Below are 144179 nucleotides of genomic sequence, written 5' to 3' on the forward strand. Positions count from 1 at the left end.
TACATGTATTTCATTTATTGTCAAGCATATTGTGTATGCCGTGGCTTTGAGTCTCCGCTGTTGCCCACTACGGTTTGGTGTTGCCGTTATTAATATAACCATAACAATTGATAAGTCGACCGGTTTTCCCTATCATTGGTAATGTGGCTATAAAACACAACGATTTGTGCGTCGCCAGAAATTTTTGGCAGAGGGGCAAAACATTTTTCTCCCCGAAATACCTGGATTTTTCCAGCATATTCACGATTTATCATTTCTCGAGGGTGGGCATTTTTCAAACAGTATTACTTCGCACCCCTTTTTCTGTCTTCTTCCCCCATCTTTTTTTTTTTTTTGGGGGGGGGGGGGGGGCTTTTCCGGGGGGGGGTGCCCCCGTGCTCCCCCCCCCCCTTGTGACGCCCATGGGTGATGGTCTTTCACGATCGGTGATCAACCTTGCATGGACTTTTGCTATCGGTGCAGAGGTTTTTTTTATATTATCAAAGTAAGTGGGTGAAAATATCCCAGGCTACCCCCCCCCCCCCAAAAAAACCCCACTTTCTTCAACTTAAATATGCTGTGATTTCTGGGCGACGGAGGCTGCCGGCGTCATGGGCAGACTAAGCTTTGTTTAGGTTGTCGGTACATAGGTAACTGTTGCGGTTGTACTCCTATTGGTAAATGTTAGTGTGTTTTTATTTATACATTATTCAATATTTTCCTTTGATAACTCCGATGTTTAAAAAGACTGCGCACACCGGTGAATAATTTATTATTCATTAGTTAAAGAATAATGTAACCAATTGGGTTAAATAGCGAATGTCTGTTCTGTTTGTGCACTATACAATTGACAAGGCCACTTGCTCGAAAAGATCTCGGAAGTTGCGGCTCGATTGTAGACCGTTGTAGCCTATACATCATGTACATGATGCAGGTATGTTCTTAAAATTGAAAAGGATTCCATTATTTTGCTGAACGTCAGTTGGTGCATGGAACGCGTTTGCATGTGGAACACCCAATTTGTGAGCCCCCATGTAAAAATGATTGACCTCGATCGTGCCCCAATTCCACGACTGCAAAAAAATGGTAGCTGGTAAGTGGAGACCTGAAGCACGTGTTGTTGCGAGGGCTAAAGGACTATATGATTGATCGCCAAAGAAGACATGGCTGGCACAAACCATAGAGCTAGCTCTGTTTCCCACAGTGGTCTTAGCAGATTGAGTACCATGCTGCATTACAAAAATGTACACATCGAATCATTGCTCTTTGGAAAAAACAATGATAATATTTTCTAATCTTAAAAATGATTAATCTAAATTTAACTCTTATCAAACACACACACACCATGGTTCGAAAATTACATCGGTTACGTGGAAGTAAAATTTATCAGATTTTCGCGAATGGTATTAAAAAAAAACAGAAGAGCAAAATAAAGGCTCTGCGCATCTGCAATTAAATTTAACTTGCTCCAGAGCAAGGAACATAGATAAGTATAATACGTGCAAAATGATTACGACGCAACACACAGATGCGACGGTCGTGAAAGACCATCACCGTTTCGGTGATCACATTAAATGCCTCTTTGGCGTTCCTGTTTCGCCAAAAGCGGCATTTAATCGGTGATGGACTTTCGCAATCGGTGATGGTCTTTCGCGATCGGTGATCAAAGCTGCGATGGCCAGTCGTTGAGTAAAAGTCCATCACCGATTGCGAAAGTCCATCACCGATCGTGAATATGCATCACCAGTAAAAGTCCATCACCGATTGCGAAAGTCCATCACCGATCGTGAATATGCATCACCGATTGCAAAAGTGTATCACCGATTCGATGATCACATTAAATGCCTCGTTGGCGTTCCATACGCTTCCAACTCCAGGCACACGTGCACATCATGCTGATAGCATGCAGGTACGTGCATGTACATGAGAACGTACACATGCACCCGGGTACGTGACCATTCGATCACGTTGACAGAGGGCAGCAATGTTACAAGTCCCTGGATACGCGTTCAGACTGAAACGAAACTTCTACTTTATTTTCTGAGAAACAGTTGGAATGATAATATGCTTTGCTAAGCACTCGTTTATCCTCTTATCTGCTTCATTGGCCCTAACCACAAGGCCCAAGGGAATATCTCTTAATCTCAGTGGAGCTGGGGAGAGGGGTGGGACAGCTAAATGGAAGGGTGGGGTAATGGAAGTGGTGGTGGGCGGCGAGGGTGGAAATTGAAACGTTGTTACTGTTATCGGTTTGGTAATAGTTGCTTGCATTTAGCAGCCTTCTCTGAGGGGTTTGGTTTAACTTTTATTAACTCAAAACAAGGCACGAACAATAAAATTAGTCAGATGAATTTTTTTGGGCGCCGCTGTGTACACATGTTGTTTTCATAATCAATTAAAATACTTTGAATTGAAGGCAGATTATGTGTAGACATCCTCACACATATGACACATACATGTACTTCATTAATTCACTTTTATCAGTACAACTTAGTAAAACTTGTCAAAGATGAACAAGATTTTAGAACAATCATGCATCAATGTTAAAAAGGTGGAGGACAAATACTAACTCATTTTGAAGCAAAATGTTTTGAACAAGGTAAAAAGACTGAATCATGCTGATTAAATATCTATATAGTTTACATAAAGACTATAAGGTCTAACAAAAGGCTATAGAAATCTACTTATGTTGTGCAACTTAAAACTAGGCATGCAATAATACTTTCAAAGATTTAAATATGAATACATCAGAATAATCAAATTTAAAGTTTAACCATGTGTCATGTTGACGCTAACATCACTTTAAATACTCTCACACCTACAAAATGTAAAACCTGTCAGAATTTTCAAAATTGGTCAAACAAATTTATGCCATGCTGATTATGAGGGCTGAGTTCTTGCAAAACCCTAAACAAAATGCCAAATACACAAAAGTTGCCAAAAGAAAATGATAAATGCTAAATTAAAACAAAAACTATTGTAGCACTACCACATATACTATAAAATGAAACTACAATTAAAATAAGGCTGATACATTTAATAGAATTAAAACAATGATTACAAAAATTATGCATTCTCTCAAAGTTACAAGAAACTGTAAAATATGGCAAGCAAGGGAAATTTAAAATGCATACATGTACATGTTAATTTTTTTAAAACAAAAGATTCACTTTGCAGATTTATGGTTTGATTCTGTGGTAGTATACAATTGATTCCTGTTATTTGTTTACGCATTTTTGGGGGTAGGATCAATGATTTTACTTTTATAGAAAAACTATGTATAATTTGCACAAAGCATTCTATCCATCTGTACGAAAAAATGACTACAAATATAATTTGGTCAGTTCAAACATCAAAGGAGCAACTCCCAATTAGGCCATCAGCCTGGGGTTTGGTCATCCGCAGTGTCAAATCAGGGCATAAATGATCATAGTGCGCATGCGCAAGGTATACCGCCCCAAGAGTGGTAACAAGTATTTTGATGGACATTTTTAAAAAAGGGTGATAACACCCAAAAAGCTGCCACCGCTGCAATGCTATCACATATTTTCCAACTCTGGAGGTGTACACCTTGCCAAAAATTGCTGTGACGATTATTCCCCTCATTTGATACCGGTGGCCAAAATTTCGGACTGAGGCTGATGGCCTAAATACATTGTGTGACCAAGATACAGAACCGTGAGTTTTTTTCTGCAGTACATCATGTAATGTCAACAACTTTTAGTAGATCATTTAAAATGCAGTTAAACTTGCAAGCATCACAAACTCAGCAGTTCAAACTGGACTTGGCTCTGCAAATTGTGCAAAATGATTGCTGCATGTACATTGTAATCAAACAGAAGAATCAACAAGGGAGGAGTCAACAATGTAGGGATCAGATTAGGAAAAAATTAGAAATCTGTAAATACAATTTAATTGGCAGAAGATTTGAGGTCACTAAGGCCATGTAGAGTCTTTGGTACATGAACATGTTTATGGTATAAATTAACCTAAAGGTACCCCTAAAAGACCATTTTCTTTGGTCGATATAAACTTATATGTCAACCATTTTTACTGTAAATCATCAGGAATTTGGGTATATAATTTGAAAAGGCAATTACAAACTTACAATTAAATTGTTAACCTTATCATCAACAAGAGGAAATTAAAAATCCTGACATCAGGAACAATCCTAGCTAACAGTTCTGAAAACAGAAAAACTACTAAAACTTCTTAAAATCAGGAAAACAACGAAATCCTGAAATCACTATCAGGGACAAAAAACTTACAAAAATCCAGAAATAAAGAAAAATCCTCACAAAGAAATCCTCACAAAGAAATTCTGAAATCAGTAAAAATATTAAGAAAAATCCCTAATTCAGGAAAAATCCAGACAAAAATCCTTAAATCAGGGACACTCCATACAACAAAATCATCAAATCAGGAAAAATCCTGGAAAAAAATCCTGAAATCAGGAAAAGTCCTGATAAAAACATTTGTTAAAATCAGAAAATGTCCCCATAAAAAAAATTCCTGATACGAGGAAAAATGTATAAAATGTCACCCGACAATGAAAATCAAGCAGTGGTCTCTCCAAGGCTAATGCATGATTAATAATATGAGTTGTGAATAACCCCTAAATGTTTTCAAATTTGAAGTCCTTGAAGTCTTTTCATGTAGAATTTTCAGTTTATATACCGGTAGGTAGAGCCACACATAAAAAACATGTAGTATCACAAGGAAATTTTGATTAATCAAGTAAAAATAATGACTTAACTGAACAATATATGTAGTTCATGTTGAAAAACATACAAAAATATACTCCTAGAAAATGTGGCTGACCTCTTTTTGGTCCTTTTTACTCAGGCAAGAAAGTGACTTAAAATCTTTAAAAGTGACTTAAAATCTTTAAAAGTGACTTAAAATCTTTAACAGTATGAGCACGCAGTAACTTCAGAACTAAACAATTCTTATAGTGTTTGTGCATTCAGTTAGATCAAGTACGTGCATTCCTTCAAGGTGGGCAAGTTTGATTTAAAACGGCAACAATTTTGTTCATTTATTTTGATAAATGAAGTAAGCTGTCCACACATTTTGACAGTATAAACTCTTTAAAAAGTACGTGTATAACTTACAATTGTCAATAACAAAATCAATGGAAAGATTGATTTGACTGTTCTTATTACAAGAAACTTTCCCTTTATACTTGTTTTTAAAAAATGATGATCAAATTTTTAACTTTATCACTGAACATGTGAAAATAAAGACAATTAGGCTACATCTTTTATGATGTGGAAGACCCTTGCAAGTAAGGTAATCAACTTACAAAAAAATGAAAAATAGAAGGCACAGAAATCTTTTCTTGCCATTTCGGAAAGATTCCCAGATCTGGCCATCACTTGTCACCCTGTGCACAAAACGTATGAGTCTGGTCTAAAAGTTTCTAAGCTTTTTCCAGTAAATTTTTCAATATTTTCCCTGCTAAATTGACTTTTTAGGACATATTATTATATACTTTCTGATGGCTGATAGGTCACTGAACGGAAAAATTAGTGATGGCCAGATATGGGAATCTATTATCTTTCCGTCATTTCTTTCAATCAGTGAAAGTCCCAGACATTGTTGCCAAAGGACCTTGGTGTGGACTAGTTATCTTATCGCTCCTCATTTGGTCTGTTTGGGAACGCCTGGACGCTTACTCTTCTTGGGAAAGCCAATGACCAGTGCTGACTGCAGGTACAGAGTTTCAACTTCATCTCCCTCGGTCCAGTTGCCGCAGTACTCACCTTCTCTGGTATTTTCGCTGATCAAGAGACGCTCCTTGCTCCATTCTTTGACGAACATGACCCAACTGGGGTAGACACGTTCAGGCTTGGGACCCTTGTTATTCATGTAGTCCACGACTTCCTGGCTGAAGGCGAACACATCGCGCTCGCCGGGCTCACCATCAAAGAAGTCATCTGTATCGTACCTCTCCACTTCATGAACGAGAACTGTCAGCGGGCGGCACGTCAAGCCCCTGGCTGCCAGACCGTCATGAAGGACCTGATCGCAGCCCTTTAGGTTGCCAGCTGCCAGGGCCGCCATCGTGTATTTGTGCTGAAGGAAAATGCCAAAGTACCCGAAAAAGGCAGAGTCAAAGACCTCACCATCCGAGACAACCATTCGGACAGCAGAGGCAATGCCATTCAGTGTTGGCTCATTGTCGGCTTCAAGCATGGGGCCCGAGGAGAAACTCTCACTTTGGCACAACCCAGATCCACGAACAAAAGACGCTCGGTCCTGTTTGATGATGTTATAGGTGATGGTGATGCGACTACCTTCCTCGACGGGCAAGATTTCATGGACGCAGTCCGAGTAGAAGGCTGCCCACTGAATCTTTGACTGATCGTCAGACAGGTTTGCAAAGAGGAACTCCTCCTTTGTCCCTTTATGCTCGACTGTAAGGGCTCCTCCAGTGTGTTTGCAGGGCAGGCACACAACCACAGTCCCAATCATCTGAGCTGCATCAACAGGCGTGTCAACGTGTGCATTGAAGAAGCCACCTTTGCCGTACACATTCAGCTTGTAGCACTGGAGAACAACATCTTTCCCATTTGCAAGACTCTTGCTCACCTTCTCCCTAATGACACTCAGAAACTGCGGGGTGTAGTCGACCAGACCCTGCGGGGAGGCTTCCGTCTTCCTTTTGTCACCAGGCTTGGACTTTTGATGAGACTTCCTGCCAAACTGGAACTTAGCAGCTTCGCACTCAGACGCCAAGCGCACACTGGGATTATACACCGTCTCTCCCTTCTTGAGGTCTCCGTAGGGAGAAGGCGCACAGAACTCCAGAAGGCCGTCAACAGGGAGACCAGTGATTCGCCATCCTCGCGGATTGGTGGCATCTTCTTTCACCTTCAGTCTGGTGTGAGCATCGGGGTGGCTCAACTCGATCCAGCCACCACAGCAAAAGGTTCTCTGCTGACCCAACATCTTGAGGTTATCAAGAAGGTTTTGGACACTTCTCCGGTCCACCATCTCTTCGTCAAGTGTTTTCCCAAGCTGCTCCCCGCGCAGAGCAATGTTCCACCAGGTGCTCTCGTACATCTTGACCTTTTTCTTGGCCTCTTCATAGTCAGCAAGAACATCAGTCATGACTGGACTTTGTAGTCTGTGCGAAATAACGGCAGCAATAGAACCCAGACGGACACAACTGAAAAACAACAGAATGACAAAAAAACTCATGACAGTTTGGGCTGAGATAAGAACACTGGCTAAATAACTTGTGCACAATACATTGAGTTAGGCCAAAACAAATAATAATATTTCTGCTTCCGGTTACCCGACCGACCCTAATTTTAGGCTGCGACCCTAAAATTTTTATCGGCAATTCACAAAAAAATAATAATAATGATTGAATAAATAAAAATAAAAAACCTGTTGTCTTTTCTGTCTTCACCAAATATCTCTCAACAACCCTTTTGCGTCAAAAAAAATGCTTGTATTTATTTGTTTTCTTACTTACATTCGCTATTTTTTCAAAAGAAACCTCCGTTATTTTTACAAATTTGCTTCGCGAAACTTCTTCGCAATTTGATGTCACGGTGACTTATAATCACGCGCGTAAACTTTGCTCAATGCGGCGACGACTGGTTCGCGCCGCGCAGGGGCCAATTTAGAAGACATGATAAAAATGCGGTAACTAGTCTGTGCACGGCTATGCGATCGATAGCACTAGCATGGCTATGAATTCGGCATGTGCACTGTCATGTCAACTGGTCCGATTCGACATCGTAAAAATGCCAAGAAAACACCGATGGAGAAAGAAAATTTTTGCAAGTTAATTCACAGAATTGATCTAGCTTGTCTATGTATGTATTTTGCGTGTTCAACAGTTCATTTTGAGATCGCACTACTCGTATTTGACGTGATACATGCAGCGTGTTTCCCAAAATTTTTGACCGTAAAAACGAGGTCTGTTGGCCGCGCGCCTCACATGCACAGTGCATCACACACGTCAGAGTTTTGGCCAGCTTCCCGTCTTGAGTAGCATTCTGCATATGGTGCGAACGACCTGAATTTTCCATTATTTTTTAACGAATTATCAAACGTAAATATATTGACAATAATTAAGGTAGGTTTCATTCACTTTTTGTGGCCATTTTGTGTATAGCTTTCGTAGTGCAATGGAAATAGTTCAGGCTAAAACTTCGCATACCTTTGCTGTGGCCAAAGGTCAAAGTGCGTTGCACTTGGAGACATGAAAACTCCAACTAACAAACGCACATGTAAATATTCGCCATCTTGTTTTTTTATCACTGTTCAGTCAAGTTACTATTTCGCGTTCATCAAGTTTTCATCCGCTTTCATCGTTTTCCTCTGTGTACATTTTCGTCATCGTCATTCGTAAATATCATCGTCTATTTCGTCTTCGTCTGATGTAAATAACTGTCAGTCTTTGTGAACGTTAGTATTCCCCTTTTCACTGGGAATAAAGCCGAACTGTTGTTCGACGGATCGTATGTAATCCGACGGGCCGTTCCGACATAGTTGCGGTGCACCACCATCGGACTACACCACGCAGCAGGCCCAGGTTCTACTGACGGGCGCAGACATTAGTCATTAGGTGAGTCGGCTTTGCCAAATAACAATCAAAACCCACAACCCTATTCAATTTGCATAAAAAAAATTGGCCAAAAAAAAAATTCCGACCGACCGACCCTATTTTTGAAAGGCATGTAATCGGAAGCAGAACTATATTTTTTTTTGGCCTTATGAATATGAGCATTGTCCATGCATTATGATAAACCATGGAAGAAACAGTCCTCTATTTTATGTTTACACATGCCCCCCCCCCCCCCCCCCCAACAAATTGTGTGTTTACAGTAACACCCTAAATCATTTCATCCAAGTAAGTAGATATGAAAATAATTGTATTAACTTTTTTATGCTTGTCTGTCTGTCTTTTATACTTATTTTGTTTACTTAGGCTACCTTTAATAATAGATTCACCTGTTTAAAAGGCTATTTAAATTTTTCGCACCAGGAATATTTTTTGTATTTTCAAACTATACGTATACTCGACTTAAAGTTTTTTGGCCAGATGTGGTGAAAAAAAGTTTGAGGTCGGCAACAAACTGCAAAAAATCCAGGTATGTCGAATGACCATAAACACACAATTTTTTAGGGGGGGGGGGAGGGAGGGGGCCACAGAAACAGCCCTCTCCTTGCAAACCAATCCTTCCTTTATTTCTCACATTCCCATTACTCCAACATACAGCTAGAATAATAACGTCACCATGTCAATTCTGGGTAAACTACAAAGCTACCTCTCCACACCCCCCACTCCCAAATAACCACAAGCCGACCCCTATTTTGTTTACCTCCTGTCTGTGGTCCTACATTTTTTGTTTCAACACACAACTGGAATACGTGTACAATGAAGAGACGCTGTTTTGTATTAAATTTGTAAATGACCAAATTTTTAAAGGTCAGAGTCACCATGGATCTTTTGCCTTACTTCTGACAAACCAGAAATGTATGCTCTTAATATTTTCAACCTCTTGCCCCTATGGGCTCTGTGCGCCAACGAAAGAGGGCACCCTTTTACCTAGCAATGATGTCCCATGGGCGGGACACTTAGCTGGTTGACACGCACCGTTCCTTGTGTGTGACGCACGTACACCAGGGAATTTGTACTATGTACACGCAGTGGTGCAGTCAGGCAAGATGGCCTCGGTCCGTCACCCCCAACTGTACTTGCTTTGCCGGTGAGGGGCTACTTGTGAACGGAGCGGATATGCCTGTTAGTTATCCAGAGGGATATGGTGATCTATGCACGTGTAACCAGGTTCTCGAGTTTGGAAGATGATTTCAAAGATGAAGATGAAGTGTGCAATTTTTTCTGTTACAACAGACTTTGTAAAATACAGGTAACATGTGCTCTTGTCAGTGGCTAAAACCATGGAGCTATGCTAAAACAAAGCTGTGTGGCTGTGCCTCACATTCCTGGGCCAACCACACTGGTGATTATGAATAAACATTGTGGTGATAAAACAAAGCAACTGGTAGAAAAGGACAATGAAGTAGTACCAGTGGGTATGGAGGTAATTACTTCAGAAGAGGATTGGAATGTGGCAAGGATGTGACTTTTGTAAACGTTTATCAAATATTTTAAGAACCCTTTTAATTACATTTGCCATTCACAAAGGCTGACGCTGTGATCCATGCTTATTATGTCTGCACACCAGGGTGACTGACATGCTATATCAATATGGCAGTCATTGAAAAAAGTTAAATCTTAACTATGTGTGCCCCGAATGTAATCAAAGCATTATTTGAAGTGCTTCCAAGGTTTTGTAAATTAAATGGGTTTGAAAAGAACCAAAGGAGCAAAAGAACAGATTTTCCCACAGTGGTTCTAGGATGAAATAAGTATTGACACAAAAATAGAAACTATAACATACATTCATAAAACAAAGAAAAGAAAGTACTAATTTCAATACTTGGTACATGCTTAAAAATGACAATAAAAAATTCGTGAAAAAGCCCCCCCCCCCCCTCCCAAAAAAGTTATAAGTGCGTCTCCATGAGTAACAATGTGCTGCACTGTCCGCCTATCCGCAACAATCCGATATAACAAAATCTGATTGGCCCCCCCCCCCCACCCCCCAAGAAAAATTCCTGGAAAGAATGTTGCAACCTGACGCTGCTTTTTCCTTCATATATATCATCTCAATGAAGGTCAGTCATTGCAAAAAAGATGATAAGACATGAATTTGGGACTGAGAAACATTTCCAGTTGGTTAGGAAACATTTTCTAGACTCTCCATAGACCATAGACTGTACACAACCGCTGAGGTAGCGTCAGGTTGCAATTAACATTCTTTCCAAATTCCTGGATCTGCCCCTGTATATAAATTATAATGTATATTGCGTAATAATATGGGAATTTATTTGCTCGTCTGGGAAAGATTCCCATATCTGGCCATCACTAATTTTTTTCCCTTCAGTCACCCATCAGGTGAAGTGATTTCATATGTCCTAAAAAGTCAAATTTAGCAGGGAAAATATTGATGTATTTACTGAGAAAACACTTAGGCCTACTTAGGAATTTTCAGGCCAGTACTGGGTGATGGCCAGATATGCCTTGGGAATCTTTCCCTGGTCTGCACCCCTACAAGTACAAGTACAACACTACAGCCAACAACTCAAAAGCCGCCCGTGTCCGTTCAGGAGCAAAGTTACAAGCATAAATGTGGGGCAAAAAGGCAAGAATTAAATGGGCCTCGGCACGATTGCGTGGCCTCGGTATTCTAACGTACAGCGCGGCAATACGGAGGCCACACAAGTGGGGCTATGATCTCATCATGATCTAGCATGTCTAGTGGAGTAGTGCCTTTACTAGCAAGACAGAAATGCATCTCATTCTCATTTCATAGTTTTGATATCGTCAATACTTTCCTTACCTTGATTTCAGTAGATTGAACGTGAAGACATGCCTTGTTGAGGTTAAATGGACACTTGGTTGGAGGGCCACCAGTCTTCGCAGTGGTGTTTAACGAGAAGTTCAGTCTTCAAACTTTAAAGTGCTTCTTGTTTACTGAACCCAAAACTGAAAGCCCGCGCTTCCAGCTCACGTGCACACGTACACGACGCGACGGTTGCAGTAGTATACGGGTTGTGTTTTGATCTGGTGACCGTGCACGTGTTGACGGAGAGAGGGCAGCAAACATTACAAGTCCCTGGATATCTCAATATTAATATTGTCGAACTACCGCGGTTTACAGACTGAGAAAATTATTACAGAACTACTAGTACTAGTCAGATTTTCTGAGAAACAGTTGGCATGACATCTAAGTTGAACTACCGTTCAGATTGAAACAAACTACAACACATCTGCTTATCATATTTTCTGAGAAATAGTTGAAATGATCAATGCTTTGCTAAGCAATCTTTTCCTCTAATAAATCAGCTTCATCAATTGGCCCCAACCACAAGGCCCTGTGAATATCTCGGAGTCTCGATTAGTGGAGGGGAGGCCTTGGACGTGCCCGGCGAAGGGGTGGGGCAGCTAAATGGAAGGGTGGGGGTGGTGGTGGTGTGCAAATTTAGAACTTCGTTACTTCAGTGGTTTGGTAATAGATTGCTTGCATTTAGCAGCCATCTTTGAGGAGTTTGGTTTTATTAACTCAAAACAATGCATGCACGATAAAATTAATCATGTATCCCTGTTGAAAAAAAGGGTTTCTTTGAAATCACTAATATTTCCTGTCGTGTCAATTCAATCAAACAAGAGTATCAAAAAAGTTCCACAGAAGCAAATGGCAATTCAATCAAAAAGTATAAATACTTTTATTATTGTTGCCTATAAGAACAGGCATCAACATCAACATCGGCAATAATATCAACACTAGCTGCTAAAGTTACTTCAGAAAAAAAAGAGTAAACAAATAATTTCTCATGTGAAAACCAGGCTAATGTCTTTTTTAATGCATATTACTATGGATTTTATAAAGCACCATAACCTATTTGAAAATTCCTGTTGATGTACCCTTAAGGAGACATTTTTTGTCATAAATTATACCTTAGGGAGAGACCGGACATTAAAGGGAATATACAACATTTGCAAACATCGAAAAATAAAGCTACCAAGTTTTTACAAAATACCTTACTAGGACGTTGGTAAATGACAGTCTAAAGCATCCTGTAAAATTATGGCACCTGGTGTGAAGTCATTTTCAAGAAAATGGTATTTTTGTATACATTTCCAACAGCGGTCGGCCGACCCCCGTTGGAACTATTTTTCAACTACTGCTCCAACTTTACAATTTTTTCAGTCCAAATTTTGTTTGCTATTGGTTACATGTTCATGAACGGGTGCAGGCCAGCTAGACTGGTTCCCTTGCCTTACAATTTTCCATCATCTATAAATTGATCCATTTTATCTTTTGTGGAGTCAGGGAACCAGACTACTTGAACTTTTTTTTTTTGTGGTTTTTCCAACCTTTTAGAACACAGAACTTCAAAAATGTCAGTGTAACAATATTTGATCTATTATACTAACCTCTCAAATAGTTCATTTCTGAAAATTACAGCAAAAGCCAATGATGTACATTCCCTTTAAGGAGACATTTTTTTGTCATAAGTTATACCTTAGGGAGACACCAGACATTAAGGAGACATTTCAATGTCTCCCTAATGTCACAAATTGTACTGTCCCAAATAGGCTAGATCGATTGCTCATGGTCCCAAACGTAAATCTATCAGAGTTTGTGAGGGTGGGATGAGGGAAACTGGGGTCAGGGGTAATTAAAGTTAAAACAATTTTGTGCACAACCCTATAGGAATGTCCCCCTTAGGTACCATTCCCATAATTTATAATAACTTTTGCCACCCAAAATTAATACATGTACTATGTAGATTCTGGTTAAAAAACTTTTCAGTCGGTGAGAAATTGTAGTTTGTATGAATTAATATCCTTTTACTCTAATCTGAATATCTCAACACTTTCGGCTACAACCAAAACTTTCACAGTTATGCAAATACAAGGCACTGAATCGCTTCAAAATAGAAAACATTTAACACTTTTTATGAAGTGCAAAAGTATGTTCACATGGACGGAGTATTATCAACTTCTGATGACTCTCGTAGGAAAAGATAACAATTTGCTCAGCTTTCCCCAAAAGTCCAACTTATATCTGAGTAGAGAAAACTTTTTTGGCAAGCATTCAACTTTATATATTTACTTTAAAAATAAAAGATATAAAATTTACATGTATTCATGCATCTAAGATAAAACTTACAAACTAATCTTGTCTTCGTGAAGGTTTACTGTCAAATAAACTTATCCACAATAATCTTAACCATGATTGAAACAAAATCTTGATTACAAATTTACTGGAGAGGTTCCTTTCTGTTTTAAAGGGAATATACATCATTTGCTTTTGCTGTAATTTTCAGAAATGGATGGAATTGGGGGGTTGGAAATATAAAGCAAATATAGTTACACTGACTTTTTGGAGATTTTGGGTTCGAAAATGCTATAAAAACCAAGAAAAACGATCATTTTCCTGTAGTCTGGTTCCCTGACTCCATATAAGAAGAAACAGAGCAGTTTACATACATTGGGGAATTGTAAGGTCAGGGAACCAGTCTAGCTTGCTCGTACCCGTTCATAGGTTTGTAATCGATTGCAAACAAGTGCAATGGTCAATTGGGGCCAGTATTTGAAAAAAAGCCAGTTGTTTCTAACGCTGATCGGCCGATCAGCGTTGGAAATTGATACAAAAATACCACTTTTCTTGAAAATGACAGTATACCAGGTGCCATAATTTTACAGGATGCTTTAGACTGTCATTTACCAACATCCTGTTAAGGTATTTCGCAAAAACTTGGTAGTTTTATTTTTCGATGTTTGCAAATGTTGTATATTCCCTTTAACAAAAGATATCTTATATTTCTGAAAAGTTACACGATTGAAATAAAAATATAAATGGCAAGTAAAAGCAAGATATTCAATTCAAACAATTTGAGTTGCATGTGTCCTGTTTTTAAACATGGTAATGGAAGCATCACTTTAAATTCCATCATCCTATTTGAAGGAAAGCTAACAACAGAAGACATCTACATGTATAGAATATCACAGTTATTTCTAATCTTAACGTAACTTTATAACAGTTAACAGCGAAATCAGTCTCCAAAACTTCTCTGAACAAGGAAAACATTGTGATAAAGCATGATCTAATAAGCTCCTGTCACTACTACTACATGTACTATCTAATGCCTCTAAATACACATGCTCCAACAATCTTTGTTAATAACAAAGAGTAACTTAAAACATAACAAGTATGCACTTTAACAAGTTAACAGGTGTCGACGTTATTTTAGCCATAATAAAAGTTAACAACACTAACAGTGGAAGATTTCCTCAATTTTAAAAGTCCCTATTCTGGCCCTTTTTTAATGCCGTCCCCATTTTTATTAACACCAATACATCAAATAAGAAAGAAAACAACTTGAGTTTGCTTTTATCTTTTCAAAGGATTTTACAAAATGTAAAACAGTTTCTTTTATAACTATAGTAAAAACATTTCTATGATTGTCAAAAAATTGCAACAAGATTAAATTCAAAATGAGTGTTAGCTTCTTTCAAACTTTTGCTTGGTGGAATCAAACCACATTACTAGAGGAACACAATTACTTGGGTGAATTAGTCAAAAGCTTTCTTTCAACAATAACTTTCCCGGCACTTTTCAAGGATATTTCCCAAATGTGGTAAAAACAATCTGAGAGTATGTTATGACTCGCTTAAACTGTTTCAAACAAAAATCAGGTCCGTGATAAAAACTGGGATCTACACATTCAGTCCTGCATTCATCCAAATCACATTGCAAAACACAGGAGGGGTTTTCTGTGAATTAAGGGTAGTTTGGTTAAAATATTACTAGTCTTATAATCATTTTTAATCACTACGTTTTTCCCAGTTCGATCCACAATACCAAAGAAGGATGGTCTACCGTTTAGTTGATTCTTTTCTGATTTTAACAAGAATCATGTTTTTCAAGATGGTATGTGTACATGTGTAAATTATGTAATATTAGGTACTGTGGCAGACAGATGTAGCCAGTGTTTCACTTTCAAACGTATCACTGCACTGAAGCCTAAAAGCCCTATTCACACTAGAGAAATTTTGGGTTGACACAGGGTTGATGCAGGGTTGAAAACGTACATCGTTGCACACTTAAAGATTTTTTTTTTTCAACCCTGCATCAACTCCGAGATTGATTTCACCCTGGGATGAACTCAACCCTGCTCACACCAGAGTTGAAATTCTTCCCAAGGTTAGAAACAGTAGTAATTGAGCATGATAAGCTTGATTTGCATGAAACAATTGTGAGACGATGCAAGGTTGAGAAATTAAAAACTCAACATGGGGCGGCACTGGGTTCGTCCATGGTTGAGTTCAACCTGGGTTGAGAGGCTCTAGTGTGAAAAGGGCTTATATACCGGTAGATGATGCAGGTTACTCAGAAGCTGCTGATCCTGGGTCTTTTTCTCCCACTTGAGCTTCCTCCATTGTCTTCCTAGTCTTCTTCATCGTCTTCCTCATCATCGTCTTTCACAGTCTTCCTCATCACTTTCCTCATCGTCTTCCTCATCGCTTTCCTCGTCTTTCACATCAGCATCATCAGCATCGCCCGAGGTAGAGCATCCACGGTTTTCTTCTAGTGGCTTAACATCAGAGCTCTCAGGGATGCCGATGACGACAGTAGACTGGAAATATAGCTGATCCACTGCTCCCGGCTGGGTATAATTTCCGCAGTTCTCCGCATCCGTTTCCTTCCTGTGTACCACGAGCTTGCCTTTGCTCCAGTCTTTGATGAACTCCATGGCCTTCCAAGCAGCATGCTGAGGTTTGGGTCCTTCATTGTTGACGTACAGCATGTCCTCTCGGCTGAAGGCATAGACCCTGCCCTCGTCATCTTCTTCATCCCTGTACAACTCGTCGTACTCGTCAGGCAAGTTCTCCTTTTCCTGGACGAGGATTGTCAGAAAGTGACAAGTCAGACCTCTGGAGGCCAGACCATCGCATAGGACCTGGTCCAAACCCTTGAGAATGCCCTCGGCTAGTGCTGACATGGTGTACTTGTGTCGCAGGAATATGCCCAATTGCTTCCGTCTCTTCTCGGTGATTTTCAGTACATCTGCAACAATGTTGTTCAAGGCTGCATCTTGATCGGCTTTGATCTTCTGGCCTGTGAAGAAGTGCTGATTTTTACAGTAACCATATCCACTTTCAGACCGACTGGGTTTCTTTCGGATGACGTTATAGGTGACAGTGATGCGATGTCCTGACTTTACAGGCAGGATTTCATGCACGCAGTCAGAGTAGAAGGCAGCCCACTGGACCTTCGCCTGATCAGCAGAAAGGTTGGCAAAGAGAAACTCTTTCTTGGCTCCTTTGTGCTTGACAATTAGCTCTCCTCCGGTGTGTTGGCAAGGTAAGCACACAACCACCGTCCCGATCATCTGAGCTGCGTCGACAGGCGTGTCAACGTGAGCACTGAAGAAGCCCCCAGTGCTATAGACATTTAATTTGTAGCACTGTAGAGTGACTTCCTCCTCATTTGCAAGAGAGCAACTCACCTTGCTCCTGATGATGCGAAGAAATCCTGGGCTGTAGTCGACCAGAATCTTTGGAGAAGGGGCTTCCATCTTCTTTCTTTTCCCAGGCTTGGGCATAGGATCAGATTTCTTGACAAACTTGAACTTACTGGCTTCGCACTCGGATGCCAGACGGACATTGGGATTGTACACAGTCTCCTGTTTCTTAAGATCTCCGTAAGGAGCTGGAGTGCAGAACTCAAGAAGCTCTTCCACAGGAAGTTGGGTGATTGGCCATCCAAACTAATTTTTCTTTATATTTGCATGCATCAGGAGCCTGGCGTCAGCATCGTTTTGGATCAGCTCAACCCAGCCGCCACAGCAGAAGGACCTTGGCTTGGTCAGTCTCTCAAGACTGTCCAGGAGGTTCTGGACATGTTTGCAGTTGGTTAAGTTGCTGTTTATGATCTCGCCGAGAAGCACTCCATCTTCAGGAATCTTTCTCAAAGTTTCCTGGTACATCTTGTACTTCTTCTTTGTTTTTTGGAAATCCTCCACAGGATCAGAATGGTAACTCGCCATATTGCTGATTGGCCTCAGTACACAAAATGAGAATCGCCTATTTGAATAACACCAAAAAAAAGAGAAATAGTAAGTAACAAACTACATGTATACATTAAGTTGAACAATACCAGAGCAGACATTGAACCTGTTACCTAAGGATTGCCATTCCAGTATACTAACTGAACTGTACCCGGTCAGCGGTTCTCCATTTTGTCAATGTCTTTGTTCCGGGGGTGCTCGTCAGAAGCCATAAACCTATAAGCCATGTAGCCGGGGAATCATGCTCTCAAGATTAGATGCTGCAAACAGCGAAGTTTTGATTTATAAAAACTGTTATTTGGGGCAGTCCCATATATATCAAATTTCGATCATCAACTGAACATTCAAATAGCTGGTTCGAATATTCGTAAAAATAAGTTGTTTAAGTTTCCACAATAATTCATTCGTACATCGTGGGCAAAAATACCGCAGGACCAAGTATATTAAGTCAATATCAGAATTTTCAATAATCAACATATATATGTCGAAAATATATCGGGAATATTATATTGTTTATCCCATGTAAAAGTTTAAAGGCCACACAGATGGCACTTTGATTTTAAAAAAAAAGTAAACTTAAGGCCAAAAAAAAAAAAAAATTGGTCTCTGGTCAGACCAAAGTTCCAAAATTGATGCGGCGACGCGTTTTTTGTTTTTTGTTTGCCTTTTTTTTTTTTTGAAGCTCGGATTGTACAGACTATTTTGTTTGTTGTGTCCTCATAATTATTGGGGACCTCGATAATTTGCCTTGGTGCCCTCGATCATTTGCCTTGGTGCCCTCGATCATTTGCCTTGGTGCCCTCCATCATTTGCCTTGGTGCTATTTCCCCATTCCTTGGTACAAAAATTTGAGGGGCGGCAATAGAGGGCGCTGCTGTAGCTACCGCGGACAATTTGAAGAAAAAAAAGGTTGACGCGCTTGATTAAAATCGACGCGCGCGCTGACCAGAGACCGACTTATTATTATTTTTGGCCCAAGTCATAATTTCTCATTGCTTTCTCTGAATCATATTGTCCAAACTTTTTAAAACAAATCTTGAGCAGCCCTTTAGAGTTTGTCCAGAATAGGCCTTTTTTTATAGTTTCACATTGGGGAGACCGCGAATTTCAGTGTCGGCAGAGCACAAAGTGATGCTGCTTGGCATTTCATGATTTTTTACTTTGACTGACAAGCCAAAGTTGTCGCTGAGGTTTATTTCATTATACAGCAAATGATAAAGGTAAAGGCAAAAATTGGGGATTCATTTTGATGATAAATAATCTGACGCATATTCGATATGTTTCTTTAATTAATTTCATATTTTAGATTTATTTTGATGATAGATAATCTGACGCATTTTCATATTCCAGTTTTGTTAGGAAATACTTAAAAAATTTCTTGACTCTCCCTAGACCATAGACTTTGAACACAACCGCTGAAGTATAGCGTCAGGTTGCAACATACTCCTAGAACTAGTATGAGGCTCCACGTGGAGCCTCATAGTTCTAGGAGTAGTTGCAACATTCTTTCCAAATTCCTGGATCCGCCCCTGTATTATTTATAATGTATATTGCAATAATAATTTAATAACTGGGAAATTAAGATTCCCATATCTGGCCATCACTAAATTTTTCCTTTCAGTTGCCTAGGCCTATAGCAGGGAAAATATTGAAGTATTTACTGAGAAAACACTTAAAAATTTTCAGGCCACACGGTGTGTGCAAATACTACTGGGTGACAAGTGATGGCCAGATATGGGAATCTTCCCCTGGTCTGCACCCCTACAACTACAACACTACAGCCTACAACTTTACAAGCCAACCGTACCACGTCCGTCGCGTTCAGGAGCAAATTTACAAGCAGACATAAGCTGATAAGTCATGTCTAGTGTCTTTACTGGCAAGACAGAAATGTATCTCATTCTTATTTCATAGTTTTGATATCGTCAATACCTATCCTTACCTTGATTTCAGTAGATTGAACGTGAAGACATGCCTTGTTGAGGTTAAATGGACACTTGGTTGAGGTCACCAGTCTTCAAACTTCAATTTCAAAGTGCTTCTTGTTTACGTTTTATGAAACTGAAAGCGCGCTTCCAGCTCACGTGCACCGTACCGTACGCGCACACATTACATGTACACATGGGTACGTGTTTGACCATTCCTTCCTCCATGGTACCGTGCACGTGTTGACAGTACAGATAGAGGGCAGCAAACATTAAAAGTCCCTGGATATCTCATTGTTGAACTACTGGTACGCGGTGTGTCCAAACTGAGAAAATTATTACACAGACATACTAGTCAGATTTTCTGAGAAACAGTTGGAATGACATCTAAAATAAATTACCGTTTCAGATTGAAACAAAATATTACACATCTACTTATATTTTCTGAGAAACAGTTGGAATGATCAATGATAATGTGCTTTGAGGCCAAAAATAAAAGTCTCCGGTTTCTGGTATGGAGCTTGCCCAAAAAGTGGTGCGGCGACGCGGCTTTTTTTTTTTTTACCTGATTTTTTTGCTTCAAATGTCGGCCGACTACAAATGGTGCCCGACTAAACTTAGTGCAAATATATGGGAGTCCAGAGAGGCCACATAAAGCTTATTCTCGACCATAACCCAATCTAAAAACACGTTAAAATTGTGCAGCAGCAGGATTCCAGTCAAACCAGTGAGTTTGGCGGTTTTGAGACATCATCTTTCATTGAAAAAAAAAACTTTTTCATTTTGCCGACGCGCATGGCTACGGCGACGCACGCGCATACCAAAAACCGGAGACTTTTTTTTTTGGCCTAATCAGCTTCATCAGCAGTTGGCCATGACCGTACCCACAAGGCCCTGTGAATAATTATCTCCGAGTCGAGCCTGGGACATGCCAGCGGAGGGGTGGGGCAGCTAAATGGAAGGTTGGGTGGTGGTAGTGTGTAAATTTAGAACGTTGTTACTTTAGCGGTTTGGCAATAGATTGATTGCATTTAGCAGCCATCTCCGAGGAATTGGGTTTTATTAACTCAAAAGCATGCACAATAAAATTCCATCTTATGAACAATACAATTAATTGCGTATCCCTGTTGAAGAAAAAAAACATTTAACACTTTTTATGAAGTACAAAAGTATGTTCACATGGAAGGAGTAATTATCAACTTCTGATGACTCTTGTGGGAAAAGATAACAATTTGCTCAGCTTTCCCGAAAGTCCAACTGAGTAAAGAAAACTTTTTTGGCAAGCATTTAACTTTACAAATGTTTCTTAAAAAAAGTTACATAATTTACACGTATTCATGCATCTAATATAAAACTTAAAAAATAATCTTGTCTTCACCGAAACAAAATCTTGATTACAAAATTTACTGGAGAGGTTCCTTTGTGTTTTAACAAAAGATATCCGATATTTTGGAATATCAACACGATCAGTGGCGTAGCCAGGAATTTTTCAGTGGGGGGCACTGGGGGGGGGGGGGGGGGGGGGGGGGGGCTGGAACATTTCATGGGGGGGGGGGCATCATGTAGATCAATGATAATTTTTTAGAAACGCAAAATCTCAGTGGGGGGCGACTAAGGGGGCGACAAGGTTTCATGGGGGGCTGTCAACCCCCCCCCCCCCCCCACCACTGAACACGATTGAAATAAAAGTATAAAATGGCAAGTAAAAGAAAGATATTCAATTCAAACAATTTGAGATGTATGTTGTTTTTTAAACGTGGAATATGGAAGCACTACTTTAGATGCTTTCATCCCGGCAATTTGACGGAAAGCTTATAATAGAATATATAGGCCTATCACAGTTATTTCTAATCTTAACGTAATTTTCTAACAGTTAATTGCAAAATCAGTCTCCAGAACTTGTCTGAAAAAGGAAAACATTATCAAGCTTGTTCTAATAGTCTCCTGTCACTACTACTATTACCTAATGCCTGTAATACACATGCAATTAGTCTAACAACTTTTACAAAGAGTAACCTAAAACATAACAAGCATGCACTTTAACATGTTAACAAGTGTCAACGTTTATCTTTACAGTGGAAGATTTCTTCAATTTTAAAAGTCCCTTTTCTGGCCTCTTTAAATGTCCTCCCCATTTTCATTAACACGAATACATTAAATAAAAAACCCACTAGTTGGTTTTTATCTTTTCATTGAAAAGATTTTCAAAGGATTTTACAAAATGTAAACAACAATTTCTTTAATAACAATAGTAAAAACATATCTATGATTGTAAAAAAAATTGTAACAAGACTAAATTCAAAATGAATTTTAGCTTCTTTCAAAGTTTTGCTTGGTGGAATCAAGTGACATTCTGCATGAGCACAATTACTTTAAATTGGTGAAAAACTTGTATCTTTCAACAGTAACTTTCACGGCACTCTTTCAAGGATACTTCCCAAATGTTGCAATCAAATCAGTTGTTATGACTTGCTTAAACTGTTTTCAAACAAAAATCAGGTCTCTTTTAGGTGATAAAGACTGTGATCTACCCATTCAGTTCTGAATTCACCAAAATCACATTTACAACCCTAGAGTAATTTTCAGCGAATATAGAGAGTTTGGGCCAAGATATTACTATGTTAAATAAAAGATGTCCCCACTTTATCAAACAATACTAAAAAAGAATGGTCTATGCAATTCAGTTGCTTCCTTTCTGATTTAACAAAAATCATGTTTTTCAAGATGGTATGTTTGCATTTGTAAATTATATCATATTCAGGACAGAGGCAGACAGATGTTAGTAGTGTATGTTTCAAATAAATCACTGCACTAAAGCCTCAATATGAGGTACCAAGGTTACTCTGAAGCTGGAGGGCCCCTTGCAATGATCCTGGCTCTTTTTATCCTCCTTGGGCTTTCTCCATCGTCTTCCTCATCATCTTCCTCATCGTCTTCCTCATCTTCTTCTTCATCATCTTCTTCATCGTTGTCCTCATCTTCTTCCTCATCAGCATCATCACCATGGCCCGAGGTAGAGCCTCCACCCTTTTTACCCGTTGGCTCCTCATCAGATCTCTCAGGGATGTCAATGATGACGGTAGCCTGGAAGTAGAGCTGATCCACTTCTCCTGGCTCGGTGTAGTTTCCGCAGTTCTCCGCTTCTGTTTCCTTCCTGTCTACCAGGACCTTGCCCTTGCTCCAGTCTTTGATGAACTCCATCTTCTTCCACGCTGCGTGCTGAGGTTTGGGTCCTTCATTGTTCACGTACAGCATGTCCTCTCGGCTGAAGGCATAGACGCCGCTCTCATCATATTCATCCGATATCTCGTCGTACTCATCGGACACTTTCTCCGTTTCGTGTACAAGGACTGTCAGGTGGTGACAGGTCAGACCTCTGGAGGCCAGACCATCGCACAGGACCTGGTCCAAGCCCTTGAGGTTCCCCTCAGCCAGCGCCGACATGGTGTACTTGTGCTGCAGGAATATGCCCAATTGCTCTAGATTTCTCTTCTGGGCAATTTTCAAGACATCTGCAACAATGTTGTCTAAGGCTGCATTCTGATCGGCTTTGATCTCCGGCCATGTGAAGAAGTTTTGAATTCTACAATGGCTAAAGCTGCTTTCAGAATAACTGGGTTTCTTTCGGATGATGTTATAGGTGACAGTGATACGATGTCCTGACTTTACCGGCAGGATTTCATGCACGCAGTCAGAGAAGAAGGCAGCCCACTGAATCTTTCCCTGATCCGCGGACAGGTTGGCAAAGAAAAACTCTTCCTTGGCTCCATTGTGCTTGACAATTAGCTCTCCTCCGGTGTGTGGGCAAGGTAAGCACACAACCACCGTCCCAATCATACCAGCTGCGTCGACAGGCGTGTCAACGTGAGCACTGAAGAAGCCCCCAGTGCTGTAGACATTTAATTTGTAGCACTCTAGAGTGACATCCTCCTCATTTGCAAGAGAGCCACTCACGTCGCTCCTGATGATGCGAAGAAAATCCGGGTTGTATTCAGCCAGTTCCTGAAGAGAAGGGGCTTCCATCTTCCATCTTGCAAACTTGAACTTGGTGGCTTCGCACTCAGATGCCAGACGCACATTTGGATTGTATACAGTCTCCTGCTTGTCAAGATCTCCGTAAGGAGCCAGAGTGCAGAACTCAAGGAGCTCTTCCACAGGAAGTTGGGTGATTGGCCATCCAAACTGATTTTTCTCATCTGCATGCATTAGGAGTCTGGCGTCAGCATCGTTTTGGATCAGATCAACCCAGCCACCACAGCAGAAGGCCCTTGGCTCGATCATTCTCTCAAGACTGTCAAGGAGGTTCAGGACATGCCGACATCGGCTCGATTTGACCTTTATGATCTCGCCGAGAAGCACTCCATCTTTAGGGATCTTTCTCAAAGTTTCCTTGTACGTTTCAACCTTCTGGAAAGCCGCCACAGGATCAGAATCGTAATTCGTCATATTACTGATGATGGGCCTCAGTACACAGGACGAGAATCACCTATTTGAATAACACAAAAAGACAAAAAGTTACATACTGACTTTAAAGGCAATATACAATATTTGCTAACATCAAAAAATACTGCAAGTGAAACTTGCGCCACCCCCCGGCATGTTGGCAGTTTTTATAAGTCAGTTAGTGTTGATAAGTCAGTTAGTGCTGTTAGTGTCCCTGACCAAAATGGAAGATTTGTATTGTTTTAGCAATGTGCCCTTGACCTTTGACCTGTTGGCCGAAAAAAAAGCAATAGGCTTCTTAAGACTACCAAGAACCCACAAACTAAATTTCAAGTTCCCAAGTATTTCTCAAGTTATCGTGCTGACAATGTTTCTACTGTTTTAGCAATAGTGACCTTGACCTGTCGGCCCCAAAAGCAATAGGCTTCTGAAGGCTTCCAAGAATAACCCACAAACCAAATTTGAAGTTCCCAAGTAAAATATTGCTCGAGTTAACTACCTCCATGACCTAACCAAAACATAACGTACACATATACACAGGCATAGAGGCAGTACGCCACGTAGACAGGCAGTTTGGCCTTTTATTTGTGATTTTTGAACTGATGGTTCTTTATGCTACACTATGCAGGCTTGTCATAAAAGTGTTGTATGTTGCTGTGTTTGGCGGTGTTTCTAGCCAAAATACATTGGAGGTCGTGGACGTCGAACATCCCCTCCCCACCCCCCTCGACCCCCCCCCCCAAAAAAAAAACAAAGAAGAAAAAAATGCGCTGCATTAGGCTAAATATAAAAAAAAAACATGTTTAGCATCTATCCTGCCTTTTTTGAAAACAGGAAGCAGGAGGCCAATTTTTTTTCCCTCTAAAATGGCCGCCTGACCGGGCTATTTTTCAAGATGGTCCTCGGTTTTTTTTAAAAATGGCCACCATTGCACTCCGGAAATGGCATAACAGCTTTATATGGGTTAGATGCAACAGACAAAGAGGCCAAAATGATGCCTGTTGAAAATTTATCCCTCCCCCCCCCCCCCCGCCCCCCAAAAAAGTAGGTCAACCAACCGTGACCTCGTAGCCGGCTACGAGGTGGATAGATCGAGTGGCGGGGTATTCTGCAATTGTGCCGCACCGCCTCCAACTTGTGCAACACTATACCAGTACCACAGCATACAACTACACGCATAAGAACATGGATGAACAAATTCGCAACTTGTGAGCATGGCACGATCTCTGTATAGCCCTAACCTGGGCTAGATCTCTGTAGTGCCTCAAATTCTACTGGCAAGACTCAGTATCACTATCAGAAATGCATCTCATTCTCATTTCATAGTTTTGATACCGTCAATACTTTCCTTACCTTGATTTCAATAAGTTGAAAGTGAAGGCAAGCCTTGTTGAAATTAAATGGACGCTAAAAAAGTACTTACGCTGACTGGGCCACCAGTAGCAGTACAACTACAGCGTTGGATTCTTCAAAGTGCTTCTTGCATGCTTGTCTTTTTATTCTGTGCAAAAGCGCGCGCGCTAGGCACGCACACGTGTACACTGTATTCACGGCCTCCGTGCGTGGTAGACACGTGTTGACAGAGGGCAGCAAGCATTACAAGTCGTGGATATTTGAGCTACATAATTACATACATATTCTACTTTTCAGATCTGTTGGAATAACGCTTTGCTAAGTAAACGTTTCCTCTTTTCAGCTTCATGAATTACACGCCGACGAATTGGGCACTAAAATGGACGCCGAACGCGCACCCGCAAAACTGAGACAAAACAATATGTACAAAAACATATCACAACGAATTTTAGCGCACATACTTGGATCATTATAGGGAAATAAATCCTGAAAGTTGCATGAAGATACTGTCTTCCAAACTGGAAAAATTAATTTTCAAAGATATTTAACCCGCCAACGTGACCATGTCCAATTAGAAATTAACTTAAGATTTAAATAAAAACCAAAAGGACCATGTAAAATCAACAACCAATTCTTAAACCCAAGATTAAATACCGGGCCAAGACTATAAAACAACTAAGAACTCTAAAAACCAGAAACTTAAAAAGACTTAATCCTGATAAACCAAGAAAACTGAGACTATAAAACCAAAAACCAACACAGTGTGAATTAATGGATCAAAGAATACACTTTGGCGAAAATCAATGACACAACAAGCAGACAAAGCAGGAAAACACTCTCCAGGTACTAGGAGAAACATATCTTGTCTCTTCTGGTCTGTTGGCTGTACTTATAGTGAGACTCCAGGCAGATTATATAGGGGGAACTTGTGGACTGAAATAAACAAACAGGGGGATACACTACCAAGATGGGGGGGGGGGACATCTAAACTAAAACTAAAATTAGTTATTTTTTCCTGAGGGGATCTACTCCTATTAAATTCACTGCTGTACATACTCTGCACCCTGAACGTGACCAGTAGGAAGGTCACGAGTTCAAAGTTGACACAGAACATAAAAACTGAATTGTCTTTACCCTCTGAGCTCCAGCTGTCACAGAACTATAAATCTTAAATCTTAACCTTGCACTGACCTGACCTGACCTGACCTGTGGAATTTTCCTTGAACACTGTACACCAAACACAAACCAAACTCGTAATAAACTTGTTAACTTCTGTTTTGTACCTCACACTGTACATTTAGTCTTATTCTTCAAATAATACTTATTTGACACAATGTGCACCGCTATCATGTACTAAACTTTTCAACTAAATCTTGGCCCTGCCACATAAACAAATTAATTTCTAATGTGAAAACCAGGCTAATGTCTTTAAAAATATATATATGTACTGTGGATTTTATTTCACTGTATGTAAATAGAAGGCAATGAATCGCTTCAAAATGGAACATATTTTACAATTTTTATGAAATGCAAAAGTATGTTCACATGGACGGAGTATTATCACTTTCTGATGACTCTCATAGGAAAAGATAACAATTTACTCTGCTTTCCCAAAAGTCCAATTTATATCCGAGTAAAGAAAATCTTTTTTTGGCAAGCATTCCTTTTTTTGGCAAGCATTCCTTTTTTTTGGCAAGCATTTAACTTACATACTTTTCATATAAAAAGATACATATTTTACATGTATTCGTGCATCTAAGATAAAACTTACAATTAGTCTTGTCTTCACGAAGGTTTTTCTCCAATAAACCCAACCCACAATACTCTTACAATGACTGAAACACACCCTTGATTTAAGTAGTTTACTGGAAAGACCAGTACTGATATTTCTGAAAAATCAGCACGACTGAAATAAAAGACTAAATGACAAGTAAAAGCAAGAAATGCAATACAAACAATTTGAGAAGCTTGTGTCTTAAGTTCGTTTCTAAATATGTAATATGGGAGCACCAATCTAAATTTCTTTGAGCCAACAATATAAAACATATCACAGTTATTTCCAATCTTAACATAACTTCATAAGACTCAACGGTGAAATGAGTCTCCAAAATCCTCAGAAAAAGATGGGGGGGAAATATTTTTTTTAAACATTTATGATTAAGATTTTTCTCATAGGCTTATTGTTTCACTACTACTACCTAATACACATGCAATCAGTCTAACGTTGTTTACAAAGAGTAACCTAAAATGTAACAGGCATGCATTTAACATATTTGTAACAGGCATGCATTTAACAAAATAAAGTGCAAGAAAGACAAATGTTTGTTTCACCTGTTATTATAAGTTAACAGCGTAACAAGTTGAAATTCTTTGTGGAAGATTTCCTAAATCTTAAAAGTCCCTATTGTGTGGCCCTCTTTGAAAGTCTTCTCCATTTTTATTGACACCGATAATTACACCACTAAACCAACAAACACTTGTTTGCTATATATTACATTTTCAAAGGATTATACAAAATGAAAACAGGTTATTTGATGAAAATAATAGTAAAAATGTACGTGTCTAAGATGGTCAAAAAATTGTAACAAAATTAATTTCAAAATTCCAGTTTTGAACTTTCACTTTATGAAATCAAATGACCCTTCCGTATTAAAACAAATACTTGGGTAAATTTATCAAAAGCTCTTATCTCTCGACTGTACATGTAACTTTCATGGCACTCTTTCGAGGATCTTTCCTAAATCTGGCAAAAGTACAATAAAGTCTGTAATGACTCACTAATACTGTATTACTGTTTCAACAAAACTCAGGTCTCTTTTAAGTGACAAAGTCCAGGATCTACAAATTCAGTCCTGCATTCATCAAAACTGCATTGCAAAACATGAGAGTGGTTTTCGGTGAAATGAGGATAGTTTTAATAAGATATTACTAACTCCTTATGTACAAAAAGAAAAGTTGGCCGAAAAACTAAATTATCCTGGCTCTTTTTCTCCCTCTTGAGCTCTCTCTATCGTCTTCCACATCATCTTCTACATCGTCTTCCTCATCATCTTCCTCATCTTCTGCCTCATCAGCATCATCACTATGGCCGGAGGTAGCAGAGCAGCCACCCTTTTTTACCATTGGCTCCTCATTAGATCTTGCAGGGATGTCAATGACAATGGTAGACTGGAAATAGAGCTGATCCACTACTCCTGGCTCGGTGTACCAACAGTTGTATTTCTCCGCTTCTGTTTCCCTCCTGTCTACCACGACCTTGCCCTTGCTCCAGTCTTTGATGAACTCCATGGCCTTCCAAGCAACATGCCGAGGTTTGGGTCCTTCATTGTTGACGTACAGCATGTCCTCTCGGCTGAAGGCATAGACCATGCCCTCGTCATCTTCATCCCCGCATGTCTGGTCATACTCAAGCACTTGCTCATGTTCATGGACGAGAACTGTCAGGCGGTGACAGGTCAGACCTCTGGAGGCCAGACCATCGCACAGGACCTGGTCCAAGCCCTTGAGGTTCCCCTCAGCCAGCGCTGACATGGTGTACTTGTGCCGCAGGAAAATACCCAATTGCTTCAGATTTTTCTTCTGAGCAATTTCGAGGACATCCGAGACGATGTTGGCCAAGGTTGTATTTTGATCAGCTTTGATCTTCTTGCCTGTGAAGAACTTTCGATTTGTATAGTGTCCAAACCCACTTTCAGACCAACTGGATTTCTTTCGGATGATGTTATAGGTGATAGTGATGAGATGTCCTGACTTTACCGGCAGGATTTCATGCACGCAGTCAGAGAGGAAGGCAGCCCACTGAATCTTTCCCCGATCAGCAGACAGCTTGGCAAAGAGAAACTCTTCCTTGGCTCCTCTGTGCTTGACAATTAGCTCTCCTCCGGTGTGTGGGCAAGGTAAGCACACAACCACCGTCCCGATCATCTGAGCTGCATCAACAGGCGTGTCAACATGAGCACTGAAGAAACCCCCAGTGCCACAGACATTCAACTTGTAGCACTCTAGAGTGACATCATCTTCATTTGCCAGAGTGCTGCTCACCTTGCTTCTGATGAAGCGAAGAAAATCTGGGATGTAGTCAACCAGAACCTGTGGAAGAGGGGTTCCTGTCTTGTTCCTTTTTCCTGGCTGGGGATTAGGATCAGATTTCCTGGCAAACTTGAACTTACTGGCTTCACACTCGGATGCCAGACGCACATTGGAATTGTACACAGTCTCCTGCTTCTCAAGATCTCCGTAAGGAGCTGGAGTGCAAAACTCAAGAAGCTCTTCCACAGGAAGTTTGGTGATCGGCCATCCGAACTCATTTTTCTTATCTGCATGCATCAAAAGTCTGGCCTTTTGCTCCAGCTCCACCCAGCCACCACAGCAGAAGGCCCTCGGCTCCGTCATTCTCTCAAGACTGTCCACAAGGCGCAGGACATTTTGGCAGTTTGTCAAGTTGGTTTTTATGATCTTGCCGAGAAGCACTCCATTATCAGGAATCTTTCTCAAGGTTTTTTGGTACATTTTATACTTCTTCTTTGCTTGTTGGAAATCCGCCACAGCATCAGAATGGTAATTCGCCATATTGGTGATTGCCCTCAGTATGCAGGATGAGAATCACCTATTTGAATAACACCAAAAAAGACAAACAGTATGTGACAAACTATACATTTTTTTTAAGTTTAACAATACTGGAGCAGACACTGAACCTGCAACCTCCAGATTGCCATTCAAGTACTCTACTATAAACTGAACTCTACCCTGTCGGCGGTTCTCCGTTTTGTCAATGTCTTTATTCTATGCAGGGATGCTAGTCAGAAGCCACAAAGCTACAGCTATGTAGCCGGTGATCATGCTCTCCCCATTAGCAATGCTGCAAACATGGGAAATAGCAAAGTTTTGATTTATAAAAACTGTTATTTGGGATGGTCTCGTATATATCGAATATTCGATTATCAACCGAACATTTGAATAGCATTATACAGCCGGTTCGAATATTCATAAAAATAAGTTGTTTAATTTTCCACGATAATTCGTTGGTATACAGTCGAACACCTTTATAACAAGGTTCTTGGGACTTTATGAAGTACCCTGTATTAAATAGAAAACAAAGGAAAACAAAGAAAAACAAAGACTTGAGACCTAAAATTGTGCCTGCTATAGGCAGGATCTTGTATTAACGGTGCTCTTCTTATCAGGGTTCAACCTTGACAAAAATTTAACGGTACCAAGTATATCAAGTCGACATCAGAATTTTCAACAATCGATATCGGAAATCTAATATCGAGAATATTCGATATATATCGACTTTCCCATGTAAAAGTTAAAGACCTTTTAGATGGCACTTTGAGTTAAAAAAAAAAATACAATGAAATCTTAATTTTCCATGGTTTTCTCTGGAGCAGATTGCTCAAGCTTTTTAAAACAAATCTCAATTTGTCCCGAATGGGTGGTTGTTTTTTTTAAATAGTTTTACATTGGGATAGAACATTTAAGCAAACACAGGGCACAAAGTAATGCCTAGTATGCTGCTTGGCCTTTCTAAATGTTTATATTTTGACTACACGCACAAGTTGCTGCCGAGTTGCCGCACAAACTTTATTCATGGGCATCGCTATACCATTTTGAAGGGGGGGTTGCCATCATGAAGATTGATGTCTTGCAAAATGAGTGTAATTGATAATTTCCGCCCAACATGGTCCCTGTAACTCCATTTCTGTACATGTACATATAACTATGATAATACTTTGAATGGATTTAATTTTTCAGCGAGTTAAGATCAACTTTAAAAGTAAATGGTCACAATGTGGCCCTACAATAGTCAAAATAGTTCAGCTGACTGCAGAGACAAGTTAACATCATAGTCTTGAATTTTCCTACTACATGTACCTGGAGAATGCTGTTCCTGCTTGGCTTTGTGAAAAATAATTCTATTAAAGGATAGGCATTGGTTTTTTTTATCAGGTCGAATTAAATTTCTTCAAAAGTCTATTTTGTTTCCTTGATTCCTTTTCTCCTTTGTCCCAGTTTTTAAAAACTAAATCACAACTTAATCATTTTGTACCAGGATATTACTAGTGCGCCATATTTTGCAGTTACATAATTATGTGACATAAAAAAGTGAATTCCATTCTGAGCTCGTCGGTGCTGTCCAATTAAATGAATAACCGTGACTATATGATAATACTGCAATTCAGAATGCCAGTTGCAACTTTTTGTCAATGGCAATTTTCTGGAATCCCCCTCTCCCCCACCCCTAAAAAAACCCCATTTTTTTAAAATCCGGGGGAAGATTCCCATATCTGGCCATCACTAATTTTTCCCTTCAGTGACCTATTATCAGTCCGGAGAAGAAAAAAAAAATGTCTACATTTCACCACGGATGTGCAAGTGCTCTTTTAAAGAAATTTTACCCCCAATGACCGTGCTACGCCCACCACTGTACTGTTCTGCACCGAATAATTTCAACCATAACTCATGCTACAATATTCATGCGCATGGAGGTACGAGGTAGGGCCAGGGCAGGCATTACAGGCCGAGTCCGTCTGAATATTGCGCCAAATTTACAAGTCACTAGCCAACCGTACCACGTGGTATAGTGGCCCGACCATGGTGGTCCCACCAGAAAGATATTTCTTCCTCCGTAATGGACCGACCTAATAAAAACATTACCATCTAACCGTTCGCAAAACATTTCACAAGAATTACTGTGCATGCATAGCCAACACCTCTAGTATCTCTTTCTTTTTAATAGCTTTGATATAATGAATACAGTGTACTTTCCTTACCTTGATTTAGGTTGAACCGGGAACCAGAAGGCAAACCTTGTTGACGTTGACTTGGCACTTAACAGTGCGCTCGATCTCGACCACGTGCAAAGCGAGCGCTACCGTCCACGTGCAAGCGCCACAGCACAGCAGCATGCTAGAAGCATGGAAGTAGGGCACATTCCCTAGTTTCGCAGATTGAGTCGGAGTATCAGCTTTCATCCAATTGGCCCTGCACAAAACTCTTGGAATGTGGGTCAGGTTCCTCGCTGTAAATCATGTGGTCATCAGGCGCGTACGCGTACGGTTGAGGAGCGAGTGGCTGGGGGGAGGGGGGGGGGGTGGAACTTTCTTACTGTACTCATCTGTTCCTTGCTGTATGTTGTACTACTGCGGTTTGGCAATAGCTTTTGTAGCAGCCAACCTAGAGGTCTTTGGGTTTTTTAATTAAAACCCTCCTATGGAAACATGCATTGCCAGCCTGGTTATTACTTGGGTCACCCCCATTGGTTTGTGCAGTATGCAAGGAGGTGAGATACAAACATTTTGACCATTGGTGACCTCTTAAAGGGAATATACATTTGCAAACATCGAAAAATAAAACTACCAACTTTTTAAGAAATACCTTACTAGGATGTTAGTAAATGACAGTCTAAAGCATCCTGTAAAATTATGGCACCTGGTGTGGAGTCATTTTCAGGAAAATGGTATTTTTGTATACATTTCCAACGGTGGTCGGCCGACCACCGTTGGAAAAGCCTAACTATATTTCAACTACTGCTCCAAATTTACCTTTTTTCAGTCCAAATTTTGTTTGGTATTGGTTACATGTTCATGAACGGGTGCAAGCCAGCTAGACTGGTTCCCTTACCTTACAAGTTTCTGGCAACTATAAATTGATCCATTTCATTTTGGTGGAGTCAGGGAACCAGACTACTTGAACAATTTTGTTTTTCTTGTTTTTATTCAGCATTTTCGAACATAAACTTCAAACATGTCAGTGTAACAATATTTGATATATTATTCTAACCCCTCAAATACTCCATTGCTGAAAATTACAGCAAAAGCCAATGATGTACATTCCCTTTAAATAGTAGGAGGGTTATTAAACAACGCATGCACAATGAATGTTCTTGTGTATCCCTGTTTGAAAAAAACAGTAGTTTCTTTGATTGAAACCACACATTTCCAGCTTTTCATTCATACAGCTTATCAACAAATTTTCTACGCAAGAAACTGACAATTCATTCAAATAAAATAAAACTTTTATTACCACCTTTGAACAGGCATAACTGGCAATAACAACACTGGCAATAACATCAACACTAGCTGCTAAAGGTAATTCAAAAAGAAAATGAAAGTACATACAAAACAAAACAAGGTAATTTCTCATGTGAAAAACAAGGCTAATGCCTTTATGAAAAAAATATATAACATATTAAATGTACTACAGATTTTACAAAGCGCTGTAACACATTTGAAAATGTTTCAAAAAATACCAAAAACGTTTACTGTGTAAACTCTAGTCAAAACACTTCTCAGCCGAGAAATTGCAGTTTGTATGAATTGATATTCCTATAAGTCTTGTTTGGATTTTAAATGAAATCTGAATATCCGTACACACTTGACTGTAAACGAAACTTTTTTAACAGTTATGTTTTAAAAAGGAACTGAGATGCTTTAAAATAGAAAACTTTAACAACTGTTTGTATAAAGTACAAGGTATGTTCACATGAACATCAACTTCTCATGACTCAAGTCGTAGTAACAGATGTAAAAAATTGCTCTGCTTTCACAAAACTTCAGTTTATATCTGAGTAAACTTTTGGGGCAAGCATTTAACTTTAAAGAATTCTCTTGAAAAAAATACATATACATATATTTTACACGTATTCATGCATCTGAGATAAAAGTTACAAAATAGTCTTGTCAAATAAGTCTTTTCTCAAATAACCCAATCCACAATGTTTGCCATGATTGAAACACAATCTTGATTAAGTAGTTCACTGGAAATGCTTTTTTTGGCTTTAACAAACGGAATCTGATATTTCTGAAAAAATAACGCTACTGCAATTATTAGTAATTGGCAAGAAAGATATTCAATTCAAACAATTTGAGTTGTGTGTGTCCATGTTTTTAAACATGGAATATGGAAGCACCACTTTAAATTCTTTCATCCAATTTGAAGAAAAGCTAACAATAGAATATATATTATAGTTATTTCTAATCTTAACGTTACACAAAAATACATTACAAAAAAATATGTGTAAGTTTATGTGAGATATATTGTAGTAATTTCTAATCTGAACCTAATTTTGTAACAGGGTCAAAAAAAAAAAATAATAATACCGTCGTTCTGCTTCCTGTTACCCTACCTACCCTATTTTGACAGCCCATACCCTAAAGAAATTTGGGGGGGGGGGGGGGGGAAATGAGGGGAAAGACCTAAAAATCATTCATTACTACCTTTTACCCTTGACTACATGCCGACACTTCCATTGTACTGACCAAAAAACGCCCCCAAAAAAGGCAAAAAAATTCCATACCTAAGTACCCTATTTTCAAATGCCATGTAATCGGAGAGCAGAACCATTTTTGTTTGGCCTAGTCAACAGCAAAATCAGTATCCAAAAACCATCTGAAAAAGCAAAACAACTTTTTTCTTCAAAAAAACATTTATGATCAAGATTTGCTCTTATAGGCCCCTGCCTATACAAGGCCTACTGACCAATGCCTCTAAATCTAATACACATGCAATTAGTCTAACTACCTTCACAAAGAGTAACATAAAACGTAACAGGCATGCATTTAACATATTAACTAGTGCACAAAAGATATGAAAGTGTATTTTACCCGTTTTAAAAGTTAACAGTGCAACAAGTTGAAATTCTTTGTGGAGGATTTCCTCAATTTTAAAAGCTCCTGATCTGGCCTTCCTTAAAATCCTCCCCATTTTGTTAACACCATACATTTCTTAAAAAACAACCACTGGTTTATTTTGCTTATATCTTTTCAAAGGATTATACACATTTAAATGTTAACAACAGTTTCTTTGATAACTATAGTAAAAACGTATCTATGATTTTCAAAAAAAATTGTAACAAGATTAATCCAAATTAATGTTGGCTTCTTTCGAAGTTTTGCTTGGTGGAATATCAAATGACATTTCTGTATGAACACAATTACTTGGGTAAATTGGTCAAAATCATGTCTCTCTCAACCATAACTTTCACGGCACCCTTTCCAGGATCTTTCCTAAATCTGGCGAAAATACGACAAGATTCCGTAATGACTCACATATACATACTGCCTCAAACAAAATTCAGATCTCTTTTAGGTGACAAAGACAAAGACTATAGGATCTACACATTCAGCCTGCATTCAATCCATCACGATCGCATTGTAAAACATGGGAGTGGTTTAGTGAAGGATAAGATATTACTAACTTCCCTCACGTTTAAAAAAGGTTCCCACTTTATCCCACAATACCAAGAAGAATGGTATAACATTAACGTGCAGTTGCTTCTTTTCTTAAGATGGTATGTGTACATGTGTAAATTATGAAATATTCGGTGCAGTGGCAGACATATGTAGCCAGTGTTTCAAACGAATCACTGCACTGAAGCCTCAATATTAGAAAACAACTCTTGTATTTTAGAAGCCAGAGGGCAGCTTGCAATGATCCTGGCTCTTTTTCTCCCACTTGGGCCTTCTCCATCGTCTTCCTTGTCCCCATCGTCTTCCTCAACAACATCATCACCATCATCATCAGGTGGCTGCTCACCAGATCTCTCAGGGATGTCAATGATGACTGTAGACTGGAAGTAGAGCTGATCCACTTCTCCTGGATCGGTGTAGTTTCCGCAGTTGCGCGGTTTTCTTTCCTTCCTGTCTACCAGGACCTTACCCTTGCTCCAGTCTTTGATGAACTCCACGTCTTTCCACCCAGCATGCTGAGGTTTGGGTCCCTGCCTGTTCACGTACAGCATGTCTTCTCTGCTGAAGGCAAAGACCTTTCTCCTGCCATCCAGGTATGTTTCGCCATCCTCGTCGGGCATTTCCTCTTTTTCGTGGACGAGGACAGTCAGGCGGTGACAGGTCAGGCCTCTGGAGGCCAGACCATCGCATAGGACCTGGTCCAAGCCCTTGAGGTTCCCCTCAGCCAGTGCCGACATGGTGTACATGTGCCGCAGGAATATGCCCAATTGCTCCAGATTTTTCTTCTGGCCAATTTTGTGGACATCCGAGACGATGTTGTCCAAGGTTGCATTCTGATCAGCTGCGACCTCTGGGCCTGAGAAGAAGCTCTGATTTTTACAAGATCCAAACCAACTTTCAGACCAACTGGGCTTCTTCCGGATGATGTTGTAGGTGACGGTGATGCGATGTCCTGACTTAACCGGCAGGATTTCATGCACGCAGTCAGAGAAGAAGGCAGCCCACTGAATCTTACCCTGATCAGCAGACAGGTTGGCAAAGAGAAACTCTTCCTTGACTCCTTTGTGCTTGACAATTAGCTCTCCTCCGGTGTGTGGGCAAGGTAAGCACACAACCACCGTCCCGATCATACGAGCTGCGTCGACTGGAGTGTCAACGTGAGCACTGAAGAAACCCCCAATGCTGTAGACGTTCATCTTGTAGCACTGTAGAGAGACGTCCTTCTCATTAGCAAGAGTGCTGCTCACCTTTCTCCTGATGATGGGAAGAAAGTTTAAATTGTAGTCGAGCAGAACCTGCTGCGGAGGGGCTTCCACCTTCTTTTTTCTTCCAGGCTTGGGATTAGGATCGGATTTACTGGCAAACTTGAACTTACTTGCTTCACATTCGGATGCCAGACGCACATTGGGATTGTACACAGTCTCCTGCTTGTCAAGATCTCCGTAAGGAGCTGGAGTGCAGTACTCAAGAAGCTCTTGCACAGGAAGTTGGGTGATCGGCCATCCAAACTCATTTTTCTTATCTGCATGCATCAGAAGTCTGGCGGCAGTATCGTTTTGCTCCAGCTCCACCCAGCCGCCACAGCAGAAGGCCATCGGCTTGGCCATTCTCTCGAGACTGTCAACGAGGTTCAGGAGACTCTGACTCTGGCTCAATTTGACATTGATGATCTCGCCGAGAAGTACTCCATCTTCAGGAATCTTTCTCAAAGTTTCCTTGTACGTTTCATACTTCTTCTTTGCTGACTGGAGTTCAACATGTGCAATCTGGAAATCCACCACAGGATCAGAATCGTTATTCGCCATATTCGTGCTGATGACGTCCCTCAACACACAGGATGAGAATCACCTATTTGAAAAACACCAAAAAATACAAATAAAAATTAACAGACTTTTAAATTTCATTTTTAAGTTGAACAAAGAAATTGACTGGAGTGGAGTTTGAACCTGCAACCTCCGGATCTGGATCTCCAAATTGGTGCTCTACCAACTGAGCTATTCGTCATCAGGGTTCGACCTTAATTTTATTTTCACTAGCCCACGTTTTTCTTTTATAGAGTGTCTCATAAAAAGCAATGTGCATTCATCATTTTCATGTAAACTGTGTAGGCCTGAGGCAATCTTGTCAGTGTTTTTAATAAACAGATCTAATAATTTAACCGTAAACTGTTAATAAAATTAAACACAAAACTGAAACAGATTTGCTGGCTGAATTTCATGATTTATTTCTTCCTGTCCTTTCATCTTGCCATATCCCAATGTTTGACTCGCCAGCTGGGCTACTAAAGGAATAGTTTGACTTGCCTCCCACTGTTTTGACTATAGCATTTGGCTAGCTGGCTACCGCTAAAGTCGAACCCTGATAATGCAGACTGTTGGTGGTTTCTGTCAATGTATTTGTTCAGGGACTGATAGTCAAAAGCCATAAAGTTAAACATGTAGCCAGTGATCATGCCAAAAGCCATGATACTAGCAACATTTATAGCAATGCCGCAAACCTGGAAAAAGACGAAATGTTTTATAATTAATGATATTTCGAATTAAATTGATTAAAAAATCAATGAGCTGTCCACCATTGTTTGTGTACATTTCTCACAATGCTTTATGAGTTTAACCGACTGACCGTGGACACTTGACTAACAGTTGTGATCCAATTGGTCAATGTCAATGTGCACTGTTTGATTGACGAGAAGGAAGGGTCTTTTGCTATTCTTCCCTTTTATAATTTTAGGAAAAAATTTCGCAACCTGACGCCACTTTTTTTCTTCTCAATGAAGGTCAGTCATTGCAAAAATGATGAAACATGAATCTGGGACTGAGAAACATTTCCAGTATTGTTAGGAAAAACATTTTCTTGACTCTCCATAGACTTTGTACATAACCGCTGAAGTGGCATCAGGTTGCAACATTTTATCCTAATTTTATACTGCTGGTGAAATCTCGACAAGTCTAACTCTAACTCAAAAAAACCATTTAGTCAAAGAGTCCATATTGCCTTCAGTAGTATAACAATATACAATCCTGCTTACTCAAAACTTACATGTAAGTCAAATTTTGAACCTGTTCCCTTGAGGTTTTACTTATCAGGATTTCACTGTATTTTAAACGCAAAATACAGTGTTTATCATGCGAGCAAAATATAATGGAATGCCAGACGTAGAATGTGTAACCAACATAGATAATTAAGTATGGTTTGAAAGATACACCTTTCCACTTTAAAATGAGACATCAAACGTCCAAATCTGATAATTTTTAAAAGAGTTATGAGTAATTTTCCAAAAGAGATCAAATTGACCATGGGACCAAGTTTTCAATTTTAGGCATTGGGCCAAAGGTAGCCTAATTGCCTCTGTGTGGATAATTGCCTGGCCTACAACAAATGTGTTTGGCGAGTAAACACCATTCTAAACACTTTCTTGCTATCACCTCATGCTAAACATGTTTAGCATGAAAACATGTTTACAAACTGATAGCATGAAAGTGTCCAGATTTGTGTTTACTTGCTAAACACATTTTTTTGTCAGGCTGTCAGCCAGGCAATTATCGACACAGAGGCAATTAGGCTACCTTTGTCCCAATGCCTAAAATTTAAAACTTGGTCCCATGGTCAATTTGACCTCTCTTGGAAAATTACTCATAACTCTGGCGAAAATTATCAGATTTTGATGTTTGATGTCTCATTTTAAAGTGGAAAGGCGCATGTTTCAAACCATACCTATATTATCTATGTTGGTTACACATTCTACGTCTGGCAATCAATTATATTATGTTCACATTTTTTTCATACACACTGTATAGGGATCATCAGCTTTTCAGGTATTTTTCAACAGGTGGCTGTGGGACCCAGGGTGAAGTTATGCACCTGTAATATGTGGGCTGAGCTTGCATTTACACTAATTTACAACCAACTCAGAAGTAATAAGAGAACAAAAATCAGCCACTCCTGGGGGGGGGGAGGCCCCCCCCCTCCCCCCTTATTGAAGGATGCGGGTCACAATATCAAATCCCCCCCCCCCCAGTTTTTAACTCGTGTCTCATTTACAGGGCCCTATTATGAACTACAATGTATCTTTTGCTAAGAAAATATTGGTTAAAGTGGTCAGAAATTGCCTCAGATCACACCACAGAGCATCTAGAATCAAAATTTTTTCAGGGCCCTTTAATAGGCGGCCCCGAACCCCACGCTGTAAGGGCTTCGCACTCGCATTAGTTCTGATCAAGGTATAGCCCCCCCCCCCCCCCCCCCCCCCCCACTTTTGAGTAATGTGATGCCCCTGGCCACAGCACAGGAATCTTGGAAACCAACAGGAATGTCCTGGCAATAGGGCAGTGCTGATGTGCTATTGTGCTGATTAATTATCCTGCTCAACCAGATTGAAGTGCTAATTGGCATAGGTTGTATGTACTGCACCATGGCCACCCCACAAACAGTCCTATGGTAGAATGCCCACACTGAAGTTTAACCCCATGCAGGGTGCCTGATTATAGAGACTTTTTGTTTTCTGCTGGAGATAAGGCACTTCTGCCTCTACTGTGCAAAAGTGTTTTGAAAATGTGGTGTAAGAAATGTGTTGTTTATTCTGGGACAGCTGGGCCACACACTCCAGCATGTGGTTTTGGGTATTTAAAATTAAGGATGTTTATCCTTTACAGGCTTAAAATAATTATAGTGGATTAGTTCAGTAAAGTGGAACAAACACTGATGGAACTCCAATCATGGACCATTCCTTCCTCCATGCTTCAATGAAACTTATGTATTTTTTTTAAGGAGCTTAGATTCTGCTTCTGGTTACCCTACCTATACCCTATTTTGACAGCCCCCACCCTAATTTGTTTTTGGGGAAAATGAGGGCCAAAAACCCTGAAAATCATCGATTACTACCTTTTACCATTCCTTGCGCTATGCTGTTAGTCCCTTGACTACACGCAGACACCTCCATATGATTGTACACACAAAAATTGCCAATAAACATTTCCCTACTTTTTTTTTAAAAAGCCATTTAATCAGTAGCAGAAATTATTTCTTGTTTTTGTTTTTTTGGCCTTACAGCTTCATTTTGTTTATTTTTACCTGGTTCTAAAACTTATTACTTCAACACTTTGGATTAATTTGTTAATTATGGCCTTTACCGTTGAGTTTTTACTGGATTTCTTAAAAATTTACTTAAATGTGTACATTATTTTCTTGGTAGCTACTTGAGTCATTGCTCTATGTTTAAACCAACCTTTTATTTGATTATTTCAGTGAATAAATAAATACTAAGAAAGCTGCAATCACTGGGTTTTTTTTTTAAAATAAAACAATGACAAACACAATCCTGACAATGCACAAAATAAAGATCAATATAATGCAATGTGTTTGCACAAAATTACAACTGGAAAATCAATTTTTAAAAAAAATCTGCAAAATAAAAGGTCAATGAAAGTACATGAAGTCGAAGATGAAGGGTCGCGTAAATCTTTGCACAATTGTAGAATACCCCGCCACTAATAATCTACCCCAGAAATTGTCTCAGATCGCACCACATGCACAGAGCTAGAGCATGATCTACAGACTACAGTATAAAAAAAAAAAAACCGGGACCTTTTGAAAATGAGCGGGCCACTTTTGTGGGCCAAAATTGGGATGTTCTGCATGTTCTGGAACCACTTTTGCATAATTTTGTTTACTGTTTTGCACCCAACAAAAAGTTCTTATTCCTCCATATGCTTCAACCATAAAGCAAAGAAGCTAGGCGGAGAGTCTGCTTGACCATGGCTTGAAGTTGAGTAGGGCAGGGGCCAAATTACAAGTCGCTAGCCGACCGTACCGTGTGTGATCCGACCACGCACGGTGATGCCAGAACACACCATGGACATGATGGAGCATCGACACACCATCCGACCGTTCGCAAAACATTGCAAAAGACTCCTTGTGAATACATAGGCAGCACCTCTAGGAAGTGTATCTCGTTCTTTTTAAATAGTTTTGACATTATTGATACTTTCCTTACCTTGATTTCAGTAGGTTGAACCACAAGGCAAACCTTGCTGACGTTCGCAGTTGGCACTTCAAGTCACAGTGAGCTAGCTCGACAGCAAAGCTAAAGGTGCAATTTAATGCGCGCTAGTACTACCGGCGCTGTACACGTGCTTGCGCCACATCCCACAGCACAGCAGCATGCACTAGAAGTAGAAGCAAGGCATAAAAAAACCCTCTTAAGGCCAAAAAAAAAAAGTCTCCGGTTTCTGGTATGCGCGCGCGTCGCCGTAGCCATGCGCGTCGGCAAAATGAAAAAGTTTTTTTTTCAATAAAAGATGATGTCTCCAAACCGCCAAACTCACTGGTTTGACTGGAATCCTGCTGCTGCACAATTTTAACGTGTTTTTAGATGGTGTTATGATCGAGAATAAGCTTTATGTGGACTCTCTGGACTCCCAGCACCATTTGCAGTCATCAGCCGACATTTGAAGCAAAAAAACCGGGTAAAAAAAAAAAAAAAAGCCGCGTCGCCGCACCACTTTTTGGGCAAGCTCCATACCAGAAACCGGAGATTTTTTTTTGGCCTAATATCTCGGACTGTTGGTCATCCGGTTCCTTGCTCTTTTATGTTGTCAGGCGCGTACGGGTCCGGCTGAGGGGCAGTACTGATGGAGGTGGTGGTGGAGTGGAAATTTGAACTTTGTTACTTCAGCGGTTTAGTAGTCATCTTTGAGTTTGAGATTTTTTTTTTTCAACTCAAAACAAGCAAAACAATCAATGTTCTCGTGTATCCCTGTTGGAAAAAAACAGTGGTTCCTTGCTCTATGCTTTGATTGAAACCACTAATTTCCAGTTATTCGTTCATACAGAGTACAATGTATCAAAACAAATTCTACACAAGCAACCGGCAATTCATTCAAATCAAATACACACTTTTATTACCGCCTTCGAACAGGCATCAAACACTGGGAGTAACATCAACACTGGCAATAACGTCAATACTAGCTGCTAAAGGTAATTCAAAAAGAAAATTAAAAGTACATACAAAACAAGTTAATTTCTCATGTGAAAACCTGGCTAAAGTCTTTATTAAAAAATATATAACATATTACTACAGATTTTACAAAGTACTGTAACACATTTGAAAATATTTCAAGAAGTACCAAAAAACTGTACAGCATGTACATATAGATTCTGGTCAAAACATTTTTCAGGTGGTGAGAATTTTGCACTTTGTATAAATAAATATTCCTTTAAAGTGAATGTACATCATTGGCTTTTGCTGTAATTTTCAGAAATGAACTATTTGAGGGGTAAGTATAATAGATCAAATATTGTTACACTGACATGTTTGAAGTTTTGTGTTCGAAAATTATGGAAAAACCAAGAAAAACTCTGAAATGTTCAAGTAGTCTGGTTCCCTGAGTCCAGTAAAGATAAAATGGATCAATTTATAGATGCTGGAAAATTGTAAGGTAAGGGAACCAGTCTAGCTGGCCTGCACCTGTTCATGAACATGTAACCAATAGCAAAACAAATTTGACTCAAAAAAAGGTAAATTTGGAGCAGTAGTTGAAAAATAGTTAGGTTTTTCCAATGGTGGTCGGCAGACCGCCGTTGGAAATGTATACAGAAATACCAGTTTCTTGAAAATGACTTCACACCAGGTGCCATAGTTTTACAGGATGCTTTAGACTGTCATTTACCAACATCCTAGTAAGGTATTTTGTAAAAACTTGGTAGTTTTATTTTTCGATGTTTGCAAATGTTGTATATTCCCTTTAACTCTTGTTTGGATTTTAAATGAAATCTGAATATCAGTACACACTTGACTGCAAACAAAACTCTTTTAACAGTTATGTTTTTAAAAGGCACTGAATTGCTTCAAAATAGAAAAGTAAATTTATAAAGTGCAAAAGTTTGTTCACATGGACGGAGTATTCTCAACTGCATATAAGAAAAGATAAACTTTTGCTCTGCTATCCCAAAAGTCCAACCTATATCTGAATAAACAAAACTTTCTTTGGCAAGTATTTAACTTTACACGTTTTCTTTAACAAAAAAGTACAAATATTTTACATGTATTCATGCGCAGATAAAACTTACAAAATAATATTGCCATCACAAAGGGTTTTCTTCAAATAAGCCAAATCCAAAATAATCTTACCATGACTGAAACGCTATCTTAATTAAGTAGTTCAACGGAGAGGTTTTTTTTTCTGTTTAAAAAAAAAAGGAATCTGAAATTTCTGGAAAAAAATCAACATGACTGAAATAAACATATTTTGGCAAGTAAAAGCAAGATATTCAAACATTTAGCAGGTGCTCATTTGTAAATATGGAATATGGAAGCACCACTTTAACTGTTTTCTATAAAACTCATATTATCAAGCCCTTTTTATAGGCCCCTTCCTCTGCTGGGCCTACTGACCAATTCCTCTAAATCTCATACAAATCAATTAGTCTAGCAACTTTCACGGAGAGTAACATAAAACGTAACAGGCATGCATTTATTAACATATTATTTAGTGTAGAAAAGACATAAATGTTTATTTTAAGGAACAGTGCAACAAGTTAAAATTCTTTGTGGAAGATTTTCTCAATTTTAAAAGTTCATATTCTGGCCTTCCTTAAAGTCATCTCAATTTTTACTAACACTGATACATCACTGAAAAAAAAAAAAAGTTTTACGTTGCATTTATCTTTTCAAAGGATTTTGCAAAAAGAAAACAACGGTTTCTTTGATAACAATGGTTAAACATCTATATCATTGTCAAAAAATTGTACCGAGATTAAATCCAAATTAGATGTTGGCTTCTTACAAACTTTAGCTTGACGGAATCAAATGAAATTTATGTATGAACACAATTCTTTCGGCGAATTGGTCAAAAGCTTGTCTCTCTCGACCATAACTTTCATGGCACTCTTTCGAGGATTTTTTCCTTAAATCTGGCAAAAATACAAGAGTTGGTAATGACTCGCATATACTGCTTCAAACAAAATTTAGGTCTCTTTTAGGTGACAAAGACAGCAATCTACACATTCAGTCCTGCATTCACCCAAATCACTTGCAAAGCACAAGAGTAGTTTTGAGAAGGGTAGTTTGGTTAAAATATTACTTCTTTCCCTCATGTTTAAAAAAAAGGTTCCCTTTTTATCCCACAATACCAAAGAATGGTCTACTGATCAGTTGCCTCTTTTCTGATTAACCCTGCTGAATCCAACAGGATCCAACTATATCATATACCCGATGGAGCCTATTGGATTGAGCAGTTAACCCCTTGTGCACATTCCTGATGCAAAATGTTGGATTCAGCAGGCAACTAAAAATAAGTCACAGTGAATTGAACTTGAAACTCTGCTTGGGCTCTGTTGGATTTAGCAGGGTAGTCCTGAGGAAGTGCAAGGGGTTAGGGTTAGCAAGAATCACATTTTTCAAGATGGTATTTGTACATATGTGCAAATGATATAATATTCGGCACAGTGGCAGGCAGATGTAGCAAGTGTTTCAAACGAATCACTGCACAGAAGCCTCAAGATGAGGTACTATTTTAGGTTACTCAGAGTCAGAACCTGGGAAAACCGCAATGATCCTGGCTCTTTTTCTCCCATTTGAGCTGTCTCCATCGTCTTCCTCATCGTCTTCCTGTCGAATATCATCACCATCATCTTCAGGTGGCTGCTCATCAGATCTCTCAGGGATGTCAATGATGACGGTAGACTGGAAGTAGAGCTGATCCACTTCTCCTGGCTCGGTGTAGTTTCCACAGTTGCGCGGTTCTATTTCCTTCCTGTCTACCAGGACCTTGCCCTTGCTCCAGTCTTTGATGAACTCCACGTCTTTCCACCCAGCGTGCTGAGGTTTGGGTCCCTGCTTGTTCACGTACAGCATGTCCTCTCGGCTGAAGGCGAATACCTTTCTCCTGTCGTCTTCATCCAGGTACGTCTCGCCTAACTCGTCGGGCATTTCATCTTTCTCATGGACGAGGACAGTCAGGTGGTGACAGGTCAAGCCTCTGGAGGCCAGACCATCACTCAGGACCTGGTCCAAGCCCTTGAGGTTCCCCTTGGCCAGTGCCGACATGGTGTACTTGTGCCGCAGGAATATGCCCAATTGCTCCAGATTTTTCTTCTGGGCAATTTTGAGGACATCCGAGACGATGTTGTCCAAGGTTGCATTCTGATCGGCTGCGATCTTTGGGCCCGAGAAGAAGCTATGATTTTTACAAGATCCAAACCCACTGTCAGACCAACTGGGTTTCTTTCGGAAAATGTTGTAGGTGACAGTGATGCGATGTCCTGACTTTACCGGCAGGATTTCATGCACGCAGTCAGAGTAGAAGGCAGCCCACTGAATCTTTCCCTGATCAGCAGACAGGTTGGCAAAGAGAAACTCTTCCTTGACTCCTTTGTGCTTGACAATTAGCTCTCCTCCGGTGTGTGGGCAAGGTAAGCACACAACCACCGTCCCGATCATACGAGCTGCATCAACAGGAGTGTCAACGTGAGCACTGAAGAAACCCCCAATGCCATAGACATTCAGCTTGTAGCACTGTAGAGTGACATCCTTCTCATTTGCGAGAGTAGAGCTAACCTTTCTCCTGATAATTGGAAGAAAGTTTAGTTTGTAGTCGAGCAGAACCTGCGGAGGATGGGCTTCCATCTTCTTTCTTCTTCTGGACTTGGGCTTAGGATCAGGTTTCCTGGCAAACTTGAATTTACTGGCTTGGCACTCGGATGCCAGACGCACATTGGGATTGTACACAGTCTCCTGCTTCTCAAGATCTCCGTAAGGAGCTGGAGTGCAGTACTCAAGAAGCTCTTCCACAGGAAGTTGGGTGATCGGCCATCCAAACTCATTTTGCTTATCTGCATGCATCTGGAGTCTAGCACCAGCATCCTTTTGCATCAGCTCAACCCAGCCCCCACAGCAGAAGGCCCTCGGCTTGGCCATTCTCTCAAGACTGTCCACGAGGTTCAGCATACTCCGACTGCTGCTCAATTCGACATTTATGATCTCGCCGAGAAGTACTCCATCTTCAGGAATCTTTCTCAAAGTTTCCTTGTACGTTTCATACTTCTTCTTTGCTGACTGGAGTTCAACCTGTGCATTCTGGAAACCTGCCACAGGATCAGAATCGCAATTGGCCATATTACTGATGATGTCCCTCAGCACACAGGATGAGAATCACCTATTTGAATAACACCCAAAAATACAAATAAAAAATCAACAGACTTTTAAATTTCATTGTAAGTTGAACAAAGAAATTGACTGGAGTGGAGATTGAGTGGAGTATGTGTCCCCCTCCATTTCAGTGAGAAATCTAGGAGTAACATTCGACCAATTGATGACCATGTCCTCCCATGTTACATCCCTCTGTCAGTCAATCAATTTCAATTTACGCAACATCTCCAGAATTTGTCGCTTCTTCGACCAGGAAAGCTGTGCTCATACCATGTGGGCCCTGATTCTGTCCAGACTAGACTATGCCAACTCTCTTTTGGCCGGTTGCAGCAGCTCTGACATCTCAAGACTGCAGCGTCTACATGACAGGGCTGCTTGTATCATTTTCCATTTTGGGTTGGCAAATAAAACATTTTTAAGAGACGAATTTCACAAGAAGAAGGAAGCACGAGGAAGTCCTAATTTTTAGGGGAATATTGAGAGGTACGGGTATTGAACTCACCTTCCGAGTACGAGTTGGAATGATTGCAATAAAATTTTTGGCTTTTTAAATTTCAAATCCTCAACATTGGGAAGCAATATCCATATGGCCCAGCATGTAGAGTCTACTCAGTGCGGGCCATAGACTAGGGCAATCCCACTCCATATCCACGTAGCTGGCACGTAGCTGGTAGTTGGTTTGGACTTACAATTTTTAGGGGTACTCATAAGGGGACCCACACTCAGTATCCCCGTAGCTGGCAATGCCATTGAAATTGAAATGTTTTTTTTTCCCAGCAAGTATTAATTCCAACCACGTAGCAAGAGATTTGAGGGGTGTATTTCCGAGTGGCGGGGTATTCTGCAATTACTCCGGACCCTATCGCCAGACCATGTCCAAATGTTAAAAAGGCGATTAGTTGGGTCCAAGTTACTCGGACTAGGCTACTTCATTACAGACACACTCTTGGAAACAATGGTCCGTTAGGCCAAAAAAAAAAGTCTCCGGTTTCTGGTATGGAGCTTGTCCAAAAAGTGGTGCGGCGACGCGGCTTTTTTTTTTTTTTTTACCTGACTTTTTTGCTTCAAATGTCGGCTGATGACTGCAAATGGTGCCCGACTAAACTTAGTGCAAATATATGGGAGTCCAGAGAGGCCACATAAAGCTTATTCTCGATCATAACCCCATCTAAAAACACGTTGAAATTGCGCAGCAGCAGAATTCCAGTCAAACCAGTGAGTTTGGCGGTTTTGAGACATCATCTTTCATTGAAAAAAAAAAACGTTTTCATTTTTCCGACGCGCATGGCTACGGCGACGCGCGCGCATACCAGAAACCGGAGACTTTTTTTTTTGGCCTTAACATGGTTAACTTTTTCCTTATGATGGGACTTGCGGTTTGGCCGAAGTCAATTGAGCGTGATCGGCTGACTGATAAGGTTTACGCACAAAACCCTGAGCCAACGAGGTTTTTGCATAGAAAGCTGCCGAGCCACATTTTGCGAGAGTGTGTCCGTAATGAGGCTTGAAGCCTGCCAGTAATGCGGAGCCTGCATACTGCCAAAGTTACCAGTGGCATCCCTACATGATTTTCTCGTGCAAATAGGACCCATTTATGGACCCTAATTTTATCAAATCTGCTCTTAGATAATAGCCCAAAAGCTAGGGAGATGATCCTCGGCTATATTCGCACGATTCCACCGATTTTTAAACTAGACGGTCTGGTTTTTTTTACAAAAAATTGTGGGGGGGGGGGGGGCACTTTTTATGCAAATTAACGACTTGCGTAGACATTTTTGAAACCCTAATCAAAATTATTGCGCCCGCTGTCGGTCTTATTGAGCCATTCTGATATCTTCTGTCTACGCCCCCCCCCCCCCCCCGCCCAGCCACCCCCCCAACCACCACACCAAAAAATAATAGTATAATTAAATACTGTTTAAAAAATGTGCTCGTTTATTCAGAAATTCATGGAGCATATTCAAACTGATTGGATGTTTCCAAAGTGTCTTTCCCATTTGCAAAAGTTCTTTTTAAAAGCCCATCAGCTGAGGCTTGAAGCCTGTCGGTAATGCGGAGCCTGCATACTGCCAAAGTTACCAGTGGCATCCCTACATTTTCTCGTGCAAATAGGACCCATTTTTGGACCCTAATTTTATCAAATCTGCTCTTAGATAATAGCCCAAAAGCTAGGGAGATGATCCTCGGCTATATTCGCACGATTCCACCGATTTTTAAACTAGACGGTCTCGTTTTTACAAAAACTTGTGGGGCCACTTTTTATGCAAATTAACGACTTGCGTAGAAATTTTAGAAACCCTAATGTCGGTCTTATTGAGCCATTCTGATAATATATCAGAAAGATTTCCATATATACGAAGTTCACTCAACACCCTGTGTACAAACCCTATGAGCAGGGTGATGAGATTGGACTAAAAAATTAGTAAGTGTTTTCTAAGAAAATGCTTGTATTTTCTCACTGCTCAAATTGACTTTGATGACATGAAATTGCTATCTGGGGGCTTGTTAGTCAATACAGAGGAAAATTATTGAACTTCGTATATGGAAACTCTTTCCAATAAAAGTATTATCAAATAGGCCTAATTTTTAAAAAATGTGCTCGTTTATTCAGAAATTCATGAAGCATATTCAAAGTTCAAACTGATTGGATGTTTCCAAAGTTTCCATACAGACTGCAGTACAAACAAGGAACAAGAAGGATATCAACAACTTACTGTGTCTCAGGCTGGCTGAGGCTCAATTTACAAATTCACTGCTACTTGATGAGAAGATTTAAGGCCAGAAAACGACGGTAACTTACACGTGGACTAAGCAGAGACGAAATGAAAGTACCGCGCACTTTTCAGCACATGCGCATTATTTTTTGGCGCAAATTCATGCATGTTCAATTATTAACGTAGAGGGCGCTATTTCAAACACTAACGTCGACCGGAGTATTTTCAGTGGTCGGCATAAAAGTTTATCTGGAGACACGGAATTTTGTTTTAAAAATGTACCGGTCCGTGCTATTTTCCAGTTCTCCCCCCCCCCCCCCCCCCCCCCCGGAAAAAAAAATAGATTTGGCTCTTCTATTTTACTGGCAATACAGAAGTTGTACTGAATGAGCTCAATGAATCGAATGAGCTCATACATCGACCCGAACAACTTCGGCCCATAACTTGCGGGGAGTCGATGATAATGGTCCATATATAGCCTTGGGATTACAAATTGCCTTGTTATTATAACAGGCACCTTGTATTGACTGTATTGCAGGAAAAAAGGAAAACAAAGAAAATCAAACATTTTGTATCTAAAATTTAGCTTGTTATATGCATGACGTTGTATTAGCCGGTTTGACTGTAGTTCAATGGTGACTCGATCTGAGTATAGGCTGGTTTGAAATTCTGTCTGCCGAACCTCTTTATTGGCGAAATTCAGTCAAATCCATTCAGCTATATATTGATATGATAATCTTCCTGGAAGACCTTTTTTTGAATGGAAATTGACCTTATGAAAGTGTTAGCATAGTGCCAATGAAATAACCCAAAAATAAAAAATGGGGATGCCGGTGTCGTGCCAAAAACCGTCCGGTGCCAAATAGTGTCCGCTAATTAGCATAATGCGCTCTGATTGGCCATGCGCCCATGACGTCACATTGTTTACGGAAGCTTGCCAAATAGTGTCCGCGCTTAGCGTGCATCCTATTGCGTTACGAGCTGTCAAGACGTCGTATAGATAAGATTTCTTTCACCTTTGCTTTTTACAATCTGTTTTAACGTTTTCCTTGTTATCTGTGATAACTATTTACTTGGTTTCCCTAATAGTTTAAACAAAGTTATATTTGTGCAAAATGTTTGTGGGTTTTTTTCGCGTCAGTTCTCCTGTTTGGCGTGCAGTGCAGTACGCACGATTTTTCCTGCCAAAAACTGTCCGATCCCCCCTGCCAAAATAATATTGTCCGATTTTCCTGCCAAATACTGTCCGATTTTTCCTGCTAAATACTATCTGATTCCCCCCTGCCAATTACTGTCCGATTTCCCTGCGAAACAAATATCCGATTTTTCCTGCTAAATACTGTCCGATTCCATGATCCCCCTGCCAAATATTGTCTGATTCCCCATGCCACTGAATATGGATTCACCCTGCCACTGAATATTGTCCGATTTTTCTGCAAAATACTGTCCGATTTTTCCCGGCTGCAAAATACTGTCCGATTTTTCCTGCCAAATACTGTCCGACCCCCCTGCCAAATACTGTCCGATTTTCCCTGCTAAATACTATCCGATTCCCCTGCCAAATAGTGTCCGATTTTCCTGCCCAATATTGTCCGATTTTTCCTGCTAAATACTGTCCGATTCCCCCTGCCAAATATTGTCCGATTCCCCCTTGCAAAATACTGTCCGATTTTCCCTGCAGAAAAAATTGTCTGATTTTTCCTGCCAAATATAGTCCGATTTTTCCTGCCAACTAATACTGTCTGATTCCCCGCGCTGCCAAATATTGTCCGATTCACCCCTGCAAAATACTGTCCGATTTTTCCTTCCAAATACTGTCCGGCAGGACGTACGTGCGCCCTTGTGTTGGAACGACGGCGTCCGGACACTATTTGGCATCGGACACTATTTGGCATGTATTACATGCCAAATAGTGTCTGGCGCCCACTGCGCATGCTCAGCGGACACTATTTGGCACCGGACGGTTTTTGGCACGACACCGGATACTTGGAATTGTGCCGAATATCGATCGGGCATGCACAGCAGAATAGCTTCCTGGCCAACGAGTCACGCTTGAACAAATTTCCAATTGATATATAAGATATTCCTTTATATACAAGTTGACCAATTATGATTAAGCTTACATATTTCACTAATTGTTTGTCAGAAAAATATGCTGGTATTTTGTGGCGCCTTTTTAAAAGAGCCCCTCCCGTAAAAAAAAAATGGGGTAACATCCTGAAAGTTTTACTACAGCGCACGTGCCCAAGAGTAGCGGCAAAATTTAATAAAAATGCGCCATTTGTGTTGAACTTAGCCGCCACTGGATCAACAAAAATTTCTGCTTAAACTTGTCCAATAATAGCAAGATGACATTCGGTGCCGATATTAATAATGCAAAAGCCACTAGAAACATTGTTGCGAGGCCGCGGGATGTCGCTCAGTCAAAGTTTTTCTAGCATATTTTGTAATAGCGCCCTCATTCCATGACCTACTTTGTCTGCCGCTATGGTTACCAATGCGTTGTTTATGTACTTGTGTGCAAAATGTGTGTGAAGTGCCGCGGGATAATGTACGCGGCGCGGTGCATGCAATGTTTTTCGCGCATTGCGGAAGTCCCCATTGATTTTTTAACCAATCGGTTTAATTGTTAACCCGATAAACCTAAGTCGGGTATGGTTTGCTGGCCTGCTGTTTCCATACAAGAAGAAATATGTTGTTGAGTGAGATGGTAAGTAGGCCGGGGATTCAGTAGGCCTACCGACGTACAGTCGTCAGACCCCCAAAAGCTACGCGGTTCATTTTCTACGCATTTCAGTCCGGGAAATGTACGAATTCGACAACGTTGTCATATTTAACAACCATTGTCGTATTCGACAACTTCCGGTATACATCACTATTCTGCAAGACTGGATTGGAAAATGAACGCGGTACAGAGATGCAAAGACATGTTACAATCCTTTCATTGTTGATTATAGTTTTATTGATTTACAAAACGATTTAAAACAAATAAATAGATACTTTTAATATAGATTTATGGATATACTTTTGTCATAATTTAAGAAATTTGAAAGGATTTCGACTGATTTGTTGCATGCCAAAACCATCACTTCAGTAACATATAGGATTCCTGATTTTACAATATACTTTTGTCATAATTTAAGAAATTTGAAAAGATTTCGATTGATTAATTGCATGCCAAAACAATCATTTCAGTAACATATAGGGTTCCTGATTTTACAATATACTTTTGTCATAATTTAAGAAATTTGAAAAGATTTCGACTGATTAATTGCATGCCAAAACAATCATTTCAGTAACATATAGGGTTCCTGATTTTACAATATACTTTTGTCATAATTTAAGAAATTTGAAAAGATTTCGACTGATTAATGGCATGCCAAAACAATTATTTCAGTAACATATAGGATTCCTGATTTTACAATATACTTTTGGTCATAATTTAAGAAATTTGAAAAGATTTCGACTGATTTATTGCATGCCAAAACAATCACTTTAGTTCCGGATTTTACAAAATTATATTGCATTTTATAGTAATAATTGCAGCAAATAATTGATAACCTGTCGATGTTGGAGGAATAAAGTGGGCATCGATCATGATGAAACTTTGCCTGTTGTTGTATTCACTTTGTCATTATTTGTGCTGTGGTGTACATCTGTTGTTAATTTCCTTAGGGTTACAAATAAAATCACAGTCTTTTAAATAAAAAAGAAAATCACAGTCTTTTAAACTAAAATAAAAATCACAGTCTTAAATTAAAGTAAAATCACAGTTTTCTAAATTAAAAATAAAATCACATTTTTTTGGTGAAGTACTATGCAGCATAAATAAATAATGTACTGAAAACAGGCTAAAACTACGAAAACAACAGAAACTCTTGATGTCTAGATGACTGGGTAGTAGGGCCGGCGTTCCTCAGTAGATCCACAGCCTGTCTTTATCTGTAAGGTGTGGACGGATGCTGTCCGCAATCTCCACCGCATCTCGCTGGCGCACCACCTCCAGGTGGTAGACGGCCACCAGCTTTGGGCCACCTCCGGAGGCAGCGCCGCCGTGTTGGAACTCCCCCGTGAACACACACACGGCCCTTGCGATGGAAAAATCCACGGCAAGGCCAGCGGCCAGCACGTTGCATATTTTGCGGGGCACGTGACCGATGACCTTGCCGGCGACATCAGCTACGGTGGTGCGATTAGGACCAGCTCTGGTTTCGATCCCCTGGACAGCCTCATCAACATCTTCAAGCTGTGGAGCCTTGACCACACATCCCCACTTGTCGTATTTGCTGGATTGGTGAGAACACTGCATGACAAACTGTCGCCCCTGCAGAGGACGGTTGTGGTAGGCATGGTACCTGCAATCATGGAGGAATAAAAATCAGTGACAAAACCCAAGGTTCAGAGAAACTCATTGTGAGACGTTAAATAAGGTAAGAACTGAATGTATATTTATGAATGTAACCAATACCCATTGATCGTTGACACAAATGTTAATGCAGCTGTCCCTTCTCGGTGCCACCCCTTCTCTTGACGGAGACATTTCATTTCCTGCAGATAGTCCATTGCAAGGAAATTCAACGTTGAACTTCAGTCTCAGTATACTATTTAAGTCGTGGGAAAGATTTGCAAGATGTGCGCTGTGTGGTGACCCAAAAGCAAGTGTGATACAATGTACTAACAGCATGCATGGGCAGCATGGGCAGCGTTGCCGCGTCTTTGTAAAAACAAGATGACGTCATATCCGGATACTTGGTCATGCAAGACGGCAAACTTTTTGTACTATTCTAGAAACTTGTTTTAAAGGGAGCATACACCATTTGCAGAAACTCAAAATCGGAACTGTCGAATATCACGATGTATAATACTTGAAAGTAAGTAAATAATGGTACCATGGTTGGAGATTTTGGCATTGCTAATGATTATGAGTAACGTGACCAAAAAATAAAATATGGGAGGTTTTTTGGGTCACGTGACTCCGATGACGGATTGAGCTAAATCTTGCACAGGTTTGTTATTTTATGTGTATATTGAATTAGACAAAGTATGAACACTGTCTGCAACACCGTGCCAATATACTCCCTTCAACCTGGGCATTTGTTTTCCTTACCAACAGTGTGCAGTTTCTGTTAAAAACATTTCACAATGGGCAAAACTAAACCAGTTGCTCAGCGGAGAACTCGATCTTCTGCAGGGGATTCGTCGTGGTCACAGTTTACCAAGAGCTGCAAGTGCATCATGCACGATGTTTTCAAAACCTCGGAGTCACCCAAATTATTCAATATCGCTCTGAAATCACATCCTACTCGAAAACTGCAGTGGCTTTTGGATAAAAAGTATTTGAGTCCGCGCGCAAAACACGTTTGTATTGACTGTCTTGACCAGGCGCCATCAACAAGTGGAACTGGAAGTAAACGCGATACAACTGGGAAAAAAGATCCCAGTCAGCTACCTGAGGAGGAAGAGCCCAGTAATTCAGAATCAGCGATAGTCGGAGAAATTTTGAATTTGATAGCAAATCGTAAATTGTCCCAAGAAAGCGTCACGAGGGTCTGCTCCGCTCTTGGCAACCTACTGAGTAGCGATATTCTTCAAGATTCGAAGGCGGTACAGGGATCATACAAGAATTTAGAAAACTTGTTGGACTTAAACTGCGTGGAATATTTAGGGGAAAGACCACCGGCTCTGGTATCATTTTTGAGCAGTATTTCCAATGTAACAATTGATAAGGACCAGCAAAATGCAAAGAAGACCAATGGACTATGCCTGGTAATTGAGAACATTTATGCTTTACGCAATGCTAACTTCGTGGGACCGTTATCATTCAGCCAGGGCTTGGTGAAGTGGTCGATAAATGGCAGCAAAACTACACACGCATTAGACGGAGCAAGCAGTGCAAGCGGGAGCGTGACCTCGTTGAAGAAAGTTCTTCAGAACTCATCTGCCAAATCAAATGTGTGTTTCTCGTCTGGTGATGTAGATGTATTTGCTGATAATACGCAAAGGATAGGTAAAACGGGTCGTGTGCGTACTGGTGGAACGACTCCTGCCAATGTTGTGACGAATGTGGTATTCATACAAAGTCGACCTGCATCGAATTTGCAGACTCAAGGCCAACTTGCACCATCTCACTGGCTTGACAAAACTGAAGACGTAGCTGATAAAATTACAGCGTTTGAAAAAGAGCTCAATGATAATGTGTTCCGACCATACCGACATATGTGCCAGAGTAAATTCATTGAACAGGTAAAAAGTGAATTACATGTTGATGACATCACCGGCGAGTCAAAGGACCACGTTTACTACAGTTGTTCTGCACAAGAGCAAGATTGCGTATGCCCCAAGTGTTGCAAAGTATATGATAAAGTGACAGTTGAGTGTCCGGGATGCGGGTACAATCCAGTAAACGTACCGGATAGAAGCAGTATGTATGGCGATGTACCAAGCTGCCATTCAAAAGAAAAACCAGCTGTTAAGATGGGTGAGATCATTCCTATAAACCCAAATTCCAAGGCTACAATAAAAGAGGTGTTGCTGAATCTGAAACAACAAGCTGGGGTGGGCACTGATCGTTCCTGGATCCGTGTTGGGTTTGATGGTGTTCCATACCGGATTGCAAATCTGCTAATAAAAAACACGATTATGTGTGAAGTGTGCAACGAGCACATTGACATTTCCGTGACACCCTTTGACGCCCACTGTGAGATTAAGCATCCAGGTGTGTACGATATCGGCAGCAAGAAGCTCTTGGATGATATTCTTCTCACTCCTGGTGCCGGTCATGCAGAGATAAACCTTCTGAGGGCAATTTTCTCATTGACTAGAGTCATATTTATGGAACATATTGCTGGGTGTTTAGGATTCTGCAGCAAAAGAGCCAAAGACTTTGTAATCAGGGGAAGCAATCATCACGTCACATGGCAGATCTTCGACATTGTGTTGAAGGCATTTGCTCTCGAACTATGTTATACATATGTTTCTCAAAATCGCGAGGAGAATGAGAACTTTCTTCCAACAGCAGAGGACTTCGTTATGTGGAAGAATACAAGAGTAATCAATCCAAATTTCAATTTGATATATGATCTCATATTTCACATTTTCCTTGGTGTTAAGTGCTTCAGAAGTGGTATACGCAGAAATAACTCTCAGCACGCTATTGCCGGACGCCAGAAAACTGCTCCCATAATGTATATTGGCAAGCACGGTATTTATCAACCGCTTCTCTTCAGGGACATGCAAGTTAGAGTTGAGGCACCGCCGGACATAAAAAAATATATAGAGGAGAACGAGGCGTTTTCCAGATCTGGGAACAATTTGCGTGGCGAAGGCGGTGACTACGTAACTGAAAACGAAAACAGATCTTTGAAGAGTATCCTTCCACCAGGAGTACCGACTGTAGAAAGATGGCAAATGGCAAGCCGATGTAGCGCTAACCTTCAGAAAAACAGGAAAGCTGTTTTCCAAAGAGCCGGTTTTCAGGATCCTGGCGAACAGAGAGGATCTGTTTTTAACAGAGAGCTGGAAGTTCAAGCTATTAGGAAAGAAATTCGTTTGTCGGGGATGTTGAAAAATCCATACGAGGAAATTCCTTTGAAGTCAATAGAAGGTAAATTGCTACACCAAGATTTTGTCAACGTGTACAACACAGCTCTAGAAAACTATGACGCTTACAAAAAGTCCCCACATGCGCCAAATCTGCAACCAGTATTTGTCACATCAGAAGATGAGCAGATGTATAATGATATGAATAACTGGACTGCAAGAAAACTGACCGAAGAAACGATGAAATTGCTTGAACAATTCAGTGACCAAGATTCTGCAGATATGTACAGGGAGATGCATAGTGACGTTGCAAAGGCAGCAAAGAGTGTCAAGATACAATTTTACCAAGATATCAGTCAGATTCTAAATCTAGAGAGGGAGCTACTAGCTTTCGGAAACGAGGATATTGAACAGAAAGATGACGACATGGAACAAACTGAATGATTGTATTACCTTTTACTTAGTGGTTCTTTTCCTCTTGTGCGCCTTTGGACTTGGTCCATGCTTCGGGCAATAGAAGGGAACCTTTTCCAAGTCACCGTCCCTTTCAAAGTACAGACCGATGCAGTTCTGATGAACCCAATACTGGCAGTCAAGACGTTTGGTCCTCGCGTTCCTGTGATCACACCCTAACCAGGAGGACTTGTTGGCATCGGACCCACAAACCCGACAAGACAGCTTCTTGTTGGGTTCGATCGTATGGACTGGTTCGACAGTGTTGTGATGTTTTCTCGGAGTGATGGTGAGCGATGAGGACGAGGGCTGCTGCACAAGTTCAGGATCAGTTTGTGCCGGTGCCGTGTCGTTCCGTTCGGCCTGTGTGCTGTATCGCCAAGTCTTGCCCCTTCCCCACGTCGGCTTCACATGAACGTCCACTTCACATCTTGTTGATATCACCAATTCCTTAGCCTGCATAATCGGTAAGTTTTGGAAAGAAATGTTAAGGCTCGCAGATGACTTGCATTTTCTATTCCCATTTATCATATATTCCATTGGGTATAAACTGTCCCGAGTGAAAGTTGATGGGCCATGACATATTATTGGGGAGCCGAAGAAAACAAATTAAGTTGGCTTTTTTGTTAAAAAGAAGGTAGGCCTACTCAAGGTTTAACATGAAAAAAAAATGATACAAATAAATAAAGCAAAGCGTCCCTAAGCATGCATCGTTATTCATATTTACAAAGAAAAGTACAGGCCTATAGCTTAAAAATCATCTTATAATACAAAGTAACAAATCAACGGTAAACCTCCCTCTCCCCCCCCCCCCAAAAAAAAAAGTCGAAAGAATTCTGACCCGTAAACGAGTGTATTTCAGCTTGTGTACATTAGGTTGGGCCTATACTCACAGCACGCACGAGGCTTTGGGCTCTGCGGTGGTAGGTTGACCGTCTTGTAACCGAGTTATCTATATATTTCACTTTCTTCTTGTATACAACCTTGCTGTTTTCCTTTTCTCTCTCCAAGGATTCTTCTAAAACCTTGTATATGTCGTCTTCCTGGGAGTTGGATGTCATAACGGCAATCAAAGGCTAAGCCGGATAGTGTTGGTCAGACCGCGTCCCTACTGTTTTCATATTTTCCGCGCCCCTCCTGTTTTCATATTTCCCGCGCAATATAGCTAAACATTTTGTCAAAGTCGCACACCTAAAACGTTTTAAAAAAATTGGGAAACGAACAGCTAAATTCTTCTTTAAAAGTTATCGTTACAATAAGAATATTAGCTTTCTCATTGTTATTATTTTTTAATTCCTAGCGTAATATTGTAATAAACAGTAATTGCAATGAACGGGACAAGGATGAAGCGCCATTAAACAAGATGGCGCCCTGGTTCAGACTGGTGGTGTGAAAAGTAAACGGAAATTTCTTCCAATCGCACAGGCGAGTTTTTAATTTACGCAGATAGAAATTTAGTTAGAGGATTGAAAGTCAATATTGTGAAATAAAAAAGTACATGTTTTGCGTAAATTTTACATTTTTTGCGTTTGAAGTTGAAATTGTCGAATACGACAACGGTAATCGTTAAAATTCGACAATGGTTGTTAAATATGACAACGTTGTCGAATTCGTACATTTCCCGGACTGATTTACCTTCAATTTGTGTGTGACAACGCGCGAGCGTATCCCCCCATGCAAGTGTTACCTGCACAGATAATGGAGGGTCGAGGATGATGTACAATAGCTTGTGACTAAAATGTGCGGGCGAGGGGGAAACAGGTCAACTCGTACGCGAACCAACTCGTACGCGAGTCAACTCGTACGCGGATTGGTCAACTCGTACGCGAGACAACTCGTACGCGAACCAACTCGTACGCGTGCCAACTCGTATGCGAGCCAACTCGTACGCGAGCCAACTCGTACGCGAACCAACTCGTATGCGAACCAACTCGTACGCGGGCCGTTTTAGGAGTGGTTTCGAGGATTGGGTTGGCATGGTTGGGAAGAATTTGGGAATAGTGTGACGGGTAGTCCGTAGTTCAATGTGTGACCGTTGTGTGTGATTGGGAGTGAACCCGTGAATGATGATAATAAAGTAACTGATTTTTGTAGTTAGACATGTGTTGTATCGTTTTGTGCATACCTGTGAATAGTGTGAATTCTTCTCTAAAAAATCGCGAATGTAAGTAGCACTGGCGGATTCAAAAATCAACTACATTTAATTTGAAAATCTCAACCTTTCAGAAAAGGTAAAATTATGCCGACCTACCGTACCGAACCTAATTTCATCTGTCCATGTGAGCTACACCAATCGTCTAAACTCACGCGTACGAGTTGGTCCGCGTACGAGTTGGTCTGCGTACGAGTTGGTCCGCGTACGAGTCGGTCCGCGTACGAGTCGGTTCGCGTACGAATTGACCCGCGTACGAGTTGGTCGCGTACGAGTTGGTTCGCGTACGAGTTGACCTGTATTCGGCGAGCAAAGATCACTGTTAGACACCGTGTTACTTTTTAGCTAAAACGGTTGCCTTGGTCAATGCTCTCGTCGTTATTCGTCCCGTACGCGGTCAATCGTTGGCATATCCTGCCTCACGCGCTATGCACATGCATGTAAAAATACAGCGCGAACAGCGACCTCACGCGGCCACTATTTTTATATGCAAATCAGTTGGGGACGATCGAGATCCTTGGTTGAATCGTCCATGTGAGGTTTTGGGGGTGGTGCTCATTATGTTAATAGCCTTAGCTGACCTAAGTTAAATGTCGTTTTCTTATTGGTCGATCGTTGCGTGGAAACTTGCATAGTGTCTTAGTGAAACGTGGCACCGTACATAATCCATACACGTACACGTGTGTGTCTCTGCACATGGCACCAATGCACAAAAACTGTGGTTCCTGTCACGTCCGCAAAAGGCGAATAGCTGCAAATAATTTGATGATGTCTGGATTTACCAAGGTGTGATTGGACACTCCACATATTAGCCCCGCCTACACTTATCTGTATTCGCATACGAGGTCGTGCGCTAGAAATCCAGCGCAAAATAAAGAAAAACATAAGCTTTTGCCGACGATTGAACCAAGGCTCTCGATCGTCCCGAACTGATTTGCATAAAAAAATAGTGGCTGCATGAGGTCGCTGTTCGCGCTGTATTTTTACATGCATGTGCATAGCACGTGAGGATATATGCCGACGATTGACCGCGTACAGGACGAATAAGGACGAGAGCATTGATCGACCAAGGCTACTAAAACGGTAAAAGTTAGAATGGTCGCTCACCTGTCCACGGGAGGCCCATCGTACTGAGCGTCCAGACATCATTTTATTAAGACAAGTATCGTTAGCTACAAAAGCCCTAGCTCTGGTTGGTAGGTCAGTTGTAAATAATCTATTCGCGATTAGCGAATGAAAATCGCAGATGAAAATCGCATTACGGCTGCCGTAATGATAGCCACTACGTTTGATATTTGTCTGAAAAGTAAATTTTGATTACATGTATCTTACCCACAGTTGATGAAATGAATTCAGTTGGAACCATTCAGTTGATTAACTTTGTTAATAACAGTGTAGGTTCCGAGTACCCCTAGAACTAGTCCGAGTAACTAGGACTCTACGGATTTTTTTTTTAACAGTTGGACATGGTTGGGCGATCGCCCGACTATGTCACAACTCATTCACACTCACTCGGTCGCCCACAGGCATGTCCAAATGTAAAAAAAAACAATCTGTAGAGTCCTAGTTACTCGGACTACCCTAGAACTATGGTGCTCCGCATACATAGTTCTAGGGGTATGTTCTAAGCAAGACCGAAAAACATAACAGTTTCTAATGTGGCAATCTTGTTTTTAGAAGCCCCCTCTAATCCATATTTTAGTTCTCACACAGTGTCTGACTACATGTATTTGTTGTTCCAAAAATGACTTATGCAACTTCAAGCAAGCTTTTGGAATTAAATAACCCTAGATTCTCATCATTTTGGGGGATTTTTTTTGTGATCTTTGCTGATTAGGTTTTAAATTACAGAATTCGATTTCGTCTTGGAAACATGTCTGCTCATTGAGCGGTCACTGCATTAAAGCAATATGGGGTAGAATGCAATCCTGACGCCAATTTTTCACTGTACATGTATATATATGGTCAGTCATTGCAAATATTTTGAGAGAAAAAAGAAAGAATTTGGAACTAAGAAGCACTTTCTAGTGCTACCTGTAGTAAATACTACTAAGAAGATTTTGACTCGCTTTTCTATACAATCACCAAACTTGTGTGAACACTGCATCTTTAAATTTGGACCTTTGAACAATGCATTTTATACATTGAACCCTGCCACTGAGTACCATTGTTACCATCCAGGCACCGCACCCAAGGTAGTCAATAGCAAGCACTGTGCACAGACTGTATGGATAAATTAATAATTACGTTCAAATTACCTTTTCACATGTCTGGTTACATTGTTGCATACTACTACGTGCAGTCCACATTGCAAATCAACATTGCCAGTGGACAGTTATGCTGGTTCTTTGTATTGATTTATCATTCAATATTTATTGCTAATGTGATCTTGCCGCTAACACTTGGAGCCAGGAAGATGTGGAGAGTCCTTGTAATTAATCATCCATTTTAGATCATTGTTACGGGAATATTTCATAAAGTTCTCCAAAACAGTAAAATTACTTGGAAATGTATTGGTGACATTGTAAAGAAGTAAGTGCAGATGAGACTTGAAGGTTTGCATGGTGGAAAGGTCAATAAAAGTAAGAGGTTTGCGGTAGCACCATTTCGAAATATCTTTTTTGTGAATCTTTTTTGTATGTGTGGTTCTGAAGAGAACCTGTTTTAACTCAACGTTTCAAACAGTATCTAGAACGCATGGAACACAGGGATGGCTGGGCTAAAACAACGATGCACTATAATTGCCATGTGATCTGACTACTGCCATAACACTGTTCATCATCAGGAGAAACTGATGATGAACAGAGCATACTGTTTGAAACGTCAAGTTAATCCCACAGGTTCTCTTCAGAACCACACATACTCACAAAAGAGATATTTCCACATGGTGTTACCGCAAACCTCTCACTTACTGAAGTAAGTGCAGTTGGCATTTTCGGGTAATGAAATTTCTATAATTTTTTTTTTTTTAAATATGTTATTACTCTATCAAACACCCAACAAAAGAAGAAGAAAAACTTATTTAGAAATCTGATGGTTTTTAAAATCTAAATAAATGAATTAAGTTTTAAACAAATTACCTTCTATTATTATCAGACTTATTAGTTGCTATATAACCTCTGGTAGATCAACTGTAGCCTATTTTTTAAACACTTGTATTTTGCAGATGACGCACACATTCCCAAAGGCCATGTTATGAGGGTGTTGGATTAGGAGACCAGCTTTCCAAGATCATCACGCATAATTTCATGAGCTACGAAGCCAGAAGCCATGGTAAGTCCAATTTATTGAAATAAAAAAGTACTTTTGTACCATTGATTTCCACATTGAGAAAAAGCGAACAATTCTGTATTGGTAAATTCAGCCTCTTATCGTAGAAAATCAGTGCCAACAAAATATGCAAGTGATCCAAAAATCCATAATCCATAAGGTCTATTCTTTTTTGTATGAAAAACGTATTTATCTTTTAAGTTTGCCATACTTTTTTAGAGGGAAATAATTTAGTGGAAAATAATGGACTTGCATCTTCAAAGTTTAAACAGTCTTTCTGTGTAAATTTCGGAAATTTTCTAAATTTAGATCAATCTAACAAATTCTATACCTTTGTGATGTAATGGGCATACATGTATTGACATACAAGAGTCTTTACTTGTTATGAATGTCATTACCTGCTTTTGGTATCTACACAAGTTAAGCTAGCCTTCGTTGAAGTTGAATTTTAAGCAAACGCTAGTCTCTTGGACTCTCTTTGATAAGGCCATATCAGAGTTACCTGGAGGTGCAAATTGCTGGCTGTTGCCTAGTTGATGATGGCCAAAATATCGTACATTAGTTGTCTCTAAGCCTTTACAGTATTGAAAATGAGTCTCTGTCTTAGACTGACTGACTTCTAAGCTTTGCCATGAAACACTGAATAAGCAACCTTAACATCTTACTTCCCCCTCTCTCTCTCCCAATCCAACCATCAGCCCGGTAAAAAGGCAGGATACAGCCGCAGCGCCAAGGCGCTGCCCCGCGGCAGCCGCAGTCGCAGCAGGAGCAAGAGTCCCAGCGGGAAGAAGAAAGGCCGGAAAGCCCGATCGGCGTCCCCCGGCAAAGTGCCCAAGAAACCTGTGGACCTGATGAGTCCCGCTGCGATGACGAACGCTTACTACATTGCCCACGGCCCCCAGGAATTCCTGGAGATGAGGGGCTTCGGCTGGCCCGACGCCCCGAAGGGGAAGAAGAAGGGCAAAGGCAAGAAGAAGAAGAAGAAATGAGGGAAGTTTCAGGATGAGGATATAGAATTGCTATCCAGTTGCAATGGAAGTATATTTTTGTGTGTGTGTGTGAAATACTTGATATAACCAGGAGACGAAGGCGTTCAGCTTTGTGAAGACCAACAAGTGCGCTTCACAACTTGGCATGTTGTATCAGACACGTTTTGCTTCGCCTGGAAATCAGAGATAAGATTGGTAGCTGGACAGATTGGCGAGATGATAAGGAACTCACCCTAAACATTTGGGAATTGTCTTGAAATCCGTGTATTATATTGTTTATGTGTGTGCCCTTGTTCAGTATTTTTTGTATTGAAGAAAATGCCAACACGTGTATTAAGTTATGGTCATCGCATCTGTCGCTGTACTATTATTTAAAAGAAAAGTGAAATCATGAGGTTTGCTTGACATGTTTTGCCTACCAGTGATCAAAGTCATTCAAACTGTTAAAGAAGAATATGAGGCCCTTCAGAGGAATGGGCATAACAACTAGCCAGGGACCAAGCGCCAGGTTGGCTGTCTTCCTCACAGAGGACCATTTGTTAAAAATGGCGTGTGACCAAATTGAACCAATGTTCTCGTAAATTTGTGGTGCGAGGTGTGGGTGCAGCAGTTATGCAACATGGGTTTCCTTTAAAAATTTTATTCAGTCGCGTCAGTGCAACAAGGTCGTAACTCAATTCAGCAACAAAGTCGTATCTCGCATGAATACGCTCCTTGCAACAAGGTCGTATCTCATTGTCACGTATTGCAACATCCACTAACTTTGTGTGCACATCCGGGTTATTGTAAGCGTGATACAATCTTTTGACATTGGAAACTCGCGTTTCACGTATATGACGTCGCACGCAATTTTAGGAGATACAACCTTGTTGCACGCACACAACGTTATGTAAAACCCTTTAGGACACTGCTGGTCAGTTTCAGGTGAAGGGATAAACAGAGATCAAGTCACTGCACAAAACAGCATTGATGTGGAGAGCAGTGAAGTATGTCCAAATTTGCCTGCTTAAACCACACAAAAGAATTGTGCAGGGATTTGAAGTGTTATCCATACTCCACAGAAGATTATCTAAAAAAAAATTGAAGTGTGGACGAAACTCTATGGACAACAGTGGTTTTGCAAAACTTAATTGAAGGGTTGTGAAGTGCAAAAATCTAGGAGGTTGTTGTTATCAGCCCGTTTTAGACATGTGAAACTGCACTCATGGGCAAAAATTTCAGATTAGTTTTAAGAGATTATCTTTTTTTTGGTCACAAGTACAGCACCTGTGAAGAAATATTGCACACACAAGAAAAAGAAAAATCACATTCACATCAATTTTATTGTGAGTTGAATATTATTGAAGATGCCCTGATTTTGTTGTTTTATTGTCTTAATTATATTGAAATGAAAGCGAGTTGCAGAACAGAGGAATTCTTATCATAAGTGCTACCTTCAGGGATTACCAAAGTTGTATCTGAGCATTTTTGATCAATTATAGATCGGTGCCTTTTTTACTTCAAAAACAAATTAATGAATTGATTATGTGTGGTCATATCTTTCCCGAACATTATTTTTCTGAGCTTTGATTCGGCTTGATTTTGTGTGTGTTTAGGCAGTTGGACCTTTTTCGTTAGGAAAATGAGAAAAGGCCGCTTGCTGCACTGCAATGATACTAATTATGCAAATTTTGTTGACAACTTGCATTGCATAACAGTCTTGGTGCTTATACACGTGCATATTTGACAAAGTAGTGAATTGTTTAATGGAATAAGATATGAAACTGCAATGAACAAAACCACTGAAGCAACGGTGGTGTAAAATGATGTATCATTTATTTAATATTTAATTTTTTTCTAGGTGTTATCAAAATGAGACGTTAAAAGCTTGAGTCCGAAACACTCAAGTCAAATGTATGCAGATTTGCTAATCATTATGTAGTATATTTTTTAGTAAAACCGTTGGGCAGTAAATCATTGTAGTTCTATAACTTATTTTCACTTTGTCGCAAACGCTTTCGTCGTCTTGTATTGCTGTTTCATTGGGAAAGATTAACTCATGATTGTGTTTGAATAATTGAAGTGCCAAAGTTAAAGACATACTCTTTATAAGTGAATTCACGTTAGTCATTTACATAACTGTCAAACTTGGTCGGCATGCAAAATGCCTTGCATTTTATTTATTGCAATTATGAACTTGTTTATTGTCTGGGCCTAATTTCATGGATCTGCTTACTGTTAGCAAAAAATCCCTGCTTACTGTAGGAGAAAATTCCATGCTTACATTAAGCCTATTCACAGGTTAGCGGGGTGTTTTGGCTTCTGCGCATGCGTACATCCCGTAACTAAGGATTCTGTGCTTACAGGGTTAGCACAGAATTTTTCTGCTAGCGCTGTTAGCACAGAATGGTGATCATAAGCGTGGAATGCCGTGGTTAGCAGCGTCTTGAAATTGGGCCTTGATAGCTACTTAGCAGAGAAAACTATTACTTAGAGATTGCCAGCTTAAGTGTCAAGTGAAGTGTATTGCACATCACTGGTTCCCAGCCAATGTTTGCTTAGCACATCTTGCTTAACATTGTATGCTTATAATAGCAGCTGAATGAATGCTCAAAAGAAATCTTTCTTCCAAATTAGAAACATTAATCTTCTCAAAAGTGTATTTCTTTGTGAAATTGCAAGGCGTAGATTGTTTTCACTGCAAATTCCTATGAAGCCATTTATTCGAAGTTATAATTTCATATTTTTGAATAAAGTCCGTGCTGTTTATTTAGTGATGTATAAGATCAAAAGATAATTCATCAACTGACTAAAAATAAGCAATTTCATTTCATTTATTACATCATGCTGTGCAAGCCAAAAGAACAATTATAATGTTTCACACTCATTTTTTTTGTTTTGAGATTTAATATTTCTTGGTGTTAAAATGCACACACCCATATTATGCAAAAAGTGTTATGCACAGAACGTTTTGATAAAAGACTTTTCATATTTTTAAAAACCTATTTCCAGTAGGTTTTATATGTGTCAGCGCATGGAGGTATATGATTTTGATGGTTGGAGGAATGTTTAAATCATTCACAAATAATAAACTTATTTAATAATAAACATGGAAGGAGTGACTAACAATTATATTAAAGTTTTGTTGGGAATATCAACAATTGCTAGTTTATGTGTGTTTTGCTTTTTTGTGTGGATGACAATTTGTTTAAAGTTTTTTAAAGCCATATCGGGTCATTTGCATTTATCCCAAGAATGTCCCATTTATTATCAAAAGGTCCCTAGCCCACCTCAATTCTCTAAAATCTTCATGGCCGTTTTGGAGGACTGAGGATGAATGGTGTTTGAGAAAAATGAGGATTTTGGAGGATTGAGGATGAATGGTGTTTGAAAAAGAGGATTTTGGAGGATTGAGGATGAATGCATTTTTGAGGCAGGACTGTCCCACGATTTTGAAGGATTTAGGCCTTTGGTATCTTTCATTTGAGCATAAGTACAAAAGTTTGGAGGATTTTGGAGGATTGAGGATGGTTCCTGCTTCCTAGTATTAAGGGCCGAGGGAGTAAGGATTTTAAAAGAGCCCTATGAAATATTTCATTTTGGCTTGCTGTCATTTAGAGAGAAAAAAATAAAATGTAGATGATTTCCAAGTGACAATTTTTTTTTATTAAAATGAGAAGTGCTATTGACAAAATCGTGCTTCGTGCTGAAAAGGTTGTGCATGAGTTTTCACTTTTCCCATAAATGTATCAACTGAACTGAAATTTCAGGTTAGGTTTCGAACATTGTTCTTTAGATTTTGAGTGGTGTTACTGGACACTAACACCAAATGCACGAACAGCAAATGACCAAACGTGACGTTGAAAGGTTTTGTGTTTCACCCCTTCTACAAAATGGTAAAGTCTCAAAAGTTTCTTCCACTTAGCGCTCACTGCACTGTCCTCATCACAGATCGGTGATGAGGATCGGTTCTCGATCTAATCCCTGGGGCTGAAGGATAGCCAGATTTTTTTTCACAGGCCGCGCCCATGCCCCCCCCCCCCCCCCCCCGGCTACTACGTCGCGCCGCTTACAAATACATTACTTCCACTATTTAAGAACCTAAAAAAACTGTTTGTGAACAAAAATAGTGAAACCTTTACTATTTTGTACACCGCGCGTGGCGCGCTAAAGTACACTGACCCCGATTACGCTCTCTCTGTTACTAGGCAACACTGATCATTCTGCAAGTTCTCCCTACTTCAATTACTGGTACCCCTATTGCCATACCCTCCCTGGAAAATTGAGTGTCGTGCTCATAACCGTCTCGAATGTGTACGTTTCCGCGCATCTAAATTCCGTTGGAAAGGCTTTATTTGACGTCAATTTTACCCCATTTGTGGTGAGTATTCCAAAGTTATATTGTGTGTATGTATTAATGAAGAATCAAAACAAATATATTGGACTGGTTTTAGTATATATCTAAAATATAAAGGGAGATTTGTACCTGTAAAGTTGGTGAAAATTTTGGAAATTTGTTAGCTTTTGTCGTCTGCGCAGTCGCACTTCGCACCTTCTGGATTATCAAGATAACCCTAAATTGTTAAAAGCTTTTAAAAACATTTTCACTCGTGTTTTTTTAGGTATTATTATTTTCGCTTGTAGAATGCCCATAGAAGATGTTGGATACTGATTCTCATGAGTTAAAATATAGTTAGTGTGAATAAAATTTGCAATTTTCGCTCTGCATTATTTCGGCCAGTCAAGATTTTGCATTGCGCAGCCGCACTTAGCAAATTGGTCCTCTTTTCAGCTGGTGCCTTTTTGTCGAGGTTTCGCGTGTCATTTAATGAAAAACCAGAGTTTTTGTTCGCAAATATTGCATCAAAATGACACTCAGGGTCTCGAGTCACGATTTGGTAGGAAAATAAAGGATGTTTGGTTTTTATTAAATGTAGGATTGCGTGGATATTGATAGCTTGCCAAAACGTTTCCCTCCGAGCATTCAGCGGAAAATGGTAGACATGCGCAAAAATGCAACTGCAATTTACGCAGTCGCAAAAATTGTCGATCGTCGCACGCATGCACCAAAAACTTTGTTTTTTTTTGTTTTGTTATGGCACTTGTCCCAGTTTCCCTGGCCCTGACCGGGTGCCGGTGGAAACTTGCCCCTGATTTTTGAGCCCAGTTTTTCAGTCCAACAGTCACTCAACTTTGCAGCACAAATGCACAGAGTTTTTACAAAAATAAAAAGATGAGAGAAATCACTGAAAAAAAAGGAAAGATTCCATATCTGGCAATCACTAATTTGGAATTTTACCCTTCAGTGACCTAGTAAAAAGCCATCAGAAAGTGACAGTATGGTCTAAAATTTCAATAGTTAAATTAAGCAGGGAAAATATTGAAGTTGTTACTGAGAAAACACTTTAAAATGTTCACACCAGTCTCATACCCATAGGGTTTGTGCACAGGGTGACAAGTGATGGTCAGATATGGGAATCTTTCCAAAAAGAATTAGGCTAGTTGTTGCCTATTGTCACTTTTGTCAGATTGTCAGTTGAACAACATTTTTGATCAACTCGTCAAGTTTGTTCGTTCCAGAATTATTTTCATAAACCAAACGAGACTATGTAAAACTAAAACTAAAAGGGACAATCCTTCAGTTCCAAAGCCCGGGTTTCATAATTTAACTCTTTACATCACGTGGGCCTAGCCTGATACTATTGATAATCAAAAGTGTTTCCTTATCTATACATCTCACCAGTTCCAAATAATAAATATAGCCACACACTTGAATTAGAAGTTTCTTTTTCCTTTATAAAATTCTATTAATGGAGTACCGAAGTGAATACATCACGCGCACAATACAATGTGTGTGTAAAAGACATTAGCGTGTGATTCAGCCCGAGAACCAACACGCACGTGTACTCTATTCTTTTGCACTGCACTTTCTGGTTCTAAATGATGTCACACTTCGGTACTCCATACGACCTGACACGAAGTCACTTTTGGGTCGGTTTTGCACAACATTACCCAGCTAATGCTGGCACCCATTTAAAGAAAATTAAACTCCTGGATGCAGGTGGAGAGAGGCAAGTGGGGATGAAGTGGCTTGCCCAAGGACACAATTTATGACCAGCAGCTGGATTTGAACCCCTGACCCTCTGATCATGGTTCACAAACCCTAGCCACCAGGCCACAATCTTCCTTCAAGTTTTTAGTATGGTTAACTTACTTGATATTGTTTGGTTTTACTTTGGTGGTTGTTTATTATGGTTACATTTGGTTTCTGGGCGAAGAGTTGATTGCCCTAAGCCTACGAACAAAGTGAAAAAGGCTTGTTACCGGTTCCTTCTTCAGCTTTTTTTTCTAAATTTCAAAACTCTTGGAATCATGGTGCACCAAGGTTTTTTCATTGCTGAGGGGTTACTTGCACATAAACCCTTGGACTTTTGGGGTGTGGCCAGTATTATATGTTCAAATTGCATTTCTACTATTTTGTGTGTCTATTTTTAGCATGTGACCCGACTGACCTCAGGGTCACCCTACCAACCGACCAATCATGATGATGATAGGGGATGACGTCAGCGAGCCTTCCTCGCCGGAGTCCGCTTTCGATGACACTGATTTGCTGAACTCCGCCATGCATGATGAAGTCACAGCTCAACTCGCTGCAGCAGGTAAATGAAGGAAACTCTGATAATCTAAAAGCTATCATGGAAAGCAGGCTTCTAGCCAGGCATACAATAGGATATCGGGCCGATACGCTTCGAAAAAAATCCGATACGCTTGAAGTTGACCGATATGCTATCGATACGCTTCACATTTTCCGTGACAAAAATAAAAACTACCCAAGGTTTTCCCACTACTTATAGAAGTTATACACAGGCTAAAAATGAGATTCAAATGTGTATTAAATGTACTGGTAATGATCTGTTGCTGAAACGCATTATCAATTGTTACCTGGGGCAAATCATTTTTTTAAACGAACAGCGGAAGCACATCCCACGAAAAGATACCGAGGTTCGCTACCGAGTGCTGGCGGTATACACTGCCGCGCTGGCCGGCCGGCCGGCCGTGCGTGATGAGCGAACTCTTTCGTTGGAGTCTGATGTGATTGCATGTGTGCCATGCCGCGGTCATGCATGCAACACACGCGCTGAATGATCGGACCAAACCATTTGTTGGTAACAAAGGGGTGTGCCGTCTTGGGAACAATAATTATCAATATTTCCGCAGAAGTAAGACAAGTAGTACTTTTTATGGAGTCTGAAACATTTCTTTATACGACGGTTAGTTGTTCTACGTCACAATATGTATTTTTTTCTGGAAATGCATTCAAGAAACGACGTAAAACGCAAAACTAGCACTAAATCACCCCTTACAAAATTAATGGATTCGCCCGTACATCTTGCTTGCTGTTTTTGAAGAAAGTACGATCAGACACTTGATTTTTTTGACGTTACTACTCGTTAGTAATCACAACAATTTGATAAGTTTTGTTGTAAAATAGGACATATTTATTCTTAAAGGGAAAATACAACATTTGCAAACATCAAAAAATAAAACTACCAAATCATTTTGAAATACCTTGCTGGACTGTTAGTAAATGACAGTGTAAAGCATCCTGTAAAATCATGGCACCTGGTATACTGTCATTTTCAAGAAAAGTGGTATTTTTGTATCAATTTCCAACGCTGATCGGCCGATCAGCGTTGGAAAAAACTGGCTTTTTTTTTCAAATACTGGCCCCCATTGGCCATCGCACTTGTTTGCAATCGATTACACGCCTATGAACGGGTACAAGCCAGCTAGACTGGTTCCCTGACCTTACAATTCCCCAATATATGTAAACTGCTCTGTTTCTTCTTAAATGGAGTCAGGGAACCAGACTACAGGAAAATGATTGTTTTTCTTGGTTTTTCGAACCCAAAACCTCAAAAAAGTCAGTGTATATATTTCCAACCCCCCAATTCCATCCAATTCTGAAAATTACAGCAAAAGCAAATGATGTTAATTCCCTTTAAGAAAAAAACAAATCAGCATCTGTTGCCACAAAGCAAGATTTGTAGCGCTCCAGTCAGACTCCACATGGTGGGTTGCATACTCTCTCAGGTCTGTTCAAGTGCTACGGGAAAATGTTGTCTTTCGCCGGCACAGGCATGACAGGCTGATGCCGGGCCATGCGCTAACTTGCCGGCAGCAATTCCCGATATTTATTTCTCATTGTCAATGTTCATATTTCTCGCCAATCATAATCATCTTAGTCGCGCTTAGAATTGTGTTTGTTCATATTTCCACCACTTTTTTCGCAATTTTCCTGTAAAATGATTTCATGAAAAGGTAAACTTGGCGCAATGAATGCTTTTTGCTGACTTAATGCTGACCACTGTGTTGCACTTTTTCTAACTTGTGATTGACATAATTTTTTTTTTAATCCAAAATTCAACAGGGCCACTTCCTGCAGCATACTGGTAGGGGTTTTTGCTCTTTTCTGATCATAAAGTATGCTTCCAAATGGCCTTAGATTGCACCACAGAGCATCTAGAATGTCAAAATTTTCAATAACATTCGGCCCAGTAACGCGCCCTTTTGTAACTTGTAACAATTTGTATTCCTTTAGGTCCCATCGGTGTTGCCGCAGCTGCTGCCATCGCAACTGGGAAGAAGAGAAAGCGCCCTCACTCCTTTGAAACCAACCCCTCAATACGCAAACGACAACAGACGAGGCTACTCAGGTAAAAACAGACAAAACTATTCACCTCCAAAGTTTCAAAAGAAAAACAATTATCTCGGTCATACTCGATCCCATTTATTTCGTAGAGATGGTGCAGATGATGTATTTTATCAATAGATCCTTCTGACATGTACTCAATCCAAATTTGGAGACAGTTTTGTTATGCTGATGCACCAAGTTTTTAAAAATCAAGTCAACTTATAACTGAATTTGTAATCAGGCCAACATGTGGTGGGTAAAGATACTGTTGGTACTACATGAAAGTTCTTCGCGAAACAGTTCTTGTGTTCATAGAAAATTCAATAAACATATCTCCTGTTTCAATTTCCTCTTTTTTATATCAAGTATGCCTTTCAAAAATTGTCTTGTTTTACGAGTTTTTGTTGTTTCGCTTTTTGTTTCACGTGTAGAAAGTTAAGAGCCACTATTGATGAGTACACTACCAGAGTTGGTCAACAGGCAGTGATGATCTGCTGTACACCGGGGAAACAGGAAACCAACTTCAAAGTCTTTGGCGCCAATCCTCTTGATCATGTGGTCGGTATTGGCGTTCTATATTTGCATGTTACTTGATTGGCGATTTTCTTTTTACAAGGGCTCTTTATACAAAAGTTGTTTTAAAATTATAAAATTTATGCAGAATTTAGTGCAGTTAAAACTTATTTAATTTTAATTATCTCAAGATTAGTTCTACGTCGAGTTCTGCACCCAACCTACCAGTTCTTTTCAGAACAACACTTCTTCCAAGAAGAGATTTCTTTCCACATGGTTTTACCTGCAATTTTGTCTATTTATGTCATAAGCCATGTAAAGCTTCAAGTCATATTGAAATTCGCCAAAAAAAAGTCTGGTGTCATTTTCTGGATTTTTTTCAGCTAACATGAGAAGTCTATTTGACAAAGAAATGGCCAACTTGTTGCTCCTATCACGAGTAGGGCCAACATTAGGGAAATGGGTTATAACACCGTATTATTAATTAAAACCAAAGTCTTGGTGGCTTGGCTGAAAGTTGTTCTGCCTTCATGAAAAACACCACCAGCAATAAGAAGTTGCCGATGAAAACTGTTGGAAGTGACAAGACAGCAGACTTTTTACATCACGTAGTTGAAGTTTGAATCATATGAGACCTTAAATTGACTTAGATTCTCACTTGATCACGACCTCTCACACTGTACACAGGTCCGCAGCTGCAAGAGCGTCATCATGAGCGAGCTGGACAACGCGCTGGCCCAGCAGACACCGCCGACCCAGCCCGGAGACAACACCAACCTCTACGACCTGCCTCCTTTGGTCCTGGACGGCATCCCGACCCCGGTCAACAAGATGACCCAGGCCCAGCTCAGGGCCTTCATCCCGCTCATGCTCAAGTACTCCACGGGGAGGGGCAAGCCGGGGTGGGGCAAGGAGAGCTGCCGGCCCGTCTGGTGGCCCTCGGACCTGCCCTGGGCCAATGTGCGCAGCGACGTACGCACAGAAGACGAAAAGAAGAAGGTACGGTAATGTTTGTGAAACTCATTGATGCTTTTGTGTCTACACTTTTCATGTTGAACAGCATTTGTTGAACAAAGAAACTGAATAGAGTGGGGTAAGAACCTGGCTTCCGACTAGCGCCCCTTGAACAAAGACATTGACCAAATGAGGCCCGCCAACATAGGGCTGGATAGCTCAGTTGGTAGAGCACCCGAACTGCAAACTGGAGGTCGCAGTTCAAACCCTGCTCCTTTCAATGTCTTTGTTCAACGTTTAAAAATTATTATAATGCACCTAGTCAGTTTCTCATTGTGGTTTATTTGAAAATTTGAACTGCATTTCTTAACAAAACAACTCGCGCAAAACTCTCCCCGAACTTGAACTGTTTGATAAGATTTTAAAACTTTCAATTTTACATGTGTATTGGAGAATGGATGCTGTAAACTGCCGGCTGTTTGCGGAAAGTCAGGCATACGACTTACCATGTGACAGAATTTGATCATATGATCATAAGGAAATTTTTTTTCACTTATTGCTTTTTTATGTGCATTGGAAACAGCACAATTTGCTGTATATTTTGTCACTTGACTCGACATCTCATGACAATACAATCTAAATTATGTATGAGGAAATTTAGACTGCTATCAATTTTCCATTGTACCGGATCATTAAAGGCATAGTCCATCAGTTGTAATTTGTGCAGTTTGTTCGTTTGAAGCAACAAACGTGTTCAAAATCTAAGAAGGGTGCTGAACAACGAACCTGATGAAGTTTCAGCTCAGCTTCAGCTGTATATTTCGAGAAAAACAGCATTCTAGGATCTCAATTTCAAATCAAAAGTTGCTGAATCATGTTTTGAATTGGGCCTGAATTCGCGTCCAAGACACGTTCTCACTGAGCCGATTGCAGCTATGCGATGTCACGCACTGATCCGACGAATTATAGCAACCGCGCGTGTGCGTCGTGTCAACGCTTGCGCGCGCGCCTCGCTGAATAACAAAAACGAACTACTAACAGAACTTTCCAACGGTGCGTCTTAAGACGCACCGTTGGAAAGGCCTTCTTTCGTTGATTTCTTCAAAATGACAGCAAAATGACAGAAAGAATAATTTCACAGGGAGTTTAGTCCCCTTGCTATCTTTCAACCAAGTATGTTTTTCAACAATAATTACGTCAGTTACGTTTTGGATAGCTGCAAATGATGGACTTAAGCTTTAAAATGTTGTCTCTCAAAAGTAACTCAGTGTCTCATTTTGTTGGGAGGGGTCACATGTAATATTATATATGTTATAAATCCTTCCTAGGTATCGTGGACTCATGCCCTGCGCACCATCGTCAAGAACTGCTACAAGCACCACGGCCGGGAGGACCTGCTGCCCGAGTTCAACGATGACAAAGACGTCAAGGACCTGATCCAACACCAGCGGACACAGACCACCATCATCCCCTCCCACGCCGTGGTGCAGACCATCAATAACCCCGACGGCACCGTGTCGCTCATACAGGTGGACACTGGCAACACCGTCGCCACACTGACCGACGTCAATGTGAGTCATCCTAATGTTGTGTCAAAGGTATTTTGCGATGGATCGCAAGTCATCACAAGTCTGCAACCCCACTTTCACTCAACTCAACTCACAAGCTATTCATATGGACTGTGATATTCCTTTGTTATTGTTCATCCCTTGTCACTTGTGACAGGACTTGTTATTTGATTTGTGGCTGACTTGTGATTGACTTGTGGTGTACTTATGATCCATCGCAAGTAGTCCAACTGCAGCACTAGAGTTTGAAATCAGAAACACCTTGGAATTTGAAGGAAGTGTTCGGGCACCAGGCTAAAGCAAATAAACCCAAAGACTACTCCTCTATTAGACATCACTAATGAGGTGCAGCCTTGGAAGCAGTTTTTTTCACACGTACACCCAATACAGTTCCAAATTTTTTTTATTGCTGGTGTCACTTTCCACCATTACTTGGACGCACGATGCATGTGTCTTTGGTGACGTGTTCAGAGCTTTACAAAATGCACGGGAGGTGGGTGCTCAGGCATGGAAGTGTCCCAGTAGTGGCTACCAGAACTGTTGCCATAATTTCAAAATTGGATTCTGGATCTGGATCTGGATAATTAATTGGCAACGCCTCCTCTGGAGTATCATGCCAATGGGATTGGTGTATACCAATTGCCAAATGCATCCCTGCCTCAAGACTATTAAAGTAAACTGTGTGACATTGCTTACAGGGTGGCACCACCAAGTAATGGTTGCTTGCTAGACATTCAAGTCTTCGTTTTGGGTCTCAGCTTGTCAACCCTGTAACATAGCAGGAAAGACATTGACAAAAAAAGTCAACTAAGTCATTGTAGTATATGGGCTCTGTGCGCCAACAAGAGAGGGCGCTTTTCGTACCACTTTTCGTACTCCTTTTTGTGCCACACTGTGTGTGCGTACTGGTTAACGCGAAGAACGCACGACTTCATTTGCTCTGAATGTGCAGCCATAGCGTCTTAGAGTGAGCGTCAGGTGTCGTTGGCAATGCGTTTGAATGTCTCTCCAAGTGGCCTCCCCTAGCTCACCCTTCCTTAATGTTGAGGAGGCACTTGTGCACGGAGCTCATATTATTGTACGTGGGGTAAAAACACGAAATCGGGTGCAAATGATGTATTTTCACAATAGATCCTTCTGACAAGTACTCAATCAAAAAGTTGGAGACATCTATGTTATGCTGATGCACCAATCATTCTTGACAGCGTAAATCAAATGTTCATTCCAATATCTCATTTTGTTACGACAAATTTGTGCATTTCATCCATTATGTATTCTGGTTTGTTGATCATATTTTGTAAACTACAGCAAGTGCAGCAGGTGCAGCAGGTGCAGCAGATGGGTCAGATCCAACACGTGCAGCTGCACCACATCCCCGTCCAGCAGCAGCCCCAGCAACAGCAGGCGGCCCAAGCCGTCCAGACCCTGGCCGACGTGGCAGCCTCTCAGGCCAGCACCACGGCCGTGGTCACCACCACCAACCTCCCCCAGGCGCCCCAGGCCACGCCCGTCTCGGTGGAGATGAACAGCGAGGCCGCCGCCCACGGAGGGGTGGCCACCATCTCCGAGGCCACGCTGGCCGAGGGGACGCACATCATGCTGTCCAGTAACGGCGAGACGATGGGGACTATCAGCAGCGTGGGTGCTGATGGGGCAACACAAGGTACTTGGCCAGGATTTGAATGTTCCAGTTTGGCATATATATGCAAAGATGGCAACAATTCATGCTATGACCAAAATTTTGATTTATTCAATCACAATTCAAACACTCTTCAGTCACAGGTTAGTCGCAAGTCACTAGAAAACAGAAATATACTTTGTACCTCTTCTATGATTCATTATCCAAGTTTGTGAGAACTGGCTAAAAACAGTGAATCCCATCAGCTTAAGAAGAGATGAACAAAGACACAGAGACTTTTGACTTGTGATTAGTTGAGTTGTGATTGACCTTGATTGACTTGATTACAATTCTGCTATTTAACCCATTAGTACTTGTATTACATTGTATTACCAATACATTGTTGTATTTGGTTTTGCCCCTTCGCCGACATATAAACACTGTATACTCAGTGTGTTACCTCCCTAGTGAAAGCATTGTATTTATTCCCTGGAGAATCCACAAAACTGTACAGTGCTTAGATGGTTTGGAGTGCTATGTGAGTAACGGGCAGTGCGACTTGAGGGGGTACAAGGACTCACTATGGGTTATGTTTTGTTACAAAAGATATGTCCAACATAATCATCCCAATCCCTAGACATGAATGTTATCCTGACCAACCAACTTTTTTTCCGGAAAATTTGAGCAAAGTGGCTCACATAAGGATTAGGTTGGCGTAGTGGTACTTTCCTTGCCTTCCACTGCTGTGACCGGGTTCGATCCTGCCTGGTCCAATATGTGGATTGGGTTTTCAGTCCCTGCCTGAGTCCGTGGGTTTCCGCCTAGAATATCATTCTAGGTTTTTCCTCCTACCACTAGAACTGTAGTTTCCTTCCACATCTTCTAAGAAGGGACCCCACTGGAAAGAAGTCGAGAGACTTACTCACTATTAAAGTATTGCCTTAGGGGCTGTGACCAAATAGACCTGGTTTGAAAAGCCCCCCCCCCCCCCTCCCCATTACTTCGTCTGGTATTCAGCCCACTCTTGTTGGTACTTGTAAAGGCCTGTCTGACCTGATTCTTCAAAGTCAGTCAGGTTCATCAATTTATTGCCCCTTGGGTAACATCCAGTGCAGAACAAAAGAAGACTTATCTGATTAAAGACTTGCAAACAATAGACCCCAGGATGGAGGATTTTCATACCAGGTCTGAAAGGTCTAGGCCCCTTATTGTTTCTGCGCCGAGTCCCTGTACTTCAATGTTTTAAATTTCACTTGTATCATGTTTTTAAGGTATTGTGATCCCAGCCTCCATGTACCAGAGCATGGTCAACAGCATGCAGCAGGGCGGTCAGGTCCAGGTCCACACCCAACTGCCTGTCCACACGGTGGCCGTGGTCGGGACCCAACCCACGGCCATGGTCCAAGGCCAACACATCCAACAAGTCGTGGTCCCGTCTGGCATGGTAGCGACGACAGGCCAGCTGCAGCAGCAGCAGCAGCAGCAGTCTGGGGCTGTGCCGTTGGCGACTCAGGCTGTGGAGGTAGTCACTATTGAGCAGCCTTGATTTGCTACACTCTTGCTCTCAACTAAACTTTTTTTTGGGGGGGGGGGGTTTGCAGTGTTGAAGTCCAGGTGCGAGAGTCAATCGCAAGTCAATTGGGAGTCAATTCACAAGTCAATCACAAGTCTATCGCAAGTCAATTGCAAGTCCATTACAAGTCATTCACAAGTCAATCACAAGTCAATTTATGTGCAAGTCAATCGCAAGTCAATCACAAGTCAATTACAAGCCAGTCACAGGTCAATCACAAGTCAATCACAAGTCAATCACAAGTCAATCGCAAGTCCATCAAAAGTCAATCACAAGTCTAATCACAAGTTTAATCACAAGTCAATCACAAGTCAACCACAGGTCAATCACAAGTCGATCACAAGTCAATCGCAAGTCAAACGCAAGTCAATCGCAAGTCAATCGCAAGTCAATTGCAAGTCAAATCACAAGTCAATCACAAGTCAATTACAAGCCAGTCACAGGTCAATCACAAGTCAATCACAAGTCAATCACAAGTCAATCGCAAGTCCATCAAAAGTCAATCACAAGTCTAATCACAAGTTTAATCACAAGTCAATCACAAGTCAACCACAGGTCAATCACAAGTCGATCACAAGTCAATCGCAAGTCAAACGCAAGTCAATCGCAAGTCAGTCACAAGTCAATCACAAGTCAAGTCAGATGTAACAAGAGACGAATAATGACAAAGGAATGCCTTTGCCACAGTTCATTTGAATAGCTTGTGAGTTGACTAGGGCCTGGAGGACTTGTGATAACTTGTGATGACTTGTGATGGACTTGTGATTGCCTTGTGATGACTTGCGACTGACTTGATTTCAACTCTGGGGGGTACTGACAATTGATCACACAAGTCATCACATGTCATTCTGTCTTCAAGTCAACTCACGAGCTATTGGAATGAACCATGGCAAAGCCACTCCTTCAACTCACAAGCTTCTCAAAATATCTGTGACACTGTTCATCCACTTGTGATATACTTGTGACCGGACTTGTGATTTACTTGTGATCCATCACCAGCACCATCACAAGTGTCTCAACAAAAAAAACATTGAGTATTTGCATGACTTATGGCCATGTTGATTCATCTGTACCAATCGTTACCCCAACCAAGTTTGAAGTTAACTTTGTACAAAGAAATGGCAGCTTCTTGCATGGCCATGTTGGTTACTCTGTACCCATCGTTACCCCAACCAAGTTTCAAGTTAACATTGTGCAAAGAAATAGGAGTTTCTTGCACAGAAAAAAGCAGCATACACCTGACTAGAATTTTTAACACCAATTCATTCTAGGAAGATTGTCATGAAAGCAAAACTGATCCTTTCCATTTTTTTTTATTTTTACAATTTTTTACCTGGGTTAGGGTTGACAAGGTTTTTCAAGAAAAGTCCAGAACAGTCTCTTAGAACCTGCACTGAAACTTCAGGTTAGTGTTCACAGTATTATTTTTAATTTATTTTCAAATCAAAGGTGTAGGAGAATCAGGAAGCCAGGTCCAGTTTGTTTTTTTGAAGATGGCTGGTCAATTAAACTACGGATTAAAAGCAGATGACTGAATATTTAAGGGTTTAGGTCCTGAATGTCTTCAGCTTGATTGTTCACAAAACGTTGTATCCGTACTAATATTATGTGATTTCCATTCAAAGAGCCTGGTTTCCTGCACGTTAATGCATTAGGGTTGGGTCTGGGAACCAGACCTTGAGGATGTTTACTGCACAAAAACAGTATTATCAATCGTAACGATCCTTCGTTTTCTTTCGTTTTAATTTTTTAGGGGTTTTAATAGTTGTCATGATTTGCACTGTGTAATACACATCTTGGAATATTAAATTATTGTTAGTAATTCTTGAAATAGGGTTAAATTTTGTAAATTTCACTTCAAAAGGGAAATCTTTAGAATTAACGGCTTTGAAATATGTGAAAAAGTCGATTCAATAAAATTCTGCAGCCTATGTTATTTGAACTTGTTGAGGAATGACTGTTGGCTATATACAGTGTGTACAGTGTTGTCTGATGGATTGTACATGTACATAAAGCAAAGGTTCTATCAAAGATTTTTTTTTTAAAGATTGCTTCTAGTTTGTTCCAAACAATGACAAAAAGCACGATCTTTAGACAAAACACAATTATTTTCAGGAAGCAAAAATGGTTTTATTTTTTTCAAGTCATTTTTGTCGGCCAACTCAGGTGATGACAGTGTCTCCATAGATATTTACCTGAGCAGCTTTCAGTTAACTTCTCACCACGAAAATGTAATTTTGGAATGTCTGTTTGTTTTTACCTGCCCCAAAGCACTGTCACATCTGTTTTACCAACCCAAGGTATTGTGGCATCTAAAAATTGTACGACTAAATTTTCCTTGAATTGAAAAGCTGGGCATCCAAGTTGCGTAATATTGATGCTTCCACATGCATTTTGCATAAGAAACTGGGGTGTCAACAATAGCCAAAAGATTCTCGGACACCTGAGACACGCTTCTAGCAAAAGCAATATACTATCCCAATCCCTTCTGCATACTCACTCACCTACATGTACATTGCTGTGCTTTTCTGCAATTTGATTCCTTATATTAAAAGTACATAGAGGATTTAGAAATCTGTCAACAGTTTTGGTTTAGTGGTAGAGAGCGGTCATTTATTTAACCAGTATTAACATTAAACTGCAGAATATGTAACAGTAAACGCTGCATTGCGTACTAATTGTAAGAAAATTATGATACTATGAAATGACGTTTTCTGTACATTGGCTTACTGTGCAGGGCAGGGATTCTTACAGTAGTCATTGTAAATCACATTAGCTGCTAAGGTTGTGTCCAAATTATGTGGCTACGGCTTCAAATGACACACAGGTCTATGGGAAGTGGCTGCAGCCGCTCCCCTAGACCCGTGTGTGTAATATCTAGCCATAGCCAAGTCATTCGGACATGGCCTCAGTAGAAAACACTGCTTAGCAGATTTTAGTTGCTTAGCGTCAGCTGGGAACCATTCAATATTAGTGCACAATGCATGGCATTTTTGACTGGTAACCCATTTTTACTAAGCGAATTTCAATTGTGATTAGCAGATTTCTGCAAAGTAGCAACTTTTTGACCAATAGACCATTATCATGTTGCAGCCATCTTGATTATTTTTTCCCCATTCAAATCAATGTAACCAAAGCGAGGCTGGAAGGAAAAATAGTCTGGTTCCTTTTTGCACAAAAAACATTATCATTAGGTACTGTTATTGGATACAGGGAGCATAACTGAAATGGTGGCAGCATGATAAAGGTCTATGGTTACATAGGAGTGTAGTGTTTGTTCTTATTGGTTTGGCATTGATGTGGTATAATACGTACGCTGGTGATCCAAGGAGTACAGTCACTAGTGTGCCTCGAACTGTTGAATTGCTGCTTATTTAGATACGTGCTCAGTGACACAACACAGTAATAGGGGTCAGTCACGTCAGAAGTGTTTCCCAATAGGGAAAGTTTTGCAGTTTGAATATCCTAATTCCTGTTTTACTAGCAGATCAGCATGCAGACTTTTACTAGTAGAACGAGAACTATAGAGCATTTAAACAAATTGTGATCAGAATGCTCCGCTTGCCATCAAAATGGACAGGAGCGAAGTTTTAAAAACGCGTGTTTGATTTTAGTCTCACTGTCGCCAATGTCTTTTAACCCTAACTCCCTAGGCCTTTTTGCTAGGATGAAGCCTCAATCCTACAAAATCCTCCATTATTTCTTGAATATGGTCTGTGGATGGGTGACCACTGCCTGAATCCTGAAAATCCTGCAGCAATGACTGTCAATATGTTGAGGCTTGGCCAGTGACATTCTGGAGCAGTATGGAGGATTTCAAGCGTAATCCAGGCCTATATTTATGCGTGGCTGAGCAAAAACAACACAAGGTCCGGCCCAAGACCTTGACAAAGTGCATCCTACGAAATCAGTAACGCACTTTTGCCAATCCTCCAAATTCTTCCACTTTGGCAAAGAGGATTTTGAAGGATTCAGGGCGGTTAGGGTTAAGGGTATATGGAGTGTACATATGACACAACGTTATAACTATTGAGGGCAGCCTGCTGAATTTGTAGTGCTGACTAGTACAATTGTTTTCCTCGTTTTCAAGATCACGTTGGTATCTTTTGCAAGAATTATTTTGTCTCCCATAGCTTGGCAGTGTTAGAAAAAACTGTGGATGATAAAACTTGAATTTTGTATTTGCCAAATTCCTTTTATGCTAAAAAGCATCTTATTGGTCATAATATCAGACTCCTGAAAGTCTAGCACATGTGGGATGAAGAAGCGGTCACTTTATTTAATCTCGTTCATTTGATTTCCGATGGACTTTTTATTATACCTACATTTTTAATCTGTTAATTGTGCAGGGTTGTCACAAGAGTACCTTGACTTTATTTAGTTGGTTTTTTTTAAAAAGAGTTAACTGCAGAATGCAACAGGTAGTTGAATGCGGTGAACCACAGTGTTTTTAAAGGTTTAAGATACCGTCATAGTTTTGACGAAGAGACAAATTCCTGTCCCCTTGCCACGCTCCATTTGTCTCTGTTAAAAACTGTAACACTCTACTCTACAAAGTTCTGTTTTGTGTATGATGCCTAGTCGTATTAAAAAACTAAATTCAGATTGTAAAACAATCTTAAACTTTAAACATGTAGTAAAATAATTTGGACATCGTATCAATGAGTTTTAAAAACAGAGTTTCAGAAAGTAAATCTTTGTGACATGCAATGTACCGTGAAGCTACCATGAAGCTAATTAATGCATTTGCAGTCCATATTGTGTTCATTGCTTAACCTTGTATACAAACAATAGGCCCGGCAAGGCAATGGACGCAAAAAGACTTTAATCGTAGCAGCCATCTTAGAGAGCAAAACAAAGGCGTTGCCCTCCAAGATGGCTGCCACGCATAGGGTCTTTTAGACTGAACAATTCGAAAATATGGCTTTACTAGGATTAGGCTCATTTGATTTGCTGCATAATATGCCAGTTTGAAATATTGTATTTAAACTTGTTCTCTGTGTACAAACTTCAAATTTGTTGCATTCTTTGAATGTTCTCAGGGTAGAGGATCTGAATTGTAATGTAAATTCTTGTGTTTCTTTTCATGCAGACAGATGCCCTGGTAATTAATTGTATCGACTAGTGTGTATTATGTTGTACAGTTTTAGAATTTGTGAATAGAAATGTGTACAGGGAGGTCCCCACCTCTCTGCAGAGTACATTAAAAAAAAAGCAACAGGGAAATTGACATGGAAAGTTTCTGTTGTTTATTTCAGCCTGTTTTGTGTGTGTGTGTGCATGTTTATGGTGTAAATCGAGGACACACACGACTTGTGAAGCATCGTCGAGTAATTGAGGACTGGAGTCAAATAGAGGACGACCTTGATTAGAAAACGTGTATCGATGGTTACATGTACAAAACCAATGAGGAACAAGAGAAAATCCTTGATATACGCCATGAACAAACCTGGGGGTGAGCAGTCACTGTGTTATGGGGAAGGTTTTTATTGTTATGCAAATTTGGACCGAGTTATTGGGATATTCTACGTGTGCAATCCCCACAGTTACGGAACTAGTCTTGGCCGAAGACGCTAGTGATCGATAGAGGACAGTGCATAGTGCGCCCTCTAATGGCACAGCTATTAGACCAGCGGGCCTACTCACACTAACGTCTTGGCCATTTCGTATCAGCAGTTTGACTTTTATTCTTTATTTTCTCTCTAGGCTTTCCTAGGGGACCAATCAGCGATCAAGAAATATTGCCCGACGGTTGTAAACATTCGCAATGCAGTGATACCCCCCGCGAGGGCGCGACCACTTGTGGCAAATGGGAGCTGCCATTTTGTTCAAATTGATACAGACGGCCATTTACATAAAATGGCCACGCCTTGATTGCTACGTAATTGCCAAGACTATTACGGAACAAGAATATTCATCATAGGAGACATCTGTGAATGTTCAGGGATACTGCTCCGTTTCATCTTAGGTGGGGTCAGGGAACCAGACTACAAGAACATGATTATTTTTCTTGGTTTTTCCGGCATCTACAAACCCAAAACGTCAAACAAGTCAGTGTAACAATATTTGCTATAAAATATTAACCCCCCAAATCCATCCATTTCTGAAAATTACAGCAAAAGCAAATGTATATTCCCTTTAAAGCATTGCAAGTTACTGTTTCAGGGAAATAGACCGCGGTGAATTAGACAAGACAACATTTTGGGGTGTTTTTTCATAAAGACAAAGGTATGGCAAAAAGGTGGACGCGAACATCGAGGGCCTTCTTACATTGCCTTGTCTCGTTCCCAGACCTATTTACTTAAAACTCAATGGTTCTTGAGTCTGGAGTGCTGAATGGTAACACATATCAACCAATGAAAACTGGAGTACAATTGAAAAGATGTTTTCATTGGATGGCATAATCCTGCCCACACCTATTTCAACAGGCCATTTTTATACACAACACGCACACAATAATGAATATAACTTGACACAGTACACACTTTTTCCAACAATATTTCCATTTTTAATAATAATTAATGATTCATTGTATCTTCCTCGATATAATCATTAAATATAAGCTAAACGCTACTGAATCGTCAGGAGTTACTTAGCAACCAACATGGAGGTGAAAATGGCTCGGGTATTGGTGCACACACTCAAGGGATCAGAACATTTTTTTAAAAATTGAAATTGCATAATATATATTTTTTTTGTTTTACTTAACTGTTACCAGTCTACGGAGAGGCATTACTGACAAACTGGAAAATTCTTTGGTGATCTTCGTCACCTGTTCTTTGCATAATATGACAGATGAAAAAACAATTCAAGACATTTTTATTTGTACAACATTGACACAAAAATCTACCAGAGGGCTAAGCGAGTGAATTTTAAAAAGTGGTAACGCACAGATAATAACTAAAATGCGGATTCAATATTACTAGCTGCTTGCCAAAAATGTAGGTCTTTTGTTGTTGAATTTTCCTGTAGAAGTTGACATTGTTTTTACCCCTCGGCCTGCTAGATTCCCTTTCACTCACCCCTCCGCAACCCAACATGGAACCTTTTTTTGCAAAAGACCCTTATTGTCCCTTTTAAATCTCATAAACATTTCCAAAAACTAAAAAAAAAAAAAATCCAGAACCTTAAACTGTTACCTTTCAGTCCATACCAAGTTTTTAATTTGATGTTTTGGTTTCAAATTTTACCCAGATTTACTCAGAAATTACCCCATTCCTATGAAAATTTGACCTAAAGCACCTTTAACTTTTGGGTCATTACCATATACCAATACAGTTACAACAAAGAGCGTGGAAAGTGCCATACACAAGACATGTATTTATCAAGAAAGGAGATTTCTTAGCAAACACCGTGACAAAACGCCGACGACAAAATCAGAAGGAATACATTCAAGTATGAACGATGCAAGAAGTGAGGTACTGCAAAAGTTTTGCTGACAATTCGATGTAAGCACTTGTAATTTAAATCAAATCTGAAATGCTGGATTGACTTTGTGAAATTTATTATCAAAGCATCTTGACGAACAGTGAGACACAGTTTTGGCATTAAACCGGGGATGTAAAAGCCTGGAGTTAATAAAGTACATTTTCTATGACTAAATACCAATACAAATTTGTACAGACCTGAACAAATTTGTCCACAAATCCTGTCTCGTAGACAATACAAACATTTTTCAGGCCACGACAGATTTGTTTTATTTATTAATTCCTCTTACTTTGTCACAAGGATCCAGGGGAAAAGTCACTTTTAAGTTGGTTTTCATAAGTTGTCAATGTTTACAACAATGAGTTATATTTATTATTGCTTTCAAGGAACAAGTCAAATTGATAAAGAGTGACTAAAAACTATTGGATTTATTTGATAATTTCTTCACTTGGCATGAAATGGAAGATGCAGTGAAGGGGCAGACAACTGGTCTAAAACAATCTAGTCATGTGTTTTCCTAAATAGTGAGAAAATGGAAGTGAAAATGGAGGTGCAGACTGAGACAGTTAAAAATTCACTAATTTCTTTATTTTAGAAAGAAGACCATAACCTAAGGCTCTGGGGTAAAGGAGAAAAAGATTTTTGACAATTGCAATACAGAGGCTCACTTATGGTATACATGGACAACTGGTTAAAACCCATTCAAAATATTCTCATCATATTCGATTATGGCAAGCGATGTACCGCAGTCGTCCACTTATTATATGACAACGGATGCTGTGAGACATACTAGTACATGCATGCTGTGAATATCAACAGAAGACATTACATAACAAATGGTAATTACCGAGAATGGTATCACAGGTAGACACTCCCATAGACTTGTGCACAAACATAACCTGTCCCATTATTGTAACCCCCCCCCAACGCTTTAATTATACTATTCTCGAATTAGGGGATCGTTTTAAGCAACAAGACAATAAGATTCACACTAGAAATGGTAGTTAAGGCTTAAAGGGATACTGTCTCCCTAATAATGTACTTAGAAACAAATTTCCACAACACTGAAATTGCCTCGGTGTGAAAGCCACTCAAAAAATAGAAATAAATCTCTTCAAAAGTGGAATTTTTGTTTTTCTCTCAGGTTTTGGCAGCAGAGTCCAGAATTATGTCAACATTGGTAACGTCCAATGAGAAAAAAGCACCCCCCCCCAAATAAAACCATCAAAATAATAAAACACCAAGGAAGACAACAAACATATCAGCACAAGTTCCGAATAAAATTAGCTCCAATACTTACCTGGTAATTAATCTTCCATTTAAGATTGAAAACCACCCCCCCCCCCCAAAAAAAAACCCAACAACCCCCAAGCAAACAAACAAAAGTTCACAAGATACAGCACATGCATCACTAGAATAAACTATTTATTAAGGTATTATTTTCAATAGGAATGATACTTCTTTATGAGGTAATGTCTAATTGGGTTTTATAGAAGAATCACTAAAATAAAGACAAAATTAAATAACATAAAAGATAATTTATGTCTACCAAATAAAGTTACTTTTCCATAAGTGTAGTTTTCAGTCCCTTGTCTACATTGCACAATAAGGCCGCAAAAAAACACCGCCAAAAAAAAAATCAAAAAATCGACACTCATTGGAGGGGTCAAAATGTTGGATGTGATCGTCTTGTGATAACGCCATTGATATAGACCTTTGGGGAATGTTGTTAGCAACATTTTGGTACCCCATTTGCTACCGAAGACTGTAAATTGTTCAACATGGACAACGCGAGTGGAAATGGCTCTGTGACAATGTTACACTGCCGGAAACGAAAGGCAGGGAATATCGATCGCACAGTGCTTGTATGCATGGGAGCAAGCGAATTGAATTACCAGCGCCTTGTTCTGGCACTGTGCTGTTGATAGGGGCCAATTACGGGCATGTGTACTGATGACGTCACACTTTGTTTTCGTGTGTGCTTTCCTATGGTGCTCAGTGGACCATGGGCCCCCACTGGCTCCATAGGAAAGTGCACATGTAAACAAAGTGTGACGTCATCAGTACAGAGGCTTATTACGGGCATGTGTGGTTACGCTTAGCAATTTCTCCTCATGTAATCTTTACTTTAACTTTGCAACTTTTCAAACTGCATCATTGTTCATAAACCGTTGTCAATCTTGGATGATTTACAGTCTTTGGTAGCAAATGGGGCATCAAAATGTAGCTAACAAAATTTCCCCAAAGGTCTATATAAATGACGTCATCATAAGACGATCAGATTTAAAATAATGACCCCTCCAATGAGTGTGGACTTGTTTTGCGGTGTCTATTTAAAAAAAACAGGCCTCGCAGTGCAATCAACAGAAAATGAGCTGAAACAAAATGGGACTGAAAATGCACTTATAAAAAGGCGACAAAATACAGTTGCTGTCTGATGTGCTTTAGTCCATGGCGTTCAAAACCCAAAGATTGTATCACTAACAGACAGCAATTGTTTTGAGATACCATAAGAAGTTAATTTGAAGTCATTAGGTCGTCTTCCGTGCAATTCTTAAATATGTCACATTAAACAGTTCTAAGTCTTAAACCATGGTATAACAACGAACTATGCACCAGCTCTTCCAGTAAAACAAAATAATCAGACAACATAAAGGTGACTATTGTGTTCATTCATTTAAGTAAACCCTTTTTAAATCATTAACCATGTATAAATACTGATACTTTGGTTGTAAATTAAGTAGGCTTGCATAAACTAAACCAGGTCATACACTTACATGTATTTTAGCCCTCCTATGCAACCATACATTCTGTGCCAAGTTGTCCTTGCAGTCAAAATCAATCAAGTGACTGTTTTCAACTCTTAAGAATTCCCAGCCCACTTAAAGCAGGATTGACTGCCTTGGACTGCTGGTGTAACTTGATACAGCTATGCTTTGACTCGGGGTGAGTGATAAAACAGCTGTGACCACAACTTGCCTGCTTTGTCTGTTGACCCAGTTTGACTAGTCACAGTGCTTGCTTGACATATGATCTGACTGCTGGTGACTAGCCTTTGTTTAAAAGTATAGCAGGGGAAGTGGAAGTGAATTTTGACTGTCCGTGACTATTTAAATAGCAGGAGGGTTAATACCGCACATGTTTTCAACAATGTTCAAACCATCTATTCAGGAGGTAAAGACTTTTAATGAGATTTTGCCCTCTGTTTTCTGATACTTAAAACAAAGAGAAAAGAACGTTCACATTAATTTCCTTGCTCGGCCCAATTTCATGGCACTACTAGGAGCACAATTTCCTGGCATTTCAAACTTTATCCGATTCACAGAGACAGCAAGCAGCAGGGCAAGTCCAAGAATTCGCGCACACTATGTCCCATACGTAAAGAAAGTTTAACTCTCTAAGATATTCATGGATTTCAGTGATATTTATATTACTCTAGGGCATCTGCAAGGAGAATACCCACAAGAATGTTTACGTTATTAGTCTTTGTAATGATTATGTAAGTAAAGAAAACACGGCGTTATGTATGGGACAAAACGGTGGACCTTTTCTTGGACTTGCTCAGTAGCAGAGACAAATTAAATGCTTTGAACTTCCGAGGCAGAATTTCTTTACAATGGCGATGCAAAAACAGACAATCTCCACATACGTGATATAACCTGTTATACATGCATACCATTGGCACAATTTTTCTACTACAGTTTGCAAAACTTACTAAATATTAAGCAGTGCCGTGAAATGGGCCAATTTTTTTTCCTTTTTTTTTTGGTGGCACACACAATACCGTTCAACTGAAAAGAACATTGTCCCCCTTTACTCAAGCCTCATATATCTAAAGTACAACTTGAACACAGGCAATACCTCACAAGATTGAATCATTTGACATGAAAACAGCTTATATATAAGCGTACACCAAGTCCAAGTAAAACTAGCATTTCTCTTTCTGAATGTTTGCTATATAAATATATTTGAAACAGAGGTTAAATACAAGACGGGTATTCTGTTGGGTTTAGCTATGCACTTCTTAAACACTGTCTAGGGTCGATTTTGTTTTCGTATTTGCAAAATAGCTAGTCAAAATTTTCAGTCCTAAGGCTAAAAAGACAGCCGCTAGCTAAAAAACCATTGATTTGTACACTTCTGTACTTATGCCACCACAGTTAACGTACTAGATGAAACTTTCAGAAACTTTCGGAGAGGGGAGAATTTTGGTATAAAAATTTGGCAACTATGCAAGAGGGTGTGAGTAAAACAGTGACTAATTTATTTTAGGGGAGGGAGTTTTCGTAGCGACGTTTCCTAAAAGTCAAATCACAGCCTGAATTAGCGAACACCACAACACAAGTGCTTCAACTTATATCGCCATTCCTTTAAATTCCTAACAAATTTTTCTGCTATATAGGCATATTTTCCGTGAAAAAGCAAGTTGAATGAACGTGGATCTTGCATTCTGACAATAGGCAAGCTATTAAACACACATTAACTTTTGTCGACTGCCCCCAATGAATTTTGTGTGAAATCCGAAAACAATTCAAAATTTCCGACTTTGATATTTTCTGTCCATGTGGATTAAATCCAAGACCTTTCCCAAACTAGCTCACTACATACATGGAAAAAAGGCCCAGCGAAACAATTCAAAATTGCAAAGTGAATGAATTTTTGGTCTCTAAATAACTCAGTGGCTATCACTGGTCTTAAGTCAGTATTAAATTCAACCTGAAACGAACAGCAATATGGAGCTATTTCGATCATAGTTGTTTTTCGAGAGAGATTTTGACTCTTTTCAACTCTAAATCAATCTTGTTTTGCTACCAACAACAATCCCGCCAAAAAAACAAAATTCACGTAGGTGTTCACCGACAAGCATATCTATCTTCCCAGCATTTTTGTCTCTCTTATACACACCATTTTTACACTAAATATATTGTTTTTTTCCTCTTCACAAATTTGGTATTATTCACATTATTTAATCATTATTATCCATTCTGTTCGTTATTTTTTCTTCTTAATAAATTACACGCAGTTCCGTATATATGCTTCTATTTCTTTTGTTATTTTTTTTCTCGTCAAGTCTAGTTACCTGGATTCTTTTTATCGTCAGTTTGTTGGTAAGGTTGTTTGTTTCTCTGTCTTTGACAGGCTCGGTCTTGAAATGATGAGTTTAATACCTGAAATGAATGAACAAAAGAAACACAAATTCAATTAGTTTGTTTAAATCCATTATTTTAAATTCATTTTGCCTCTAAAAAACATCTTGTAAAGATCGCAACCATCGGCCTGATGTTGCCATGGAGAGTCCATTTTTCAAGTTTACCGTCGACAAAACATGGTCCATTTGAATGAGTGTCAGTAGACAACTTGAGCTAATTTGTTATAGATTGGGGCATAGCGTTCTGCCGCCTTACCAAAAAACACCATATTGATAAAACAGAAAGAAAAGGGCAAACAGATACTCGAATCATACGCTTATGAAACTACCTAGGCTAAATGAGGAATGTTCCCCCAAAACTTTGTTTTGAGTTATCGTGTCAAAATCGCATCCATGAGGCCCTCGAAAGGGGTCAAAAGGCGCCCTCTCTTGTTCCCGCACTGGGACCCAAGATATTCTGAGCATACCTCAGACCCATGCACTGGCTTGAATAGAGCACACACGACATATGCTTGGAATTTCCAAGATTGCATTTGTTTCATCTTTGTTTATAACGACCAGCTGCATAAGGGAACAAAATCAAATCCCAGACTCTGACCAAGATTTGCAGAGTGACAGCCAGCAACCGTATAACCCAACTACAGCCAGCAACAACACACGCGTCTATGGGAAATGGACTCAACCACTTCCACAGGCGCTAATGTAATTGCCGTCTGTAGCCAAGTTATTCAGAAGATTGTTTAGACATTGTCCTGACCTGTAGTAATTGGGCTTGAATGGTCCAGCCTTGTTGAGACCGATGTACTTGGCCTGGTCATCGGTCAGTTCAGTCAGGTGGGCATCGAATGCAGGCAGGTGCAGACTGGCCACGTACTCATCTATAAACAAGGTATCAATCACACTAGAGTTATCATCAAGAGTTAGTCAATACCATGGCCTACACTATTCCAATTAATAAATAGCCCATGTCCTTCCAAATTACAACATTGCTGTGATCATGTGACACTGCCTTTTTACAAGAAAAAGCTAACAACTCTTAACGAGCTACAACCTCAGGAAATTTTTGGACCAAAAAATTATCACATTTTTCTTCGAAATTACAGGGAAACTTCACACTTAGGAATGCCCAATACGTGTTTGTTTTCATGTGTTATACTAACCAGGTTAAGTGTGTTCCGTAAGCCAATAATAAAGTTGAAAAATAGTTTTCGAAGTTTAAAAAAGCAAGGAAAGTGAGCCCAAGGATACAGAGTTAGTCCAGTATCTGGGCCTCATTTACAGGGCGAGGTGTAATTGTGGACTCACTAACATTTTCAGAGTTATTTGAAAGGTAAATTGTGTAGCCTTAAACTATGCACTTTTTTTAAAGAATGTTCTTGCAAAAAACCAGTTATCTGAAACTTTTGAACAGTTGTCGGGGGTGAGAGTGGAGGGAAATAAAAAACCAACAAAACAATCAGAAAAAGGGTTTGAGGGATGTCGAGGACCCTGGAGCAATGCAGGGACTATTGTATATGTTTGTAATTTGCCCTAAAAATACTTGTTTCTTTTAACATCTTTTACAGGAAAAACACCTTTAAGGTAAAGCCTCACGAATTCAAAATTTTAAAAATCCTGAAATCGGGAAAAAAAACCTGTTAATCTTACCCCTTGGTTTTAATCCAGCTGACAATCCCCCCCCCTGCCCTGCCAAAAAATGCTTGCTCTAAGAAAAACTTTGCATAAATCTCTGCACATTGACTGTTGAATTACCCACCGAGTTTCTTGGGCAGTAGGTAGACATCTTTCTTGTAGCGTCCCTGTGGGGCGTTGAATAGCTCAATGAGTGCCAGGGCCTGGGTAGTGGCTGTGATGGATACCACAAAGGAAGGAACAGTGGAACAGCTCCAATTCACCAGACGCCCCTGCAAATATGAGGGGGAAAAGAAGACATTGTCAGGTTTATAGAAATAGAGACAAGGGTAAAAGTGAACTCCAAAATCTACAAGAACAGCATATAGGAAAAGTGCAGAAGAAAAGTATAAAAATATGAACGACACTGATATGTTATCTAAAATTTCAAAAGTCTAAGATCCTGTTATTGCAGGACTTGTATCGCTGGAAATGGGAAGAACGCTCAAATGGTGCTGAAACAATAACAGATGCTTAAAAGTTGTGTTCCTGTGCTCTTAAAAAAAATTCCCCCCACCTTTTGGACGTCCCCCCATTCCCCCCACCTTTTGGATGTCTGTAACCCTTTGAAAATAAGGGGACCAACAGATCTGCTTTGCGAGCAGATTGGCTCTCGGTCCGTTTATTATCAATACGATTGTGAGTCGGGAACCAGCCTGCACTGTGAGAACGGAAATAGCAAGTTAGAAAGGGAATCTGTTTTTTTGAGATGAAACTCGAAAAGAGCACTAGGAACGCAACTTTAAGATATAAAATGTTGGATATTCTGTGATGTAATTGTGGAAGTAATACATAGCTTGCCTATTCCTGTGGACTTGTGGGGAAGGGGGGAGGGAGTAAGCTTACCTGTGCTAGTAGTAGGATGCGTTTGCCATCAGGCCAGATGATGTGGTCTACTTGAGAGCGAACCTTCTCCCATGTCAAGTCAGGGGTACGGAGACTGTCCTAGAAAAAACGGAAAGCGGGAAAACAGAAAAAGTGAGTGTTGCCCTCTACTACTGAGTGCCATAATCCTAACAAGGGCGGATCCAGGGGGGCCAAAGGGGGCCATGGCCCCCCCCCCCCCCCCAAAAACGAAACCAATTTTTTTTTATTTTTATGTGACATCGCAATAAAGGCAGGCAATGAGTTCACCACCATCTTTTCCTCAATAAAACATTGGTTAAAGTGGGCAGAAATTGCCTCAGATCGCACCACAGAGCATCTAGAATCCAAAAAAAAAATTTTACCCACTTTTTTTGGGGACCAAATTTTTTTTTGGCCCCCCCCCCAAGTTGTGTTCTGGATCCGCCCTTGAATCCTAAAAGTTTTAACTTCAAAAGTAAACAAGTATATAATATTGTTTTATTAATGAACCTGCAAGATGCAATATGGGACAGAGAAAATAGGTCCCTTGGGATGGAGGGGGGGGGGGGCCTGTGAGAGGCGTGCCTCGGGACTTACCACATCAATCTCAGTGTTGGAGTGTCCCATATTGCACACGATGCAGCCATTCTTCATACGGTCCAGGTGCTGACGTGTCACCACGGTTTTATTGCCTGCACAAGGAACCAGAACAAACTCTGAAAAACACTCACAAGCGATATTATTTTCTACGATGGAATTGAACAACTATTTTGAGTTACACTGGGGCAAATTTCAGTCCGCTGCTTAACATTAAGCAGAACAGTTGTGCTTAACTATAGCGGAAAATTGTGATAACCATAACGTCGCGTCAGTGCTACAAGGTCGTAACTCCATTCTGCAACAAATTGGTATCTCGCGCGAATACGCTCCGTGCAACAAGGTCGTATTGCGAGGTCCACTGACTTTGTGTGTACATCCGGGTTATTTTAAGTGAGATACGACCTTTTGATATTCTGAAACTCGCGTTTCACGTACGGCCCATTTTAGGAGATACAACCTTGTTGCACGGACAGGATGATAAGCACGATTTCACGACATGGGCGTGCTAACGGTTGCTTGCGCATGGATATTTCTAATGTTACATCACTGATTTAAGCAAATTTCTTCTCTTGAGGTAAGCGTGCATTTTGCTGTGCTGACTGCTTACGGTCTCTGTGTAACAGACAGAGGCTCTGTTAGCAGAAAATCTTGTGCTTAGCAGTGCCATAAAATTTGGCCCTGACCTTTCACCATACATGTATGTGACGGCAGGCAAGTCCCAAAAATTTTTCAGAAATTGTTGTGGTTGCTATGCGACTTGCCTTCTCTACAGTCTGATTGGCTTAATTCATTCACATGGAATATGCAAATTAGGTTGACCCTATCAAAGGTCGTGCGGACAATTGCATGCCAGTCGTTCCCTGACTCTATATGTATATCTGAGCGAGATATCTCAGCAGCGTTGTGCCAAGATATTGGTGAGCCATCAGCGTTTTGTTTTCACTTTCAAAAGTTAGTGCTTATCAGTTCAGTATGTGTGCAGAAACAAAAACGAAATTTGGAATTTAAGGCATGCCCTTATCCCCAAACAATTGTTCTTCCAATTCTTATCTAGTACTGTAGTTACCAAAACACCGAGAAATTTGTTGGAAACATTTCTGGAGTTGAAACTGAAGATAAGGGTTGCGTATCAACATTCCAACTATATCTTCACCAGGTCAGACAAGGTTGAAATGCAAGTTGGAATATAATGTCAATAACTTTTTTTATTTTGTTGTAGTGAAATACTCCACAATTTCCATGTCTAGCAAGCGTCACGGTTTATATCCACAACTACTATGTACATAATGAGCTCTCAGTTTTCCACATAGTTTATACCTTTAAAAAAATAAACCACGTGCCTTTTTATTGTTTACAAAAAAGTCAGGACTTGACTTGTGATGGAAAATGTCAGGTCCCCTAACCTCTTGAAGTTGGTAGAAAGTTTTGCAACATTTCACTCCCTCCAAAATGATGTACAATTGATATTTGAGCCCTACATAATTTGTTTTTAAAATCTAAACTACTAACAGCTTGGAGCCTGGACTTAAATTTTGATTAACCTCAACCATATTATTATTTAGAATACGGAATAATGTAGTGCGTCCTTGTCCTGGGTCACAGACGCACTACGTTCTCCGTGTTCCACGAGTGTGAGTGGGACACTGAATGTATCTTCAAGCAAACTTGGCGCGCATTAAAGATAGTACACGCACGCTGCACACAAACTTTTCAGCGGTTATCCTATTAAACGCGCATCTTAGAATAGCGCAATACGCGGAGTGCGGTATGGACAGTGGCCGTGCTGCATGGTTATATGAAACACAGCTTGTTGCCATGGATCGACCAATCAGAATCGAGGTTTCAAGTTTGCTTGAAGATAAAAATAAATACCTTCACATAAAGCCCGCATTTGGAGGATTTGGCTACATGGTTATATGTAGCACGGCTTGTTGCCATGGATCGACCAATCAGAATCGGGGATTCAAGTTGCTTGAAGATAAAAATAAATACCTTCACATCAAGACCGGTTTTGGAGGATTTTGCAGAGGTGAGGTAGGTATACCTGCGCCACTCGTACTACATATTGGGCTTAATGGCTTGAAATTAAAAAGTCTATCGAAATTCCACACAGTTGTGATTTTTAAAGGATCTGTAAAGGCTGAGAGTTAAAAAAGGAGCAGATTTATTCAATTACGGCAAGTCACTTACCAGAAGCAGTGATGATTACATCCGCAATGCGAACCACCTCGTCCATCTTCACCACACGGAAGCCGTCCATGCTGCGATGGTAAAAGAAATGCACATGTCAATGCAATAGTCCAGCATCCCCAATAAAACCATGCTCTATCTCAGTGATGGATCTGCTTACTGCAGGATTCTCTGCTTAAATTCACTATTCTGTGCTAATCCCATCAGCAAGGAATCCTTAATACTAGGATATATGAATGCACAAATAAGTAAAACATTCCTTGCTAGCCCATGAAATATTATAATAATAATTTTGGAGGCTAATCATCCTTACTCGCAGCTGAGAAGCTGAATTACAAAGGACGCGGCTACAACGTGGTCGAGCTGCAGGCATGTAAAGGTGCCTTAGGCAGCAAGTCATACATCTCATATGAGCACAACCAGAGATTTAAAGTGTTTGATTTTTTGCAGAGGGAGGAAAACCGGAGGGCCCGGAGAAAAACCCTCGTGGCACAGGAGAGAACCAACGCACAACTCACATATGGTCCTATAGCTGGGAACGAACCAGGGCCACAGTGGTGAGAGGCGAGCGCTTTACACACTAGCCACCCATGCCACCCAAATGAAAATAAGCTGACTGAAGTTAGCAGAGAATCCACTACAGTAAGAGGTGGTTTTTTTTATTGTGGCAAGAGGAGCCATGAATTTGGGTTCCTACTACATCAGGATCAGTTACGTTGTCTTGCCTTTGTGTCAGGGAGAGAGGTCGGGGAAGCCTAAATTTCTGATATAGTAGCCCAAAGTTTTTTCGTTGATCAATTTTGTTAAAAGCAAGGGTCCTACTAGTACCTGTTGCGATGTGCTGGCACTTTCATTTCGTTAAAATAAAAAGCCTTTTGCGAGTTAAGTTTGAATAAAATCTGGAACGCTGACTTAATCCAATGCTTTGCACGTTTTAACTTCTCCTGACCAAAGACACTGTTACTTTATCACGTGATTCGGGGCAAGCTTTATGCTAGCCACCCCCAGCTTCGGCATGTTCTGATGTCTTTGTGCCATTCTCACGCATTGTGAACAATGTATTGGTGCTGAGCGTCTCTTATGTAACTATGCCCTGAATCATGTGATTAGACACAGTGTCTTTGGACTGGAGAATACAAGTTAAAATGTGCCAAGCATTCTGAGCAAGTCATTGTACCAGATGCTTTTCAAATTAAAATCCCGAGAGGTATAGGTCACTTGCAAATGGCTTATAAAGTTTCATCTAGGACCATTTTTAGTCTGTGAGGACCTTACCAGGCTTGCAGAGCACAGATGGGATCAATCTCTGTGATGTAGACGATAGCGCCCAGTCCCTTGAGGGCAGCACAGCATCCCTTGCCCACTTCGCCGTACCCGACCACGACCACCTGCTTGCCGCCAAACATGATGTCCGTGGTACGCTTCAGGGCATCCAGGATTGACTCGCGGCAGCAGTACAGGTTGTCGAATTTCACCTAGAGGAACGAGAAAGCCAGTTTGAAAACATCTACTGAATAAAACCAAGATGTCTTATTGTGACTCACTCTGGTATAGACCATGTGACATTTGCTTACAAAATTGGATGTTTGTGGTCGTGTGATGTCAACTTTTAGCAAAGTGTTTTCTTCAAGATATATCTTGAAATGTGATTAGTGTAAAAGTGTTGACATAAACTGTTGAATGTGGGCTAAATAACATGCAAAAGATGCTTAAACATTTGGGTTGCCCGGCAGTAGCCTGTCGGTACGACAGCACAGGGCACATGGTCTATGAGGTGAATTAAGTTTTGCACGTTTTATACTTAAGCAAAAGCCTTTGACTTCATTTTGACTACTTTTCCCAAATTCCCAAAGTTTTCCCCGACTGGAAAAAGGGAAACTCTTTTTCAAGGTTTTCCCTGATTTCTAGAGTGGCTGAGAACCCAGACAAGTATGTGACGGGCAAAAATACCGACAACTGACACAGCCACAGCTCGTGAATTTCTATACGCCCGAGGACAATGCTTTGTGTATCCCTTTGTCCCTGAAATATAACACTCTCCCATAGACTAAGCACATAACCATACGATTGAGGACTGTTTTCAACAAAAGACCCAATGCCCAATAGGACCCAATAGGACTGAAAGGATCTTTTGTTCTCCCTTTGTGTGTCTGTCCTCTATCGTAAAGCCATACATGAACGCCTGTTTCAGACACAACCTCAGTTCCTTACAACACCAACTTTTATTTCAGTATTCTTGGTGAACCCAGAACCAAGACGACTATTGAAACTACCCTGTTGTACCTTGGTGACCGAGTCGTTGACGTTCATGGCCGGCACGCTCAGCTTGTTGGATTTGGACAGCTGGTAGAGGCGATGCACGCCGGTCACAGACTCCTCAACGATGCCTTTAATCAGCTTGAAGGTCTCCGGACACTTCTTGAGCATCATGTGGGTGGCATCCCCACCGTCGTCAAGAATCTGTGAGAAGCAAAGACACAAGGAGGAGGAACTAATCACTGACTCTTTCTAATGTTGGTCGTTTCCAAAACTAATATCCATCATTGACTTGCACTCCGGAGTCACACTGAACAACACACAGGGGGTCTTTTTGATCCTTTTAAGTGGTTTTTTTTGGTCATTCCAAAATGACTTCGGCAACCTGAAGCAGTCTTCTTTTAATTCTAATGACCCTTTTTTGGCAATTTTTGAACAGTATTTTTGGGTAAGAAATGCATTATTCTTGTGCATTTTTCAGTGGCAGCCAAGCGAATCAACACAGCTTTGTGCATTCAGCAGTGCATCGCATTGATGGTCATTTTTTGTGTATGTTAGGTTTTATCTGCATCATCATTTTACCCGCAACATTTCCATACAAAAATAAAATCCTGCCCTCTATCCACAACATCCTGTTGGTTTTAAATATATCTAACAACTTGGGTAAGTCCAAAAACCTAAAAGTGGACTTTCGTTCTCTTATAGGAACGGGGCCTGTAACAACACAATTGCCGTGAACCAAAAAAATATCTGTCTTGGATAAATACTAGAGACGTAGCCCAGGACAAGTCCAAGGACTCGCTCCACTCCCCCCCCCCCCCCCTCCTTTACTCACCATGTTGGGCTGCCAGTCGTCCGACAGGATGCAGCGCTCAATGCACCACCAGAAGTCGTCTTCAGTCTCGCCACGCCAGGCAAAGATTGGAAAGCCCGCCTCAGCCAGGGCTGCTGCTACCTCATTCTGGGTGGAGTAGATGTTACAGGCCGACCATCTCACGCTGGCTCCCAAGGCATGTAGGGTCTCTATCAGAACCTAGAAGAAGCAAATATTTTGCAGTTCAAAATTATCAGGAATTATGGATTAGAAGTTTACACAGAGTTCCCAGCACTTTATGATAACAAATGTTCCCGTAATTCTTCCCTGAGAAATATCCAAAATTCCATGAGAAATATTTTCACTTTAAGAGGTTGCTGGGAAGTCAAGAGGTGGTTGCAGCAAAGCAAACTCTAAAATATCCATTAACCCTAACTCCCTCGCATGATTTACTACTACGAACCCTACCCATCCTGGCAAATTCCAACACCATGAGGGAAACTGCACACACATATTTCTGACTTTGATTCTGGAGGTGTGCCAACCCAATGTAAAAGACTGTCAGTTTAGGGGTACTGTACCCATCCTGACAGATTCCAACAAAACATGCCGTTGGGGTTTGACAGGTTGAGGCCTGCTAGGGTTAATGCCAGTCAGTCAATGGACACAACTTGGACAAATGCCACAAGACACAAATACGCCAAACTTGCGAAAACCTTTCTCTTCTGGGTCACTGCCAAATTCCCTGAGTTTTTACCTGATGTTTAGTGTTTTCTCCAAATTCCTGATGCTGAACTTCGAAACTTCACATGAGCTGTTAGTCATACATTTACCTAATTAATATTTGCAATGTACATGTATTTACTTCTGTTTTCAGGGTACAGGGTGTCGAGAAAAAAAATCGAACAACAAACAACCACCTCCAGAGCGAAAAATAGCAGTTTGTTCACCTGTAGCAATGCTGATGACACGTATGTTTACAACAGAATGTTGTAAGCTTTAAGGGATACTCACAGCAGCTTGGGCAGTGATGTGAGTACAGCCGATGATCTTAGATCCTTTCAGTGGTTTCTCTCCTTCGGCTCGTTTCCGTAGCAGCATCAGCCCTGGCATTTCTGTCACAACAACCAACACAACGAGTTAATAATCAACACTCTTGACAAGTGTAAATGCATATTACTTCTAAAGATTTGCACTGCGAATACAATCAATTTGCCGTATCATTGAGAATTTGGGACGCACCAATTTGTGTAAACAAAGAAGTGTCAATACTGCCACAACTGCCCCAGCACTGTTTGGCTTTTACTGATTCTTCATGGTACAACTACAATGTAACACAATGTAGTACAAGTACAATAGGTTACACCAAAAAAGGTTTTACTTTCAACCTCTGAGCTGGTTCAGTGAGAATCCTATCAGAATAACTTTAAATAAGTGGTTCGAGTATTGCGGCTTTTTAATCACAGGTACTGGTAGGTGTAACAAAAACACATGCTGAACATGTCCAAAAATGTGCAAAGGGATTTAGACTGGGAATTTAGCCAGAGTCCTTTTTCTCACATAACTGTGTCAGCTGTACAGGGTGAGTAAAAAAAAAACGAAACCCAAATGTCGGGACTATTGTTTTAGAGAAGTTCTGCGTGTAGCACTTTCAAAATCTAGGATATGAAAGCCCAATTCATTAACTTTGTTGTATTACAAGAATCATTCAAATCTGTCATGTACTTTTAAAGTTACGGAATTTTAAACACAACCACCGTTTTACGGTTCTGTCCACGGATCACAAAAAAGTTCAGTGTTCTTTCAGCAAAACAAAAACAAGTCACATAGGGATGTGTGTGAATTGTTTTCGTTTTGCTGAAAGAACGCACACCTTTTTTGTGATCCGTGGACAGAACTTTAAAACAGTGGTTGTGTTTAAAATTCCGTAACTTGAAATGTACATGGGTGATTTGAATGATTCTTGTACTAAAAGAAAGCTTATGAATGGGGCTTTCATATCCTAGATTTTCAAAGTGCTAAATGAAGAACTTCAATAAAACAATAGTCCCGACATTTGGGTTTCGTTTCTTTTACTCACCCTGTATGTCGAACTTCTCTGTCAGCCATTATTGGTGGAAACAATACTTACCCTGTTCAGCTATCTCAATCTCCCTCCGACCAAATGCAGCCTGCTTGATGTTCCTAACGCAGAAGCCTTTAAAGTTCTTTGAGTTATACTGAAAAATGCGAGAAATGATATCATAAGACATGCATGTTTTTATTTTGTCGTTTTGAAAGAGATAACCTCAGACAATATCTATCAAAATTACTATGACTTTCAGTGAAAATTTGAGATGTACATTTTCATATTTGGTAAATGTCTTTCACTGATGTTATTTTATGACAGTGCTGTAGAAGGGCTAACAAGAGAAATAATCACAAGGCTAACCCTAACTGCCTTTAGTATTTTTGCTGGGATGCAACCTCAATCCTACAAAATCTTCCAACTGCCTGCCTCCAAGTGAAAATTGCATACAGCCTCAATCCTCCAAAATCATCCGTGAATGTTCATGTCAAAAGAAACAAATGACTACCTGGACTTTCTCCCTGGGCGAGACATCGTCATCTTCAGAGGAGCTCCCGCTATATGATCCAGAGCTGTAACTGTCTGTCGAGGATTGAGACAGGGAGCGAGATCTACGCTTGAACCGACCGCTACGGCCCTGGGTTGGACCAGTCGTCTTGAAGCTGATCTGTAGCAGGGAAAGGACAGACACAAAAAGAAGACATTTATAAGACCAATCAAAACAAAATGAAGGTATATCTAAACCTGGGTAAGGTGGGTTTAACACACCGCACTTTCATTTCCCGACTTCTATTCCCCCCCCCCCCCCAAAAAAGTTCACAAAGTAATGCAAGTTATCAATAAAGTCTAAGAAAAAAGGCTTCATCAAAGTAATTTAGCTTCAATGGAGAAAGCTGTAGAGCATACCGGTATGAGTCATTCTAAATATATTAAGCATCCAAATTGTGACATTTCTCCTGTCCCTGTTGTACCTTGGTACTGATATTTTATAATTTACCATTCAATTATCATTAAGAATGACTTCAAATGATAAGTGATAATATATTTGTTGGATGGGTACCAGTAAGTTGCTTTACAAAACTCTCTAAGAAAGCAAGATCGAAATATTGCATTTAGAATTCAGGCATGCAACTGGAAATTTAGGGGGAAAAAACAGAAAACTCCAAACCACATAGGACTTTGTACAGTATTTTTTAATTTGTAATGGCATTCATGAGAAGTAAAAAAACAAGGAAACCAGCGGAGACGAGGAAAAGCTGCGTGCCTGAGAATTACAAAAATCATACAGGCAAGATAAAACAGGGACGGGGAAAAAAGTGGACCCCCAAATTTATAGAATGACCCATAAAAATGTAACTGTGTGCACCACATAATGCACAGGGTTGCACACCGGACAATGCCCATTCTCATATTCAGGAAATTGCTGCCTGCAGAAAACTGATTTACAAAAGTATACATGTAACTCGTGAGCTACCTGAGTACACCAGTGTTGAATGTGACTTGCAGCTGCAACCACTACAGTTTCAAATTCTCAGTGTTCTTGTCGAGTGCCTGCAAACTAATGCACTTTAGCACTAAGGCTCCGAACTAATTTGGAAGGCACATGTAACTTGTTTGCTTTATGGTAACATCGGATGGGATAATTGTATAGATTATAACTGTGGAAGGTACTTTACATCCATCCGGTCTAGCCCTTGTCATAAGTCCATCATTCCAAAACGCCTACCATTTATTTTTGAGTTCCTGTTTTGCTAAATTTACTTGGTTCACATCAAAAGAACAAAAATTCAACACAAAATTATTACGCTATATTAAGGTTGCAAACTACCAATTACATTTTTACAAAACTGGCATGAAACAATTGCATCTAAGATAATACTAAGTTCAAATCCGAAATTTTAAAGTACCAGTAAAAGAATGAGTTTCTTTGACAATTAATTCGGCAAGAATGCCAAATAAGTTGTGAAAAATAAGTTAGTTTACAACTTACATTAATAAAACTTAAAAAAAAAAAAAGCATTCAATGATAATTTTGTCCATGGACATGCCCTGTGCACATGTTCATTAGAAACGGCTGCATGATCAGGGTACATACTAATGACATAGAACACTCGGGCTCCGGCTGGGTCGTACAAAAACAAAACGATCTAGTTACACTGCAGCGATATAAGAACCCACACAAGATTCGGATCCATCAATGCGTAAACCTGGCCCGAGAGACTGCTGCACAGCTGTCGACGAGCAAGTAACACCCCCCTCCCCCCCCCCCCCCCGGAAAAAAAATGCTACGGCCACTGAACATTATTCCTGTCTCTCTGCGTGTAGCCCCAGAGTGTGTTTAATTCGGGGAAGACTGTTTATTACAGGAAGTTGGCTGCGATCATAAAAGCGGAACGGATGAAATCAATCACTGAAAACAAAAACTGCCAAGGCAACACAGATTATTGGCCACCCGGGCAGTAGACTTGAACACAAGTCATCAGACAGTCATGTAATATGACCCACTAGCACTGTGCTGTGTAGCTTGTTTATTATCAAATGCTGAGTTTCAACGTGTCTTAACGACTTGATCAGACTGATTTCTGATGGATATTCATGTATGCACCCAGCGCAATGCATAACGCTTCCATAGGGAGGGCCAATGGTAGCTCATCTGCAACATTGAAGAAGCATCCATTATTAGGGGTGTGACTTTCTAGATCAGAGTACTTTTTGGTTCAAAAGATCCTCTTAGAATATTAAACTCAAGAGTACACTGTATTTTCATTAGAAAATCTAAAATGTCTAATAGTTGTCTTTCAAATTTAAAGACAAAAATTACGTTGGAAAAGTTACTTGATAAGCTTTACCCACTCAAAGGATGAGAGTGCTTCTGTCCATCAAAGCACTGTGTACATATGCACGCGTTCATCTTTTCAAACCATGGACAAAAAATACCAGAGAACAAAAACTAATAAAAGTCTTCCTAAAAAGTTAGAGTACAAACAAAAGAGGGACAATAGGACGTCCACGATTGATGGTGAACACACGGTACCATTGTATTCTCTGGATTGGTAACCAATCACATTGCTCTGTTCAAATCTGATAGCAAGTACTATAGGTTGTGTACAAAGCCCAGTGAACATTGTTCAAGTCGGTCGAGGATGCATGTTTTGGGGTCGAGGATGCATATATTCCTGCATGTTAGTGCCATATCCCACACTACACGGATGTTGCAAGTGAACCCTGGCACACGTGCAGTACCACGATATGGCGCTCGGCGGGTGACCTAAACCCAGCCAATTAACGACTTGAAATCAAGTCTACCTGGGCAGCTGATATGAAACATCTCCATGAAGAATTGTGGCAAATGACTCTGGGTTAACAAAATCACAAATATCATTCCTTACATTGTACATTTGAAGAACACAGAGAAATTATTCACGATTATTCAAAAAAATGAACGCGTTCACGTACATCCTTTTGTACTTTTGTATTCCAAACAAAGGCTGACTGATTATCCTGAATAATACATTACTTTGACATTTCAATTTCCAACAGGCTGGCAATGTTACAAAAATAAACTGATTAACTGCATTCAGAAAGAATCAACCCCTTCGTGCACACACCAACACACACATTAAAAACAAATTAGTTACTATTAACAGTGTACAGATTTTGAGATTCCATCCACGTAACGTGGACACAAATGTGCAGAGAGAAAATGTCCTTAAAGTTCTAAACAGAAAGGCACTAGTTACAGGACTGAGAAAGTACCCCAAAATTGACACAAAAAATTAATTGGTGCCATTTTTAACAGAATTTTCAAGCATCGTGCCAAAATTCATCAAGTGTTGAAAAATAAGGGCCCAATTTCACGGCACTGCTTAACAATAACAGTTAGCAGAAAAGTTGTGTTTAGCATAGCAGAAAAATTTGCTAACTTTAAGCACTATTTCACGGTGTGGACGTGTTAACGGTCGCGCGTGCATGGAGATTTCTATTGTTACGTCACTAAGTTAAGCAAATATTCCTCTGAAGTAAGCGTGCCTTTTGCTGTGCCTCTTTGCTTACGGTCTCCATGAAATAGACGGAGGCTCTGTTAGTAAAAAATTGTGTGCTTAGCTGCGCCGTGAAATTGGGCCCAAATCTTCAGATACAACTTTTCATTCAACATTTTTATAATCTGAAACTACTTCAATGTACATTGTAACTTTCCTCCCCTCCCAAAAGATGCGTGCCTGCCAAAAAAACAACATTCAGATGGGCATCAGTTGCTCCGAGTACACGGCAAATAATTACGTACCTGATCATGGTGAGACATGACGGCCAATGTGTAGTTTTACAAATTACATCACTCATATACTGTCCCTTCTGTACACGTACATGTAAACGCTGACAATTAACTACATGTATCTCCACACATCACCGCACAGTACTGCGTCAATACCCACGAGATATGCACGACAGCTGAGATTTTCTTTGTGTGTGTGTATTCTCAGCTGATGGCCATTGATTTCCACAAACCAGACACGTCTTGACATTTTGTCTTCGTGTTTTTGTTTTCTTCGTCGTCATCTTGACAGAATGGAGCTCATCTTGGAGTGATTTTTCTACTGGGGGCAAAAGCTAATAAAAAACATGTACGGGTCTATGTGTGCACACAATGAAATGCACGTGTACATGTACTTGTGTGTCTATTACGCATAATTGTAATACTTGGTTGCAATGGTGTCACATGGACATTTATGTGCATTATGGTAGGCCCATGTTGTTTACTACATGCATCTTGCTTTGATTCAGTTTGTGCTTAATGAGGCTGCAACGCATAAAACTTATTTTGTTAAGTACATATACTGGCAGTGGTAAGGCGTGCAACTTGGAATTAACACAAAACGAGGAACTTCCAATCTTTACAGGACTTTGTACAGTGTTTTTCACTTTTAAATGGCAAAAGTCTGAAGTGAAAAACAAGTAAATCAGCGGATCCAACGAAAAGTTGCATGCCTGACTGGTACTCTTCAATCCAACTGGCAAAATCGGTTTTATAAAAAAATGGTTCAGGCTCAGTAAAAATATACTCCATCAGAGTTTGGGTACAAATTGGTCAATAATCGTTTTTTAAGTCCCAACTTAGTTTTACTATTAAGCAGAAGACAATATCCAGCAAAATCCATCACTGACTCTGCTTTGCATAATGCTTCAGGACCAAATCCACTGAAATCCACCACTGGTGCTTGTGGCTTTTGATGGATTTGGTACACATGGCTTATCTGCCCAAATCCCCCCAAATCAGGGGATGAATTTTGATGGGAGTTGGTAAGGTTAGGTTTAAGCCTTGTTGCCGACTCATATTTCTAGAAGAGTACTGCTTGAATAGTACTGGCAGCTAGTGTGGTGGATATCATTACAAACAGGCTTCAAATGGGTCACCTCGAAATCTTCAAAATCATTTATCTTCAATCGGAATTGAGTTTCAGCCTTTACATGTACAACACGGACATGTACATGTACACATACTTTAGCTTGTGTTAAAAAGAAAAATTGTGGAAGAAGAAATCCCTGAAACAATTCTGCACAATTACAAACAAAAAGAAGAAATTACTTTTAATATTTCTGAGAAAATTTGATTTTCAAATTTTTCAGAATTGAGTAAGGGGCAAAAAGACGAACTTAAACTTCCATTTTTTTTTGGTAAACAAGCTGACTACACTACGGTATTAAGTCTCTACAGCGTATCACCGGAGACACATTGCTCGAAGGCATTTAACCACTTAAAGCGTGCCTCTCTGAATCCTATCCAATTTGCGTATCAGTCAAATCACTTAAAAGTCCCGACAGGAACACATAAAATCAGTTTTGGGCTTGAAATGTCAGGGAAAGATGAAGCAGTTGAGTTGTCAGCCAAAAAGGTCAAAAAGCAGATTAGAAGCTTCGGAAGGTTGTGGAAAAAAAAACATGAAAAGATTGACCAAATGGGTCATTCCACAAATGTGTTTTTTTGGGTGTTACTTTTACATCTGATAATGATATAAGATTTTGTAAATTCAGGACATGTTTTTAAAACACCTTCTGGCTCCAAGAGTGATTGTGTAAAGCCAGGCACAATGTACTGCCAAACAATTTTTTTTAAATAGTTTGAAGTAGATTTTAATTATCAGTTGATGCTCATGTGCAAGGACTGTTCCCAAATGGTCTCTGTACTAATGGCGCCCTCTAGTGGCAACAAAACTTGATGGAAAGAGATTTTGCAGGGTGGGGGAGGGGGGGGGGAAGACAACTCTGAATCCAAAGAGGATGCTTCTTACTTTGTGGAACTATTGTTTACACAACTTCTTCATACAGTTGATGCTCATGCAAGGATTGTTCCCAAATGGCGCCCTCTAATGGCGAAAAAACTTGATGGAAAGAGATTTTTAAGGTGGTGGGGGGGGGGGGAGGGGACAACTCTGAATCCAAAGAGGATGATTTTAAGACTGTGCTTCTGACTTTGTGGAACTTGTTTACACAACTTCTTCATACAGTTGATGCTCGTGTGCAAGGACCGTTCCCAAATGGTCTCTGTACTAATGGCGCCCTCTAGTGGTGAGAAAACTTGATGGAAAGAGATTTTTCAAACCTCTGCTGTGCATCTCCAGCTTTGGCTCCAGGTTACGGAATTCAGTGTGGTAATTTAAAGGTCAAGACTGAGACAGGCTCACTGTCCCGGCCCATTTTTCCACTAGTGCCACTGAACATCAACTCATTAGTAACATAAGGCCGACTGTTAGCTAATGTTTATTCGGTTTCGGCATTCAAGACTCGTAAACTTATTCTGACATGGAGACAACAGTTAAAGCTGGCGATGACGCCGCAGTTTGGAAAACACTCAAGAAAACAGCATTGCTAACTCCAATGCATTTTACTTTCCTTTTTGACACCCTCACACACAGTGTGTTGAGAGCGTTCCTCCCGTGTGAATATGCTGCAGGTTATTATGTTTGCTTGACCAAGATTCAGGTTTTCTTCAACAGCGCCCTCTTAAAATTTCTCGCACAGCCATGTACATGTATTCTTCTTTTCCGTAAATTGCTCATTTACACGTACAGCGTCTAGTACCGGTACATGTTTTTAACTACTATTGCTTCTAGAATGTCGTGAGACCAAAAAAATGGCACAATTTAACTTAATTAGCTTACAGGTTTATCTACATACATTCTTGTACTTGTCCCATGGCAGTATGCGGACCGAAGACACTGTGGGGACAGCAGAAAGTCCCAACAACTCGGTCCTAATTTGCTTAACAATAAAAAACTTCCCCATAACGCAGTGACGGCCCACCCACACAAGAATAACAAAAGTAAAAGAAATAGACTACCGGTATGCATGACAAAGCACATACCGGCATTATGAGGAGTTCTTGGAAAATGAGAGGGAACTGGTCACAGGTCCTAGGGGAGAATTTTCAATTGTCAGATTATGTCTACTACACATGTTTTAAGAAATAGTATTGAATTGTGGAATAATAGTGTTTTTATGGGAAAACAATTTAGTATCTTTCGTTTTCACAACTACAAAACTCAAAACTTTAAAGGCCTTTTTCTCAGTATTTTACTTTTTTTGACATGTCGATTTATACTTTAAACAGCCATAACTTGTCAACTGAATGTCCGTTTGAAGTGTAACAAAAAGTATTGTAAGAAGAATTGTATTCTCTTTTCTAATACCCCCAAACCCCCATTTCAACGTCTGCCCAGTTCTGTTTCATTTTGCCAGAGACATACATGTACTACAGTACATACCGTACATGCATGAAAGAACCCAGGTTAGTCTGGGAAGATTCTCACTCCCACCTTAGCCACCTGCAAAGCATGTTAGTACAGAGTCATACCAAGGCAAGACTCTCCAACCAGGCTAGAAAAATACTCCAACTACACATGTATACGTATATTAGCATATCCTCTTGACTTGTCTCTTATTTGATAAAAAAATCAACCAACCTTGCCTTGCGGTTATTATTATGAAAGGTACAAACCGGGGCAATTTGAGGCTGGCTGCCTCTGTCCTCATCATCATGGATGTAATATTTACGGTGAACTCAAATATTCATGTGGGTTTCACACATTCACGATGAGTGACTGTGTGCGGTCTGGTGATTATATACCCGTCCCAATAAATCAATGCTGCATGTAATGAAGTGTGGCAAACAATGTGAAAATGTCAGACACATTAGATTAGAAACACCCAATGGTACCGGTACGCATATGGTTCTCGAACCATGTGTCTCGCCTGCTTTCGCGATTATCCTTCCTAGAGTGACCTTTGATCTTGGTGTGTGACCTTTGACATCATTATCATATGAAGGTTGCCATGTTGCATCTATGACCCAAGTTTGGTTCCAATTGGACTTTAACTTTTGAACTGAGACCAATTTTACATGTTCAGCCTATTTTACAACTTGACCTCAGATGACCTTTGACCTTGGTATGTGATCTTTTGACATCATTATCATTTGAAGGTTGCCTTGTTGCATCTATGACCCAAGTTTGGTTCCAATTGGACTTTAACTTTTGAACTGAGACCAATTTTACATGTTCAGCCTATTTTACAACTTGACCTCAGATGACCTTTGACCTTGGTATGTGACCTTTCGACATCATTATCATATGAAGGTTGCCATGTTGCATCTATGACCCAAGTTTGGTTCCAATTGGACTTCAACTTTTGAAATGAGACCAATTTTTATATTATCAGCCTATTTTACAACTTGACCTCAGATGACCCTTGACTTTGGTAGGTGACCTTTGTCATCAGTATCATATGAAGGTTGCCATGTTGCATCTACTGTATGACCCAAGTTTGGTTACAATGGGACATCAAATTTTGAAATGAGACACATTTTACGAAACTTTAACCAAAATACAATGTACAATGTACGGTACCACATACATACTACATACATGTACACGTAGAATGTAGTGATTGCCTCTTTCCTCAACAAAGTTCAGGCGAGACAAAAATGAAAAATCCACAAATTAATTGGCAGAAGGATTGCGGGTCATCGAGGGCCACGGTGCAAGGTATGTACATGTAGGGTCTGTGTACAAAAAATTAATGCACCCCATGAAATACACATTTCCGGTTTCATTCCATGTACCGGTACATGTAAGCTTTCATAGGTGAAAACGCCTTTACAGTAAAAACCACAGGGATTCTGGACTTCAAACAGAATTCTTTAAAAATCCTGAAAAAAGTTTGAAATCAGGAAAAAATGCTGATAATCTCGACCCTGGTGTACATGTACAATGTAAGTAAAAAGCAAATAGGGCTCATCAGTATGCTTCCCCAGTGCCATAAAATTACAAAGTTCTTGAGGGAGTTCGAACCCAAGACCTTCTGTGATAAGAGAAAAAAAACTTATGTACATGTATGTATGTAACAGCCTCCTTGCAAAAAGTCAGTCAAATCAAGATTACACTGTACATTGTACATATATGTACATTGTATCTTAATCTTATCATTAACAGGTAACATAAATTTAAAAAAAAAAAAAATTAGAAAAAAAACCTGACAATTAATGTCAAGATTCCATATCCCAAGGGATCTACTTGTTATCCACAAATGTACATGTTATCACGATACCCATGTCACAAATTGCAAGGAAATCAGTATATGTGATCATTCTCAGAATCTGTGCGTCCTGACATAGCATTTATGTATGCTGTGATGCATTACAACACTAGCCATGTTATTTTACACCGTCTACCCATACATATTTCATGTGTTCATTATACAATATCTTTTCAACCCATTCGGTAGATCATTAGGTTTCATAATTCAAAAGGACACTTGTACCGTACCAGGTACATGTACCTTACCGGTATGTCTGTATTATGTCTACAGAATGTAAGTTTGCGTTTGTTTTTTAAAAAAACGTGTCGCCGCACCACTTTTGGGGCAAGCTCCATACCAGAAACCGGAGACTGTTTTTTTGGCCTTATGTAGTCTTCCTCCAAGAGTGATTATGTAAGGCAAACGGCCTACATATGAAACAATTTCAAAGTCATGTTTAATGGCACTTGAATGGCAAGTTCAGAGGGAACAGGGACAGGAAAAGTGTCCCTCCTTGCACCCAAATTGACGGCATGAACCATAATTGCATTCATTGAAACAGCTAAAAGTTTATGGCATTTCCTCGGTTCTATCAACGATCACTGTGTATACCAGACAAAGCAATACTACTGATAATATTCCCAACCGTTTTGGCTCCAAATTCAATTCAGTATTTCCAGCTAATAAGCTGCCAAAATGTACCTCAAATACTTACTTTCTTTTCTCTAGATATGTGCAAGCATCGGCCACGTAACACTTGAATTTGAGTTGTGCTTACTGCCAAACACTGTCGAGAATTCATTGTTTTCAAGCAACAGGAAAACAAGTGGGCAGAAATTGGAAGCCAGGTTTGAACTGCAATATATACATGTAACTCTGTGATACTGGTACAGACAAATACAAATTCTGCACAAAATCCTACATTTCAAAGATTAATCCCCAATAAATTATGAGTATGACATCCTAAATCCTAACTGGAATGGATTTTCCATTCAGTAAATTAATCATTTTTTATTTCATTTCACAACTTTTATGTGCATGTACTTGTACATAATGTACAAATACCGGTAAGTGCACAAGTTGGAAAATGCTTTTACCCGGTACATGTATAATGCTAAATACTACAATCTAAAGAGACGCAAACCCCATGCTCTTTAAAATATACATATTTATTTCTCCTCACAAACTGTCAATTAGTATGTTTTGTTTTAACAAAAAAACTTCTTTATTCCTTTTCTGGGTATCTGCGACTGCAACCCTCTACCAAGGGTTTCAATTTCATTTTGTGCACAAATAACCCGCCCTGCGGGAGCCGTATCATTGTCTGGCAGCCAATAATTTAAATTTTGTGAAGAAATATTTCAATAACTAAATATTGGTGAATTTATTCAAAAGTGAACAACTTTTTTATTGCTAAGAAAATAGCAAAATTTGAGAAAAACGAGCATTTTTTTAGGTGAAACTCAATATAGCAAAAATAACACCAAAAATCCAGTAGAATGATCAAATGTACTTCCAGTGACAACATAGAATTATTATTTGTTATTATCTAACTGGAAAAGCAGGCTACACATATGAAACCACCTTCTATTATATCAAATATTATCAACTGTACATGGAGTATACAGAAATTAAGAGTTTCCTTGTGATCAGTATGGGGCACATTTCATGGCCTGTCGCAATAGGATTCTGCACTAATGATGACCATTCTACACTGATGGCATCACTTTCTGAAGACCGTCAGCACAAATTCCCCAATAACAAAATTGAATGTAAGGACGGCAAGCCAAACACTGAAATCGGGCCCGGCTACCGTACTGACGCAACATTAAGCCATTCCATTGAATTAAAGAAAGAAAGAAAGAAAAAGTGGACCTATTTCTCGCTCTAAGTACCCAGCAGAAGCAAGCGTCCAACCGAAGTTCTTCATTCCATTCGCCGCTATTTCCAAACAGCGCGCAACACAAACACTCGCCCCTAAACCAAAATATCAAGAGACTAAGTGGCCAGAAATCAGCGTCATCCATCAACGACCCCGCATCCATCATGTCTTGTTAAGAGAAGGCAGGCGGGCAGCTGCCACAAATGCCACACACACATGTGCTCCCCCGTTTAGCTTCATCTTTTACTTCATGGTTTTTTACAAATTCTTTATGCGCATTGAACAAACTCAATCATGCCTGTGAAAGCAAACAGTCTAAATATCAAGCCTCTTGGAATATCTTGGGAGCCTTAACCCTGCTGAGGTATGTTGACGGTGGCTTCAAAAAACAAACAGCACTTGGGAATGTATCCAACCTGGTTCAGTTGTACGTCTAGTTTACTGCATGAAATATGTACATGTAGAGCCATTCTACATATTAAATTTGTATACATATGCAGTTTGCACAAACTTTTATTCAGTATATTAGTACAAAGTGATGTGTTGTAAATTTTGGACAAAAATGTTTCAAGAATACTCTACATGTTCATCACTGTTGACATGAAAATTCAAATTTAATACATCAGAGGAACAGCCTGTAATATTTTTGTTTGGTTTTTTTTTTTTTTTGGGGGGGGGGGGTAATTTATTGTATAAAAATACTTCCCCTCCCCCTCGATTCCACCAGATCCCAGAGGGAATACTCCTAATGGATAAAAATAACCGACTGATATGATAAATTGCTACACTTCAAGTTTGAAGAGGGAAGTCATTAACTCAGGGATTATCCTGCCATCGCAGGAAAGGAAACCGTTCACGTAGTTTCTGTCTCTGTTCTACCTGCACAAATATGATCCCTATTATGAGCATTGATTAATAAATCCTTGCTATGCTTGTTCATACACAGTATACATTTGTACATGCACACTGTACATAATGGTGGGGAAGCGTGGCCTAGTGGTAAGGGTTTGTGACTCATGATCACATGGTTTAGGGGGTTGAATCCTGCTGCTGGCCATATGTTGTGTCCTTGGGCAAGCCACTTCACGCCCACTTGCCTCTCTCCACCCTGGAGTATAAATTGGTACCAGCATTAGCTGGGAAGTAACCTGCGATGGACTGGCAACATATGGGCGGTGGTAGAAATTTTCTCAGTTGTTTCATGCCAAAGAAACCGGAGACAAACACCGGCCTGATGGGCCATATTGGCCCCTGACAGACTTTACTAAGTTACGTACAGTACATATAAGTAACACTGTATATATTAGGGCTGTGCATAGGAAGCTGATACCTAAGTATCCGACCACTGATGTCAGGAACCGGTTCCAGATTATGAGATCAGGTAGCCGTTAGTAACGTTACAAATTACTTAGTAATTTCTCAGACATTGAAAAGAAAGGTTTTGAATTCATGCCATCTGTGGGAAATTTTCAAAATGAAAACCAGGCTACATATAAGTGGGAAAACAAAACATATTTCATGTTTATGACGTTCGCGCAAGTTGCAGTTTACCCCATAAAGCTATAAAGCTTACTGTACAAACTTGGATCTTGCTGTATTGACGTACCAATAAATATCGTGTGGATCTTTAAGAACAACCTGAACAGCAACTTCCGAGATTGTAATTTGGGGGTTGGGTTTCTGTGAAGGGTAACCCTGTTTGCTTCAATCAGGTATCTGGTTCCCGTACTACCCGTAAATACTCACCCCTTCTGTATATCCCCCTCCATCTATGAACGTTAGGATAACAGTGGAAAGTACACTGTACCATTCACATCAGCAGAGAGGCTACTAAACACCCCCGGATTGGCGGAGGATTTACCCTACCTGCGAGGGCGGCTGGGCCTCCGGCTCCTTCACTGCGAGTATCGGCTGCGGCTCGGGCTCCTTTGAGCCTACACCAAACAGTCCGAGATGAAGGGCTATGGGCACGGCCCACTCCGGCGGCTTATCCACGGCCTTAGACTTCGCCATAACATCCCTCCGCAAATAGGCTTTGAGGAGAATCAACACGGGCGATCGCACACACACATACACACAAAAATGACCAACACAGAACACGGTGTTGTTGAGGAATCTTGCTGTCGCAGACAATTTGGAAACTTTCAACAATAGCTCAATTTTTCCTCATGAATGCTCCAGAAAAAAAGAGGAAAATTTACAGGAGTTCTTATCAGAAAGCACCGAGTCTCACTTAAGCTCCTGAAAGCTAACTTCCGGGAAGGCTTACTGCCATGATCCACCACCGACAGAAACTGACTGAGGAACCAACTAGGCAAGCATTAAGGAAATGACCAGTTCGATTCCTTAGGCCAAACAGCCGAATCTTCCTATCGGCTCCACACTCCACAGCCAAACCAAGGAAGAACTTGACATTGATTTTTCTTTGTAGAGTTTTATTTGGCAGATTGCAGAGATATCACTATTGGGCACAGATGAGCTCCGGGTTCCGGTGTAAGCATCTCAGGCGTCTTAACTGGTTTACCGATCGGGCAGATATACGAGCCTCCCGTCTGCCGGCCACAAGATGTTGCAATCTGATGTGGCAGTCGCCCGAGGGGAGAGGGAAACAAGATAACCGTGACAACGTTTCCTTGAGTTTTCTTGTCATCTTCTTCTGCTTCTTTTTCGTGTAAATATACAGTCATTGTAAGATTGATGCATTCCAAATGCCGCGGGCTCTACGACATTTGAGAGCGACTCCTTGTTCAGCTGTCTTCCAGACAGAAGACAGGTTTCGGAATTTGCAAAAACAAACAACTGGGTATCTTTCGGGACTTGACAAGAGCGATGATCTGTTGGAGCTCATATATTGGGTTCTGATTAGAAAATATTTACGACTGATGGAGCAACACCAGAAACATGGGTAGATTCCCAGGTCCCAAAGTTGTAAATTATCTAAAAATAACAAGTAGGATATCATTTTGTTCTAAAAAGATGAAATTAAATATAAGTTTTAATACAACTTTCATACATACGTACCATGTACATCTATGTATTTTACAGAAAAATCCACTAAAATTAGGAGATACATGTACATGTATGTTTGTACAGGTACTGTTTAAATTGCTAAATTTCATTTTCAATAAAGGTTGACTGTACTGGCGGTACCATACATGCACATGTATACATGGTTCCTGCATGCAGGATGTACATGTATGACATTTGATTAAAGGCCTTTTCACACTACAAAAAATCTCTGTGTTGTACACGGGTCCGACACGTGCAAACTAGACTGACCTTTTCACACTACGACATTTGAACAAGGCACTGACCCATGTAGAGCGCTCGACCCGTGTCGAAACTAACCCTACTCGGGAGGTGGGTTGAGAACTCTCGACCCGTGTCGAGAAGTCCGACACGTGTTGATAGCCGTAGTGTGAACACTTCTGGGTTACGTTCGACCCGTGTACAACCATGAATCGATTCATCGGACAGGAGTACGGGTACGCCTGCGTGCATGCAGCATCACACGCTGTAGTTACTTTTTAGCAACGATCATATACAATAACCTTTGACCTGCTGCCCTGCCGCGCCACCACCGGTGTGATATGAAAATCCGACACCTTTCCCTTTTTATTGGTTAAACCCTTTCACGTGAGTGGTCCCTCTCCTAATTATCTATGCATGAGCATGCGCAATACCACCAATGAGTCCGTATTTCATAAACCTAAATTCATGCACGCTACACTGACCGCGCTTGCTTTTTCGTAAGCACTAGGCGGCCGACCACATTTGGTTTTTCGTGTGTTCTTGCATATAATTTCGATGGTGCTAGAAGTTCACAGAATATTTTATCTTCCGACGTAAAATGGGCCCGAATCAGAAAAATGACTGACATGAAGTGCGGGTCCGTGGTTGGGCTGACCATCCATGGAGCTATAAAACACGTGTAGGGCGGACGGCCGTGTGTGTAGTGTGAAACGATCGCGCAATACATGGGTCGAAACATTACACGTGTTGCAATAACGGCGGTGTTGCGTTGAGTAGTGTGAAAACGTAGCGAAATTGAAACGTGTTGAAATTTTAAGAAGTCGACACGGGTTGGAACCGTGTAGATTTCGACACGGATCGAACGTACATAAATGTCTGTAAATACTGGTACAAGTGCACAGATCCTACATGTAGCCAAGAAGTCTGGTAGAGCTGCTCATAGCCCAAGGCATTCCACACATGTATGGTACATGTACACACATGTACATGTACATACACAGAATATGGATCCCATGGATGGCTTTGGATCCTCGTACAGTGTACAATATACTGTACATATACATGTAGAAATGTGATCTCGCACTGAGACTGTATTGTACTGTACATGTACCGGTGCAGTACATATGTGATGTGGGATATGACGTTTTTAACACCTGAGGGGCGCATAGCACCTGAGGCGTACCTGCCACAGTGTGGTACAGAATGCATGAGTAGGGTGTTAAAAGAATGCGAGAAGAATTTACAAGGTGAATCTTAAAATAAAAATGTTACTGTTGTAAAGATGGGAATATCCCCTTGCACGTACAGTACATGTACAGCAAGGTCTATGATATGCGAGCAGATTCGGCGATTAAAATGCAATTACACTGCATCTTGACCTCGAGATTCTGACCATTCAGCGGGCGCCTTCTATATCAGGTCTTTGGTAAACCCGTTTTGAAAGTCAATGCCGGGTTTTATTAGATCTCTAATCTCTATGCCCGTTGTCATATAACAAAAGCATGGCATCCAAATTGACCAATCAACAGCTTAGTCAGATTTCAGAATGACTCCAATTGGCTGGCGCGCGGGGTCGCATAAATTTGCATGCTTAGATAAATCAGACATTGGACCGGAGACAGAGAGGGCTCCGTTGGACAACGGGTGATACTCGGACTAATTAGTAACTGTCATTTTACACACCGTCTAAATTCCATCCCACGCAAAAGATACATGCACACACATGTAATCAACTATTAGACAAGTACAGCCATATCAATTGGTTCAATTTTGATCAATACAATGCGATGCAAACTTACCGGTACCTGCAACAACACACCTGTTCTGTACTCAAGGTCTGCATTAACTCATTGATTATTAGTGTATATATTTTAACATTCTTGCCCCTCTCTAGTACACAAAACGTTTATTCAATTGTCTAATCTAATCATGCACTAAACCATACCTCCTTGCCATCTGCTGCCTTCTTTTTATAACTCTTTTTATGTTTTTTTTTATCGGTCGCGTCGCTGGCGCCCGGCACACCGTTTGCCGCGCCGTCGCCATCCTTCTGCGCTCCGTTGTTGGCCGATTCGTTCCCCTGGCCCGGCTGGCCTGTCTCATTTGCGACGTGCACCTCGAAGGTCCCGCTGTTTTGCCCTCCCTCGGTAGTAACCACCCCCTCTACGTGATTCTCGCTCTGCCCCGTGGGGCCATCCTCGTCCGCTATTTTAGTCTGGACATGATCCACGTTCACTTCCATTTTCTTTCTTGGATTCGGCCCAAAAGAAACAGCCTCCCAAAAGACCCGCGACAATATAAATGAGTACGAACTAGACTTGTTAGCTAGCCAAACCCCGGCGAAATTGAGATCAAGCGAAGCCTCTGGGATGTCTCTATTAGTCAGCTAGTTTCCCTTCACGCCACCGGTGAAGTCAGATCCTGTCATGTGAGTTGAGCAATGAGTTTATGCGGGGATGGGGAGGCCCTACAATGTTTGCAGTCATATCTATCCCTCTTTCCAAAAAACCCTAAAAATTATCCCACAACAAGGTTCAGGGTGACCTCTATTCCAAGGAGCCTATACACAGTCATTTCTGGCAGGGGTATGACTGTGCTTCCAGGTACCGCAGTTTGCTAGTTTTCCCCTCGGTGCTTTAAAGCTCGTGCACACTTCCAGTTATCATTTCTTTTAATTGCACTCTGATCCAATACAGGATGGTCACCAGTCACACTTCCTCGAAAAGTTAACAAGCCTGCCCTATGTACCGGTGTCACGGTCTCACTTCTCCGGCGTGCTAGATTCTCCGGGTGAACGCGGCGGATAATTGAGCACGTTACAGTGCACATTACATGAGCACGATCATGCTCATGTGTCCGCTGTGCTTACTTTTCCTCGGGCTGTGTTCTGAAGTCTACCAAGTCCATAAATAACACAGTAAGGGACACCCAAGAATGTGTTATGTAACACTTCCTGTGGGTCAAGCTATTGAGCTTATAGAGAGGAGTATGGTCATTCCCTAGGTCATTCCATGGTCTTGCAAGCACTCTGATTTGCGTTCCCAGCTTGAGTACGAACTCCTTGGTCTGTGCATGGTCTGTGTTCCTTGCTCGTTTAGATCGTGGTTGTCTATATTTTTGTAACCATGGTTTTAAATAAATGTGTATCCTTAAAACCTTTTGGTTACAGCTCCATGGTAACATGTATTGGGAGTTACGCGCGCCACTAAAATTCTGGATTCGACTATATCCTATCTCACGTGCACCAGTGCAGTACAACCCCAAATAACTCAGCACACAAATAAAGTTGGCGAAAATGTACACTACTGCGCAATTTGCACATGCGTGTTGAGGCGAAATTTCCTTCTGTGGAGAAGCTAGCACGCCGGAGAAGTGAGACCGTGACACCGGTATGTTCATGTACTGTACCATCATCAAGATGCATCAATTAACTTAAGCTAGAAAGAAGTAGAACGGCGGAGCCGCCATGGCTCGCTGCCGAAGGGGGGAGGGGAGGGGAGGCTTAACACTTCTACTGTTTTAACAGTCCCAGACAGTCAACAATATCATCCACTTCCCTGCCATGCCTTTTACACAGGCTAGTCACCAAGAGTCAGATCATATTTCAAGCAAGCACTCTAACTAGTCAAATTCAGTCAACAGTCATCAGCAGAAAACTGGTGGGCACAGCTGTCTTATCAATCACCTACAGTCAAAGCACAGCTGTATCAAGTTACATCAGCAGTTACAGCCAGCCAATCCTGCCTGGTACAGGTAGCTCTTAACTGTTAAAAACAGTCACTTGACTGAAAGGACAACTTTGCACAGAATGCATGTTTGCATTAGGAGGGTTCAGGTAGGGTTGGAGATTAAAAGTCAACAAATGTCCTTGTACCACATCACCACATGAGCAAGAAAAACTTTACCGTAATTTTAATCAGGCTTAACTTCATGTAGGTGCTTAGCGGAAAATATTGCTTTTCAGAAAATTTCTGTTTGGACTCGAAATTGCTTTTGCTGTAACAGAAATTGTCTTAGCAAGAAATATTTTGCCGAGAAAAAAAAAGGTCCCAATTAATATGACAAAAATTGCTTGTGAATGCTTTACAGCAGATTTTGTTAGACAGCAAGTTTTTTTCTTGCGAAACTGGGACCAGGAATAGTACGGGACAGCCGTCCGGTAAAGGGGGAGAATCCCTTTAAATTGACTCAGGCCACTATAAGATACAGAAATGAATCACATCCTGGGATATTGCATGCTCTTGCGCAGCCCAGCGGAAATGATTATTGTAATGAACTTAACTCAGGGAACTGTAGAGCCCATGTGAGCCCAAGTCACGCGTGTCACGCGTGCCCCCCTCCCCTAAACGCCCCCGCACACATTGCCCCTTCTCTCGTCCTTGGTGAAGGGCAGGGTCCTTACCTGTTGGGTGTCAGGGCCTAGTTTGGATAAATGTCGTGCCAATGTAAAGAACAAAAGCATAAAACTTCAGCCAGTTGGACACGGATCAATTTTGCAAGTTTGGACAACTTCCGACTTCTTACGTCTCTTTCCTGCAAAGGAATATCCCTCAAGACGATTATCAGGGGAAACCAGCCCTGCTGATGCCCGTTGGCACCCAAAGCATTTTTCTATCCTTGGCTTGACAGATTCAAAGGGTTCACTGCTGTAAAACCAAAGGAAGGACAGAACCATTGGAGAAACCAAATGATGTGTATCAAATTTGTGATGCAATCAAGCTAAATGAGTCGTTTGTCGACCCTAGTCAAAAAAAATTTATTACAGGTTTGAAAAGAGCACAACCTCAGCATAACTGCTGTGAAAACCGCATGCTGGTATCATCTTTAGTTTAAAAATTATGGAAGTCGGAACACCAAGAGATGTGATGAAGTGATGTGATGAAGTGGCCCTATTTTGGCCTGTATCTCCAAATGAAAATTCCCAACAAACGACTCATGTAGCTTGATCGCATCACATTTCCTCTTATGCCGTGTCCGCACTGGACTTTTTTTTGGGAAGGTTTTACCGAGACGATGGTAAAATGAGAAATGGTCAAATGTGACCACTGTCCGCACTTGGACTTTCGACACGGGAAAATTTACCCAGACCGCGTGGGAGAAGTAACCGAGCTGTCACAGTGTCAGTATAATGACTCACCGTACACAGAAAACAAATTGCCGATCACATTTTCAGCCGCCGATACGCACAGTAATATTACACACGCCATTTGCATGCACAACATAATCGTTTACACGATATTATTTCATCTTGACTCGCTAAATCTTGACGAAAAGGCCTAAAATTCTGACGCATTTGTGATGCACGTCGTCGAAGCCATGCCGCTGTACGATGTTCCGTGCGGCAGCAGTGCCATCAGTATTCGTTGGTTCCCATCGCATGCTTACAGAATCAAAGCTATGATGTGGGCCAGGAACCAGTGACTACAGCCTACGTACGGTACCGGACCATGATGTTCCGTGCATGACTACAGTAGCGTATCAGGACGAATTTGGATCGTAGAAAATAACATACATCGGTGGAGAAAGAGAATTTCCGCAAATTAATTCTCAGAACGTGATCTCTCTTCTCTGTGTATGTATTTGTCCATTGAAATATATATTTTAACGAGATTTTACCGCTCGGACTTGATGATACACCGCAGCATGTTTCTACAAAATGTTCGGCCACTGCACGTGCAGGTTCGTGCGGTCTCTGAATGCATAACAGGGCGCTCGGGCCGGATGTACGCTTTCCTGAGCCGCTTTTACTGGACACTTTTACTCGCACTGTCCGCACTGGACTTTACGTCTCGGGAAAAGTGACCTGGTCAGTTTTCCTGGGCGCGTGGGAAGTTTTCCTGGGCAGCAGTTGGCCAGTAAAAGTAACCGCTGGACTCAGGAAAAGTAACCGAGAGGAAAACGTCCTAGGCTGTCCGCACTGGACTTAAAATGGGAAAAGTACCCATAGTCTCGGTTAGTTTGACCAAAAAAAGTCCAGTGCGGACAGGGCTTTAAACTCTCATCCATAACAAAATAAAGGGATGAGAACAGGAAGTGGGTGTCAAAAAAGTAACGCTTCCTTTGTTCAGGAAAACAAACAGTATCATGACAATTTTTTTAGAGGACAGTCTAATTTCAAAGGGCTACATTCCAATTCGGATGGAAAAAAAACACTTTTAGTTTCTAGATATTTCATAACTATCCATCCAAGGACTGTTCCAAAATACATGTTTTAACAATTAATGTGGCTCGTCAAAACTGCTCGGGGAGTGTGGCCTAGTGGTTAGGGTTTGTGACTCGTGATCAGAGGGTCAGGGGTTCAAATCCAGCTGCTGGTCATATCTTGTGTCCTTGGGCAAGCCACTTCACCCCACTTGCCTCAATCCACCCAGAAGTAAATGGGTATCCTGTGATGGACTGGCATCCCGTCCAGGGGAAACAAAATAATTCTCTGTCACTTTACATTGGTATACCTCTGAAACTGGAGATAAAATCCGGTTTGATGGGCCATATTGGCTCAACAGACTTTACTTAAAACTTACTCAAAACACTGAGCTATTCCGTTTTTATAGCTCCATGCTCAAAACCAAGTACAGTCGACTCTCGTTAGTACAAACTCTGTTAATACAAAATTCTGGTTATAACAAACATAAAGCCTTGGTCCCGACTGTGCATTTATATGCACAATGAATGGGACTGATGTTCCTCTTAATACAAAATTATGGTATAACAAACAATTTGGCTAGGTCCGAATGAGTTTGTTATACTTATATAACGAAACTCGACTGTACTGCAATATCATCACTCACACCAAACTACCGGTGCCTACATGTACATGTACATGTACAATGTATGTACATCCTCTGGACAAAATGGCTTATTCATAACAATGAACGGCGATGGAGTGTCAGTTCCTGGTGACGGTGATGTCACAACAGATAAACAAACACTACTAAACAATGTACTTTGTGCACAGTCGTTCACTTCCACAGTATTAGATTACCTAATGTACAGTTTAAATGTCAAACTTCATAGACAATGACTCTACAAATTGAACTTTTGCGAAATTCATGTGACTCTCTTTTAATACGAAAAGTATGACACAATAAATCATGACTGGGCACAAGGAAGGATGGGCACATGTTTTTGGGAAACAATCACATACATGTATACTGTTGTAAATTTGAGTCATTTCTCATTATATTACTGCTCATGCTTGAAAAGGAAAGAAACTACATGTAGTTCCCCTGCACCACAAACAGAATTGTTTCTGCTCTATTTATAACAATTCAAACCACAGAATTTACATGCGACTGTAATATTGTGTCACGTACAATGTACATTTCTGCTAAATCAATTGTTTCAATTTCTCAAGGTGCATGTAGGACTAGGAGAGTCTCGCTGTTCGCATTCCCAGTGATTGATGTCAAATTCAAGTGATTTGAAAAGGCACTCCACATCTGATTTGGATATATTTTAACTTACTGCTTGAACTCTCTTAAATAAAATTTAAAAACCTGCAAATTCACAATTCTTTCATCCAGATTCAAATTTTTATGCAAAACAAATTTCTATCAATCATCTCAGATTCTGACGTGGGTGGGAGGAGGGGCTGTACACTAATTCACTCAAACTCATATCAAGTTGAAAACAAATAATGATAAGAAAGCACTGATTTGCTGTCACGTCACATCAACAAAATTAGGGCTGTCTCGAATATTCGAACATCAACGAATATTCCAAATATTCAAACACAACAAATATTCGAATAGCTTTTTACCGGTTTGAATATTCAATTCAATTCAGTGCTCCATCCTAACTTCCCTTTTTGAAACCTGTCAAAGACATGTTCATTTTGGACCGACATAAGTGATGACCCAATTTCGAGATTGGATTCATCCTATAAAAAGCTGAGATATATGACACGGGGGTCATCAAGCCATCGCTGTCGATCGCTTCGACCATTTTCCATTTTGATTCCATTTGACGGATATGCACTTCTGCTCTGCGCAATATCAAAACACTGATTGTGACATTTTTGGACGGCCTCAATTTTCATGCCCGTTGTCGTCACTTGTAGGGCACAGCCCAATATTTGCCGGTGTGCATGGGTTGTATGTAATGACCAGCTGTCTTGGAATGAGATTCCGGATGCTGTGTGGAATTGGGGGGGGGGGGGGGGCAGGAAGGGGTTGGTATCATTTCAGCAAAGTTTGCTACTGGTATTTTGTTTGTACATGCGTATTTCTTCCATATTGATTTTAATCAAAACATGATCAATCTTTGCATTCTGTGTGGGTTGACATGTGCTATACTGCCACACATACCATACAATGTACATGTACATGTACACGTAGCTTAGCATCACTGCCTACAGCAGCATACAAGGTTCATGACGCATATGCCTCAAAGTACGGTACACTCCTATTTTTCATCTACATAAAGTTGTAGCGTCTTTGTATGTACATGTACATGCAGGTGGTAGAGGTACCAGGGCAATAGACTTTCAGAGTCTGCCTAAAGGCCATCGCGAAAGCAAATGCCAACGCGAATTTGAGACAAAACAGGTCAACACATTTCAACTCTGGCTAATTTGCGCAGTTAACGAATCCTGATGTAAGATTTGCTTCTTATTCACATGAAGTATGAACCGGACCATGGGCATTTGTCGTAAAATCAGGGAACGGACCGACTGACATTGTAAATGTAAGGGCGAATAAATTTACAGCAGACATCACTGTTTAACAGTCAATGTGCAGCTCGTGAAGTATACATGTACATGTACATGTTCCATAGGTCACAGGAAGTGGCACAGTGCTGGCACTGTCAGCACTGTGGAAGGAAAGTACCCAAGCGTACATGTATGTACTGTACATGCATGGAGTCTCCAGCTGGCTCAAGGCCATTTAACCAATGCAGTATTTGAGAAAATTGTTGGTTCTCAGCAATGGTTTATACTTATAGGTCTAATCATCGACACTATGATACAAACTTTGTCTTTTCTTGAGAATGACAGCACCATGCAGGTTCAATGATGTCACAGGATGTTTAATATAATAATATTTACTCACAATAAAGTGGACTGCAAAACGTACTTCATAATATTTTGGCAGTTTCGTTTTTGAGAGTTAATTTGCAAAATAAAGATCCTATGCCTTGAACTATCGCTTTGTCATTATTGGGAAGGGCGGGGGGGGGGGGGGGGGGGGGGGGGGGTACTTTTGCAAGGCATCCACAATGATACATCATCAGAAAATACATGTACAGTCACAAGTAATTTGCATGTGTTACACAAACACAGGCTTCTGGTTGTGTAATGCTCTCCTGACACTAACCCTAACCTTCCCAATTCTCTGAGGATTGGGGGCCTTTGAAAATCAAAGCACTGGAGGATTTTGCAGGATTGAGAACGTAACGGGATTTTGCCTAGAGCTCTGGAGGATAATGGAGGATCAAGATTTGCAGGCCCCAACTGAGGTTGGAGGATCGAGTCCCTGGCTAGTTTTGCCCCCAAAAATGTACTAGGGCAGGCATCCACCATATACATTTATCTTCAAGTAAACTTGAATCTTCGATCCTGATTGGTCACTCCATAGCACAAGCCGTGCTAGTATGTATATAACCATGTAGCACAGCCTCACTCCGCGTATTGCGCTTTAAGATGCGAGCGCCGTTCCATACAACACGCACGTGCAATAGGACAACCGCTGAAAAGTTTGTGTACAGCGTGCGTGTTCCATATCTTTACTGTGCGTCAAGTTTGCTTGAAGATAAATTCGTTATCACGCTCGCGTTCGTGGAACATGGAAAATGTAGTGCGTCTGTGTCCCACATACCTTCGGCCTCGTGGTATGTGGGACACAGACGCACTACATTATTCCGTGTTAACACTCCTGCTCGTGGGATAACTTATGGTATACCACTGTTTAGTGTACAGCCTCTTTACTCCAAACATTTACATGTAGGGCCTTGGCACTGCCATGCCAATCAACAATACAGGCTAACAATGGAGGATTTCTTTAAGTTACACGGGCCAATGAACTCATAAGAGCAATGAAATCTGATTATGTGATAACATGCCAGCAAACCCAGTGGAGGATTTCGAAGGATCCAGGAGTCGAGGCCTCAACAACAACAAGTGGATGATGAAGGATTCACATGCTTAGAGTGTTGAACAGTTTACCATTGGAGGATATTATTAGAGGATTTAGGCTGCTTCTGGACAAGAGAGCTAAGAAAGTTAGGATTAACATAAACTAACATTTTGGACTTACATGCACTTTCTCTGGTCCAGCATCATCGGTAGCAATCAAGTTGAACATGGCTTCGAGTTTAACCAATGGTTTAACAGCGTGCCACCCTATGAATGCACAGGACAGTCACATGGATGTGCATGCACCTTTCACTGACACTCTCAATAAGCAACAGTTTGGGGGCAATGCATTTTGTGCTGGCCAAGCAAATATCGATCTGTGAAAATGTCCCATTTATTATTTTCCGGGGCCCAGTGCAGTGTGGATCTGATGTATTGCCTGAACTTTCACTGCAGCAGTGCAGTGAGTATAAAAAAGGAAAGGTTACAAAAGTGAGTGTCAGGTTTCGAACTCTCCCTGAGAGATATCAATTGGCCTGACACAGTGACAGGAAGGAGCCTGACTACAGGATGTGGACCTTCTGAAGGACAGGGTATTTTTACCTTTTGGACAAAAGGCTAGTCACAAAAGTACACGTCTTGGGATTACAATGATATGAATGAAGTCTTATGAAAATTTTATGTGGGCTTTCTGAAGAACAGGATACGTGTAATTTCCACTTCTGGGCAACACAAAGGAGGTGACAAAAATAACAACGATTTGAATGAAGTCTTATGAAAATTTCATTCTGTGATGTGGGTAAAGGCAGGAAGTCGTCACGATTACCAGTACCTGACAAAAATAGCCCATTGTTAACAGGATTACGAAAGGTGATTTTGCAAATTCTTAATATGCATGCACTGCCCAGTATCTACATACAATACATGTACATGTATTTGCATGGGCAATTTAGCATAATGAAAGAAAGTGTTACATGTATATATATCCGTGACAGAGCCAATTAAAGATATAGTCCATCAATTGTAATTTGTGCATTTTGTTCGTTTGAAGAAACAAAAGTGTTCAAAATCTAATGAAGGATACTGAACAACTAACCTGATGAAGTTTCAGCTCAGCTTCAGCTGTATATTCCGAGAAAAACATCATTCTAGGATCTCAATTTCAAATCTAAAGTTGCTGAATCATGTTTTGAATTGTTTTGCATTGCAGCTATACGCGATGTCGCGCACTGATCCGACGAATTATAGCAACCGCGCGCGCGTGTGCGTCGTGTCAATGCTTGCGCGCTTCGCCGAATAACAAAACGAACTACTTATTTAAATTTCCTACGGTGCATCTTAAGAAGCACCGTTGGAAAGGCCTTCTTTCGTTGATTACTTCAAAACTGACAGCTTGCCAGAAAGAATAATTTCACAGGGAGTTTAAGTCCACTTACTATCTTGCAACCAAGTATGTTTTTCAACAATAATTACGTCAGTTACTTTTCGGATGGCTGCAAATGATGGACGAACGCTTTAACTGTGACATCTAATTAATGATTCAGAGAAATGATCCAAAACTCCTAGTAGTAGTATGTAATCTCCTTGACTATTACTTGATGACGGATACATGCATAAGATTTATTTTAAAAATATATTTTCCGGTTTGTTCGCTAAGCTTTGTCGCAGACAGTGCCATAACACTAGAATTGCCCAGGTATTAATTAACCCTAACTCCCTAGCATGATTTACTAGGAACCATACCCATCCTGGCCACTTCAATTCCAACACCATATGGGAAACTGTACACACAAATTCAGAACTTTGTCTCTGGAGGTGTGCCAACCCAATGTAAGTTTAGGGGTACTGTACCCATCCTGACAGATTCCAACAAAACATGCCGTTGGGGTTTGATTGGTTGAGTTCTGATAGGGTTAACAGCATAAAAATGAATATCACGTGGAAAACTAAATCAAACCAAGAAAAGAATTGTCAATTTTATATTTTCTACTATAGACTCCATACACAACATGTACATTATCTATCTTCTTTGTCAAATTAGTAAATTGCGTTTACGTCACCTGCCTTATCAGCTGAAAACCTCTCCGCGTGCATATTCATTTCTTGCAAACATTCCTCTGTGGTTTAATTCACAATGGTCCAGCAGTTATTTTGCCAATCCCAATCTACAAACGTCAGTCTCTCCATGCGGAATAATGCAATTAGATTTGGCCAAGTCACCATTCACACACTTTAATACGGGAGGGGCTGAACACTGGCCACGTGCAACCTGACCTCTCCATGAACTCAAAAGTGAAATGCATATTCACTTAACTGAATCCAATTGGAAAGCAACTACAGCTGTATTTTTGAATGCCGTAGATACACACATGTGTACCATAAAAGGTAATACAACATTTGCCAAAAAAAAACTATTATTATGAAATTCCTTACTTTACTGTCAGTAAATAATACGTGTAGTAGTTTCAAAGCATCCCGTGAAATCATGGCACCTGGTGTGCTGTCATTTCCAAGAAAAGTGGACTTTTGTATACATTTCCAACAATGGTTTTCCAACCATCGTTGGAAAATAACTGACTTTAAAAAAAAAAATACTGCACCCGTTTTTACCTTTGTGTTTAATAGGGTACATGAACAAAGAAAATCGTGATATCAGATGTCAGACGCCTTGAAAGCAAATTTTTATGCAGTTTTAATGTTATAAAATAAACAAATATACTCTTTAAATACACAAAATGTATCACACCACAGTGGATTTACATTATAATCTGACAGATTTAAATGGACAGCAGATTACTGATACGCAGAGCGTTTCATAAATCTCACAACCAGGGCATGGGGTCACTTTGCCTAAACTAATGAAGTCAAGCCATGTCTTCTTCTTCTTCATAGTACTGAAGGTTAAAAAAGCTTCAATTTCAACCTCGTCCCCAGTGCTTATTTTATTTCCAACCTCGTTTCCATTAGTAAGCCCTGGATAACAAACTTTCTTCCTGTATCCTGATTGAATACCGTAATGGATTTATATCGTGTAGGTGGTCACGGTGTTGTTATTTCCAACGTGCCTTGGGTGTTTTCACATTCACTGCAATTATTACATCCACACCTTCTCAAAAATAATCATTATTTTCCAATTTGTTCATATTAATATGAAATGTGACTCTGCATATTGTCTGGATAAGATTGTTACATTTTAATTTTGAAAAAACTTTGTGTTTTCGTCACTCACACCGTGACGAATTGATGCTGTTTTTACCCCAGACACCGCATACAAAAACAAACGCTAATGTAACGCACATGCAGGCACCAGACTATTCCTCATTTGCATACGTGTTCAAAAATCTTGCACACATACATGTATGCAAATGATCCAATATCAGGGCGAGAGAGTAGGTAGTGGTGGGCACGTACTGCTTGACACCCTGGGAACGAGGTTGCTTCAATTTAGCCTTAATTTTTAAGCAATTACTGAAATTTTGTTGTTAAAACCCTAACCCTCTAGGGTATTTTGGCTAGAAACCCTGCCAAACGCAGCAACATGCAACACTTGTCTTATAAGTGACAAGTTTGCCTATAGACTAGTGTAGCAAGATGCGGTCACCAAATGCAGCAGGATTGTTCAATGGGACTAGCTCTCATTGTCTCAGAAGTGGCCCGTTGATGCACTGGTGTTGGAAGCTCATTGTGCACCAGACTTATCCACCTGATGCACTGTGTTGTGTCTGGCAGGGTTAGGGTTTTTAAGAAGCACACTGCTTACTGTACTGTAATTCTGTTTTACACTGACAAATGTACGTACGTTTAGGGATTGTGTTTTAATTTCAATATGTTTTAAAAGATCTTACATACTACAACATGTATGGTACTACTAGTGTTCCTTTTTTTAATAATTTGATATTTGATTATTCTACATGTACATTTGATATGTGTTTAATCCCCCCCCCCCCCCCCGCCTCCTCTGCACATGCCCTGATCAAGTTGTACAGGCGGTCGATCAAGTTGTACATGCCACCGCCTGATCTAGCTGCCTAGTGGGATTTGCGTGCACCTGCGCTTGTCAAAAAATGACAAAGAGCTTTAAAAATAATATGTATAATTTATATCTGTTTATCTTTATTTATTAGGAAGTAGAATACCGTAGCAGCGCTTAGCATAATTTCATTTCCAGGCCATTGGTTGGCCCTGGAGACGAGGGTTTCCCTACCACACCGTGCAGCGCTATATCTTTGTGCAGAACCGAAGTCGCCAAAATGTTAACCCAAACACGAAACATGTTTCTGTATTCTTGTCCCCAAAAAACCCACAAAATATTATTTTAAAACAATTTAGCGTTAGGCGTGTGATTACAATTGTTCGGTGTGTGAGGGCGTGAATAGTCCAAGGTGTGTGAGACTTGGTACATGTACATGTAGGTCTGCCACGGGTACATGGTACAAGAACGATAACACAACTGCCCACAACACATTATACTATACATACGTGTATATTATATGCGTATGTGACACCCCCACTCGCCTTGTGCACCACTCATTAAATGATCCACTGTGCATGTACAAAGAGTAGGTCATCATACAACTGTATGTACAGTGCCTTGTGTAATCGTTCATGTTATCTGTACGTGTATATTTATTCAACGGTTATTACATGGAGGAACAACAAACATTTCTTTTCATTTTTCTGCCAATGAACTTTGTACAAGTGTACAATTAAGATTTTTATTGCTAGCATCTTCATCAGATTACCGGACCTACAAATGCATATTACTACATTGAACAGCATATTTAATCAATGTATGTACATGTATACTTTACATATGATGTACAGCACGAGCCTACATGGAAATGTACAAATTGGTTAAATTTTCTTACAAGACTAGCATCGCCCAATTAAGCTTGCCACTTTCAACTCGCGCCCCCAACCTACGTCACTACACCACCGGCCCCAATTACAAAAGCAGGCATTTATTAAACGATACCTGATTAAACCGGCCAGAGACCATCGGCGAGACCGAGTCTTGGTTTTGCATGGTTTCTGCATCTACGGCAGTTCCTTGCGCAGATGTACTCCTTCAGCTAATTCCTCTCTCGTCTCGCTGTGCCCACTTCAAAACAGCCGGCCGCGACAAAAAATAAGAAATAATCCACGGGTACTCTTTGCCTACTGCGGAGGTGATTTCCACTGCACACATGTACATGTACCTAGCGGCGTGTACTCTGTCTCTTTTGCGTCTACTCTCCCCCCCTTAATTATTAAATATTCTGGCTGGCGGTGTGAACGCTCTTGAACTTTCTCTTCATCCAGCTCTCAACAGCAGGGGTGGGTGGATGCGGGCAGAGGCAGGCTAACTGGATTTTTTTCTTCCCTTGTTTTTTTTTCTTCTAACGATGGACGGGAAATCAATATAAGCAGCCAATGCTTACGATTTTACGTTTCCCTTTCAGTCGAGTGTATTGTTTCTGTTTAGGTTTTATCTTATGAGTACAAAGTACGTTTATCGTGCATACTGGTTGGAGACATCTGCCTGCATATTAAAGTAAACAGACTTCAAATTAAACACTGTACCTATCTCAACTGACTACCGGTAACTTCTGCTGAACACTAAAATTAACAAAGAGGATTTGTATATTTACATGCATATTCTAAAATAAAACAAAGCGGCAAATGCCGAATACTAAGAATAGTTACCGTTATAAGTGACAAATATCATCCTTCAGGTTTGACTTGTAATTTTGAAATTCTAATTCTTCAGTTTCTGCAAAAATCATTCGCTGACCTTTCAATACGTACATGATGTGCATTGTAATTGCTTCATTATTGATCTTATCACGAGTGCAGTGACATGTACAGTGTAGGCACAGGCATAAATCTCGCTAATCATGCAGTCATTATCCATAATTTGTAACCATGCAGGCTTGACAATAAAATTAATCTCTTGTGGACTTTTTTTTTTGTTAATTTACAGACACATACGTGTATAGGCATGCCAGGTGCAAAGCTAATTTCACATTTACTTAAATGCACGTTTCCCCTTGAGTCCTGTCAGTATACGACATACATTTTTGCAAACATAAAAACTACCAAATTAATTATTGTGAAATACCTTACTTGAATGCAAGTGAAATATAGTCTAAACATCCTGTGAAATCATGGCACCTGGTGTGCTGTCATTTTCAAGAAAAAGTGTAATTTTTGTATCACTTTCAAACGATGGTCAGTCAGGTCTAGATTTTGTTTGCAATCGGTTACACATCCATGAACCGGTGCAACCCAGCTCGTCTGGTTCCCTGACCTGACAATTCCCAGACGTTAATACATTGCTCCGTTTAGGCTGAGGGAACCAGACTACAAGAGCATAATTCTTGGTTTTTCCAGCATCTAATGAACAAGAAACTTTAAACAGGTCCGTGTAGCAATATTTGCTATAAAATACTTACCCCGAAATACATCCATTTTTGAAAATTATAGCAAAAGCAAATGTTGTACATTTATTACCTTTAAATGCATTAACAACTAAATGAAACATGTATGTGAACATTTATCTGTTTGAAAATATGTACACCCAGTAAAGAACATGTGCCAGTTTATGTACATGTGTTAGTTACATGCACATTTACATGTACATGTACACGTACATGTACATTGTACAGTGCACATACATGTACATGTACATTGTACAGTGCACATACATGTACATGTACATTGTACAGTGCACATACATGTACATGTACATTGTACAGTGCACATACATGTACCAGTACAGGAACTTGAACGTCTTGTACATTCATCAAACATGTACATGTAGCAAACATTCTGGAATTAAATGTCATGGGCACCGCAGTTTTCGAATCATAGTCACTGGAGTACAGATGAGGAAATTACACATCACAAAAGCATGACCTTGTGGACTGTAGATAACATTCTTTTTGTCATTCAAACACAGCATGCGTACCCATACATAAAGGGACTGAGCCTATGAATAGAACCAACCATATTAACATGCTATCCAAATACCTTAATGAGATTATTTTATGATCAGGTGCACCACATGTATGGAGTTGATGTTTGAACAGTCTAAACCTAAATATCCTTATTGACCTTTTTAATTTGAGCAACTGAATTTGCAAAAGATGATTTGCTAGTGTTTAAACCTTTTTAAAAGTATATTTGTTGTTATTTAAATTAACTGAAACTTTACAAATATCCTTTTTTTCTTAATTGAAGTATTGCGTTATTTTAAGGGATATTAATCTGCTTAAAGACTTAGGTAATTTGGGCCTAATCACGTTGCTGATACAGACGAGACATGCAATGCGTGACCTTGTATATTTTTTAAGCTTTTAATATCACAGGCCGATTCAAGTGATATACCCATACATGTATCCATACATGACACTATGCCGAAGGCAATATTTGATTTCAAACACAAACTATACTGAAAAAGCATTGGGATAGATAGGGCTGACATGAACTGAAATTCCACACAAGTACATTTACCCTGTGTTTAAGACCTGGCACAAAGTTACGTATTATATTGTACATTATACAACTGTACTGTGGACTTGGACTAGAGCTGGTTAGAATTGGCTGATAGAGGGCGCCATTTACTTATTGTTAGTCTTGACTGTTCAGTGTTCTGCATCACACAAAGTAGTATTTCCTTGAAGTGAAAGGGTTGGTCATCTGACTCACCATGTGTTTGTAAGAAACACATGAGCATGATAAAGACATGAAATATTGGCAGTTTTACCTGCATGCCTGTTCAGTATCAGTGATCATAGATGACAAGTTTCTTTCATTTGATAAGAAATGAGATACTTAACATGATTTAACAGCGACTCAACTTCGTATCTTTACGTTTCGGAATTTCATAGCACCAAACACTGTTTCCTTTGTTTCGTTCAAAGTCTGGAAAGAATTCAGACGCCATTTCTTTGGTTGTGTACAAAGTCTATTTTCTAACAAAATTGGAACTTGTTTTTTAGTCCCACATTCATGTCTTTTCAACATTTTTGCAATGACTGAACTTCACTGAGATATTGATGAAACAAAGTGGCGTCAGGATGCAATATTTCCATTTTTCATTAACAGTTTAAAAAGTGTTTCATATCATAACAAATATTGAAATAATTACTCAGTTTCCAAATAGTGGGCCTTTGCCAGAACTTAGAATCGTGATGATGAAAGATTGGTTCCGTGCAAGTAATGTTTTTTTTTTAACAGTTGGACTTAATACTTGCTTGGCATTGTTAGTCTAAGCATAGAACAAGGATAGTCTATTAGTTACATCCCTATTTATCAAAGACAAAGACAAGTGGTAAGTTAAGTGGTAACAGTCCAATTGGAATCAAAATACCTAAAAAAAAATCATATATCCTCATGATTTTAATCAATTACTCAAGAATCTGCAATGTACCTACCTGCTTCTGCTCCTCCTTGTTAACAGGAATCACAGACATTGGTCTTGTTGAATGAATGACGGCGTCCAATGTACACAAAAACTTTGCAATGCAGCAAGCCAGCAGTGAAAATACTAGGCAAAAGCTTGGCCTAAAGCAACAAAAACAGACTGACCACCATGTGTATACATGTACATGTACAAACTACAATGGCACTCAACAGTAGTTCAGATGGAAGAAACAAGGGAAGTTTGTGGTACTTGAACTTGTTGAAGACGTGCCAGTGGATGTACCAACTCCTGCAAGTGGACTGGTTGTATGATCAACCATGGATCAACTGAAGACATGCATGGTTTACCAATTGTTGATTCCAGATGTTGAAATTCATACAAGTTGGGAATTCCTTCAACAGCTACAAAGTTACTTTCTGTGGACACTGTTTACTGTACACATCACCCTCACAAGTCCTTGCTTTATCAGTATGTGGTACAACAAAGGAGACACCGGTGTAACGATCGACGACAAAAAGATCGACCCCAAGACTTTCTTTTGTTTGGTAAGTCCATGTGCGGAAGACGAACACACAACTGGCCGGAGTGAGAGAGTCACCACGAATGCCACAGACTCACGCCACGGACTGTCCGTAACACGTGTTTGAAAAATGTAACACCATGTGGCTACCGTGGCTACTATAAATATGCATACCTATTGTAATGAGCTGACCCCACTTTCGACCCACACGGGAAACCCACAAATAATCGATCACACAAGGATTACGATTAGCCTTCAAGTCACCGCCACATGTCATGACGCACGCACGAAGCCGGCGAACTAGCGAAGGCAATCGTTTTTGCGTGCATGCACGCGGCGGGCCGGCCATGCAAGCAACACACACGCCATCATCACCCACTCATTAGCACGCAGACAAACGGAGAGGTCAGGACGACGCTCGGTGCATTTCGCGTGCACGTTTACTGCGCCAAGACGCTGACCGGTCATTCAACTCTCCTCACCATGCAAGTCAGATACAAGGAGAATATTTTTAAGCCAATATGTGCTTACCCTGCCTGCTCCCTCCGGGTGGAGGGGCCTCTGATCAGTCCGTGATCTCTCCGAAACCTGACCGTTACCGTGATGATCCGCCATCTTGACACGATCAGCTGGCCCGATTGCGTCACTGACGCAACAACCAATCCAACTCGTGAAAAACCGAGCGGCTTTTTTTAATTGGTTCGAAGTTCAACATCCCGTTTTTGACCAAAACAATCATTTCTCAAAACTCTTTTTATTTGATTTCTTGGTCAGTCATTGATGATATTTTTTATTTTTATAGTATACAACCATTCTGAATAGAATAGGTAATCAAGGTCTTTTTAATGAACATTTGCAGCTGTAAAGTTTGTACAGGGCACTGTATGATTTTATGAGTGAAACGTACAACAGGTGCACGCAGCAATATGACCTCTCATTCACCCCATGTCCCTCCCCGACACACAAACAATGGTTGAAAAGTGCAAAAAACGTCTGACTAGCTCTCAGCAGGGAGTTTTTGTGGTTAATTATTTCAGTAACAGTAAACCAGCTACCGCCGTCAGTTAGTTTTTCATTGTCTCAGTGGCACCCCGGGATATACAGACTGCGTTTCCTGATAATCAAGAAACAAAGATGTATTTTTTTTTAAGTGTATTTTTTGTCTCTCGAAGAATACGAACCGTTTGTCCAACTCCAATTCAGTTTTTCCTCGTCTGCCAGGAAGAGGGAATATCTTAAGTATTTTGTGGCCTATACCCCCACCAGCATTATGAGAAACTTGTTTCCATACAAACTGACATGGCTACTGTATATACAATTATTACGGATTGGAAGTTTGCACGGTAGGAAAATGTGATTTTGTAGTGACACCCAAAATTAGGGTAACGGGCACAGAGTAGTATTCAAAACGTTGTGATTTCACGTTATTACAGAAAAAAAAATTTAAAAAAAGGAGCTACTAGGGGAACATTTCCCGTCACTAGGTGCACCACAAAATTACATCGTTAAACATGTTTATCAAAGCTTGACGAACAGCCTAGAATTTCGGTCAAGCCACCCCTCCCACTGAAAAGGGTGGTTTTTTTTAAAGAATGTTGCAACCTGACGCTGCTTTTTTCTTCATATATCATCTCAATGAAGGTGGGTCATTGCAAAACAGATGATAAAACATGAATCTGGGACTGAGAAACATTTCAAATTTTGTTACGAAATACTTAAAACATTATCTTGTCTCTCCATAGACTTTGTACACTGTTAAAATGTCCGTAAATTTACGGACTCCGTAAAGTGAAATATTCCGTATTTTCGCCGTAATTTTACGGACTTTCCGTAAATGCAAATATTAATTATGCTAATTAGCGTGATTACAATCAACCACATCGGCCCAAACACCTACACAGTCCAAGTACATATTGTTATTTCACCCACAAAATATGGCCGATTCGTCCATGATTACCTTTGATCATCCATTCTTACGAAGTGAACGTGGATATTCCACCCTAGCGCTGAGAGATTCCCATCGTGGAGAGAGTGTGACAGGACAGGCGCGGTTCGGGGGGGGGACTTTAGCTCCCAAAACTTTCGTCTAGCCACATTTTTATCAGAGATTTCCAATTAGACTTTTTTTTTGCTAATATGCCCTCCCCCAAGCCACCCTAAAACGTTTGATAATCTCTAGCCCATGCAGCAGGTCTCGAATGTACTGAGCCCCCGCCTCTATTTATGCGCTCAATATGACAGTTGGTGGTTTGGGGACAAAATCGCCCGAGTTGCAAGCTATACAAGTTTTGTATTCCTACAAGCTGCCTCTGGGTCACAAAATATTAATGAGCTCGGGTGTACAATAATAGTCACTGATCTCTATACGTACACTCAGTAGGGCGCCATCTATAGTAAAAATGCAGAGAATTATGTAAAGCTCCCATTCTTATTTCGCGTGGAATGTGATAGTTGCTCAGAACAATTTTCGTTACGATTAAGAAGGATATTTCATTTAATACTTTTTGCATTTAGCATTTTGAGTGTTTTCAAATGGACATCCATTACCTTTTAAGATTCATATCCGAAACGCTTAGAAAACAATTGATTTGTTTTTCACCTGACGAATTTTCAGTTGTGTGTTTTGTTTTAACGAAAAAACCAAAAAACTGCTGTAGGCCTATTTTGCATCTGCAACCCTTTGAATAAGCTTTTATTTCGTGCAAAACAAATGAGCCGAATTTGTATTATTGTCTGGCAGCAAATAATTCAAATGTTGTGAAAAAAATCCATAACCAGGGGCGGATCCAGGAATTTTTGCGGGGGTGGGGTCAGGCCCGTCAGAGTTTGTCCAATTGTTGCGGACAGGCGGACATAAAGTAATGCGGCACCTTATCATTGATGCGCTTATCAAAGAATTAACAATGGCAGACAAAACAATGGGTGGGATACCGGTGAGCAAATAATTGCTATCAAAGCCGGGCTCCTTAGAAGGTCAGAGGATCAGTTTCAATGAAATTACATTAATTAATCATTAATAAGGAATACAAATGAACATCAATTTTTTTTACCTAAGCAACAACAACAACAACAACAACAACGACGACGACAATGACGATGACGACGACAACAACAACGGAAAACAGTGACATACATGTACGACAAAACATGTTTTGTGCCCGCTGGTGTGCAGATGCGTGACGTACCAACCAATCCGGACCTTTTGGTTTCAGTTTTAGTAAACGGACAAAAACAAAAGATACAGTGTATATGAAAATAGTCGGGGAAACCTAATAATTTAAAGGGCATATTCATTTAATTGAAGTTCCACAAGACCAACTCTTAATTATAAGGTTACCCAACCGTAGCTAGCTCCATATCAATCATACATCGAAATCATATATATATTCATCTTCATCATCATCATCATCATCCCCATCATCACCATAATTGTTCACCCCCTACCATTTTATTAGCTGGCCATTTCGACTACTTGAATGAAACGTCTAGATTTTTCTCGCGTGTTTATTTTATAAAATTTCCGGCTTCTCAAAAGTTGGCGCTTTTTCTGTATTGCCCGTGGATTGTGAGTGGGCGATGACGCACGCTGCTTTTCGTCTTCCGTAATCATCATGACTCGTCAACACAAACACTGAGAATGGTATTGCGAAATAAACTATTTTCATTTACCATGTACCTCATAATGCAATACCCCTCCCATCACTTTGTAGACAAGTTAACTGGAAAGCAATGTGAGCGCAAGGTACGTGGTGAGGTCAAAGGCGAACATTTTACGTACGTGCGTACGTATCACGCACCGCACGAGCATGCCGCGCCGCATATGGTCAAACCAAAACTGCAATATGAATCGACGAGAAGCACTCTACTCTCAACAAATGCTCTTTTTACAAACCGATTTCCGTAGTAAAAACCCGTGGAATATACAAAATCTACTTATATCCTGAGATTAGGCTATTCAAGGTACAAACTAGGCTGTATTAGGTGCAAGATGCCGCGTCGGAAAGTGAGGAAAAAGGGTAAGTTTGATCTCCGTAATTTTTCTTTTTTGGGGGGTTGCGATTTCGCGCGTGTAGTTTTCTGTAGACACCGTAGACTACGTTTTGTGTTTGTGCCAGGATCGAACTGCATTATATCGAAACATATGCTATACAACTGGGATACAAAAGTGCTGACATCAAGGTTTTTTTATGGAACAGCAGTTTTGATGTGTTTGTCTCCAGCTTTTTTAAACAGTGATACTGGGTTTTTTGGTCAAAGAACTTTGAGCTGTTCGTGCCATGGTCTGCTGGAGGACGAAAAAAATACGGTTTTTTTGCCAACTGAAATTCTGATCTGAACAAGCAAGAATTTCAGAAGCCGGCATCTGATGATCTGGTCAAAAAGGGCGTGATTGATGGATGTATTCTTTTCTTTGTATTGACACTAGAGTTGTTTTCTGTACAGACTTTTTTCTATAGTAATTTTTAGCCTAGGATATCATTGAAGTGTGAATATGAATATAGTGTGCAGTGTTTAGGATTTATGAAAATAGTTATTAAAAAAATGAGTTTGTACATGTACAGTGTTTGCATACATCATTTACATGGTCTACGTGCATGACGTGTGTCATAATTTAACATTTTATTATCATGAAATATTGCATAAATCAAAGTTATTAAATTAGCTGGAGTGTAGTATTTTTGATTACACATTTTATACGTCAAAACAAATTTTAAATAGGGATTTGGTAGGCCTACTGAAAAAAACCCAACAAATTCCAATTGTGTTAGAAAATGCTTTGAAAAAAACATGGAAAGAATGTAGTATCCAGACGCCACTTCAGAAGTTCAGTGGTTGTGCACAAAGTCTATGTAGAGTTAAGAAGTATTTTCTAACAAATTTGGAAATGTTTCTCAGTCCCAGATTCATGTCTTTTCAACATTTTTGTAATGACTGACCTTCATTGAAATGATATGAATTATGATGAAAAAAGTTGCGCCAGGATGCAACATTCTTTCCATAACATCTCTTTATAAACTTTGTACACACACAATATGACCAAAGTGGAATCAGGGTACGACATTCCTTAAATAAATTCATGTAAAGTCTTCAAAATATGGTAAAAGTTAGGATTGAAAGTGTTTGAAATGAGCAAAACCTGTACAGATTTGTGACTTTATAGTTATAACTGTGTAAAGAGATATTGTCAAAATTTGAATGTTTTATGTGTTTTTTAATGTGAAAACATGAATAAAAGTGCTATGGGAAACACAAATTTATTTCAAATTGGACAAAAGAATTTTGAGAAAAAGGAAGTTGGTGAAAGACAGTTGCCCCTCCCCCAAAAAGACCCCCCCCCCACACACAGACAGACTTGTTTCACATACGTAGTGTGGACTTTCCTTTCTTTTCGTGTAGTTAAGGAACACCAGTGGAAAAACTCATTTTTCTCAAACTGTGAAAACTCTTACAACCCAATTTTTTTTCAATGATTCCCTTTAGTGTTTCTCTTCATTCTGCTACAGATAAACCTAACCCAAAAATGCCTCTAAACCTGTTTTCCAGAAATGGGGAAACACTGTGTGGACGTGGGCAAGTCCACACAACGTCGGTGCTACCTACATTATGTGGACGTCTTTTGTTCGGAAGTCCACACTGCGTATGTAAGACAAGCTCAAAGGAAGCCAACATTTAACACATGCATATCTGCGATGATGATAAATTTGGGGTCCACTTTCCCCCCATCCCTGTGTTACATCCGACATCCATGAGTATATAATTCTGATGCACTCCTTAATCCTAACCTTCCCAAATCCTCCAAATCCTGTTTCAAAAATGGAGGATTTTGCAGGATTGAGGCTAGATGGCTAAAATGATTTGGAAGATGCACTGTGTCAAGGTCTTAGGCCAGACCTTGTGTTGTTTATGTTCAGCCGTGCATAAATTTAGGCCTAGATATATACTTAAAATCCTCTGCACTGCTCCAGGATGTCACTGGCTCTGTCTCAACATATTGACAGTGATTGCTGGAGGATTTTGCAGGATTGAGGGATTGGTCGCCCCTCCAAGGACCACATTCAAGAAATAATGGAGGATTTTGCAGGATTGAGGCCGTATGCAACTCAAGCCAGTTGGAGGATTTTGCAGGATTGAGGTTGCTTGATTTTTGCATCATTGCAAAAATGCTTGGGGAGTTAGGGTTAAGTGGGTATATTCCCATGATGAACTCCTTAGGGAGCATATACATGTACAGCCATGTCATGTATGCAGCTTGAAGATCTGTAGATATTTCTCCTTTCTGCCCTCCCAAAAGCACAAAGTAGCCTCCTAATCGGTGAGAAGGAAATGTAGCAAAGTGCCTTGCCCAAGGGCATACATGTACATGTAAGTGCAATTGTCCAGGTCAAACTCTCGTACGACCACAATGGCATAGGGAAACAATAACTATGAATAACTGCAGTTAATTGCCCACCATCATTTGTGCCAATACAATCACTTTGGCCAATACAATTATAGATATCGAAATGAATCGAATTCTCTTTTGGACATACAAGGCCATATGCACACGTACAAATGAAATTATCATAATTTATCTGATCTGGGTGTTTCAGATGGCTTATTTAAAAAAAAATGTATGAAATATGAAAAGTAAGGTTTAGGAAAGAATGTTGCAACCTGACGCTACTTCAGCGGTTGTGTACAAAGTCTATGGAGAGTCAAGAAAATTTCATAAGTATTGGAAATATTTCTCAGTCCCAGATTCATGTTTTATCGTCATTTTTGCAATGAGTGACCTTCATTGAGTTGATATATGAAGACAAAAGCAGCGTCAGGTTGTAACATTCTTTCCAAGGTTTATTTTAATTGAAATCCTTTGGTGAGGGTTGGATGATAACTTAATAACTGAGTGGACCTTTTTGTTGTTCCCTTTCTTTTGTTTTGTCGTAGGAGCGGCCCGAGGTGGAGACAGTAGTGAGGGAGATACAGAGGAAACAGGCAGCATCGTCAGCAGTCATCTGTCCGAGCCAGATAGCATCTTAGAGGAAGGTGAGTTAAGTTGTCGTGCCCAACTGTAGCAATGGCTCCAACTAAAGTTAAGACAGTCCCAACTTAAGTTGAGATGATCCCAACAATAAGTCGGGACCATCCCAACTGTAGTTGGGAGGATGCAATAGTTTGGACATAAAGTTAATTCCGTCCAGAACAATTAGGGGGATCAGGTTGGAGAAGTGGTACTTTCCTCGCCTTCCACCGCTGTGACCCTAGCCTTTAGTCAAGTCCCACGCGCTTACCCGGACACATGACGCACAGTGGATATGCTGACACGTAAAAAGTCTAGTACGAGCGGCAAAGCCGCGAGGGCCTTTACCATCTCGTGAAGAACGCTTATGTTTTTCTTTACATTTGTCTACCGATTTGGTAGACATGCATAATGCATTACCCGTTGTGAATTGACCAATGAAAATGCAGAATTACTAACGTAAATCAGCCATCGTCTGGCGCCAGACAGCACGCGCGCCATGCTGTTGCTGGTAACCGCAAACCACCGTTAGATGATTGGTTTATATTGCTTGATGTATATTACGGGAATAAATGAATAAGTGATTAGTTCCACGAGATAGTAAAGGCCCTCGCGGCTTCGCATCCGTGCCAGCATCCGGGGTGCGTGTCTGGATGGTCCGGGTATAGGCGCGTGGGACTTGACTAAAGGCTACTGTGACCCAGGTTCAAATCCCGTCTGGGCCATCATGTGGATTTGGTTTTCAGTACCGCTCTGATCCTGTGAGTTTTTTCTCAATTCTAAAACTGTTATTTCCTTCCTGTACCAAAAGACCCCACTGGAAACAAGTCAATTTTTTTTCGTGGGCTATAATAAATAAAATCATATAATAAATATAAGCCTATAATAAATACAATCGTGAATCAAATCATGTCCAAATCATTAACAAAAACAATTTCTGGTAAGTTCACGAATAACAGAAAATGAGTGATGACTATAAATAATCAGATTTACCATTTTAGATCTCAAAGAGTTTTTTATTCAAGTTGTTTGAACGATGAACAACGAGAACAAACACCCCCTACCCCCCCCCCAGCTTGAAAGTACCTCCAAAAGAAGTTAAATATTCTTTGTCATTTGTTTTGAAATGGGCATTGACCTCTGTTTTTTTTAAAATTTTTGCATTTTTATGCAACATGCAATCTGGACTTGGCACAATAGACTGCACTAAAATATCTAGGTTGTAAAAATACTGTAAACTGATATGGTATCTTTTGGAGGGTGGACAGTTGCGGACAGTGAAATCAGACCTGTACTGCAAAGAACTGCCTTTCCGTTCAAACTGAAGGTACCTCATAGCACGAATACTAAAGAATAGAATATCTGTGAATAACACCGGGATATCTAACACTACAGAAAGTCTGACAAATTGAAGATATCTCGGGTAGAATACTCGGTAAATTAAGCAGCATGAATCCCCCTGTAATGTAGACGTGGCTTGGCTCCTTTTTCCTCAATCCTACAAACAAAATATCCCCATAACCACTTGGTGGATTTAGAAAGATCTAGGAGCGTTTGGTCAATGGGTGATATTTTGAGTCGGGTCAATTTTTCCTTCTTTTGACCGTGATATCTTTTTTGTTCTAGAGCCCCAGCAGGGTGACAATGTGGATGAGACAGATGCGCAAGACGTGCTTGAAGAGAAGATAAAAGAACTCATCGATGGAACAACACAGAAGAGGTAAGGATACC

At 40.3% G+C, this 144179-nt stretch overlaps 10 protein-coding genes across 21 annotated transcripts in view; 3 read left to right on the forward strand and 7 right to left on the reverse strand.

Annotated features, from left to right (window-relative positions):
- Positions 1-3797: 3797 nt before the first annotated feature.
- Positions 3798-11606, reverse strand: LOC119737713. The gene is made up of 2 exons (XM_038212262.1): positions 11409-11606; positions 3798-7153 (listed from the first exon to the last, which is right to left on the reverse strand). The coding sequence occupies exon 2, from the start codon at positions 7093-7095 to the stop codon at positions 5623-5625; it is 1473 nt and encodes a 490-aa protein (XP_038068190.1). The 5' UTR covers positions 7096-7153; positions 11409-11606; the 3' UTR covers positions 3798-5622.
- A 3247-nt stretch (positions 11607-14853) lies between these two features.
- LOC119737727 lies at positions 14854-20089 on the reverse strand. Its single transcript, XM_038212282.1, has 2 exons — positions 19592-20089; positions 14854-17665 (listed from the first exon to the last, which is right to left on the reverse strand). Exon 2 carries the CDS (start codon positions 17182-17184, stop codon positions 16051-16053), a length of 1134 nt encoding a protein of 377 aa, XP_038068210.1. The 5' UTR covers positions 17185-17665; positions 19592-20089; the 3' UTR covers positions 14854-16050.
- Positions 20090-21290: 1201 nt separating this feature from the next.
- On the reverse strand, positions 21291-25670 carry LOC119737725. 2 transcript variants are annotated; one of them, XM_038212280.1, is made up of 2 exons: positions 25371-25670; positions 21291-24060 (listed from the first exon to the last, which is right to left on the reverse strand). In XM_038212280.1, the coding sequence occupies exon 2, from the start codon at positions 24018-24020 to the stop codon at positions 22413-22415; it is 1608 nt and encodes a 535-aa protein (XP_038068208.1). In that variant the 5' UTR covers positions 24021-24060; positions 25371-25670; the 3' UTR covers positions 21291-22412. The 2 variants fall into 2 exon arrangements, with proteins under 2 accessions (XP_038068208.1, XP_038068207.1); XM_038212279.1 differs by having other exon boundaries at positions 25441-25669.
- A 1617-nt stretch (positions 25671-27287) lies between these two features.
- Positions 27288-32318, reverse strand: LOC119737726. Its single transcript, XM_038212281.1, has 2 exons — positions 32144-32318; positions 27288-29976 (listed from the first exon to the last, which is right to left on the reverse strand). Exon 2 carries the CDS (start codon positions 29937-29939, stop codon positions 28338-28340), a length of 1602 nt encoding a protein of 533 aa, XP_038068209.1. The 5' UTR covers positions 29940-29976; positions 32144-32318; the 3' UTR covers positions 27288-28337.
- Positions 32319-34714: 2396 nt separating this feature from the next.
- On the reverse strand, positions 34715-49603 carry LOC119737665. Of its 4 annotated transcripts, XM_038212156.1 has the most exons (3): positions 49421-49603; positions 46686-46713; positions 34715-37380 (listed from the first exon to the last, which is right to left on the reverse strand). In XM_038212156.1, exon 3 carries the CDS (start codon positions 37363-37365, stop codon positions 35734-35736), a length of 1632 nt encoding a protein of 543 aa, XP_038068084.1. In that variant the 5' UTR covers positions 37366-37380; positions 46686-46713; positions 49421-49603; the 3' UTR covers positions 34715-35733. The 4 variants fall into 4 exon arrangements, with proteins under 4 accessions (XP_038068084.1, XP_038068085.1, XP_038068086.1 ...); XM_038212157.1 differs by lacking the exons at positions 46686-46713; positions 49421-49603 and adding an exon at positions 41553-41705 and having other exon boundaries at positions 34715-37408; XM_038212158.1 differs by lacking the exon at positions 34715-37380 and having other exon boundaries at positions 43751-46728; positions 49421-49594.
- Positions 49604-52497: 2894 nt separating this feature from the next.
- On the reverse strand, positions 52498-59021 carry LOC119737672. 2 transcript variants are annotated; one of them, XM_038212176.1, is made up of 3 exons: positions 58306-59021; positions 57413-57868; positions 52498-53775 (listed from the first exon to the last, which is right to left on the reverse strand). In XM_038212176.1, the coding sequence occupies exons 1-2, from the start codon at positions 58471-58473 to the stop codon at positions 57416-57418; spliced, it is 621 nt and encodes a 206-aa protein (XP_038068104.1). In that variant the 5' UTR covers positions 58474-59021; the 3' UTR covers positions 52498-53775; positions 57413-57415. The 2 variants fall into 2 exon arrangements, with proteins under 2 accessions (XP_038068104.1, XP_038068105.1); XM_038212177.1 differs by lacking the exons at positions 57413-57868; positions 58306-59021 and adding an exon at positions 53889-54538 and having other exon boundaries at positions 53331-53775.
- On the forward strand, positions 53763-57438 carry LOC119737671. Its single transcript, XM_038212175.1, has 2 exons — positions 53763-53850; positions 54534-57438. The coding sequence occupies exon 2, from the start codon at positions 54563-54565 to the stop codon at positions 57401-57403; it is 2841 nt and encodes a 946-aa protein (XP_038068103.1). The 5' UTR covers positions 53763-53850; positions 54534-54562; the 3' UTR covers positions 57404-57438.
- Positions 59022-68042: 9021 nt separating the features above from the next.
- LOC119737696 (DNA-binding protein P3A2-like) lies at positions 68043-80665 on the forward strand. 4 transcript variants are annotated; one of them, XM_038212240.1, is made up of 9 exons: positions 68043-68183; positions 70298-70461; positions 72405-72519; positions 72929-73055; positions 73698-74009; positions 75293-75535; positions 76841-77195; positions 78422-78672; positions 80066-80665. In XM_038212240.1, exons 2-9 carry the CDS (start codon positions 70344-70346, stop codon positions 80069-80071), a joined length of 1527 nt encoding a protein of 508 aa, XP_038068168.1. In that variant the 5' UTR covers positions 68043-68183; positions 70298-70343; the 3' UTR covers positions 80072-80665. The 4 variants fall into 4 exon arrangements, with proteins under 4 accessions (XP_038068168.1, XP_038068165.1, XP_038068167.1 ...); XM_038212237.1 differs by lacking the exon at positions 80066-80665 and having other exon boundaries at positions 78422-78754; XM_038212239.1 differs by lacking the exons at positions 68043-68183; positions 80066-80665 and adding an exon at positions 68475-68494 and having other exon boundaries at positions 78422-78754.
- A 9977-nt stretch (positions 80666-90642) lies between these two features.
- Positions 90643-135704, reverse strand: LOC119737293 (S-adenosylhomocysteine hydrolase-like protein 1). Of its 4 annotated transcripts, none has more exons than XM_038211518.1 (13): positions 134939-135704; positions 102254-102412; positions 101809-101896; positions 100692-100792; positions 99699-99896; positions 98891-99067; positions 97883-98082; positions 96608-96678; positions 94415-94509; positions 93818-93916; positions 93057-93204; positions 92058-92178; positions 90643-91319 (listed from the first exon to the last, which is right to left on the reverse strand). In XM_038211518.1, the coding sequence occupies exons 1-13, from the start codon at positions 134975-134977 to the stop codon at positions 91313-91315; spliced, it is 1503 nt and encodes a 500-aa protein (XP_038067446.1). In that variant the 5' UTR covers positions 134978-135704; the 3' UTR covers positions 90643-91312. The 4 variants fall into 4 exon arrangements, with proteins under 4 accessions (XP_038067446.1, XP_038067445.1, XP_038067444.1 ...); XM_038211517.1 differs by lacking the exon at positions 134939-135704 and adding an exon at positions 126703-126987; XM_038211516.1 differs by lacking the exon at positions 134939-135704 and adding an exon at positions 118395-118748.
- A 3549-nt stretch (positions 135705-139253) lies between these two features.
- Positions 139254-144179, forward strand: part of LOC119738407 (interferon-related developmental regulator 2-like) — an 11433-nt gene continuing 6507 nt past the window's right edge. The window contains exons 1-3 of the mRNA XM_038213294.1: positions 139254-139464; positions 142376-142474; positions 144075-144168. Coding sequence (XP_038069222.1) covers positions 139437-139464; positions 142376-142474; positions 144075-144168 — 221 coding nt within the window. The 5' untranslated portion in view covers positions 139254-139436. The remainder of the gene's footprint in view (positions 139465-142375; positions 142475-144074; positions 144169-144179) is intronic.

The sequence above is a fragment of the Patiria miniata genome, unplaced genomic scaffold, assembly GCF_015706575.1.
Source record: "Patiria miniata isolate m_02_andy unplaced genomic scaffold, ASM1570657v1 HiC_scaffold_3, whole genome shotgun sequence".
Lineage (NCBI taxonomy): Eukaryota > Metazoa > Echinodermata > Asteroidea > Valvatida > Asterinidae > Patiria > Patiria miniata.

What these genes read in the sequence shown, in the direction of transcription:
- LOC119737726 (XM_038212281.1), bottom strand. Translation starts at nt 29,939, where the DNA reads ATGGCGAATTACCATTCTGATGCTGTGGCGGATTTCCAACAAGCAAAG.
- LOC119737672 (XM_038212176.1), bottom strand. Translation starts at nt 58,473, where the DNA reads ATGACATCCAACTCCCAGGAAGACGACATATACAAGGTTTTAGAAGAA. An exon ending in CCCAAAGCCTCGTGCGTGCT is followed by an intron (nt 57,869 to 58,305) that starts GTGAGTATAGGC and finishes CCGATTATGCAG; the next exon opens with GCTAAGGAATTGGTGATATC.
- LOC119737727 (XM_038212282.1), bottom strand. Translation starts at nt 17,184, where the DNA reads ATGCCCAAGCCTGGGAAAAGAAAGAAGATGGAAGCCCCTTCTCCAAAG.
- LOC119737696 (XM_038212237.1), top strand. Translation starts at nt 70,344, where the DNA reads ATGATGATGATAGGGGATGACGTCAGCGAGCCTTCCTCGCCGGAGTCC. An exon ending in CAACAGACGAGGCTACTCAG is followed by an intron (nt 72,520 to 72,928) that starts GTAAAAACAGAC and finishes TTTCACGTGTAG; the next exon opens with AAAGTTAAGAGCCACTATTG. An exon ending in CCAATCCTCTTGATCATGTG is followed by an intron (nt 73,056 to 73,697) that starts GTCGGTATTGGC and finishes CACTGTACACAG; the next exon opens with GTCCGCAGCTGCAAGAGCGT.
- LOC119737293 (XM_038211516.1), bottom strand. Translation starts at nt 118,691, where the DNA reads ATGGAAGTGAACGTGGATCATGTCCAGACTAAAATAGCGGACGAGGAT. An exon ending in AGGCAGCAGATGGCAAGGAG is followed by an intron (nt 102,413 to 118,394) that starts GTATGGTTTAGT and finishes TCCCTGCTACAG; the next exon opens with ATCAGCTTCAAGACGACTGG. An exon ending in CCAACACTGAGATTGATGTG is followed by an intron (nt 93,917 to 94,414) that starts GTAAGTCCCGAG and finishes CGTTTTTTCTAG; the next exon opens with GACAGTCTCCGTACCCCTGA.
- LOC119737713 (XM_038212262.1), bottom strand. Translation starts at nt 7,095, where the DNA reads ATGACTGATGTTCTTGCTGACTATGAAGAGGCCAAGAAAAAGGTCAAG.
- LOC119737665 (XM_038212156.1), bottom strand. Translation starts at nt 37,365, where the DNA reads ATGGCGAATAACGATTCTGATCCTGTGGTGGATTTCCAGATTGCACAT.
- LOC119737671 (XM_038212175.1), top strand. Translation starts at nt 54,563, where the DNA reads ATGGGCAAAACTAAACCAGTTGCTCAGCGGAGAACTCGATCTTCTGCA.
- LOC119737725 (XM_038212280.1), bottom strand. Translation starts at nt 24,020, where the DNA reads ATGACGAATTACGATTCTGATCCTGTGGCGGCTTTCCAGAAGGTTGAA.